The 111782-nt window shown below is 39.0% G+C and overlaps 5 protein-coding genes and 1 non-coding gene across 9 annotated transcripts; 2 read left to right on the top strand and 4 right to left on the bottom strand.

Moving 5' to 3' along the window:
• Positions 1-698: 698 nt before the first annotated feature.
• Positions 699-11818, bottom strand: LOC124863676 (3 beta-hydroxysteroid dehydrogenase type 7-like). The gene is made up of 6 exons (XM_047358108.1): positions 11577-11818; positions 9269-9424; positions 6466-6574; positions 4054-4153; positions 3410-3572; positions 699-2038 (listed from the first exon to the last, which is right to left on the bottom strand). The coding sequence occupies exons 1-6, from the start codon at positions 11737-11739 to the stop codon at positions 1626-1628; spliced, it is 1104 nt and encodes a 367-aa protein (XP_047214064.1). The 5' UTR covers positions 11740-11818; the 3' UTR covers positions 699-1625.
• Positions 11819-18392: 6574 nt separating this feature from the next.
• Positions 18393-49957, bottom strand: LOC124864576 (histone-lysine N-methyltransferase SETD1A-like). Of its 2 annotated transcripts, none has more exons than XM_047359412.1 (21): positions 49940-49957; positions 47910-48054; positions 47723-47821; positions 45493-45763; positions 45259-45389; positions 41810-42063; positions 40047-41688; positions 33772-34761; positions 32693-32860; positions 32358-32439; positions 32131-32273; positions 31887-31923; positions 31611-31803; positions 31010-31053; positions 29521-30794; positions 28354-28708; positions 27986-28167; positions 20554-20664; positions 19950-20069; positions 19102-19239; positions 18393-19000 (listed from the first exon to the last, which is right to left on the bottom strand). In XM_047359412.1, exons 2-21 carry the CDS (start codon positions 48045-48047, stop codon positions 18827-18829), a joined length of 6546 nt encoding a protein of 2181 aa, XP_047215368.1. In that variant the 5' UTR covers positions 48048-48054; positions 49940-49957; the 3' UTR covers positions 18393-18826. The 2 variants fall into 2 exon arrangements, with proteins under 2 accessions (XP_047215368.1, XP_047215369.1); XM_047359413.1 differs by lacking the exon at positions 49940-49957 and adding an exon at positions 49831-49922.
• A 2238-nt stretch (positions 49958-52195) lies between these two features.
• On the bottom strand, positions 52196-60721 carry LOC124863781 (PAT complex subunit CCDC47). Its single transcript, XM_047358267.1, has 13 exons — positions 60597-60721; positions 58639-58934; positions 58448-58549; positions 57480-57654; positions 56129-56250; positions 55983-56048; positions 55806-55907; positions 55563-55673; positions 55348-55433; positions 55218-55276; positions 55025-55134; positions 53010-53177; positions 52196-52794 (listed from the first exon to the last, which is right to left on the bottom strand). The coding sequence occupies exons 2-13, from the start codon at positions 58924-58926 to the stop codon at positions 52714-52716; spliced, it is 1470 nt and encodes a 489-aa protein (XP_047214223.1). The 5' UTR covers positions 58927-58934; positions 60597-60721; the 3' UTR covers positions 52196-52713.
• A 1297-nt stretch (positions 60722-62018) lies between these two features.
• Positions 62019-66731, top strand: LOC124863948 (DDB1- and CUL4-associated factor 7). The gene is made up of 7 exons (XM_047358526.1): positions 62019-62319; positions 62505-62663; positions 63599-63710; positions 63818-63936; positions 64851-65060; positions 65579-65696; positions 65804-66731. The coding sequence occupies exons 1-7, from the start codon at positions 62182-62184 to the stop codon at positions 65974-65976; spliced, it is 1029 nt and encodes a 342-aa protein (XP_047214482.1). The 5' UTR covers positions 62019-62181; the 3' UTR covers positions 65977-66731.
• Positions 66732-69403: 2672 nt separating this feature from the next.
• On the bottom strand, positions 69404-111218 carry LOC124863834 (potassium voltage-gated channel subfamily H member 6-like). Of its 3 annotated transcripts, none has more exons than XM_047358344.1 (16): positions 110639-111218; positions 106983-107213; positions 103813-103962; positions 103406-103509; positions 98662-98971; positions 97568-97770; positions 81208-81630; positions 79615-80044; positions 78350-78549; positions 76323-76575; positions 75709-75902; positions 74408-74507; positions 74051-74332; positions 73008-73191; positions 72600-72807; positions 69404-70224 (listed from the first exon to the last, which is right to left on the bottom strand). In XM_047358344.1, exons 1-16 carry the CDS (start codon positions 110712-110714, stop codon positions 69943-69945), a joined length of 3630 nt encoding a protein of 1209 aa, XP_047214300.1. In that variant the 5' UTR covers positions 110715-111218; the 3' UTR covers positions 69404-69942. The 3 variants fall into 3 exon arrangements, with proteins under 3 accessions (XP_047214300.1, XP_047214302.1, XP_047214301.1); XM_047358346.1 differs by having other exon boundaries at positions 73008-73188; XM_047358345.1 differs by having other exon boundaries at positions 79615-80041.
• On the top strand, positions 72890-72961 carry trnac-gca. Its single transcript has one exon. It is a non-coding gene; the product is annotated as a tRNA-Cys (tRNA).
• Positions 111219-111782: the final 564 nt, after the last annotated feature.

Below are 111782 nucleotides of genomic sequence, written 5' to 3'. Positions count from 1 at the left end.
TCTACTTCTAGAGACTCTAGGAACCACCAGTAAACCTGCAGTCTGAGAACAAAGTGCTCTGTTAGGAACATATGGACCAATCAGATCTCTGATGTATGATGGAGCTAAATCATTAAGGGCTTTATATGTGAGGAGGAGAATTTTAAAATCTATTCTGGACTTAACATCTCTAGATATCTCTTAATATCACGAAAAAGAAAGTATATCTGTGGTTGCTTGCGCAAGTTTTAAAGACAAAAGAATGGTCACATTCTGAGCCTGCTGGGCTACTCTCACTTGTCATTTTTTCCATCCAGTTTTCCCCCTTTCCAGATTTGTCTGTTTTGGTTACAATTGCTATGGAAATCCTCAGAAACAGGGGACACCCAACAACACTATATTTATGTTCCATTATTCTGCCCAGGAACTCCCTTTCAGTTTGGGTTTGTCAGGCAAGTAAATGTAATTCAGCAGGCGATTTCAAGTTTCCACAAGAACAAGGGAGTTGGCTCTTTACATAAGCGAAGATATAAACACAGGACCTAATTTCCACAGTAACCAAAGTGGAAAGGAAACACATGGATATAGAAACAAAGAAACACAACAGGTTTCCAAGTGACATAATAATAATAAAAAAAAGACCAGTAAATAGATCAATAAACCTTAAAACGCATCTCCACTCAGTTATGGAAATACTCAGAAGTTGAAAAAAGGGCACATGGAATTAATTACTCTTTATTTATAATTATAAAAAGATTAAAACAAAACATTTTTCTGATACGCTGTTAAATAAAAATATTTTAACAAAATTCAAACATTAATCTCTCAAGGCTTTTTTTTCCCTTGGGTCCCTGCAGTTAAACAATCTTTACAAACTCAGAATGGAAGTTACCAAAAGGAGAAAAAAAAAGTCATCTGAACACAGCAAGTTTTTGTAGCTTGCCATAAAGTGTATTGCATTTGCTTTTTAAAACCAATAGGTGACGAGTTTAGATCATTCTCCATGACTTGCAGATAGCACCAGCCTTCGTTCTAATGAGACCTTTACCGACACAATCAGTGTTGCATTTTCAAACGGTCATGCCATTATAAAAGCAACTGCTCATAATTACACTGGTACACTGCATGTGGCTTTTTCTTTTCAGAACGGATATTTCACACATCATGTTTTCTTTGAACAGAAAAGCTTAAAAACTACTACTGATGACACCGCCACAAAATGACACCGTCAGAAGTGGAACACGTTGTTTCCAAAAGATAACTGCAGAAATAAAGTGCTCAATATTTCAGTAAGTGGTACTATATTTCCTTTCAATGATTGCAAGCCGCCCTGCGATGGACTGGCGACCTGTCCAGGATGTACCCCGCCTCTTGCCCATAGATTGCTGGAGATAGGCACCAGCTCCCCCGCGACCCACTATGGAATAAGTGGTAGAAAATAACTGACCGTTTGCAAGCCACTAGACACACAAATCTTCGCATATAACATATTAATTATATACTGTACAACTGAAGAAGCCAAAAACTGTTGTTTTTTTGTGATCAAGATATAATTTTAAAAGCTATTTTCACACATTACATCAGCAACTGCAACTGCTTGTCTATATAGCAGCATCTGAAATGACTTTGTAGTGGTTGAGGTCACACTAGCAGCCCTTTGGTTTGTCTGACTGGAATGTTCTGATCCATGCCTGCGTGCGTGCTAGACACTGATTCCAGTCATAGAGCGGCTGGTATTGAAAATATCTCTGTGCTTTGTCCGTTTTCACCGTGAAGGTAGTGCTGGCCACGGCCAGCGTGTATTGGTTCAGCAGCGGTGTGTAGTTGTATATCGGACTCAGTATCCAGCGCAGAACGTCATTTAGGATGGCCAGGAACCAGAGGATGATGGGAGGCATTCTGAGCTTTCGAAAGTTGAACTCAGACAGCAACGTCATGTTGAAGGCCTCGTAGTTTTTATAGGGTGACTCATCGTAGCAGAAAAAAGCTTCACCGCCAACTTTTGTAGGATTCCCCCTCAGAGCTCGAGCTGCAAGCACATGCATCCAGGCGACGTTACCTAGCAGAACAAACAAAGGGGTGAATACACTTGAAAGCTATAAATAAGTTTTACAACTCACCCTTTTCTTTCAAATCACTGTTGTCATTACAACATAAATGTATTCAAATTATCAAATACCACAGGATCAAGATATTTGAAGCAAAAAAATCTTCAAAAAACTCAGATATAGAGATGTGTGGTAGGTCCTTCCTCACTAATCCTAAAATTGAGAGTATTAAAATAATGACTCAAACAGCTGATTGTTGCTCTCTTTGAAAAAGAGATATTCAATATTCTCTAAAGTGCCTGTTTAGACCAGGGATTAAAACATTTAAAGTTCTTAAAGTACAGTGGGGTGTACCTTTGTAATCAGCTCCGCCTGAGTCTGTACTTTGCAGAACCAATTTAACTGTAATTACAGCTGCAAGTCTTTTGGAGTATGTGTTTACCAGCTTTGCACAACTAGAGACTATAATATTTACCTATTTTCGTCTGCACGAAGGCTCAAACCCAGTCAGATTGGGTGGAGAGCTTGGGAACTAAATCAGGGGTCTTAAACTCCAGTCTTCAGAGGGGCGGTGACCTGCAACCTTTAGATATGGATGTTGTTTCTGTGTTGAAGCGGATACACAACTATTGGTTGCAGAACACTGACCCAGAGCACCGGAGTTTGAGACCTTTGTTGTCAACATAGCTCTGACTATATTTTGAGAGTTTTTGTCCTGCTGGAAAGTGAACCTTCCCCTTTAACATCTTGTTTTCCAGGAAATGCATCCCCAGAGCATGATGCTGCCACCCCCATGTCCCACTGGGTTGATTGTGATGTACAGTGTTATATTTTCTCCACATGCATGTAGGGCAAAAAGTTAAATTTGATCTGATCTGACTAGAGCAACTTGTTACACCTCACAACCCTTTACGTATACCGGTTTCTTTAATGATAAGGTTGGTGACCAGAGCAACCCAGATCTGGTAGATTCTAGATGACGCTGTATAAAACCCAAATTATGTGAAATATTTCTATTGTGGCTCTTCTACATATTTACTCTGCCTTAATAGTACTTATTTGAATCCACATCAGTTTCGAACAGCTGCTTAAGAGTCCTTATGTTGCTGTAAGCCAACATGAATTTGAGTATTATCAGGTGCAAACATCTAAAACCTTTCTGAGAAGCGTGGAGGAAGCGTGGGTGTCGTTGTGTGTATATATGCTTCTGCTTTTTGTTTTGTTGTGAAAATAAGTGGTTTTACTTTGAAATGTACTTAACCAGAGTATTCTGTTGAAAACTGTCCAGAAGCTTGATTTGTAGGTCACTTAAAAACAAACAAAAAAATAAAACTACTCAACCCTAAAAAGTAGTTTTAATTTTTGGAAATTGGTGTTTTTACCTGCATAGACACGCCCATGTTCAATGTGCTCTGGGACGCCCCCGATAACCAGGCCTCCCCTTTCAGCAGCCAGGTTGTAGAAGTCTTTAATCAGCTGGTGGCCTTCGCCATAGATCCCTGTCGGTCTCAGCGAGCAGGTGTATAAACACTTTCCACCTTTCACCTGCACAGGAAGCAAACAACAGCCCCTGTCAGGAAACTGTGATGGCTTCAACCAAATAATAAAATAAAAAAATAAAAACCTATATGGGTCAAATGAAAAATGTAATAGGTTTGGATTGCATTCAACAGAAATAACACCACAGTGAGGCAACAAGGGAGATGGTTTGACATTTTCTGGCAAAGAAATTGCACAAGAAACCCCATCTACAAGGATTTCTCCATGCTGAAACCCCAACAGGCATTTGACAGTGATTAAACAAGCTACAGCTATCAAGTGTTTTTAGTTTTTTTTAAAAACAGTATTCCTATGGGTTGCAGGGATATGGAGAAACTACCTATCCTAGGTAATTGTATTAAGGAATGAAAATGTTCTTACTATGATTGCATCATATCCTCAATAGTTCAAATGTAGTTTTCATAAAATTGTCCTGCAGGAAGGTGGTTAAAAGCACATTAAAAAGTTTAATCAAAACAAGTCTTACCGTTCTGCCGTTGGCTTCCAGGACTATTTTCTCTGCCTTTGCCTTACTCTTGGGATAGGCCATGGTGTGGTTTACTCCATACTCAGTGTCTTCATTGCCTCTGCAAAGAAAGAAAACCTTTTAAAACCTCGAGGATCGACTCATTTAAATTTGTCGCTGCATAGAAATAAACAGCATGAAACTCGTTCAGATGGGTGTTGCTGAGAATGGAGAGGAATGAAGACTCTTGCACTGCATTTATTTGTGGAAGCACTTAAGGCAAGCAGGTAAAATTTCCTTGACCTTCTGCTTGAATGAGAAAAATGTGTTTTAAAGAAATCTGTCAGCAGCAGCAACTCAAAACGAAAACGTTCTGTGCAGAATCTAGATGTTTTGATCTCTGCATTTTTTTATGCCAAAGTAGCGCACGTCTCTCTACCAAGTGCGGACAAAGGCTCATTCTTACACAATGACTTAATGTTGTAACTATCAGAGGGAGAAGTGCAATAGTTTTGATGTGATGCTGCAGTGATGTACGTGCCATCCCTCAAACTGACAACATCTGGAACAGCGTCAACGATTCTTGCAGCAGATGGCTGGCCGAGATTTCTCGCAACAGGTTTTGACTGAAGCATGACACCGCTTTGTAAAAATATTCCAAATCAGTTTCAACTTGAAACTGCAATCAGTCCACTTTTAATGTCATGATCTCACCTGCACCCAATATAATACACGCCACGCTTCATTCGAATCAACACCTCAGATACAGAAGTTAACTCCCTTATTTTCAGACCACAAGGCCTCAATTGTCTTAGTCAAGGTTGAATGTTCGTGATTCTATATTAGAAAAGCGACTCGGCAAAAAGAGCATCCATGGCAGATTCACAAGGTGAAAACCACTGCTTACCAAAAGAACAAAAACCCAGTCTTACATTGGCCAAAAAATAAAATGTCGATGATCCCCAAGACTTTCGTAAAACACTCTGTTGACTGAAGGGACAAAACATTTTGGAAGGTGTGCGTCCCTTTATATTTGGCGTGAAATTAAGACAGCATTTCAGAAAGAGAACATCATAATATAGTCGAACACAGTAGTGGCAGTGTGATGGTCTGGGCTGCTATGCTGCTTTGGGACCTAGAAAATTTGCCTTTTTGATAGAATGTCCTGCCATCAGTTGAACTTCATCATAAAAGCATTTGGGTTATGCAGCAGGACATCTGAAGGACACCAGCATGTCCACCTGAACGGCTCAGAAAAGTCTGGACTTACTAGATCTGACTGAAATGCTATGACTGAATGAACACAGTTTTCCAAACAACAGTGGGGCAAAATTCACCCACAGTAAAAGATTCATTTCCAGATTTCTCAGACACTTGATGGCATTTGTTGCCACCAGGTGTGATGAGACCAGTTATTAGGTTTGAGGGGAAAACACTGTTTTTTAGATTGGTTTGAAGATGCTTTTTGTCTTAATACATAAAATTATGTGAAAACTTCATTTTGTATTTGTTAGGGTTATTTTTGTTTGATATAAATATTTGGTTGAGCCAAATACTTTCTTTACAGCACTGTACTCACTGTTTTTGGAAGAATACATTTGAAGTGGCACTAAAATAAAATCACAACTCACATTTGCACCTTATGATTTGCTTGATATACAGGTCTAAATTTAGCAATGTTTAGTCAAACAACAAAACCAGCCAACTTCCTTCTGTTTAGACTCCAATGTATCTGTGACTGTGTGTATTTTCTTTCCTAAATAAAGAGGATGAGAATGTGAAACAATCACATGATTTGAGCTAGTATCAGCATGATGCAGGCCTATTGTCTCTATTTTTGAATGTGTATCTGTGGTTTTTTAATCATTGTGAAGGATATCACTCCCTAAAACAATGCAGAAGTGTTCAGACAGCATGCAATTACAAATTAGTCATTTTGAATGAAGGGGGTTGTTGGTGACACAGTTACCCCAGGGCTAAACGACATCCCACCTCCAAATGTTTAGTCAAAACAAAATCAAGGACTAAGCTGATAAATGTACCAAGTGTCACTCACTGGGAATGTTTGCAATCAAAGCCACAGACGTTGTGTCTGCAGCAACACTAAATGTGTCATACCAGATTGTCACGTGAAAAACATAACAGGAGGGTGACGGCTGTGTTGATGTATTACGGGGAAGAGAAAAAACTGCTGTGGTTTCCAGTTGTTGTTCTTTCAGATTTATTCCCCTAAATGAAATTCCGAGCGTGTCTTACGAACCGCCCGCATTCTTATATAATGTGAGTTATGAGCAATTGTTTTCCATAATGTCTCATCTTCCACAGAAAAGCCGGAAGGGATGAAACCAAAGTGACTGATAATGTGGAGTCTAAATAAATACCATGTGGGTTTTGTAAGTAAAACACATGGACACTCAGAGGAAAGACGTTTACCTCTTGAAGTGATCTCCGTTGAGGTTGGGTCCGATCACTTCCATGCTGCTGGTGTAGACGAGGTGTTCGACGCCACATTCCACGCAGGCTTTGATTATATTCTCCGTTCCTGAGATGGTACAAGTTTAATTCGTTTTAAAAAAAATTTTAAAGAGTTTTTCCTTTTAAGGCCACATGGGCGACTGACAAACTGGATGGCATTAAAAGGATCTTTCATTTACACACAACGTAAAATTAATCAAACACTAACCTACTTATTGAAATGGATGGTGGCTGTTCCTCTGTTCACCCAGTTATCTTACTTAAGTGTATGAGGGCTGTATAGACATGTAAAAAGCAGTTAAAAGTGGAGGGAAATCCATATGCTTTCTGTTTAGTTTACTCCCTTTTGTTCCAATAAAATCTGGACACCATTATCGAAATCAGGCATCCATTGGAAAGAAACATGAGTGGAAACAGGAAACCGCTTATTGAAGCATTCAACGGTAAATTCATTGTTTTATGACAGATTTTGACATTTGGATTCATGAGAATAAAACATTTAGAAGGGAAAATCTATTTATCTTAAAAGGAAAAACAAAGTAATATAAATTTAAAAAAATTATCTCAAAATACACAAGCTGGTCAAAACATATGCCATCTGCTTCAACACAACCGAAGTTATGCAAAAAGAAAAAAGAAAAAACACCTTTTGCCTCTCACCGAAATAAATGTTTGGATGGCTTCAAAAAGTTCTTAACTCCACCACATAGTTCACTTATAAAACTGAAAGAGAGAGACATTTAGCCTCTGAGCTTAAAGAAAATAGGGCAAAAGCAATCTGGAAAAAACCAGAAGCAGAACGTCTGTGGGAGCAGAATGGATTCCCTGAATATTTGTCATTCTTGAAACAAAACTGGATAACAGACCAGGACGACCCACTTTGCAATAAGGTAAAAAAACAGGCCAGAATCAGAGCTTCCTCCGGTGTTTTCATGAATGATGGAATAATCAGCTGGAAGAAAAAATCTAATTAATCAACCCAGGCTGCTGTGTTTATGGAAAGGAGCAATCAGAAAGGCATGCAGCTGAGTCAGCCAACAGATGACAAAAGTATCTTTTAACCTGTTTGTTAAATCGTTGCCGTCTAATCCCAGCCAAATTAACCTGAGTCAAACCCAGAAACAAGGAGCATAAATGTCAAAGAACAAAGGTTTGTCAGTTTCTTTTTCTTTGTAAATGTTTGAATTTAGATCCAGATTTTCTTTGTTTGTTCACAAAACAAACCCATTCTGTGTCAAGAGTGTTTAGGCCTATTTATTTGCACGTCAAGAAAGATTTTCCATGATTTTCGCATGTTTCTAAAGATAAGGCCGCTGCAAATAATATTATTGTGTAATGTGTTCATTGGACTACAGACACAACAGAGCTGATTTTAGCTCCTTCGTGGTATTTGCTGACAAAAAGAAAAAACACACAACGCATAAACTACGGGCTGAAACGTTGGAAAAGGCCAAAACAGCCTAATGGTGTGGAGAATACTTTAGGTTTCTGGTTACAATGGTCAAACGCCAGTTTGGTGAATTTTTGGATGCATTTGCTTCAGAGTTTTCCTACATCTGACATAATACCTGATAGGGGTGTCATCATTCAGTTAATCATCTACTGCATGCCATATTTTATGCTAACAACTATTTGGGAATCAACTAGATGGAGCTTAAATCTCATTGTTTTTAAATTTTAAATTGTTATCTTTGGCATTTTTTCACATCGATTTCAGCAAAAATGTGAAGACCCGCCCTTGTGACAGACTACTGATGAAGAGCATTAAACTGGCCTGTTGCTTGTGAATACAACACAGGCCCTTCAGATTTGAACTCCTTCAACTCCTTAACGTCTCAGACCTGAAATGCTTGGAGGTTATTTTCTTAACCCTTTATGCAGCTCTCTGGTGTGTAGTTTGCGTTAAGCTCTACTCTTAATTTAGTTTTGCTTGAAAAGGTGTCTTGTATTTGAGTTTGGGAAATAAAGACAGACCTCAAGTCACATACTTCTATGTGCTGAAACCCGAGTATATCTGCAGTTGACTGGGTTCGTTGGTGCCCCTTTAAACATGTGAATGAAAGCTCTGTGATTTTAATTGCTCTCCCCATTCAGGAAAGCAACAAAGTCTAGAAGGGGGCTTTTGGTTCTCACCCAAGCTTTCTAAAGCTACATTTATTTTAAGGAAGTTTCTAATGCCAACAAAAGTGATTTTTTGTGGTTTCCTTGGAGGTAAAATTTCCGATTAGAGATGAACGTCTTTTTTTAAAAGCACCATGAGACTCTTAGCACCGAAAACCACCCAGCAGTAATGCTTCAGTGGTAAAAATATTGAAGCCTTAGAGCACAGTTTCTAAGTCCTGATCATCAAGGCATATGATTAAATGGTTTATATGTTTTCTGTTTTACACAACTACTTTAATGATGTGCCAAAAGTAGACTTGTCCAGAACTTGATTACAAGTTGTCAAGATATTTGATTGCTCTGTAGCAGCTGCGTAGGAAAGCAACAGCATCTAATACATGCCAGACATTGCTCCCTGAGGACCAGCACTAGTCTTCTGATGGACCAAGAACTTATGATGCATTATAAAACCATTTTTTTAACTTGGTTACAATGAAAAAAAAAACAATCATCTAACTTCCTCATAGTTTACATTTTGATATTATTACAGATGAGCCAGGCTTGGAAACTACCCAAAGGGATGTATTTCCTCTGAATTTCTTTCCAGTCATTTCCTTTTTCCTGTTATAACTCAGATTCATCTCCCGCCAGGGCGCACCTGTAACGTTGACAGAGTAGATGAGGGTCTCTGGGATTTTGTGCCAAACATCCACCAGGCTGGCAGAGTGAATAACAACGTCGACTCCCTGGGTGGCCTCCAAGACGCTGCTGTAATCTGTTATGTCTCCTTGGATGATGGTCACTTTTGCCTCATCTGCATCAGAAACAGACAAACCACAAAAATAAATCCACCCATCACTACATGCAAGGAAACAAATGGTTTGCTGTAATCAGGTAAACAAACCTGTTTACTTAAGTCACAAAATTCATTTCTGGCTTATGATTACACAATTTTCCAGTTAATATATTCTTGTCAGGACAAGAAAAATTTTTAATTTTCCTATTATGTGGCCTCCTCTTTTCTTTTGAAATATGTAAATGAGACAATGTGACAATGCAAGTTAGTTATTGCAAAAAGTGATGCAAAGATGCTCTTGGTAGTCATTATGTGAACACGGTATACTAAAGAAAAACTCTGGAGTACTAAGGTTAACTGTTAAAAAGATACAAGTAGCAGCTATGTTCCTTGCACATAACTCGCTTGGTGTGAATCTAGATTAACTGGCCCCGGAGGCTAAAGCTAATGGCTAATCTGAGCGGGCTCAAGACTAATGCAGACTTCTCTCAAAAACGTCACAGCAGTTTATGTATTGCAGATTTTATGGAGCTTTGAACAATCAATTGTTGTCCCTTTTCCACAGGAGGGTTATTTACATAAAAGCCAATGATAATCCACATGTTTGAGGTTGGAGGCCCCAATAATGATCTTCCAATGTAAAACACATACAAATAACCAAGAATGTGAAGAATATCTAATCGGAGTAACTGCGCTATAAATGTTCAGACGTTAAAAAAGAAAAACGTAATAGTGATATATGTGAGCCCTTTCATATTGATTTTACACTGTGTTACTTCTTTGTTAGACTGTTACTCTGACCAGAAATGCTTCATATGTTCCGTTATCAGTACATGTTTCACATGAGAGGATCATTGATGGTGCACTGCCTCCAACCTTCATTTCCCTTGTAAAACTTTCTTGTGTAAAGAAAACAGTCAATGCAAATGCAACATCAATTTAAAAGCTCATAAAATGGAGTTTGGATTAACTTGAGTGTTTTTCAGATTGGAGGTACTTTAAGGCATATAAGTCTTCTTTGGTCTTAGGCCCTTTTGGACAAGCCATTAGTTTCAGCCTCAGGGCCCAGATAATCTGGATTTATACTAAATAAAGTAACCAACTGCATTATTTGCTGCAGGTTAGATATGAATTATCCCATTAGGTCACAAAAACAAAAAAACCCTGACTCCAGACTTGTTCTGGACTCTTTTAGTCAGGGAGTGAAGTAGAGTGTCCTTATCATTCTGAAGGTCTTGTACCTCTGGTTTATCTTTGCCGTCATGCTTTGTCCTTGAAATGCAGATATAATCCCAAGCAGGCAGAGAAAAAACAAAACAAAAGGAACTGGACCTTTGATCCTGGGCTCAGAAAATCTGCCGCAATGCTTTTAAATGTTTTAGCAACTACAGCTGATATGATTCACTGGTTCCACCCAGTTTTAAAATGTTCTAAAAACATTTCAGTCTGGCTTTTTCTTTCCTATCAGCCCCAGCAGGGCGTCACAGAGGCAGCGTCTTTTTAAGGGTGTTATCTGATCTGTCAATAAGTTGCACTGAAACAACATGTCATGCCTCGGTTGCTGTCATAATTATTGAAAAAAAGCTGAACAAGTAAAATTTCCACTGGGTGGTTGGTGCATTCATCCAGCTAAAGACCAAGGTTGTTATATGCCACCTTTATGAAGCATTTCACGAGAGCACACAGACAACCAAGCATAACTACAGATTAACTGGTGTATAATTCAGATAGGAAACTAGAGCTATAGACTTATGGCAGTCAGTTTGATGGAGAAATAAATAATTTCACAACTTTTAAACAGAAGCTTTGAGGGAAATATTCATCCTATATTTAAAAGGACCCATTGGTCAAATAAATAATCTCTAGCCTTCAATAAACTGACATTTTGAATAAAAGCATGTTTTTTAACTGTAAACCACCACATCAATAAATATGAAGCATGTTGATATTTGAACTAAAAAATGCACAAAAGGGATGTTTATTTTCAAGTCGTTTTAACACATTACAGTAATAATAATTATGGTTAGCTGTAGCAGCTAGAGGACTAAAAATAAAGCACCTCCTGTTGAAGTTCAGTGACAGTTGGAAGGATTTCCTGAATAAAAGATATGTCAACCCGCATGTCAGCGATGTAAACAGAATAAACCGATAACAGCGACAGACTCGTTACCTGTGCTCCTCTGCTCGTAAAACCTCGGATCTATGTGCTTGTCAAACAGCCGCACCTCCGCCAGATTTTCTTCTTTCTCCATCAAAACATCGAGCAGATGCTTTCCGAGGAAACCGCAACCTCCGGTGATTAAATAGACGAGGTTGCGTCCGTTTTCTGACATGGTGAAGAGAGACGCCGGTGTGCGGAGAGCTGCAGGCTGTTTGGGGCTCGTTTCTTCTTCTTCTGAGAGTTTAAGGAGGCGACAAGCCGGAGGCGTAAACGCCCACAATAATAAAAAATAATAATAAAACAAACGGAAACGGTTGATATGGAGGCTTTTAGTCATATAAAACATGTCTGATCTTTAAGTGCCTATAATCCATAAACGAAACACATTTATATTACAAAATTATGTTTGGATTTTATTCATATTTAGCGGTTTCTTGTCCCTATTTAGTAAATGCAGAGTGAACGGCGTTTAAAGTTAGTTGTATCACGGATCTACACATAAAACCCGATTTAGATTTTAAAATTCTCCTCCTCACATATAAAGCCCTTAATGATTTAGCTCCATCATACATCAGAGATCTGATTGGTCCATATGTTCCTAACAGAGCACTTTGTTCTCAGACTGCAGGTTTACTGGTGGTTCCTAGAGTCTCTAGAAGTAGAATGGGAGGCAGATCCTTTAGTTATCAGGCTCCTCTCCTGTGGAACCAGCTCCCAGTTTTAGTGAGGCAGACACCCTGTCTACTTTTAAGGCTAGGCTTAAAACTTTCCTTTTTGATAAAGGTTATAGTTAGAGTGGCTTAGGTTATCCTGAGCTATCTTCCTTATTTTTTTACCTCCGTCTTCTTCCCTCCCTGTTGGATGGAGTAAGGGGGAGTCAGGTTTAGCCTAAACCGACTCAGTTATGGTTGAGGTGCAAACACACCCTCCATTTCTGCTACCTGTATGACCCCTTCTCTTTTCCCATGGTTATGGTCAATCTGACAGAGGGAGGTATCCCAATCGTTGTAGTTTTTAGTATAACAATGACCATCAGTGGGCTCCAGATGGACAAACTTTGTCAGTTTATTATTTAATTTAGTGCCCCTACACGTGGCCCGTTCCGGGGTGGCCGGGCTCTGGCACTCGGTGGTTTGGTCTGGCCTCTCCGGCGGCCCCGCTCTGTTCCGGACCCTTTGTGGGGTGCCTTGAGACGACATTGTTGTAAATAAGCACTATATAAAGAAATAAACTGAAACTATCTCTGTAGTTATGCTGCTATATATAGGCTTAGACTGCTGGAGGACATAATGACCACTTTCACCCTCTTTGCTACATTCTCACACTACTCTCCAATTTTGCATTATTTGCTGTTATTTCAGCTTTTAAATTTGTTCTCTCTTTTCTCTTCCTAGAAGCTACACCTGGCCTGGCTCTGTGTCTACCTGTGACACCTTTCTGGAGAGGGGCATCGTCCAAGCTTCTGCTGGCAACAACTTAATGCTCACCCTCTACCGATGATCCACATAGTCCTGTCTTTCAGTGTTTAACCCTTTCTCTCTCCTAGACATGGTGATTGACTGAGCTTTTACTGTGACTAACTCTATGTGCTCTCTTTCAGACTCTAACCTTGAAAACTGGCTCAGAGTTTATCTGTTCTTTCTTTCTAGGTGAAACGACTAAAGGAGCTACATCCATTAACATTTACTTTTCCTTCCCATAGAAAGGACTCCTGGATCAGTGCTTCTTTGTTCTTTTTGTGTCTCTGCTCTGTTCTCTCAAACCCCCAGTCGGTCGTGGCAGATGGCCGCTCACACTGAGCCTGGTTCTGCTGGAGGTTTCTTCCTGTTAAAAGGGAGTTTTTCCTCTCCACTGTCGCTACATGCATGCTCAGTATGAGGGATTGCTGCAAAGTCAACGCCAGTGACTGTCCACTGTCTCTACATGCTCATCCGGGAGGAGTGAATGCTGCAAGTCACTGACTGGATGTAATCTGCTGGGTTTCCTTAGATAGAAAAACGTTTTATCCAATATTCAATGGTTAGGATTAATTGGAATGTATGAACCTGACTTTGTGAAGTGCCTTGAGACGACAAGTGTGGTGAATTGGCGCTATATAAATAAACTGAATTGAATTTAAAGAAGGAAATATGGAAAATAATATGTCAGCACAGAACAGATGTGTCCAAGTCCAATCCTCTCTAGAGATCCAATTTTGCAACATTTAGATGTAGCCCTCTTCCAAAACAGCTGAATCAAATGAATGGCTCGGTACAAAGGCCAATGCAGAGCTGAATGGCATGCTGATGAAGGAGAGACGTTGCTGGCTCTGGAGGACTGGAGTTGGGCCTCCCCGCCCTAGAACCCTCTTCAAGAAACACATTTATTTTCTGAATTATGTGGTCACACCGGAGCAAAAGCTTTTTCATAATGTGACAGGAGTTTAGATCAACACAAATGATACTGATCCATAAAGTGACCCATGCTTGCACACAATTTGTTATGTTTATAATTTATGGGAGTGGAGGAGTTGAGGGAGGACAACGTGTAGTAGAAAAATATATAGAAGGGATATTCCAAACCTAACCTTTCAAGGAGGATTAAATGTGCTTAGAAAGGAGACAAACCCAGTGAAGAACAGAACAATACCAATAAATACTAACAGGGAAAAGCAATTAATTCCACCAATAAAACGGCTCCCCAAATTCCTAAACATGTTTATTATTAACAATACCAAAATGGTGAGCCACACCAGTGGGTTAGTTTTTAAATCTTGTGACAAACCCAATCTCAGTAGATTTATGAAGAAATAACACCTATATAATAAAATGTATTTGTTCATGAAAGATATTTCGATTTGTGAAGATTATGTATTTAAAAGTACTCAAAGTTTGAATACTATACATTATAGCTTTATTTCTTTTGGTATTAAATGTGTACGAATTGTCATGGATTTAATGAAAAGGCTGCCAAAACGTTCTCGCAAATCCCATAACATCAATGATATTAATGACAGCATGTAAAGCTCATGTCATGCATGTCGCGTGGGTTGATTGCAGAATACTTTGTATTCATTCACACCTTTGCTAATACTCCTTGTGCAAACACGAGTCAATTGGAATGATGCTTGACTATTGTTAGTAAATAATACTTAAGGAAAAAAAAATAAACAAAAGAGAAATAATGTAACTATCTCCGTGAATCTCTCTTTATGGAGTTGTACAAAGTTCACTGGAATATAAGCTCCTAAGTACAGGTAATCACTTTGTTTTTTTAAAATGCTGTGTAGTTAGTAGGGGGGTAAGGGTACATGTATTCACACTGAAAATATCTGGTACAGCGCTGTTGGTTCTGTACGCACATTTTATACCTGAACATATCCAGTGTTTAAAATACGATTTATTCTCAAACATGGAAACGGTCTCATTTAAACAGCTCTACACAACACAGACCGTTTTCAAGTGGTCATATTGTTGCTTAATCTTGTTACCCCAGCTTAGGATATTCTTGCTTGTAATAATTTATTCATTGACAATCCAACCAAACACTTTTTTTAACGTTTGCAAGCATAACAAAATCTAATTAATTTCACAAATGGAAAAAAGATTGTTTACAGATGCCTAAAGTTATTTTTCTTGATTCTTGATTGAAACATAAAATCATACTGGACTGTGGTTTTTGTGAACCCTTACACCCCTAGCAGTTATTTGGGAGCAGCTATTTCAATCAGGCAACAGCTCTTTTTAGGATGAAGACGGCCACAGATTTAGGATCCTTTTCCCCCCGCAGCTGAAGTCATAACTACATATCTAACTCCCAACATTTCAGAAACCATCTATTAACCAGTTTCCATGGACTGACATTACAGCCGTGCTTTCTGAGAGTAATTTAATAACTTTTTATCTGGTAAAAAAGACAATCGGATTCAAACCACAAGTCATTGGTTTACAGAGTCCTTGAACATGAGCCAAGCTCTGACCTCAAGGCCATTCCGCGCTATCAGTGGGTTATTAAGAATCAGGAAGAAGAGTTTAAAGGCCTGTGGTTTTACGGTGTCAACTAAGAACAAAGATTGATTTAAAGTAATTGGATACTAATAAAAAGGGTATGTGATGCTTCCATAGTAGTTTATCAAATCAATCATGGTGTTAAAGCGCTGGCCTCAAAGATCTGCAGTACCCCCAGCAATGCATTAAAGTCAACACTTCAGAACCACAAAGCAGCAGGTGAAAACGTAAGAAATCCTTCACACATTCCTATTGGTTATAAAGAAACCTTGATTTTCTGCCAAAAGTGCTAGTGCATAATTACTGGCAGCCCTAAATCTGACGCCTATTCAGCCAAATTATGTTTATCCCAAAGCAAACACCCTTTCCAGGTCATGGCTGGGGTAATGTCTGGTAAAAAAAAAGGAAATAATGAAATGTAAAGTTCATTACGGCATGCAGCACCCACCCACATTTTGAGAGCCCGATGCTGTCATTTTCCAGCAGAGGTCAACATCTGCTGAGCCATCTTTCCTGTTCCTCTTTCCATTTACAAATAAATGTGCAGACTACTGCTTTGCAGGATGAAGTCAAGGAAAAACATCCGATTTTTTTGTTGTTTTATTTAAAAAATAGTTTTAATGCAACATTAATAAAGGGTTCAACGCATTAATACAAGAGAAATATTGCAAATAATATTAAAATCATCAAATGAAAAAAAAAAACAAAAAAAAAAAAACAATAAAAAATAAATGAATGAAAGGTATGTACACGTTTCCTCCTCATGGAGAGAGGAAAAGGAACAACATATTTACAGCTTGGAATCAGTTTGTCTCTACGAGAAACAAACACCTCTACAATATTTACATCAACTTCTTTCATTTTTTTTTTTTTTCATTTTTTCCTTTTTATCCGGTAGCAAATAGTCTTGTTTGGTATGGAAAGGCTTTCATTGCAACAAGCATTATAGTACAGAATTTGTGTGGTTGCGAGGAAACAGAAAAATAAAAAAGGAGTCTAGTTAAAAGTTCCAACGTTAAAGTTAAACTTCGGACGGCCAGAGTCGTGTGGAAATACAGGGTCAACACAGTGGAGCCCTGCTGTCTGCAGTGCAACGCTAATTCATCCAGCAAAAGCACAGCCATTCAGGCACCAATATAATCTGCAAACAGTTCAGGAGAGAAGATTGTAGTAAGGGATGTTGGGTATGTGACTGGCAGCTACACACTCAGGTAAAATAAATACTAGTGAATTCTGCAGAAGCAGGGGAAAATGTTTTTTTTTGTGGATTTTTTTAAAAGGTGTTGGACCTTATTTAGCAATAAACATCTGCTTTTCATCAATCTGTCTCCACTTCACTGAGATAAGAATGTGCAGAGAAGCTTTCGCCAACGACTGAAACAGGAAGCCGACATTTGATGTTGAAATAAAATACAACGAAACACAGGAGTGACATACAGACGCACATGCCATCAAACACCCACCGTTAACTCAGATTACCGCTATCCGTGCTTTTAAAGGCAAGAAGGCAGCTGGCGTAGAGCACAGGGTTCCTACACAGTTTTCACTTTGAGATTCCATACTTCTCCAAACTCAGGATTTCTATATTACTTTTCATATAATTCTGCACATTTGAGTACAAACTATTCATAATTTAGAACTATACATACTTCAATTCAAAATCTTTTAGATTTGCCAAATATGGATTGGGATATCCTACAACAAATGTAAACCATAAGAACGTATTTGTAAAAATGAGAGAAATTGTATTTTTAGTGTTTGGCATTTTAACTGGACTCCATTAAATGTCCAGTCCCTCCTGAATCAGAAGTTGTGTAAAGTCCAAAATGTAGTGAAATAACCTATTTTTTCTTTTTCTTTTTATTGTGTGTATTTAAGTCAGCAAGTCAAAAATCAAAATACTGATGGTAAAATGTTAAAATCAAGGAGGTAAATTAAGTACATCATTTAAATATAAATCGTTAGATTTTTGTCCTTCAGAAAACTACAAGAAAAAGTCTGGAAAAAATCTAACATTTTCTACACTAAATGGCCTTTTGTCCCATATTTATCCAAATATTTTCTGTGTAGGAACCCTGGAAGAAAATATTATTATTATTATTATTGTAGTTCAGCTAAGTAGGCGCAGGTTAAGTATTACTAATCTTGGAAGAAAACAAAATCTGGCTTGGAGAACCCCTGGAGAAGATCCAAACACTATATATGTTGAGAGTGAGGTGAACTGAGTCTCCAACTGTGCACAGAAAACAGCTGCTAACACTGCCCTAATGGCTGCTCTATGAACGATGTGAGAACCTGCATAACCTTCATAGAGAAGAAATGCTGAATGCACAAGAATGCCACAAATAATGAGGGATTTGAGCAGTTAAAAGCAAGCATCAGCATCCACATAATGCGCTCGGCAAAGACAGGAAGGAGAAAACTATTTTGTTGTGCTGACCCTGTAAATAACAGCCGCTATGAAAAATATTAACACTTTTAGGCAACACAAGATTGTTGCAAATCAGAAGATTAATGCACAGAACAGATAGGGTGGAAACAATAGTTCGACAGGGGTGGCTGAATCAAAAACCCACCTTGGGAAAGTCATTTCATTTAAGGTACTTTCAGCAAACGCAACAAAAAAAACCCCCCCAAAAAAACAATACTATTAATTACAGCAAGAATATTCAAATGAAGCTCCAAAACAACTATCACACTCAGAAATCTTGCATAACTGAAGACCGATCTGAAAGAAGCTTTTTCTTTCTAAAAGTGCCCCCATAACAAGCGATTTAAAAACCCTGAATTTATCTGGCGTTCCTGTGCGTTTGTGAGGGGATGCGTCTAGATGTGTGGGAAAAGAAGGGATCTAACACTAGAGGAAAAATCCCCGGATATTTAAAAAAATGCCATCTGACACAGACAAAGGTTACCTGTGTGTAATGGTCTCTCAAACAGACGCTGGCATGGAAATAGAAAAACCTTTCATGACCCGTTCCAGCAAGGACTACAATACTGCCACTGTTGAGGACATCCTCCGGTCCTCCCGAGCTGAGTCACGCAAACCCAAATCAAAGGGGCATTAACGTCAATGAAGAGTGTGCGTGAAAAGTGCAAGTGTGTGCGACACCGTTTCCTACTTATTGTGGGGACCACTGAGGCCATCCAGAAAGAGAGACGGGGACTTTTGAGGGGGTTGCTTTGTTTCAAGTTGAACTCTGGCGAAGGTAAAAATGAGCAGGATGAAATCCAGCTCGGTCTGTTGGCAAGACAGAAAGAGAAGTGCTTTCACTAGTTGAGCGTCCCCCGGCAGTTCTCTGTTCCACACAGACAAGGGATCTTGTTCTCCTCCAGAGGGAATTTGTAGTCGTAGGTGATCTCTTCGTTGACGGCGATAGGCTGCTTCGAGTAGATCACGATCTTCTTCTGGGACTCAATGGTGATAACCTTAGCGTAGCAGTTTGGCTAAGGAAGAAAGAAGAAAACGTTTATGATCAACAGCTCAAGACAATCGCATCAGGGGGGTAAAACATTTCAGGAGAACACCGCTGTTGATCGAGACTCACAGTGCAGCAGTGGTTGATGAATCGTGCCAGGTTGCCACACTTGGTGGCATCAATTATTGTGTCGTGGTCCACTCTGAACAAGTAGCTGCTCCCGATGCCCTGCTGAGCGTACCGCTTCTCTCGATTGTCAGCCACCATCTGGACGAACAAGTCAGAAAATATGATTTCTTACACCGCGTCAAAAAAACGCTACAGAAGCATAAAAGTCCTTCGCTGAAAGATTGGAACCATCCCGAATTTCTTTAAGCTCTGCAACTAACGAGCTGTACTTTGTTGTAAATCTTGCGAAATAATCTAGATCATTAATCCTTTAGACTGTCTACTCCTTGATGGGACAGCTTACTGTGTAATTTGTGCCTAAAAATAAGGAGAGTAGAGAAGCAGAGGCTAAAACAAGGAGTGTCTGGCCTTAAGAGCAGACGAACGGTAGGGGAAATATGTGCCTTTAAGAGAAGACAAGACGGGACCTGAGATATGCATCATCCATCACTGTTTGCCAGGGTGGAACTCACCTTGTTTGTCCAAAAACACTATTTTATGTGTATTATATGTTTATGTTATCTTTTAACAGATTGAATGAAATAAATGGAAACAAAATGTGTCTTTGGGACAGACTCCTGTCAGAGATCCTAAAGGTCAAATTTATTGTTTGTGAAGTTATTTGTTATGTGTAGACAGCTGTGTAACGTACAGATCAAGGTGAAGTGCCTTTAAAGAGAATAAATACATGAAAAGCAGCCAAATACCAATGAAAATATTTTTTAGGGACTGTATAGAAGCCCGGAGAGCTACTGATTAATAAATGATTCCAGATTCTAGCTGCTGTTCAACAGAAATAGAAGTTCTACCTGTCTAATGTTCTGCCCGACATACTCTATGACCATCTCATCGGCGGCAATGGGCTCCATGGCGAACAGGCCCCATTCGTGGATCCTGCTGCGCCCAAAGCGGAGCCTCTTCTTTCGGAACTGTGTCAACAGAAGAATAATCAGGTGAAAATAAAACCGAGTGCTTTGTTTGTCTAAAGTAATGGATCTGGTTTCCATTTGGACTTTGGCACCTTTTGCTGCATTAATCAATGATCTATTAAGTTATGCTCTGTTGTTTCATTAGAATTAAAAAATCCTCCAAATCACATTTAATATAATAAGCAACAAAATAGTCACTTTAAATACTTTTTCTGTTTTGCTGCTTTCAGAACGCTCTTCACCCAAAGAGCATCCCCTTGTTGAAGGGAGCTTTTCAGAAAAAACAAGAACACATTCTTTGCATAGTTTCATGTCTGAGTTTAGCTTTGCATGACTTCTGTTTAAACCACCAGAAACTGGCCGTGGTTTTGTCTGAAGGAGGAACAGGTCTCCGAACAGAACAGCAAGCTACATGCTAAATGATGTAGTGTGCGCCAACAGTCATACCATGGCCTCTGTAATGAAATACCAGGGCCGGCTTTACCTTAAGCTGGTTTAGTTTAAGTAGGTCAGAGTCCATGACAGCTGTGGTTCCGATGACAGTGAGGAGGCGGCGCTGCTCTGAACGCCTCTCTGATAGCACCCGGTTAGCTCCCTGTTGGGAAACAAGACACAGAGGGGGTTTAGAGAGCACGTCCCTGAAATCGATGACACATTATTACGTTGGCCTTGAGTTCTATAGCACTGGTCCGGAGGTGCACCTTGATAAGGTTGTGCAACATCCATTTGAGTGTGGGTGAATGTCGTTTCGAAACAAGTGATGACAAACTGAATAAAGACAGGAAATATGTGTAATGGAGTTTTCATTTTATTTCCACAACGTAAACCAAACTAAAGGCTGTAATGCTGACTCTAGTTATTATTCCATAATGATGCCGCCCACAACGGCAAGAAATATTTTTAGGTTTATAGGTTTTTTTTAATGCAAGATCAACAATTAAAAACAGTATTAAATCAGTTTACCGTATTTTCCGCACTATAAGGCGCACCGGATTATAAGGCGCATAGAATAGAAGCTACTGCAGTCAAACGTTTGACTGGGGTTGCGTTATGCATCCACTAGATGGAGCTGTGCTAAAGAGAATGTCAACAAAATAGTCAGATAAGTCAGTCAGTCAAACTTTATTAATACACTACAAACCAGCGTTCTGATAACTCCATTCACTCTCATGGTAAGGTCTCCTCTACATAGAATTATATTGAATAGAGCCAATAGTTAGGAATGCATTGGAGGCTATGAAGTTGAAGTTGAAATCAAACGTTAGTTAAAACGTGAAAGGGAACTTCTCCCTGATTCAGTAAACACGTAAAAGAAACAGTTTGATGCACTAAATCAAACGTTAGTACATGCACAATATAGTAGCGTTAACTGTTGAATTATCTCGCTGCTGCTCTATTCCCATGTTCGACTGCGTAGCTGACAGCCTTGAGTTTGAACTCAGCATCGTAAGCGTGTCTCTTGAAAGGTGCCATTTTGGGGTCGTTATACACACTCAAGTGGTGTTGGACTAGGAGTAAGCACAGTACAGGTGTTTACCGCTATTACTTCGACGACGCCCCTGACCACGGTAGCCGTAATGCTGCAAGCGGTGCGGCTTTGTAGTTTACCAGTCGTACAGAAACATTTTGACAGAGCGCCGTGTACAACCAGTATGGATCAACCAATTAACCAATTGATCCATATATAAGGCGCTCCGGATTACAAGGCGCACTGTCATTTTTTGAGAAAATGAATGGTTTTTAAGTGCGCCTTATAGTGCGGAAAATACGGTACTTTAATTTAAAAACTAAATAGGAACCCAACCAGTAATCAGCACAATAACTAACAAAAACAAACAAACCACAACATGAACACCATCCGGTACGCACAAAGAAAAACTTTATAGGCAGAGGCCTGGAAATGAACCATTCATTCAGGAGTGTTGGGACTGCAGTCGGGCGCCCCTGCTCTAGACAGAAAAGTGTTTAAAATAGTGTCTTGTAACAATTTTAACCAAGTACAGCAAGTTTAAACTATTGACAGGATGCATAGAAAAATTAATTCTGTCAAGAAATACAACGTTCTGTGCGAACATAACACCAGAACCATCAGCTGAGGAAGCGACTATACATGGCCAATCACAGAATAGGCAGAAAACGACACACTTCTGCAGGAAAAGGTCAAAACAAAGCCTCCGAAGAATGCAGCTAAAAGCATATCTGTGCTTCTGTTATCTGACCATTAACAATTCAAACTGAAACTAAATTAAGGAGGCACCGACAAGGAAATTTGGGCCTGACCACACCACTGACATTGCTTCTCTGCTTCAGTTGAACACCTCGCAGTCCTGCTTTGTATCACCATCACTGCAGCCCGCACAAATACCACATGGCCAAATTCCTCCCCCTTTATCATCCCAAAACACAAATGCTAATAAAGTGGAAATAAACATCGCTTATCGATGTCGGCCTAGTTTAACTTATGGGAAGTTAAAAAAATTACTAAAATCGGCCAATACTGATATTAATGCTGGTGTGTAATGCAGCTCTACTCTAAATAACCACAACAAAACCAAAAAAACAGCATCTCAAATAAATATGTTGTGCTGCATTTAAGTACTATTTATTTCTTTCAAATGCATGTTTGTGTTATGAAGTCATTGTGCACTAGTGGGAAATGACAGAAACCTAGATTTTAATGCTGTTAGAGTTGCAATATAATCTGTGTGCACAACGATTTTGAGGTGATGCGCTTCACTCAAAAACTCAAAAGGAACTTCGTAAACTTCGTAATCTAAAAGTGGTTTTGAAAATTCCTAACTAATCTGTCAAAAGCTTATGCATAAAATATCCCATAAGTGAACAGACTGACCTTGCAGCAACTTTTTTGTTAAGAAAATCAATATGAATAATCAGGCTGAAACAATTATTCGAATTAATTGTGATTCTTCGATTATTGAAATAATTGTCACCTAATTTAGTAACTGAATATATGTTAACTAGAGTTTACAGACTCTTAAACATGCCATTTACTGAAAGGTCAACCCACTCAGAGCAGTAATTATGCCAAAATTGTACCACAAATATATAGATTTTGCATTTAAGATGGAAAATTTGTAAATATGCTCCATCCAGAAGTGGCACAGGCTTAGCTTCACCTGGTTCAAGTGATACATACTCTCCTAATTAGCCTTCTGATATCCGATTATTAATCGATTAAATCGGAAATATAGTCGACATATTACTCGATTAGCTAAATAATTGTTAGTTGCAGCCCTATTGATTTATAACCCAAACATGCAAATGAGGTGAAAATCCCTGCAGATAATGAACATCACATATTTTTTCTTTAGGGTTAAACTTTTTCATTTCATTAGGATGTTTAAATTTACTGACACTTCCAGTTTCACAAAAGGCATTTCGGTAACCTGAGTGCATTTCGGTAACCTGACTGCACGGAAGGAGTGGGAAGTGGTATGCCAAATGGCTGCCGGTAACTGCATGTGCATTTATTACCAACATAAAGCAGGAATTTAAAAAAAAGAAACTCAACCTCAATCTCCAATTTGCAACTAGAATGCCGTGCAGACATTGCTGTGTACTTGTGGTCACAACAGACACCCCTTGAAACACCGAGAACCTCCCAGCAGCAACTTTAAGACATGCTCAAGAGACTAAAGTGTTCAATAACCTCATGGAACAGGTCTGTAAAACATTATTTTTACAAGTATTCTAGTTACCAATCAAGAATAATAGGTTTCCCTTGAACATCACTGGCATTACAAAACAACGTCCACAAAAAAACCTGGTAGACAACAGAACCAGTCCAAACAATACATGTTGAAACTTTTCCCGCATGGAACCAAAATATATTATCTGGAATGGAAAGTGTGCTTCATGTGAAGGTGGATCCTCTTGTTTCTTGTTACATAACAAATCAGGAAAAATGACATCACAAAGTGAACCGGATCGGGCTGAGAAGACTTTGTATTTATGAAAAAGACTTTTCTATGTTTGGAAAAAGCTGCAACTCTCTACAATTAAAGATGATTTCAACTTTTCTCACCAAAAACATGAGCCTCTTTAAAACTGTGCCTGTCAATAAAATCACCTAAAAACTTCAGCTATCTAGGATCCTGCGTGCTCTTTGCAAATGAAGGGTGTAATGTCATCATGTGAAGCTGTGAAGAACTCCAGACTTTTAACAGAAAAACATGTACAAAATTATTTATTGCAAGAACCCGCAGTAATAAGGCAACATGCATATACCCGAAGGACTGGAGCTCCATAGAGGTTAAAAACCATTTCATGACATTATCTGGTGGGACTGCTGCAACTTTTGCTTTCAAAATTCATAAATAACCAGAAAACAATTGCACAAAATTCCAACCACAGTAACCCGAGCAAAGGGAGATTCTGCGGAGGAACTCTAGATGAAGCATTGAGGTGCAGGTTTGCCAAATTCCTTCAGACATGATGCAAAATAAGTGCGTTTCTCCCTTTCTTACGTAGAGCAAGGTTTGCATGCTCATATCCTCTACGTCAAATCGGACGTGAGCACTGCACCCAAGAGACACAAAGAACTCATTTAAATAAATACAAAAATGTATTTAATTCATATTTAAGCCAGATTTAACCTTTACCATAATTAGTTTTGAGGTTTTTTTTTGCTCATTTATTAGGGAAGAAATTAAAACAAGTCATGTCTCTTATAAGTTATCAAGAGAAACAGACTTTTATGATGATGAAAGAGGAAAATGTGGGTTTTTAAGAAACAAAATGTTCTGGTGGTTGGGATTGGAGATGTGGCCAATATGCAGGAAAATTCACAATCACACAATGTTGCATGCTAGAATAACCAGAAATATTGTTACTGTCAAAGATTAAGGGAAATTTCCTTAAAACGGCTGAAATTTCTGCACAAGACGGGCAATGCTTCAGATATGTCTGTTTATTTCCCTACAACTTGATGTTCTTTGTAGCTGTTCATGTTGATAGGCTTATCTCTAGTTTCATAATAAATCACCTGTTGGCGTTGCAGGAAGCTCTTCTTCAACAGAAGGAATGCAACAACACACAATGGGTCAAAGATCACCAACCCACTTTAACAGAACTCCACAAGCAGAATGGTTCCAGTACATATTTACCCATTACTGACTTCTTATCTTAACATTAAGTAATGGTCCGCATCCAAAACTCAGAAGATGCGTCTTTTAATCTTTTCTTGTAATTCAAGCATTCTGCTTCTGAAACCTGGCTGTAGAAGGACACTGGCTCTACTTTAACCCGCAGATCGTGATTATTAAACAAGAACATATAAACTTGCTTAATGTTTACTTAATGTTCAGAGCTTGAATTATTTCCTGTAAAAAGCCATCATAATTGCATTTTCTCTAAATAAATCTCAGACTGGAAACTCCAACTGAAACAACATTAAAAAGGTTCTGCAGCAGAAATGTTGGATCCATGTAAAATGAATATTAATATTTCAGCCCTATTTAAATAGTGATCCATTGCTTGCCTTTAATCACCATGTTTTATTATTTACGGTAATCCAACTCCTTGGACAACAGCAAACCAAGCAAATTAGGTCTGAGTTAACTTTGAAGCATCTGTGTCAATAGTTTAGTCACAATTAGATCTACTACCCATTAAAACTAATTGTTTTATGTAATATAGCACATTTTATTATGGATTCAACTCAACTTTATTACAGAACCAGTCAAGCAGAAAAGTTACACGCAATAGTTTTGTTCATCGGCAGAGACAATCACATGTTTTCTCATCTGATAAATTACTTTTGTCCTGTGAAGTTGATGCCTTAAGTGTTACAGATGAATCTAAATTGTATATGTTTTCATATAGAGCAGATAGTTACTCAGAATATATGTATAACATCCGGTATGAAAGCATGTACTTGGATTAATCACCTGGGACACAATAGTATCAGGTTTAATCGGGGCCTGAATATACTGTCACCAACCACTTTAATCAAGCCAATCCCCTGCATTCAACGCAATACATGCAGGCATCTAGACGTGGTTGAAGTTGACTTGCTGTAGTTCAAATGGAGCATCAGAATGGGAAGAAGGAGATTTAAATGATTTTGAATGGTTGTTGATGCCAGACCGTATGGTCTGAGTATTTAAGGAACTGCTGATCTACTGGGATTATTACACACAACCATCTCTCAGGTGGGCAGAGGATGGTCCCAAATAATAATAAACATAATAGCTAATGACTGGCAGTAGTGTTGATGTCAGAGGAGAAAGGGCAGACTGGTTTTGAGATGATAGAAATGCCGTAGAAGGTCAAATAACCACAATCAAGGTAAATAGTAAATGACCTGCTCTTTATCAAGTCTGAGGTTTTATCAACTCCAAAGGGCATTAATCAGTCATAACCCAGTCATCCACACATTGACAGTGATAAGCTACATTGTAGCTACAGCTGCCCTGGGGCAGACTGACAGATGTGGGGCTAATGTACAATCAGCAGGCAATGGCGGGTGAAGTGTCTTGCTCGAGGACACAACAACTGTGGCGGGTTGGGACCAGCAATCCACAAGATGAACCCCTACCACCTGAGCCCCTGAAGAATACCATCTCTGAATGCACAACAAATCAAACCTTGAAGCAGATGGACTATAGCAGCAGAAGACCACATAATGTGTCATTCCTGTCAGCGAAGAGCAGGAAACTGGGGCTACAGCTCACACAGACCCACCAAAACTCTGAATTTCAGATGGTCGGGTCAGAGCTTGGCTACATCCTGTCTTATATTAACTTCTCAGGTTGGTGTTGCTGGTGGTGTACACTTTGGGCCCCTTAGTATCCACTGAGCTTCATTTAAATGCCACTGTCTACCTGACTATTTTTTGTGTATGATGTTCATCCCAATATGTTGGAACACCTCTTCAGGTTGTTTTTTCGGCAACTCACACAATGACCAAATCAGTTGCCCTGGGCTAATCTTAATTTCAGAGAGTGATTTGAATGAGTCAGAGTTTGGTCTTTACTTTTGCAGACTAAAGGGGCTAAACTTTGTGGTTGAGGTTTCTTTATCATGACTTGTTTTAGACGTTTTACATGTGTTAGTCACCTCTTTTACAGCCAGCCACATTCGCTTACGTCGTGCAAACTTTAAATTACATCAACCTAATTTAATTCAACAAGCAGACCAAAGGGAGCACATATTTCTAAATCAAGCAATTTACTTCACGTAAAATGAGATTAAGATAGGACACTAAGGGATTATTTTGTCAGTAATATGTGAGCAGCTGGGGATAAAAAGACTCATGTTGCATCTGTGATGTTAGAGAAAAACAAAAAGGTAAAATTTCAACAAGTTACATCACCATTTAGCATTAAAAAGCTTAACATCTGAGTTTTTGTGCAAATTTCTGATATAACTGAGCCGAAGCGCTATTAGCAAACCCCCCTTGTTTCTCATGCTAGTTGCTAAACTCCATGAAGAATGTTTTGTGAGCTGGTTTAAACCTCAGAAACATAAGTTATGACAATGCGGTGTTCACTAGAAACAATCCTTCCTCTCTCCACAGAGTCAATGTAGACTGCTGTAATCAACAAGTTTTCAACAGTTAAGTTTAAATCCACTGTGTTGGGTTTCCATTCATTGTGGTTTTATTGTAGTTTTAAACAGCTTTCTCGCATTTGCTGCGGCATTTTACACCAATGTCTCTCTGATAAAAACAGCCCAGAAGGCTTATAAACATAATCAAGAGCAATGATGATAATCAGCTACTGAGCACTCAAAACACTCCAAAAGATCCTTTAATAAAAACATTACTGTTTACTGCATCTAAGAACAGGATAGGTAAAAAAATACAACAACCAGTTAAGAGAGTAGCGCTGACGTTTGATGCTGCTCGGGCATAAACAGTAAATACTACCTCCATGTTTAAGGGTTCCACTTACCGAGCTGTCAACATTTTCAACTTCCCGGATGACCTGCTCAGGAAGGTCCAGGTCGAGGTAGACGTCCTTCTCCTTGCGGCTGATGGCGTAGTAGCCCTCACTCCTGGCACATCCTGTCACGTGCTCCCGGAGCTGGCTGTCGGCAGTCTTCTTTTTACGGCGGGGGTTCGGCAGATTGGTTAGTGCAGGTCATAGGTCAAGGACAATGGTAAATTTCCAGGAACAAATTATTTTTTTTATTTTTTTATGTGTCTACTTAAAACTGATTTCGTAATCTACACACTGGTTAAGACAGTGACAGACTCTCTGGAAATTTGCCCACTTAATAGACAGGTTTATGGAAAAAACAAGCTTATGTGAAAAGATATCAGTGTGATTGACCCAGTGGGTGTCATTGAGCCAGTCAGAACCATGGTCATCCTGTAACAACTTCTCATAAGTCTTCTTCAGGTAGCTCAGGTCTTCACCATCCAGACCAGAGTTCCAGATGTCATACAGAATGGTCATTTGCTCAAACTTGCTGCGGTTTTCAAACTTTATCGGTAGCAGCTCAGGTGCTGGCGTGGGTTTCGGCCAGTGCTGTGACGATGTAACCCCGGCCTCCTGCAGAAAGAGACGCTCGCTCTTCCTGACTTCTTCAACCACTTCATTCTCAGTGTCTGAGCTGGACAGCTCTCCAGACTCGAGCTCCTCCACGTCAACATCTTCCTCAAAGTCTGATTCCTGCAACGGGAAAAGGGCTCAGTCAAAAATATCTCTTTGGTAAACAATTTTCTTAAGCATTCCCTAAATCATTTCTAAGTGTACACATATTAGCAAGAAGAGCTACAACATACATTTTCAGCCAAAATGTTCTAAAACAGAATCAATGCTTCTGACCTACACAGCATAAACATTTTCTAAAGTATCGTATAGTTTAGATCATTGTCTGGTAATATAAATTAGAAGATGGGTGCCACAGTCTCACATGCTGCACATACATATTGTTGTTTCTGAAAAACAAAATGGCCATTCCAGCAAGCCAAACATCTCAAAACTAAACATCAGGACTGCCTACGAAAGGCCTGTTGAAAACCACCTGGATGTCTCATATTATAAATGACATTATCTAGTGTCTGAACTGCTCTTGATGAAGGCTGCTGAGGAAAAAGTAATTTCCCAAATGGTTAAAAGAAATATCTCCTTACCCGTCGTATTATACAGAGAACCTTTAAAGGCTCGCATTTGTCACTGCCTCGCTGTCAGCTCCTCTGTGAGAGGATACAAGTACTTCTTAAAGGGCCTAACTATATAAATTACAACTAGCCAGCTGTCTTTTTCATTAACTCGACTTCTTTCTAAAAGTATTAGACATGTACATGTATGTAACATGACGTGTTCTGGACGTGTTCTTTCACTGGAAAATCCTGTTGTATGGCACAACCACAAATGACTGGAAACCGTATAGCAATTTTGTAAGGTTGACAGTGGATTTTAAAACTAATTACTTCCCAGCTATCTCACAGGGAAATACCCACATAGTGGATACTACACACCTCTAGCTTCCGCTTCCTCTGCTTCTTGCCCAGCTGCTCCTTCTGCTTTTTTGTGCGATGAGGCTCAAGGTTTTCTTTGTCTTTTCGCTTCCTCTTCTCCTGTTCAAGTTCCAAACCTTTGCTAAAATAATTCTTCCTCTTTGGTGATGGAGATACAGCTGCCACCTGTCTATTATCATCAGAGTCACCAAGATCACCCACTGGAGAGAAGAACTCTCCTTTATCTGCCCTGGACGGCACAGCCTCTCCAATGACCTCCTCTGGTGCCTCCAGTACACCAGAAATGGAGTTGAGGTCTGCTGGGACTAAGACAGACGAATCTTGTCTGGAGGCGGTCTTTTTGGTACTGGATGGTATGGCGAGCACAGGAGGCTTGCAGTAGTTGTGCTCCAAAAGTACAATAACACCTCCTGGGCTCATAACCAAAGCCAGGGATTCTGGAGTGTAGAGGTCTCCTTCCATTTTCTGTTCCTCTGCTTCATCAGATGTCTCAGTCTCCTCTGAGTCCCCAGCTTCAGGATCCATTTTTAGGGCTATGTCTGCCAAAACGGACAGGTCAGTCGTTGAGGCAGAGGCCAGCTGCAGAAGGCTTGATGCTCCCACCTGCTCCCTGATTCTTAACCTCTGCTCGTGTTCCTCTTCATCCTCATCATCCTCTCTGACAGAGTGACAGGAGGATGCAGAGATGCTAGGTGTCCGAGTTCGGGCTCTGGACCGTTTGTTGACAGAAGGTGGTGGAGGGGCCTCCTCAAAGGCCATCCTACACATTGAAGCATGGTCCAATGGCAGGTTCTGCACAGTGCGACATACCATAACTGGAGGGGCGGGAGATTTAGGAGAGTCTCTGCCTGCAACCCGCTTGCCAGGGGATTTGACAAGCGTGGTCTGGGAGGAAACCAGGGGAGCCTTTCTGGACTCTTCAGAATCTTGGGTTCTACTAGGTGGAGGAACAATGAGGGCATTGCCTTCACCTGGTTTTGAAGCAAAGGGAAGAAGCTGAATTCCATGACTGGGACGACCTGAAGGGGGTGTTGTAAGAGTGACAGGAGAGTCTGTAGCCCTGTCAGGGGTAAGCAGAGCCTCATTTATTGCTTGTGTTGATGATGGAGATGGTAACGCAGTTAGCAGTTGAGTTTTGCCATCGTTCTCATCTGTGGAGAATGAGACCGTCTTCCTGCGTTTCTTGAGAGGAGGAACAAAAGCATCTGGAGACAAAGGGCGTGATGGTGACAAAGGTGCCGCTGGTATATCTGCTTTGCTTTCTTTTGTAACACCTACAGAAGTAAGACAGATTTGAGAGAATGTCCAAAAAACAACAACATAACTCAATTAATTAGGCTTTTTCTATTTATGACCCAAAGAATGTAGGAAATTAGAACAAGCTGAAACAAAAAATGATAAGCTTGCCTTGATGCAATTCATTTTACATGTTGCATTTGGTGCTAAGTGCTTGTAAATGTTGTACAGGAGAGAAGAACTGCTGACAAACCTTTTTTGATGTCCAGCTTTGGAACAGCAGCTGCAATATTTTCCCTAAGAAAAACAGAACAAGAATTTGACCAAAGAATAAAGGCTGAACGGTGATGATAAGGTCGGTTCTCCTATTCATCACGTCATGTTACCATTCGGACCCTGCCGATTTCTATTTCATACCCATAAACAAACCATTTTGTATCCATATACTTAACTGCATATAAGTATTTCCCTGAATTATGTAGATAAATAGTCTGATATAAAAGGTATAAAGTGTGAAAGCAAGATCAAATCTGGCCAAAAAACATCCATCTATTCTTGTTGTGATCCTCATTTGGGCCAGTTGAGTCCTAGTAAATATGAAAGATTATGATCCCCAATCAATCCAAAATCATGACCCTCCTGCTGGAATGTATCAATATACACTCACAGAACCATGTTTTATACAGTAGATTATGAATAGATGAAAATCGTCTCCATGACAGGTAGTACTGGACGCATGGACGGTGGGAAATGACCAGAACTTCAAAAGGGACAACATGACCAGCACCAAAACCACAGTTTAACGCGACAACTTTCCAGAGGAGAGGATCACAGATGATTTTCGGAAAGAATACCTGTCATCCTCTTTCTCAGTTGTGCTGTCCATTGTCGACTCATCCATTGAGTCGGTACCAGCACTTTCAGCTAGTTCTCCTTCCTCTATATCATCATCTTCAGAAGAGGATGAAGAGGATGATGCTGAAGAGGAAGAACCCCCAGAGGACGACGAGAGGCTCTCATCATCACTGTCACTACTGAGCCCATCGTCTACAAAAGAAAACATTTACATTGTAATTGTTTTACTAAACGTAGAAAGAGAAAGACTAATAGGTTTATTGGCCGTGCTTTACCATCTGATTCCTTTTCACTTTCCACTTCTTCGTCCTCCTACCAATAAAAAGCACCATTGAAAAGAATCATAGTGAAATGCTGCCACCTAGCTAAAAACAAGAATTACTTGTTACGGTGTCTAAAACCAAGTTCTCTGAATATTTACATAAAATATTTTCTCCTGCTCATAATACACCAGAATAATTTGAGGTATGAATTTCAGGTGTTTAAGAAGCTGTTAAAACAAAACTAGTATTCTCATACCTTCTCACTCGATGAGCCATCAGAGGTTTCTTCTCCCTCACTGTCCAGCTCCCAGGGTTTACGACTCCTCTGCTTCTTTTTCCTCCTCTTGTTGTCTCTGTCAGCTGCATGCCTGTCTGCTTCTGGCATTCTACCATCCGCAGCTGAGAAACAGACATCAATGTAAGACTTATTTGCTCCGGGTCTGTTAATTTAAACCCGTTTTTAAAGTTGCAACATCCACAAACCATCATCTTCATCTGGTGGCGTTGAAGGCCGAGGCCTCTTCAAGTCTCCCTCTTTAAACTCCTGAGGTTCTTTCCTCTTCACCTGCACCATTCGACATCAACATGTTCATCATAAAAACAAAGCCGACGAGTGTGCTCTAGTATTTCCAGCTACTATTTTTTTTAAACATCACGCAGTCTGGGAACACTAAACATCAGACGAGAGTAGACGTCTGAAAAACACATCTAATATGAATCCAGGACCAGCATGATCTTTTCCAAGAAACATTAAAACCGTAAAAGAGGCAAATCAAAACAACAGATGTAGATAATTTGAATTAAAAGATGATTTTTACCTTGAAGGAAGGTAATCGTAATGCTCCACGAAGAGAAAACCCCTCCAAGCCCCCACTTTTTGCCCAATCCACAAGAGACATCAGAGGCTCCCGAGGACGGTTGACCTTTTCCTCTTTCTTTTCTTCATCCCGTAAAGCTGTTACTCCCCTTACCATTGTCTGGAAAGGCTGGAAAACAAAACATTTACTATTTAAATATAAAGTCCCAAATAGTTTCTACTAGGTACACCAATAGTCAGTCGGGTTTCAACTTTCCCCACATTTCCACACCCTGGTCTCAACATTTTTCTAGCGCTTTTAACATTTTGGACATTGTTGTATATTTAACTAGGTTTCTATTACTGCATGTTTCACAATTTATGAAACAGAATGTCGAAGTTAGCTTCTGATTTTGCAGTGTGATAAAATGCCTTTTTAGTGCTTTTTGGCACTAGAATAAATTATATCCACTCTATTTTAAAATATAAAATACTTGCACTAGTCAAATCCCAACACACCTTTCTACATTATAGACAGATTCCTTAAAATCAGTTTGTGACACCTGATACCTTTATTTTGTTGCTCAAACAGTGGTAAATGTACCCACAGGTTCATTTTAAAACCACAAGGCCCCCCGAACAGGCTGGACAAAAACCTAAGGTTTGATATGGCAAATCAAAGGCAATAAAGGACACCAACCTACATGTAAATCAATGTAAAGAGCCCTTCATTTGTCTGAAATACTGAGCATCTTAAACATAAATGATGAAAACTCTAACACAACTTCATAATTTATTTTCTTATTAAGCATTCACATTTTGAAAAAGTTAAAAATTCTCAATTTTCCAAACGTTTGAAGACCTGAATGTCACATGTTCTCTTTGCCAGCAGCAGAAGATGTAAGGAAGTTAATATTTAAAGAAAGCAAAAGTGTGTAGAAAACCTGAGGATGTTTGGACTTGGAAGGTTCTGAAGGAAGGAACTTTTAAGGCATTTATTCATAACTCAGTGCAACCATCCTTTGTTTCTACATTAAACAGAATTAGTGTCAAAGAATGAAAACAAATCATAGCAGTAAAGTTAAAAAGAGAAGCCCTTACCTTGGCCTTGGTCTCCTTCCTATCCCACCACTCATCAAAAGTGGCAAAGGCTACATTCTCCACCATTTTGCGGTTCAGGTCTCTTTGCACAATGTTCTTCATTTCCTGGATCAAAGAGGCCAGGACCATCTGAACTGTTGCTTCATTTGGATTCTCAGCCAACATGGGCAATCCCTCCCCAGAAGTACTGTACTCATCTCCCTCCCCGGTCAGCATGTTACCATAGCCAGGTGGAGGCATGTATGATGGGTAGTGTGGAGGTAAGACATGTGGTGGCCAGCCAGTGTGGGGAGGGGGTATGTTATGGTGTGGAGGGGGTGGTATCTGAGTGCTGTGGGGTTCATGATAGGGATAGGACATATGGGGTGGCAAGTATCTGTGGTCTTGGTCATAATGAGCACCTGCCCCACTGCCCTCTTGGTCCATGTAAGGGTGGTGTGAGTGAGGTGGCGCCATAGAGTGAAGATGGTAGGATGCGTAGTCTCCAGTAGCAGCCTCACCCGGGCCTGGAGTTCCATTAGATGAAGACATGCGCATTTGATGCAAGCGACTTAACATGTGGGTTTGCATTTGGAAGGACATAGGAGTTCCACCACTGTATTGGTTCATCAGCTCCATAGAGGTGGCGTAATCATACATGTGGTGGGCCATAGGAGGAGGATACTCAGGGTGCAGCTCCATGTGAGGAAGAGGTGGAATCCCTGGTGGAGGTGGGGGCTGAAGGGAGTATCCAGGGGGAGGGGGAGGTGGTAAATGAGGAGGGTAGGAAGGTATTTGGGGATGCATGGAAGTCCCAAAGTGCTGTGAAGAATCAGAAATGGGTGGGGGAGAGGATGATGGATCTGCTGTCTGTGAAAGTCCAGCTTGTGAGGATGATGGTGTTGATCCTGAGGAGACTGGTGGCTGATGAGTTGTCACTGTTGTTATAGTAGTTGCTTCCTCATCGTCATCTGAGATCTCCATGTCTTCACCAGAAGAATGAGGAGATGCCTGACAAAGCAGAGAGATTATAGTGTGGGAAACCCCTGATATGTTTATGAACATTCCAAGGAGAGAACATCATTCCGAGGAGTCTCACTTCCGCTTCATAAAGAAAAACAAGAGAAAACAACAAGTATTGTCCTGGAATGAGAACAAAGCAGGGCTTGTTTTTGCAGATCCTTCTAACCTGAAATATGTGCCAGAATGGATGCATACAATTTCATTTTTCCACATTTCGTTTACATTACAGACCTATTCTAAAGCTGTTAAGTATATTTTCTTTCCCTCAATTATTTACACAAACAGTCAGGTTGGATAGACAGCTTCGGTAGGCGGCCATGTTAATGTCTTTCCAGTGATGTTTAATTACAGCTAATTCCTGGCTCTGGCCCGGACATTTATAGACGGGTCCTGAAACCACTCCTGTATTATCTTTGCCGTGTGCTTTGGGTCATTATTGTGTTGAAAAACGAATCATCGCCTTAGTCCAAGCTCCAGAGCACTGTGGCGAAAGTTTTCTCTTTATATTTAGCTGCTGTCATGTTACGCTTTATGTAGACCAGCTTTCCAGTTCCTGCTGGGAAAAAAAGCATCCCACAGCGTAATGCTGCCACCACCATGCTTAAGGGTGATGAGCAGTGGCTTTTTTTCTAGAGACACAACAGAGTTCAGGCCAAACGGGTCTATTTTGATTTCAGGAGCCCACAGAAATTTGTTTTTACTGGTCTGACAGTCTCTAAGATGCTTTCTGGCTAAATTTAAGAGGGCGTCTATGTGCCTTTTATGGCAGAATGGCTTCTTTTATCTCTAGTCAATTCGATTACATATACATTTTTTGCTGAATTATCAAAACAGTAACTAAATAAACTCAAACGGATATAATATGTCGCAACTGGTGGTTACAAAACCAAGTGGTTTGGGAATATGAATCTTATCGTAACATCTACAAGGAAAGTATTTGAAAATTCTTCTTTTTAAAGTTTTATATGCCTTGACTCCTTACAGTGTTTTTGATGCTTATCTAGAATCAACTCGAAATCAAGTAATGGCTTTTTCAGTCATTCTGGTCCAGTTCTCTGGAACTACCCGCCATAAGAACTCAGAGTAGTGTAACACTTTGCTGGCTAGATTTATTTACAATTACATAAAAAAATTATTTGTGAATTTGCTGTCAAGCGGGAGGTAAATTGAAGAGAATTTGTCCATTTGGAAATAATTAACATAAATCCAGTTATTTAGTTTGCAAATTAGCAAAGTTAGGAATAACTGGGCGTAAATCCGACAGCTAGATGACAGAACAGTTCTTCCAAAATGATCCGATAGATATGAAATATGCATCAGCTAAACTTAGTGGTACACATACACTACAATGGCTGCAATAAGATTGAAAGAGGTTTGAGACAAGCTGCCTGGACTTGCACAGAAAGCTCACAAATCCTCATCTTTTCAATATTTTGCTTCCAAGCAGCAAGATTTTCTTGTACTCTTCATAAGTGATTTCAGTAGTAGTTCATATGGGCTTCCTGAAGGTTTTCAAGGTACACAACGCTGCCAGAAGTATCCGCCCACCCATTGAAATAAGTGAAATCAGGTGTTCCAGTCACTTCAATGGTCACAGGTGTACAGGTCCTTCTCAAAATATTAGCATATTGTGATAAAGTTCATTATTTTCCATAATGTCATGATGAAAATTTAACATTCATATATTTTAGATTCATTGCACACTAACTGAAATATTTCAGGTCTTTTATTGTCTTAATACGGATGATTTTGGCATACAGCTCATGAAAACCCAAAATTCCTATCTCACAAAATTAGCATATTTCATCCGACCAATAAAAGAAAAGTGTTTTTAATACAAAAAACGTCAACCTTCAAATAATCATGTACAGTTATGCACTCAATACTTGGTCGGGAATCCTTTTGCAGAAATGACTGCTTCAATGCGGCGTGGCATGGAGGCAATCAGCCTGTGGCACTGCTGAGGTCTTATGGAGGCCCAGGATGCTTCGATAGCGGCCTTTAGCTCATCCAGAGTGTTGGGTCTTGAGTCTCTCAACGTTCTCTTCACAATATCCCACAGATTCTCTATGGGGTTCAGGTCAGGAGAGTTGGCAGGCCAATTGAGCACAGTGATACCATGGTCAGTAAACCATTTACCAGTGCTTTTGGCACTGTGAGCAGGTGCCAGGTCGTGCTGAAAAATGAAATCTTCATCTCCATAAAGCTTTTCAGCAGATGGAAGCATGAAGTGCTCCAAAATCTCCTGATAGCTAGCTGCATTGACCCTGCCCTTGATAAAACACAGTGGACCAACACCAGCAGCTGACACGGCACCCCAGACCATCACTGACTGTGGGTACTTGACACTGGACTTCTGGCATTTCCTTCTCCCCAGTCTTCCTCCAGACTCTGGCACCTTGATTTCTGAATGACATGCAGAATTTGCTTTCATCCAAAAAAAGTACTTTGGACCACTGAGCAACAGTCCAGTGCTGCTTCTCTGTAGCCCAGGACTGGGGAATGTGGCACCTGTAGCCCATTTCCTGCACACGCCTGTGCACGGTGGCTCTGGATGTTTCTACTCCAGACTCAGTCCACTGCTTCCGCAGGTCCCCCAAGGTCTGGAATCGGCCCTTCTCCACAATCTTCCTCAGGGTCCGGTCACCTCTTCTCGATGTGCAGCGTTTTCTGCCACACTTTTTCCTTCCCACAAACTTCCCACTGAGGTGCCTTAATACAGCACTCTGGGAACAGCCTATTCGTTCAGAAATTTCTTTCTGTGTCTTACCCTCTTGCTTGAGGGTGTCAATAGTGGCCTTCTGGACAGCAGTCAGGTCGGCAGTCTTACCCATGATTGGGGTTTTGAGTGATGAACCAGGCTGAGAGTTTTAAAGGTCTCAGGAATCTTTTGCAGGTGTTTAGAGTTAACTCGTTGATTCAGATTATTAGGTTCATAGCTCGTTTAGAGACCCTTTTAATGATATGCTAATTTTGTGAGATAGGAATTTTGGGTTTTCATGAGCTGTATGCCAAAATCATCCGTATTAAGACAATAAAAGACCTGAAATATTTCAGTTAGTGTGCAATGAATCTAAAATATATGAATGTTAAATTTTCATCATGACATTATGGAAAATAATGAACTTTATCACAATATGCTAATATTTTGAGAAGGACCAGTATAAAATCAAGCATCCAGGCATGCAGACTGTTTCCACAAACATTTGTGTAAGAATGGACCGCTCTCAGGAGCTCAGTAAATTCCAGAGCGGACGCCACCTCTGCAATAAGTCCAGTCGTGAAATTTCCTCGCTCCTAAATATTCCAACGACAACCATCAGTGGTGTTATAAGGGTGTGAAAGGGATTGGGAACAACAGCAACTCCGCCACTGACGGAGCGGGAGCAGCAGATGCTGACGCGCATGATGTGCCGAGTTCACCGATATTCTGTGGAGTGAATCGCTACAGACCTCCAAACGTCATGTGGCCTAGTGCGTAAAGAGCTTCATGGAATGGGTTTGCATGGCTGAGCAGCTGCATACATGCCATACATCACCAGGCGTGATGCAAAGCCCTGGATGGAGTGGTGTAAAGCACATCGCCACTGAACTCTAGAGCAGCGGAGACACATTCTCTGGAGTGATGAATTGCGCTTCTTCATCTGGCAATTGAGTCTGAGTGTGGCGGTTGCCAGGAGAACAGTACCTGCCTGACTGTATCGTGCAAAGTGTAAAGTTTGGTGGAGGAATTATGTTGTGGGGTTGTTTTTTAAGAGCTCAGCCTGGTCCCTTAGTTGAAAGGAACTCTGAATGCTTCACCATACTAAAAGATTTCAGACAAATCAATGTTCCCAACTTTGTGGGAACAGTTTGGGTATGTCCCCTTCCTCTTCCAACACGAGCAAGGTCCATAAAGACATGAATGAGAGAGTTTGGTGTGGATGAGCTTTAATGGCGTGCACAGAGTCCTGACCTAAACCCAGCAGAACACCTTAGAATGAATTAAAGCGGAGACTGAAAGCCAGGCCTTCTCATCCAACATCAGTCTATGACCTCACAAATATGCTTCTGGAAAAATGGTCAAAACTTCCCATGAACATGCTCCTTAACCTTGAGGACAACATTTCCAGAAGAAGCTGTTTTAGCTACAAAAGATGGACCAACATCCCACTGAATCCCGTGGATTAAGATGGGATGTCACCCAAGTTAATATGACAGTTAAGGCGGGTGAGCAGATACTTTTGGCAACATGTTGCATCTATGTTGACTTTTCTGCCCACCAATTTTCTGTCAGTAGCTGAACATATTTAAAGAGATATGTTATATTTTAAGCCACTGAACCTAACAATAAATAACACAAACATAAAAGGGTTCTAAACTTCCAGGGTGAACTGGTTTTATATTGGCACGTTACAGACGACGTAGCAAATAATGGACGTAATGCCAGATCTTTAGATACTTTGTTTCTATGAGCCCATCAAACATGTTCTCGTCTTTAGTTGAATCTATGAAAAATACCAAAGGAAAACATAAAATAATATTTTAATAATATTATAATTAGAATATTTTAGCACCAGCAAGGTGGGTGATGCGTGAACAATTATTATCTAGAAACCCGGCATACTGTAGATGGCCAGCTGGAGGATGCTGCATCTCAAGTATTTGTTGCAGTTTGTCACTTTTTCCCTAAAAGTATCACTGTCAGACACTTAATCTGCTCTAGAAATGTATTTTTATTTTAGGTCTGACAAGTTTTTTGACCTTCACATGTTCAGTTTGCTCCCTTTTAACGACACACAGGCTGATGTACAAGAACTGGACAAAAAACGAATGAAAAATTGTTAAAGATCCAAAAACCCTTGAAGAACTATTGATCAAAATCCCTTCAAAAAGACTGCAGAGTGATGCAACTTATAAAGTTTTAAATTTCTGCACAGTACCATACCTTATATTGATAGCGTAAAAAATGTTCTAATGATGAATAGAAATCAAAGTAACAGTTTTGTTCCATATCCTCTCTGTGAAGTTGTTATCTACATTTAGGTCTACTGGTAAATATTACGCTAATAAGAGGCAATGCTGTATGAATATAAGTATTGTCCCTTTACCAGTAATTTTGACATATTAGTATTTAAAGGATTTGAAGGCAGATCAGGCCGTACTCAGATAAAATACTTGAGGCCTACGAAATCTTCTAAACAAAATCTGAACTACTACAGACAAGATAAATTTAATTTCAAAACTTGTTAGTTATCTTAGTGCAAGTGATGATGTCCAGCGTATTGTCGTACCTGACTCTGCCCATTAAAAGGTGGTGTGTGGGCTCCTGTCCAGATCCCTGCATCAGCAGAAGCAGCCTGAGAAGACTCTTGCTGCAAAGCCTCAGTCCTTGTGATGTTAACCTGGGATGGGGGTTCCTCTGGAGGTAAGATGTGGGGAGAACAAGTGGACGAGGGTTGTGTGCCTGTTGTAGGTACAGTTGGACTCTTCCTTCCTTCTCCTCCTTTTCCCCGTTTTCTACCTCTGTGACCATCTCTGTCTCTTTCCCCCTTCTTCCTATGGTCCTTCTCCCCATTGTCCCCCACGTGCTCCTGATCCCTTGAAGCTTGACTTCCTCGCTCTCTACCTCTGCCCCTGTGCTTCTCCTCTTTCCTGTCTTCCTCATCTTCCTCATCAGAAGCAAGGAAAGAAAATTTAGCCTTTTGTTCTTTTAGGAGCATTTCAATACGCGAGTCCAGACTGCTGCTGTGGTAGACAAACGGTACACTTTCATTTGTAGAATCTGGCTCTGGAGAGGAATCCCGATGAGGAGGTGGTGGGGAGCTGGAGGACGAGGAAAGATGGTGAGGAAGGGAAGCAGAGGAAGGAGAGTTAGAGGAAGATGCAATTGTAGGTTGGGACGGAGAAGAAGGTGGGGGTGTCTTGGGCGGGGCAGGTGGTGTGGTGGGACGGCGTTTGGGTTTTGTCCATTGATCTTCGCGGGCAGGACTATCCTGGTTAAAATCCAGTGTTCCAAGTGTCTCAGCAACAGCTGCTGCAATAACAGAGGCTGGGGGGAGCGGTGGTGGTGGAGGAGGAGGTGGAGGCAAAGCACTGAGATGATCAGCATGGAAGTCTTTATCAGCACCAGCTGAGGGCAGAGATCCTCTCTCTGCAAGACTTGTACCCGCTGAACGGGAAGAAGCATCTAGTCCCTGAGGAGGAGTCGGGGCAGGCTCTTTGGAGGAGGAGTATGCAGAGTAAGATGACGGAGGAGGAGACATGCTGTTAGAGGACGAGCGGTAAGAGTTGGAATTGTGTCTGGGGTCAGAGCTATTGGAGTAGTCACTATCTCTGTCTCGATCTCTATCCCGGTCATGGCTGCTTCTTCTACGACTGCCATGGTGGTTGTGAGAATGGTGATGGTTGCGGTGTCTCTGGTGGCTGTGGTCACCTGACCGGGAGCCCAGACTGTCTCGCCGGTACCCCCTGTCGTCCCTGCGATCTGAATGGTGGTGGGAGTGATGGGAATGGTATTTTGAGGAAGAGTTCGAATCTTGCTGGTGATGGTAAGATGACCTTCTGGAACCAACACCCCCAGCCCCATACCTCCCCCCTGATTCTCGATCACGGTCCCTGTCTGACGGTGGAGGCTGATCATACTGGTTGCAAATAGGTGGGGGAGGCATCGAGGAGTGATGTGCCATGTGTGACCCGGGTCCTCCAAGACTCGGGTAAGGGGGATAGCCAGGTGGCTCACTGGGACGGTATGATGTGGTTGGGGGGTACGAAGGACGACCTCGGTGGTACAGTGATGGATCCTGCTCATCAGGGTAACGAGATACTTTGTAACCTCCAACAGAAGATGAGACTGCAGAAGATGAAGATGACGATGGTAACATGTCCTGGGGAGGGTAGCCGCTGCTCAAAGAGCCTGTGTTGTAGTTAGGATGCCTGCAACACAGAGATTAAATCAGATCAAATAGGATTCTGTTTTTATTGACACAAATAACCAAGAGACTATAGATCAGAAGAGATATTCATGATAAATTTCAAAACTAAATATAAACAACACCTGCTGCTGGAGTAGCCTGAGTCTTGAGAAAATGGAGTCCCAGATCTGGAGCTGTAAGGTGTTCCTCCGCCCCCCTGAGATGAAGCAGAGGAGCCTGGGGTGTATGGGCCAGGTAAAGAAGAAGGAGGTGTGTCAATACGCTGATCGCCAAAACCGGTATCAACAGAACATGGTGTCCCGCTTCCCGAGGTGAGAGCTTGGACTCCTGCTGCCAAAACGGCAAGCTCAGTGGAAAACTTACGGCGGATTTCCGACTGCAATGGAGAAAGACAACGGTATTAAAAAATTTAACACTAAGATAGTAAAAATGTTGCCACATAATTTCTAGTTTTTCTATACATACTTTCATACTCTACAGGTCCTTCTCAAAATATTAGCATATTGTGATAAAGTTCATTATTTTCCATAAAGTCATGATGAAAATTTAACATTCATATATTTTAGATTCATTGCACACTAACTGAAATATTTCAGGTCTTTTATTGTCTTAATACGGATGATTTTGGCATACAGCTCATGAAAACCCAAAATTCCTATCTCACAAAATTAGCATATTTCATCCGACCAATAAAATAAAAGTGTTTTTAATACAAAAAACGTCAACCTTCAAATAATCATGTGCAGTTATGCACTCAATACTTGGTCGGGAATCCTTTGGCAGAAATGACTGCTTCAATGCGGCGTGGCATGGAGGCAATCAGCCTGTGGCACTGCTGAGGTCTTATGGAGGCCCAGGATGCTTCGATAGCGGCCTTTAGCTCATCCAGAGTGTTGGGTCTTGAGTCTCTCAACGTTCTCTTCACAATATCCCACAGATTCTCTATGGGGTTCAGGTCAGGAGAGTTGGCAGGCCAATTGAGCACAGTGATACCATGGTCAGTAAACCATTTACCAGTGGTTTTGGCACTGTGAGCAGGTGCCAGGTCGTGCTGAAAAATGAAATCTTCATCTCCATAAAGCTTTTCAGCAGATGGAAGCATGAAGTGCTCCAAAATCTCCTGATAGCTAGCTGCATTGACCCTGCCCTTGATAAAACACAGTGGACCAACACCAGCAGCTGACACGGCACCCCAGACCATCACTGACTGTGGGTACTTGACACTGGACTTCTGGCATTTTGGCATTTCCTTCTCCCCAGTCTTCCTCCAGACTCTGGCACCTTGATTTCTGAATGACATGCAGAATTTGCTTTCATCCGAAAAAAGTACTTTGGACCACTGAGCAACAGTCCAGTGCTGCTTCTCTGTAGCCCAGGTCTGGGGAATGCGGCACCTGTAGCCCATTTCCTGCACACGCCTGTGCACGGTGGCTCTGGATGTTTCTACTCCAGACTCAGTCCACTGCTTCCGCAGGTCCCCCAAGGTCTGGAATCGGCCCTTCTCCACAATCTTCCTCAGGGTCCGGTCACCTCTTCTCGTTGTGCAGCGTTTTCTGCCACACTTTTTCCTTCCCACAGACTTCCCACTGAGGTGCCTTGATACAGCACTCTGGGAACAGCCTATTCGTACAGAAATGTCTTTCTGTGTCTTACCCTCTTGCTTGAGGGTGTCAATAGTGGCCTTCTGGACAGCAGTCAGGTCGGCAGTCTTACCCATGATTGGGGTTTTGAGTGATGAACCAGGCTGGGAGTTTTAAAGGTCTCAGGAATCTTTTGCAGGTGTTTAGAGTTAACTCGTTGATTCAGATGATTAGGTTCATAGCTCGTTTAGAGACCCTTTTAATGATATGCTAATTTTGTGAGATAGGAATTTTGGGTTTTCATGAGCTGTATGCCAAAATCATCCGTATTAAGACAATAAAAGACCTGAAATATTTCAGTTAGTGTGCAATGAATCTAAAATATATGAATGTTAAATTTTCATCATGACATTATGGAAAATAATGAACTTTATCACAATATGCTAATATTTTGAGAAGGACCAGTATATGCCCCTAAAGTCCAACTTGAAGCAGGTAGCAGTCCTAAGCTACTCTTTCTGCTAGTTCAGAGAAAGGCTATGACGTAGGGCTGCTCTTTTATGGGGAAAAAGGCCCATCCCAGTTGTTTAGGCCAATATCAGAATCCTGATAACTAAATTTCAGACAGAAACTCCATGTGTTTCACTTTGAGAACAAAATAGCTGAATACTTCCAAAGTCGGATGCGTCGAAATAATTTTATTAATAATCATCATTTGTCAATAACGCTGTTTTTGTGATCCGTCTTTTCCAGAACTGCACAATATGTCAAATGCCAACCTCCATCTTACTATAAATATATGCAATATCACAATCACAAAGGACTAATTGGATGTAACATTTGCCTTCTTAAAAATAAACAATATTTAAACTAGAAGATTTTAGGTGCCATGCAATAAAACTGTGATTTCAATCATTAATTGGGGCACTTGGAAGGACTTAACATGGTTCGTTATGCCCACACTTCATGTTCATCGTAGTGATAAAGATCATAAAGCTAAAGAGGTGGGGGCATTGTGAAGATGGAAATTAAAAAAATAGTGAGGAAAATGTGGGTTAAATCAATCTCAATTGACATTCCCATCACAATATTCAAAAATATCACAAACTGCATGTTTTCTTGATAGCGTGTGGTCCAAATCAGATCTCACAAACAGTGTAGCCCTCTGTGTCTAAAACCCCTGTCCATCCACTGTAGATGCACCCACAGCTTCTGATTAATTATAATCAATTTTGCTGAAACGTTTGAATAAAGCATGTCGTATTACAAAAATTAACGGTTTGGAGTTATTGTAGTTATAATGTTCCATTAAACAGATTTGAAGTTCAATAACTTACTGACACTGAATGACACCAAAAAAAAAGAAATCAACTAATAGGCATTCTTTGCATTTTGAATTATTATTCCAAATATAATATTTGAATGTATGCCGTTCATGACTCATTGTTGAGCTGGACAACTTTATTCTCAACCTTAGACTTCAAGTATCGCAGTTCAAAGAGACTGAATGTCTCCTCCCCACGTCAAACCTCAGTCTCATTTTCATGCCAGTTTACTAGTAAGAAAATGCCATTTCATATCACTTATTATTATGTTTGCTAAGACAATTAGAATTTATACATTTCACAGCCAATAGTCTTATAAACACAGCTGAACATGAACATTGTAAACCAGCTCCAACCCATGTTTTGAAAAACACAAAATGGAAACAAAACAGGGCTTGATACTACAATGACAAATTATTTTCAAAAAATATATTTTCTACATTTAGATTTGTCTTATTGGTCCCAGTATTTTGCACTGGCATCTACTGGCAAAAACAGCTGTTGGTTTAGGTTATTTCTGTTCTTGAAACAACCAGACCAGCATTATAACTGCTAATAATTTTTATCTGCGATAGTAATGGAACAGCTTTGATTCAACAGGAGTAACAGAACAATAATAAGCAGACAACATAAATACCGAATTCCCGACTAACTGAAAAGTCATACCGTGTCAGGCTGCGGATGTGCTGGATTCTGAGACTGAACACTGTCCGTTAAAGCCTTCCCTCCAAGCGGCACCGTCTGAGGAGTGTAGGACCCATTTACTATCAGGTCATAGTACTTCTGCCTCTGTTGACCTGCAAAAATGCAGAAACATAAATGCATTACTAAATATATCAATGTCTGACTACTTAGAGCAACTTTACAAAAGAGACCTCAAAGGAAGCGTTTTCAGCTTACCTTTTATATCCAGCTGAGCATGAATGATGTTACCCATGACAGAGGTGTTGTGCAAATGCTTGACTGTGTCCTTAGCGCCTCTTGTGCTGGTGAACAACACCCTGGCCAGACCCAAGTGCTTCCTGGTCTTGGGATGAAACAGGATTTCCATCTCCTCCACTTCACCAAACTTGGAACACATTTCTGCCAAGAAAGGCTCCTTGATGTTGTCATTGAGCCTGGCAAAGCTCACCTCTTTAAGGGGTATGGGGCCCACGTAGAACTCATCGAGCTGTGGGAAAAATGACAAGGTCAAAGAAAAAGCGGTGCTATTCCAAGAAAGCTGGGTGACTCCGTTTGATATGAGGAAATCACAAACACGGAACAGCTGAAGTGCAGAAAGACATCTGTTTTACAAAGGCAATGCAAATTAATGAGTGAAAAAGCTTTTAGCTAACTAAGCTTTAAGTATGACAGCTTTAACAACAACCATGGTTTGTAACTCTCCATTAACCTTCTGGATTATAAAGTCATACCACTAATTATCAAAAACACTGAATTCATGCATAATAAACAAACAATAACATGGCATTTATACAACACCATTGACATAAAAAATATATTCTTAAAATGCAGTTATGTACCACATCCTATTACCGTATTTTCCGCACTATAAGGCGCACCGGATTATAAGGCGCACCTTCAATGAATGGCCTATTTTAGAACTTTTTTCATATATAAGGCGCACCGGATTATAAGGCGCATAGAATAGAAGCTACTGCAGTCAAACGTTTGACTGGGGTTGCGTTATGCATCCACTAGATGGAGCTGTGCTAAAGAGAATGTCAACAAAACAGTCAGATAAGTCAGTCAGTCAAACTTTATTAATACACTACAAACCAGCGTTCTGATAACTCCATTCACTCTCATGGTAAGGTCTCCTCTACATAGAATTATATTGAATAGAGCCAATAGTTAGGAATGCATTGGAGTCTATGAAGTTAAAGTTGAAATCAAACGTTAGTTAAAACGTGAAAGGGAACGTTTCCCTGATTCAGTAAACACGTAAAAGAAACAGTTTGATGCACTAAATCAAACGTTAGTACTGTTAACCTTTCCTGTTTCTGTCCCCTGACTGTAGTCTGATGACACAGGGGAGACGCTTTCTCCAGGGCCGAAGTTACTAGTTTCCTCGGGGTTAACTCCCTCACTCATACGTTGCTGAGTTGAACATGAAGAAACAGCATCAAAACACTGAGTTGTTGACGAGAATCGGGGTTCTTTTTAATGACTTTGCAGCACGTAAAAACACAGGGCTTACAGACTCATACACCGCTGCTCCGGTCGCCGTCTCTACCCACCCCACACACACAATAATACCGACGTCACTCCTTCACTCTTGATTCTCAGCTACGGCAGCACACAGCGCCACCTCTGTCCGGAGGAGTAATGTCAACATCTTCCATACACACACACGAAACATACACCCCACACACTGAGCTTCTAATCACATATAGTTCAGGCAATTCCTGCAACAGTACATTCAAACCTTATACACACACAAGTGGTGTTGGACTAGGAGTAAGCACAGTACAGGTGTTTACCGCTATTACTTCGACGACGCCCCTGACTACGGTAGCCGTAATGCTGCAAGCGGTGCGGCTTTGTAGTTTACCAGTCGTACTGAAACATTTTGACAGAGCGCCGTGTACAACCAGTATGGATCAACCAATTAACCAATTGATCCATATATAAGGCGCTCCGGATTACAAGGCGCACTGTCATTTTTTGAGAACATTAATGGTTTTTAAGTGCGCCTTATAGTGCGGAAAATACAATATTTCCTAATGGCTGAAGAAGTAGGCAGAAAACAAACGTAGTTCTCTTGAATCTTGTAAACTTCTTTGGGGGTGCCACTGTGCATAACACAGACTTCTATATTCTTGCTTCTATTTTTTTAGCCTACATCATTTCACTGCTGTTGCTAAGAAGCAAACATTCAAATGTAAATTTAATTATTTATCTAAACATTTATTTTTCCAGCAACGGAATGTCTTAATTATTTTATGCATTTTCTCTCACCTTTGAAATGAACAGATTAGCGTGTATTGAAGTAAAACTCGATTTAAAGTAACATTATGACACATCTTCCTCTGAACTGTTACAGCTCCAAACTACTGTGATTATATTACAGTTTTAAAAAATTGATTCTGCCGGAGCTACAGAACAAAGGCAGGGCAGCGGAACCCACCTTGAACTTTGGCACTGGTAGGGACAGCTCAGTATATCTAGACCACAATCTCCGGGGTCTAGGGTCCCAGAGTTCTCCCACAGGGGGGAAACCAGAGTCCTAAACAAAAATAACGAACAAAAGCGAGACGTTAAAAAAAAAAAAACAGATGTGCATTATAAAGGGAATACACTCCAATTAGGCTTACTGGAACACTGAAATGCACTCCATCATATCTGTAAACCTTCTGGGTAACCCGCCGAATGGCTGGGTCCTGGACGAGTTTGTAGCTTTTCCACTGCAAACTGACTGCTTTTTGTGTTTCGGTCCCACTGTCTGGATCCATCCTATAACTGACGGAAAAAGGGAAAACATTATGAGAATCAGCTGTGGCAGAGATTATACTAATTTAATTAGGCAAACTTCCACAATTTTCCAAGTCATAGATTAAAGAATTTTTTCATTTCCTGGTCATTTTAATTAATAAATACATTTATACAAAATATACAGTCAGCCTTTTGTTATGTATGCTCCAAACACAATAATAAAAACCACATAAGATTGTGGGGATGAACACTGCTTAAAGAATTACCTTTGTTGCAGAATTTATAGCTTTAATGAAGAGAATTTTAATTTCAAAAGTTTATATTTTTGACCAAAAATCTCCTAATTTGTGTCAATTTTCAGCTATTTCTTATCAAGTAACATCTGTTTATGAAACCTCTATGTATGAGTGTGCATGAGTCTATTGCTTCCTTAGACTTGAGCAACTCAAAAAACAACATAACTATGACCGATACATTAAACTCAAAGGTTGAAACGGTAGATTAAGAAAAAGATCACATGATGGTAACTGTGTCCATTTTTTTTAAACAAAGTAAGAATAGAAAAAATCTATGTGGATTGAAATAACATATTTTTAGAAGTCCTAAAAGTTACTTACTAGTAAGTGGGACAGATAACGTTTTAAAAGACAATTACTTCTCCATATTATATTGTTTAATACTTCTCCAGACTTTGAGCAAATTAAAATCAAATTCCGTAGTTTGAGGCTTTGGAAACACCCTTTCTCACATGGTTCAAGTGTCTCAGTGCAACACAGGGCTAATTTTGTTATCTTACATTTCTATTAAGAGCAAAATAAATAAAAAAAACACTGTATGTTTTAACGCAAGGCAAAACTGCAACAGACAGGTTACACACCAAGTTAGATTGTTTATGCTTTTAGAAATTGGGAGTATGGATTGTAGTCCTCAAAAGTACGAAAATTTATTTGCTGTTTCACATTTTTCAAGTCGGTCTAAGAACCCCAAACGCACCAAAACAACCTGAACGAACCAGAGGCTAAATGAATAAAGGCTGATGTGAAAAGCTGCAGTAATTACAGATTAATAACTATTGCTTGCAAACGTACGATCATCTGCGTCACAACATTTAGCCAGAGATCAACGTTTGTGACTTTTGGGTCCTAAGCATAAATTTTGAAACATATAAAATGTTTAGGCGTCACTATCAACTTATTGTCGGCTTCGGTTAAGCTGCTGTCAAAACAATGATCACCGGTACGTCACTGATCAGATACTTTAGCTAGAAGCCTGCTGTTAGCAGAGGCTAAAATGTTTCCACAAAATGCAAATAATTGCGCCAGCAAAAGTCGGAGAAGAATAAATGTTCGGCACATGTGTCCGCGTTACAAAAACGCTCATTAAAACCAAAAATATACGTTGCCGTTCAGTCCAACAGCGTAAAACAAAGTGAAAATTGAGTGGTCTTCTAGCTTTAGCTTGTGCAAACTGACGCTACCGATGGCTAATGCTAACTAGCAACATCAAGTTAACAGTTTAAACTTTGAACTCGAAGACGTCCATACACACGTATCGGTTTTTACAATGTGGCAATCGTATAATCCGCATCTTATCCAAACTTCAATGAACTGGTTTGCCCTTGGTTTAGCCCCCCACCTCTTGGAGACCCGCTCATTCGGGAGTAGCAATCCGCCGCCGCTACAGTGTAGGCAGCTGCAGCAAGGCCCGCGAGACCAACAAGAAAAACACTGGGTCACAAACAGAGAGAAGAAACCTCCCAACCAGCGTTAAAGCACATCTAACGAACTAAAACAATACCGCTACCATTCCGGTAATCAGTCGAGACACCAACGACCATCTACGAGCGCCAACGCCATTGTTTTCTATTTTAAAATCCAGATATTGTTGAGAGAGCGGCCATCGCGTAACCAACCTGAACGCCTCGCCTGCTCCCCATCAATGTATGCTAATGCAGCCTTTGGTTACTCACCAGCTCTTTCCTCTATATAGAAACACAAAACTAACAACAAATACACAGATTGCTAAAACACAGATCAACATTTTAAATTAAATTAAATAATTAAACATGTGTTAGAAACAAACACCTCTCTCATCAGCTGTATATCTGTAGTGTTCAATTATGCACGAATCTGCTCGTATCATTTCAAGTCTTGAAAAGTGACTAAATCGCCCCCTACAGGCGTAACGGTGAAACAACCGCATAATCACACATTAAGAAGTGAAGCAAAAACTATGATCTGAAGGATTTTCTTTCTCTTTTTTTTAAAACTAATTTTAATGGATTAATATAAAAAGTAAGAGGCATTTTATTGCAGTATTAATTCAAAGCATTTCACGTAAACAGTACATTTTACAAGCTGAATTAGAGTTTTAAATTTGTATATAAATTTAATGCAACGTTATAACAATGCAAATATATAGGGGGAGTTAAATTGAAATTGAGATTTGATGCAACCTATCTGCATTCTTGGACGACTCTTTCCTGACTATTATTTGATCATTTACAGAATCTGATAGTTCTGTAGAATCACTGGATTTTAAATTTAACCTGACCATGCTGGATACTGCTGTAACTGACTTGTATTGTGGACTAGATGTAATGGATTTGATTTTGTTGTAAAGTGCATTGAGATTAGTTTTTCAGACATTCTATAACTACCTCAAACTTCACAGATGCAAGTGGTGATCACATGTTTTAAATAACAGGCACCCATGGTACAAGTGAGGTAGTCAAAAAAAACCATGACAAAAATCTCAGTGTGGATTTTCTATTTAAAAATCTGGCATCTTCATGAGGTTGTCCACTAATCCAAGGCCTGGATCTGTTAGATGGTTGTTCTTATACTCTCAGGATGCAGGTTTACAGTGAGGTGTCGTATCAATGTGATTTGCTGGTTTCCTTAGATAATGTTTTACTGATTGTTGCAGTTTAAGCTCATTTTATAGGCCTGTATTGAATGGAATTACACTGCTTAAATAGAGTGATTATGAAGGGGCCCTGTTTATCTTAAATGCTGTGGGCTGATTATTTTAGTGACACACATATAATAACTAGGTTAAAATTGGCTGTAGCCATTTGATATTCCCTGAAACAATTTTCTTAATATGAATACATTTTACTGGGGGAACAAAAATTAGTGACCATGAATCAACCACGAAGACATCAAATACGATTAATTGCACTGCTGGACAAGTTTTAAATATCCTAAGCGTTTAAAAGAGGATTTGTCATGTGAGCCTTTTGCGTTCTGTATTTAAGTATTTGGTGGCGTTAGTTTCTCTACTACAACTTTAAAGGCAATTCAGTTCACTACAACTAAGCTAGGATATTAAGGGTTTTAGTGAATGTGATTTTCTTGTATTAAATGGAGACATTTCTTGGTTCCCCTCTAAATATATGTAAAGGTTTAAATAATCATTTATTGCAGTAGCATAATCTCACATGGAAAAAAGTAGAAAAATGTTAAAAAATAGAACACCTAAAAATTCATGTAAAATAAATGCAACTGAGCTATTTTTTTTTACAATTTATCCTTTACTTTTTTAGGTTGATCAGAGTTTATAGGATCAAGAACAACCAAGATGACCCAAATTTATCTTGGCAACACCCACAGAGGTCACACAGTCAGAATTGTAAGAAAAGTACAAATAAATCTCCATACTCCTTGTTGTACTATAGGAAATAGTGGCATATTGGGGCTTCCAAGTCTCCAACAACTGTTCAGACCATCTGCGTGTCAATCTACCATCTGAGGGTCCAGACCTAAAACCTGTAGAAAAGATGTGGGTTGAGCTGAAGACAAGAACACAAGACAAAGGACTCTGAATGATGCAGAGATTGTGCAAATAGGAACGATCAAAGTCTGCATCTGTAGAAAGTAAAGGACGAACTGCATTAAGATGGTTACCAAAAATGTTTTTCCATTGTTTTTAAATGAGCAGTGAATTACAATTTGCACTGTAATGTACTGTATCCATTTCAGCATGATCAGAAACAACCACACTGATATTTAATCTACTTTAGAGATTCCTGCATACAAGTTAAATTTAGCAGGAGTCCTTCCTCTTTCTGGTGCCTGATATAAACTCTGGTTTGGATTATTATTCTATTCGCATTTTATTTTTACAGAAAACTAAGAAAATTGACAAAATAACAGAAGCAAAACAATTAATATTAAAGACTTCAGTGCATTTATTGTTTGCTCAGATAACCATTAGAAACAGCCTGACAGAAACCTATTCCACATATATATTAAACATTTCCTTGACATTGTCATTTAAAGATTACAATAATGCTAATATATTCCCAATGACATCACAGCAATGGTTTCAGTTCTTAAAAAACGTGGCACAATACCACCAAATAGTGTCCTCCTTACCAGCGACTTAAGTTTAAAAACAATCATTAAGCTTTATGTTTTTCAGGCAAACAGTTGATAAATGTAAAAAAAAAAAAAAAAAAAGGAAAACCTGACTTAATGGTGAATGATGATGAGTTTACCCAGTTTTTAGGTTTCAAACACATCAAATGGAGCAGCAGGTGATACAAACAGCTAAGCCTGACACAACCAGAGAGGCAGGAAGTCTGTTGGGAGATTTCTGGCAACCACCGAGCTGAAGCAGAAGAAAACTGAGTAGAGCACTGATTTCAACATGTGCTTGAATGTTTTTTCTCCTGGTGATATTTCACATGGCTTTCACTTTGATCTGCTTCATCTTCATCTGCTTCTTCTCAATCTTCTTCTGCTCACGCCGCTGTGCTGCTTCCTGAATAAAGAAATGGGAGGAAAGAAAAGAATAATCGTCAATCATTATTACTACGGTTATGTTTTGTATAACACGTGAAGCTAATTCAGCTCATCATAAAAACTGGAAAAGAGGGGGAAAAGCTTGAATTATTACATCCAAAAAAGAAACAAAACATCTGCATGAAATTTTTTAAAGTCCACATTTAAAACTGAAACTTGAGGAAGGTTTCAGACCTCCAGACGACGTTGTCTCTCAGGATCCTCTTCATTCATGATCCTCTCCTTCTCAGCCCTCTTCTTCTCCTCTCTGCGTGTCTGGGCTGCTTCCTGACGCTGAGCGTGGGTCTGCTTCAAGAAGTTCTCCTCCACACGAGCCCGGTTTCTGTCTGCTTTTTGCTTGCCCTAAAAGTACAAGGATGCTTTGAAAACAAATTTCTCCTAAAGATATCAAAGTAAAGACTTATTTGTTAAGTGGTTTTATCTAGACGTTTTCATAGGTCTTTAAGGTATACTTGCAGTGGTTTTTTCTTCACAACTTTATTAATCTCCGCTAAAATGATGGATATCAACTTCTGGCTCAAACTCTCAATGTTTGTGACCCGTTCTTTTCTTATTAGTGCTTGGTGTTGATCAGTCAGTTAGTTGGCTGTTATCTCAGCACCTGCTTTTTGAGAACTAACCACAGCTTTTTTTTTATAGCTTTAACATCGGTTTCCTCCCCACAGGTCCTAAATTTCAGTTTTCAAATTTCTGGACCACCTTTTCTTTATCATTTTACCCTTGTGACACAGTGGTCCATCAGGCTGGAAACCACGAATATCACTACCTGGTTGTTCTTTTATTGTTGGGAGAAGTTGTTCTTGGAGGATGTTTTCATCCGTGTTAATTGTGTTGACTAAAGAGGTGGTCATCATAAAAACTGTTTTTTTCCCTGAACTGATAATGAGATAAAAACCTAATAACTTCTATAGGATGTCAAACTCTGACCAAAACAACTGATATTTTTGCTAGCTAATAAAAATGAGACAAACATATTGGAGGGAGATCAAATACAAATGAATCAAATTTTCATTTGTATTTCAATGAAGATTCCAGTTTTTGAGATGATTTACTACTTAGTAAATCGTAGTATATGACCATCTTTATTTACTAAGTAGGATTTTTAAAAACTTTATCAATAAGGAAACCCAAAGACGTTTCAAATAATAAACGTTCATCCGTGTCAGTGTAATAAAAATATCATTTTTATTCACCTCCATATTAGAAGAATTTCTATTAAAAGATCAAATATACCTTAAATGGCATTACTTTATGATTTATAACTTAATTGACTTGATTTATCTTAAATTCCGTCAAATAAATTAAGATTTGATACATCCGACTAAACGGTGACTAAAACTAAATTACATTTTCGTCAAAAGACCGTCACTAACTAAATTAAAATGTGCTATGAAAACGACAGTGGTTTTCACTCAGGGCAGTGATAATGGACAGAATTAGCAGGAAGCCCGCTGCCTTGGGTCCGCAGCGACACCCCACATGAACTAGATCAGCATGTTTTACTGTTGGCGCCACACTGTTACCGTGGTAGCTCTCACATTTCCTTCTCTGGGCAAACGATGTTCCAGCCGTCCCAAACAATCAGACAGTGGATTCACCAGAGAAAATAATTTTGTACCAATCCTTTGCTACCCAATGCTTGTCCTTCCTCCAGGATTTTAGCCTGCCCTCGAGTCTTTGAGAGCATTCTTGTAACACAAATGTATTTTACCATGCAGTGCTGCAGATGAACTCAAACTCACCTGCTGCGAATACATGGACCGCTCTGTACTGGTAGAAACATGATTTTATTCAAGACATGACATCCTAATGCTTCTTTGCTGCGACTGAACCTCTCATCTTGATGTTTCTGACAGTGCAGACAATTTTTCTTTCAGCTGAAACATTTTTGGTGGCCTTTTTATTGCACTTGAGGCCATATCCTTGAATCTTTGGCTGCATTTTTTCCATTAACCCCTTCTAACATGAAAAGAGGATGATTTCAAGCAAACCTGATCCTCCCACACAGCGAGTCTGCTAATTAGATTAACAGCGATTTTGGTTGGACTCTTTGACAATAAAGCTCTTTGTAGTTAAATAAAATGCACCAGTTTGAATTGCACAAAAAACTAAATCTGTGTTACTGACAAAACTTGTTATCATGACTGCAGCGGTGAGGCTTTTTAATGTCTGCATTGCATTACACTCACCTCTCTGTTCAGCCGGAGCTTTTTGACTTTATCGATGCTGTAGATCACCATGTTCGTGAGAGGAAGCAGGGAGTCCATGTCTTTGGGAGATGTATTGCCATAGCCAGGCACTACAGAGCAGAACACTGATTAAAACTAAGGATACGATTTGGTATAATGTGTTTGAAAGACAACAGGATGGAAAAAAACTCACCATTAAATGTAAACAGTAGCGTTTTCTTGGTCTCAGGCAACTTTAACGGCTGACCCTCCCTGAAAAACACAAAAACATGAGTCTCACAATAACAAAATGTCACAGAAACAAAGAATGACTAAATACTCACTCTTGCATAATTTTTGGACCAGAAAACTGATCCGAGAAATGGATCGACTCGATCTTGTCAGCATGGTTGGTAATGTAGTGTACCATCTAAAAAAAAAAAATACAAGAAGCAAGCCCAAAAAGTAAAACTTTAATTATAGAGTTGTGTTCATACTGCTGCAGATTGACAGTGATTGTGTTTGTTTATAGGGTTGGAACATAAGCAGGATGCTGCACCTTGTTATCCATCACACCATCTGTGACTTCACCCATCTCACTCAGGATTGCCATAGAGTCTGGAAGCCCATATTTTGCTCCCGACTTTGGCTTGTCGTTGCAGAACTCACTCTGTTAAAAAAAAAAAGCAAAAATCCTGTCAATTTAAAAGTCAAAAAGCACCAAACGTTGAGTTGATAGTAGCTCATCTCTGTATGGAGGCAACAGAAATCTTTTTTGCAAAAACGTATGGAAGATAGTCACCAAGTCCTGCATCTCCTTCTGCAGCCGAGCCATGGCCTTCTTGGAACCCACAGCAAAGACGAAAGTGTCCATGTCCTCATCATTAAGAGTCACTTTGATTTGCTACAGGCAAAAACACGGGCACCATTACTAAACCGCTGCTCAGAGGAAGTAACGCGCTGCAGTATAAATGCATACCACTTGGTCACTGGCAGGCCTCATCATCCTGGTCACAGTGTTCAGAAGGTCCTGCCTCTTCAAGAACTGCAACAACCAGCAGTAGGTTTAGAAACCACTAACAATGAAAGATTTCAATGCAACAACATGCAACAGAGAGACGATACCTTGAGTTGAATCAGCATGCCTTCACAGCACACACGCCCAGAGCACCACAGGTTATAGATGTGTTCGTTCTCCTGGTTCAGCTTCCCAGTGCTCACAGGTTCTTTACTGGTGCCATCATCACCTAGCATACAGATTTTTGGCAATGAAACAACATCTACCTAATGCCTGCAGGGATTTGCAAAACTATCCAGGTCCATTGAAACTGCAGATTTTGTCAACCACAAACCTTGATGTCATTTATTGGGATTTTATGCAACAGACCAACACAAAGTAGCACATAATTGGGAAGTGGAAGGAAAATTATATTTAGTTTCTAAAATAAAGAAAGAAATGTAAGTGTTGTGTGTATTTGTATACAGCCCCACAGAGTTGATACTTTGCAGAACCATCTTTTACAGCGGTTACAGCTGCAAGTCTCTGGGGGTAAGTCTCTATCAGGTTTGCACAAAGACACTGAATTGTTTGCACTCAGTCAGTCTGGATAGAGACTGAATCCACCTCAGTCCCAAGTGTTTCTGGTTTGCCCTGTACATAGCTCCATCAATCATCTTAACAACAGTGACATGCTTCCCTGTCCCTCCTGGAGAAAAGCATCCCCACAGCATGATGCTGTTGCTACCATGTTTCAGACTGGGGAGGTGGTGTCAGGTTATTTTTTAGTTTTCCACAAAAACTAGAATTCTGGTCTTATCTGAACAGAGCACCTTATTCCACATGTGTGCTGTGTGTATTATATGAACTATAGCAAAACTGATTTCTTATGGCTTTCCTGTAACAATGGTTTTTCTTCAAGGCACACATCCATAAAGGCAACATTTATATAGTGAAGTTACTCTCAATCCTGGTCCTCAGGACCCACTGCTTACATGTTTTAGGTGTTCCCTGCAGTTACATACCTAGCTCAAATGATTGTACTACGTCCTCAAGGTGTCATGAAGTGCCGCAGAAGCCTGTTAATCATCCATTCCTTTAAGTCAGGAGAATGACAGCAAGAAAACACCTAAAACACGTAGGACAGTGGGACCTGAGGAGAATGTTAATGCAAACTGTTGTCTGCTAAGGAGTTTTGACTAATCAAGTGACATCATTTGATTGAACTGGATTTTATTTAGGAGTATCAGAATAACGCGCTAAATAAAAATGCACATCATCAGATTTTTATGTGTAATAAAGTTTGAAAACCCATGTATAATTTCCCTTCCCCATCACTACTAAGCACCCCTTTCTCTTACGTAAAACTAAAAACAAATATGACAAAAATAAGTACAAGTTCAAGGGGTATTAATAGTTTTGTAAGGAACTGTACACCAATAGGTGCTAATGATTCAACAAGGAAATGGAAAGACTCACCCACGAGTGCAAAGTTACTCTCTAGAAGTTCTCTATGGGAGTTAAACCAGGCCTGAGCAAGCCGGCTGTTCTTGTTCTTGCCTATGATGTAGTTCATGATGTAGGACAGTAACCCTGTCACCATCAGGATCTCCATGTAGTAACTTTCCCAGCTGTTCTGAAGATGTGCAGGGACCTGTAGACACATGTATCATACTGTAGCTCAGCATCTCCTAAAGGTCTCACCGTTGGACCATCAGAATAACAGATGACAGTTTTTATTCCTCTGCTCAACGTTCCATTGCTGTAGCTCAGCAAACTCAGATTATATTAGCCTATAAGTTAAATTTGAATGTGTATTATTTGTCCAAGGAATCGTTGCCATGATTTTTCTACTTACTCCTCAACAACAATCCTATTCTGTGCTGAATCAGGGCAGAGAAAACAGCAGCTAGAACGTGTCTCTAATTTTCAATGAGCTTCAATCACTAAATAGTTTGAAATAATTGAGGCCCTGACCACACGGAGACAAAAACGGTAACGTGTCAAAAATGATTAAAAAAAAATAAAAATGTGTCCACATGAGTGCATGCAGCCACTGAAAATGCTGTAGTATGCATGCCGGGCCCGTTGGTGGCACTGTGACACTGCAACATAAACAGTGGACATAAACACCGGGAAAAATCAGTGTTTTGCATTTACTCACGGAAACCTGAAACCGGTCATTTCAAGGCACTGACACACCTGAGCTTGTCTCTGTGTGAACAGGACCTGAAACTCATTTAGGAAACTAAATTTACCCCAACAGCAAAACAATCTAAAAGTCTTCAGCTTTCGTATTCATTCATTGTATGTAAGCTCCCACTGCTGCTGTAGAGAAAGAAACTAAACACACACATTGTTAAATATAACGTAAAGCACACAGCATGCCCTTGGCAGCATATGACACACCTCAATTATTTCCCCAGAACTTCTAAAACCTGTTTTACCGTGTGGATTATGAGGGGGTCCTTCATGGAGTGGCTCGTCTTCTCCATGTCTCCAATTCCCTCAAACTCCTCCTGGTCATATTTGCTGTACATATCTTGATCCTAGGAAGAAATTATAATAATATACTCAGATGGTATCAATCATAGAAATACCCTTTAAATGTTAAGCAATACAGAGTGAGGTAATGTACTTGAGTCTCGGAGTCCTCAAAACCATCTTGACCATCTTCTAGCTCCACAGTGGCTTCATCTTCGTCCTCTTCAGGCTGCGATGAAGGTGATGAGACACGTGGCGGCGGGGCTGTCTCTGTCTCAGCGGTTAAATCGTCATTCGTGTCCTCAAACTCAGCAAAGTCGTTGTCATCGAAGTCCGCCAGGTCCTCCCCGTCGTCAAAGTCGTCATTGTAACGTCCTCTTGAGGCAGGAAGGGCCAGGAGGAGCAGGAGTGTGGGTACCAGGAGGAGATACGCACTTCGCATGTTGCAATCTGAATCAAGTAAGAACACAATAAGGTTTGAAAAAACGGCCAATAGAATAGGAGAAATGTACACACCCAGCTGAAGGACCATTCATACAGCGACTTTTACCTATAAAAGCATAAAAAACATCTCGTCCTAAACCAGTCTTAGACAAATGAGACTTTGAAAAAATAAGGCGTGTAATTTATAAAACCAAAGTCGCCAGAAACAGTGTGAAAGGTCCTGTACCGCTTTAATTTTAATTAAAAGGAGACGTTACAGAAACTCTCAGCTGAAATGTACTGAAGTGGTCGTTACAACATCATGAAAAATGTTGGTAACAGCATCATGCTCTGGGTCAATTTACCTCATAAGCAACAGTTTCTTTTTCCCCCAAGGTGGATGACATTACGAACGGCTCTAAATAGCAGTCAGTTGAGGTCCAAAACCTTCAGCTGTTTCCAAGAAAGCTAAAAATGAAGATGGATTTCATTTCTTAGCCTCACAGTGACTCCAAACTTACACCCAAATCAAAAAGGGATAAGTTCATGAGAGGAAAATAAAAGTTTTGGGATGGCCCAGCCAGGGTCAGAACCAAATCTGACTGAAGAAAGCTGTAGAACAGGGATTTCCTCACAACCTGATAGATCTGGAGAACTTTTGTAAGGTGGAGTGGGTAAAAATGACCACGTCAAGATGTGAGAGGCTGGTACAAGTTCAGCCAAATAAGACTGAACGCTGAAACTGAATCAAAAGATGACGTTTTAGTTTAGTGTGCACAACTATGAAACCAGATTATTACAGCTTATTTTTCAGTTGAATTGTACAGGATGTAATTCACAAAAGGTAGGGAAAGTAATTTATTGTGGCCTCCATTTTTTTTTTTTTTTTTATCTCAAAACTCTGAAACCTTACCAGGTGTTTCGAGACAATCTGTTGTATTTTTTTTTTTATCAAGCAGCGATCATTTTTACTACCAAATAACTGAAGAAGAAACTATAGCGTACAACAGTGGTGCATGATCATATTATAAAGGCATATGTGAGCACGACAGAATAAATGACTGTAAAAGTCTGAAGTTATTAAATGTGTTTCCTGGAGCTACTGACTCACCATTCCGCTTAGCGGGACAGGGACTTCATTTATGAAGCCACCAGTAAAAATTACTTTTTCGCTCCATGTAACACATCCTCAAGTGGAAAACATCCCTAATGACTGAAGCTCATTTAACAACAATTACTAAGGAGGGAAATCTGTTCTCATGCTGGTTCGGAAATGTTTTGTGTGTCGCCAAGAAGACAACTTTCAAATCAATGCGAATTGAAAAAAGATCATATTCAAGAGTTAAGGACGGACTCCTTCGGACATACTTACAGTTAGTGTAACAGTTTGCGGCTAAATCTGTAACCGCAGCATTTAGCTTGTTTACACGTTAAAGTGGTTAACTGTTTAGCTTTTTAAAACTAGTGGCGTTCTAGTTTAAAATGTGTAACTGGCTAATGACAGTGAACCAGACCCATCCCCCTACTCTCACTAATTCTCACTCACTGTTAGCACATTTACCTTTAGCATGCTAACAGTGGTTAACTGTCAAACAACCGAAGATCTGAGCAGAAATCTGCCCATTTTCTCCTTAACACGGCAGGAAAAAACAGCCCTCTTAATGCTAAATGTGTGAACAAGCATCTTACCTGGTTACTAACTGTGTCAATAAACCTAAAGCTGGTTATGAATAAGAAATCGGAACTGTCCTTGACGTGATGTTAAATCTGAAGCTGGAAACTTCCTGCAGACGCAGGAAAAACCCTTTCAAAATAAAACCATTGCATTGAGGTACAAATTTTATAGGAGTTAGGCACCTTTTTACTATGTATAATTACTTAAAACAGCCATTTTCTTTCAATATAAACCATTTTTATCTAATGTAGTTTTGTATTTCTATGATAGGATGCTGTTACGTTTAACTTGACAAAAGCAACATGCAGGTCGGCCAGTAGAGGGAAATAATAAAATGTATTGCCAAGTATTTATCGTTCTTTTTAAAAAACGGACTAATGCCATGTTCAGTCCAGGCTGCCTTCATGTCCTAATATGTTAATCTCTACTTTCCTGTTCTTCATTTAATTTACTGTATTCTGACTCAGCAGTAGTCAAATATCATAACTTCGTTGACTCGCTGCAACTTACTGATGTATGCCTCCGTTTTTAAGATAAATAATTAAATCAGTGTAGAGAAATAAATATTAAGAACACATATATAATTTGTGAATTTAATAAAAGGTTTAAAAAAGTTAGAGTAAAACATAAAACACAATTTCATTTTTATAAATATAATAATGAATCCTGTCAAGAACATAGAGTATATTGTTTAATTCAACACTCATTTTGTTATATTTTTTATATTCTTGTGTGACGTTTCTCAGACTTTTTAGTATTCAGTGACCTTGCACATTTCTAATATATAGCTCACGGCCATTAATGAATGTACGTCTCACGGTTTTAGGTCAATAATTAAACATTAGGTCAATAAGTATAATTATTAATTTGTGATGCAAATAACAATATTTTACGAAGTTATAGAAAAAAAAATACTTATCAGTGAAACAAACAAACAAACAAAAAAATCATCCATACATCCTTTGTCCTCATCTTATCCTTACAAGGTCGGGCGAAATAAATATAACTCCTAAATAAGGGAATGCTGCCGAGAACAGTAAACAGTCGCCCTCTTGTGTTCTCAGTAAGGAACTACAACTGTTTATGAAGTTAGACCGACCATCATACCAATGCTTCCGGTACAAACCTTCAAAACAAACCAACATAACGACACATTCAAAGAGAATGTGCATTTAAGATCTTCAAAACAAATAAGTATTTACGTTACAAACAAGATTTATTCATGTAACTTGGGTAATATTAGTACTCCATATGGGTTTTTTTCTTCGTCAAAATAAATTAAACGAGAATGTAGAGCATTTGAACGCTTCTTCTTAAACAGTAATTTTATTTCAAAAATAATTACCGGAAGTTGATCGCATTCCGCCACACTTGACGATTTTATGGCCTCAACGAAAAATGCTACCCTTTGTTAGCAGGACTGGTGAAAAATCGTGCCTTGATTAAGGTTAACTTAATCGATCCGTCGTTTTCACTCGATGCCCTAGTAATTAATCTCTAAATTGAAACTAATTGGTTGTATTTCTTATCACAAGTGAACTTCTCTGACTGTTAGTTAGCGGGTTAGCTGCCTAGACTACAGCCGCAGCTCGGGAGAGGATGTCTCTTCACGGGAAAAGAAAAGAAATCTACAAATACGAGGCGCCATGGACGGTCTATGCCATGAACTGGAGCGTCCGCCCGGACAAACGCTTTCGGCTGGCTCTGGGGAGCTTTGTGGAGGAATACAACAACAAGGTACGCAGTGTGTTTTCATTAGCAGCTAGCACCAGATGAATGCTAACTTACCTGCGTACCTATCCTGAAAACATCACTGCTGATTGTGCTTTTATCTTGAATAACACATGTTTTCATAGGTGATCATTTGTTTAGGAGTGGTGTTCTGTAGTTTTAACGGTCTCTGTTTGTTTGCTCCTGATTAGGTTCAGCTGGTTGGTCTGGAAGAAGAGAGCTCAGAGTTTGTCTGCAGGAATACATTTGATCATCCTTACCCCACCACCAAGATCATGTGGATCCCAGACACCAAAGGAGTTTACCCAGACCTGCTGGCCACAAGCGGGGACTACCTGCGCATATGGAGGGTAAGGTGAACCATAGGTATATTTTAGGATTCCTACACATCCCAGGATAGTTTGGAATTTATATTTAAGGCGTTTTCCAGGTCCGAATGTTAATATATTTGTATTTGCAGACTTTATTCCTTGCATCCATAAATGCATCTTTGTTCATCCATCCATCACCTTATCCATTCGTCCATCTCTTTTTCCTTCTGTCCCTACGATTTGCTGAATTTGAGAATATTAAAGAACTTTTGAAATTTTTGCCTGGAAAAGCATTGAGACATTTAGGTACCCTGGCATTAACATTTTTGTTAGAATCGGCCATAACGGTGGTTGGAAGAACTTTGACCCTGAAGAGAACATTCTCGCTGCCCATATTTAAATTACGTGGAACGGATCTGAAAGTTATGTTCCTGTTTTCCATCACAAGATCTCAGCCTAGCTAATTACTACCTCTGGGGAAAAAAAAATCATTCGAGCATGTTCTTAAAATAAAAATATTTTGCATGTCATCTAAAACACATGAAAAATATCTTTTAGAAGGACAATAGTGAAGAACAGGTGCTATTGTTTCAGAAAGGATCCTTGTACAATTACTGCTCGGTGTCTAAAAGCTTCATTGAAGTAGTTTTGGACCTTTTAGTCCAACAACTTCTCAATAATCTTGCCCTGATCACCTTTGATGAGTAATTGGTACGATAAATGCTCAAAACCCTGTTTTTTCCTGTTCATTTAATGCATCAAAACTAAAAACTATCACCACTCTGTCGATAAACACATCCACCAGTTTATTGCACTTGGTAAACAAAAGGACTGCCAATTCTTTCTTATATAGGAAACATTTTATTCCCAACTGGTCACACAGGTACTCGGTTGTTTCTGCCTCAGTAGAACAAACCTCAGTGGCTCAAACACAGAGCTCACCTTCATTTAAATTTGACTTAATATTCTCACAGGTCAACGAAACAGAAACACGCCTCGAATGTCTGCTGAACAACAACAAGAACTCGGACTTCTGTGCTCCGCTCACCTCCTTTGACTGGAATGAAGTTGACCCCAATCTGCTGGGTAGGAAATCTAACCTGTAGAAAACATTAGTTTAGTTTTAATCTCATCCTTAATCTGTGAAGATTGGCCTAAATTATTGATTTTTTTTTTTTTTTGTTGTCTTGTAGGAACATCCAGCATTGACACCACCTGCACCATCTGGGGGTTGGAGACCGGTCAGGTGTTGGGACGAGTTAACCTGGTTTCTGGACATGTGAAGACCCAGCTGATTGCTCATGACAAAGAGGTCTGGATCTTAAAACTAACCCCCCTAATTTTTTCTTCATAAACTTTCTTTGATCTTTTAAAGGTTTTTTTTTTTATTATCAATAGTTCTCCAGGTGTTAGTTTGGCATTTGGCTGATATTCATCCCATTTTAAGTTCAGATTTGTTCACCTGACCATTTTAAATATATTTTTGTTAACCTCTAACTCAAATATAACAACTTTATGCACAAAAGTGCTTCTCTGGTGGTCCGTCTGCTATTTTCCAAGACACGGAGGATCTCATTTAAATACACTCTTTCCTATCAACAGTGTAGTTCATGTTTCAATAAAACAATGTAGGTAAATGAGGTCATCGTTGGATGAGAAAAAGCAAATGACACTAAAACTGGACCCGAAAATTGCAATCACATTTTGGGTTCAAATTATTGACGATGTCCATGGACGACAGTACATCAGAGATTCCCTACGCCAGAGATGATAGAAAGATGGACCATTCTTCAGGTGCTGGTGTCCTGCAACGTTTTAGATGTTCCCCTGTTGCAACACACCTGAATCAAATCAAAGGTTCCTTATCAGACCTCGGAAGAACCTGCTGACATCTTGAGGAGTTGAATTTTCCATTAATTCAGCTGTGTTGGAGAAGGGGCACATCCAAAACATGGACGACACCAGCTGTTGAGGACTGAAGTTGGACACCCCTGGTCCAGACCCATCTATAAGACGCGGTTCTTAAAGACTAAGACTTGAGGTCCAGGCTAGAACCTGGACCTCAACATTGTGGAAGAAATATGCGATGATCATGAGAAAGAAAAGACAATTTGCTGCTAACATTTAATGAATAGATGCTGCTTAAGAGTCATTCTAGAAGAACGATTTAAATTTAAAACATAAATTTACACGTACGTTTTAAAGAACATTTCGGTGTCTCTTCAGGTTTACGACATTGCGTTCAGCCGCGCAGGAGGAGGCAGAGACATGTTCGCCTCTGTGGGCGCTGATGGATCCGTCCGCATGTTCGACCTCCGACATCTAGAGCACAGCACCATCATCTACGAAGACCCCCAGCACCACCCGCTGCTCCGCCTCTGCTGGAACAAACAGGACCCCAACTACCTGGCCACGATGGCCATGGACGGCATGGAGGTCAGCTTGCGTAGATGTTTGAGTAGATGATCGGATTTCTGATGTGAAGCCTTTAGTTTACAACCATTGGAAGAGTATTTATACTGCTTGAACTTTTTCACATTTTGTCTCATAGAAACCACAACCTTCAATGTATTTTACTGAGATTTTATGTGAGGGGCCAACACAAATTAATGGTTAATTGTAAAGTGGAAGAAAGTTGTGGTACGGTTTTCAACTTTTTTTTCTTCAAAATATAACGATATGGAAAACACACGATCCCCACAATGAAACATGGTGGTGGCAACATCATGCTGTGGAAGTGCAATTCTTCAGTAGGGACAGTGAAGCTGCTCGTAGTTGATGGGAAGATGGATCGAGCTAAATACAGTACAGTCCTGGAAAATAAATCTAGACTGGGTTGGAGTCTTGGTTACGCTAGGCACCTCCTTTTAAAGTTTACCTGCTTGAGGAGATTGTGTGATATTTATGAGAAGCTGCAGTAACTAACAGGCTTCATGTGTATTTCTGTGTGACAGGTGGTGATCCTGGACGTTCGTGTGCCGTGCACTCCTGTGGCTCGGCTCAACAACCATCGCGCCTGCGTTAACGGCATCGCCTGGGCACCTCACTCCTCATGTCACATCTGCACTGCAGGTGAGTTAGAAAGCGAGATGTTGGGAAATTGATTTAAAAGTTAATGTGTGTACTGAAAATTATACTCACTGTCAGAAAGATCATAAGGCATTTCCTTCTTCCCTCAGCCGATGACCATCAGGCTCTGATCTGGGACATCCAGCAGATGCCTCGTGCCATCGAGGACCCAATCCTGGCCTACACCGCTGAAGGAGAGATCAACAATGTACAGTGGGCCTCCACGCAGCCAGACTGGATCGCCATCTGCTACAACAACTGCCTGGAGATCTTGCGCGTCTAAAGCAGGAGAAATCGAGCCCCACGTTTCACATTCGGACTTTTAGTCGCCCTCGTCCACCGGCTTCCGGGACGAGGCCACAAGTGAACTTTCTGAACGTGTATCATGAAATTGGTTTACATTTATCAGCTCTTCTAATAAACATGTGTAAGCTCTTATTTATTTTGCTCAGCAGCTGTAGGAAGTGTTTGTGTTTTCTCGAGATTTTTAATACTTCTCAGCCAGCTGTGAGATGATCTAGAGAAGTTTAGATCTCTTTCATCTCTTTAGTTTGAGGTTGATACAAACTGCTGTAGGTGGCAGAAAATAACTCGTAGGATTAACTCATAGCCTTCTTGTGGATGCATACCATATTATTGGTCAGTTAAGCATCTGGACAGTATATTATGGTCTTGTTTACCATATTTGGGCGTTTTAAGACGTTCAATGATCATCTTGGTTCATGTTGCCGATGCAGCTGACATTTAAAGTCTGCCAGAGCCACGTTGGTTCCCTAAAAATCTTATTTGTTAAAGTTCATTTTTTGAAAAGTTGCATTTTTCTTCAGAGTGAGGTTTGAAATGAGTGGAAATGGCTTTCTGTTTCTCTCTTATTGTCTTCAGTCCTGTCCTTGTAGCATGCCATTGCAAGGCAAAATGTATATAAATATATATCAAGCTTAAGATGTTGGTAAGTGTTCATGTCGTAGTGTTTTTTCATGAAGTTTAATATTGACTTTGATCTAATAAATTGTAACCTCCCCATGACTTAAAAACTAACTTTATTGTGTTGCTTTATTTATCTTTTAGTTAAGTGATTAGTCATGTCACCCATCTTGTAAAATATTAACTGATAGTCTTGTTTAGATTTTGTGTACAGGAATAGTTCAATTGCAGGCTTTGAAAAGTTGGTGTGGATTTAGATCCGGTTCTTGTTGGAAGACGTTACTCTTGGACGTTGTTTTAATTCTTGGCTGTGTTCTTACGCAAAACCCGAAGGAATTGGATTCCAGTCTGTCCTTGATGTTCTTGGGCAAAAGTGGCACGTTTGCTTTAATTCTTACCACAAAGTCGCTGTTTAACAAGTCTTCACCTCTCTGTCAATATGCACTAAAATCCACCCACCGCCAGTCTAGAGCAAGCTCTGCACTGGTGGAAACATGACTGCGATTCTGTAGCATGTTCCTCGTGATCTGCATGCTTCGGAGGAAACTTGCTAACACAAGAGGACAATGATTTCAAGCTTAGCCTGATCATTGGGTTTATAGTCATTTTAGCTGAACTATTTCACAATTACATTCTTGGCGATAAATTATTCTGCACCCAATCTGCTTACATAGTGGTCTCAACGTGAACTGAAGAGGCCTTAATGTTTGCAGTTGCAAGTGCAACAGCCAGTAACTTTTAACTGTGCAGGTAATGTTTTAGCTGCTCATAATCTCTTCATAGAACATTTTTTAAAGGAATCAGTTCAAGTCCCCTGATGTATTTCAGTACAATAGAAATCTCTACCACTGAGCTATACCTGTTTTATTAAGGCTCGTGAGGGTTCATGTTATGTATCGTATTTTTCATTTTAAAATATCAACAAGATGATCAGTAATCATAGATAGCAATATGCATGAGTTTTGGAGGTCCAACTCTGTGTTTGTATTCTGTAAAAAGACTCAAACCCAGAATCTTTGCTTCAGATAATTTGCAAAGTTGTAAATCCCTAAAAGCATTGATCCAGTAGGTCCAAACCCATTCCTAACAAGTGATACATCAGGCTGTGCTTGTATGTGACTGAAAAGCTGCCATTCTGTTTTTGTTAACTCAGGTGTGGTTTAAACTATGCTTTTCCTTCCTAACACAGCAGCTATCTTTCCAGGTTCCCACACAGACTGGAATCACATGGACAAGTATGGAATTTGATTTGCGAAATTTCCAAGTCGGTATAAGTATGGAAAAGAAAGTACAATGTGGAGAGAAGTACTTGTACACTGCCTGGCCGAAAAAAGGGTCACACTGTAATATTTTGTTGGACCACCTTTAGCTTTGATTACGGCACACATTCGCTGTGGCATTGTTTCGATAAGCTTCTGCAATGTCATAAGATTTATTTGCACCCAGTGTTGCATTAGTTTTTCTCCAAGCTCTTTCATTGATGATGGTAGAGTCTGACCGCTGAGCAAAACCTTCTCCAGCACATCCCAAAGATTCTCAATGGGGTTAAGGTCTGGACTCTGTGGTGGCCAATCCATGTGTGAGAATGATGTCTCATGCTCGCTGAACCACTCTTTCACAATTCCTGGCATTGTCATCTTGGAATATGCCCGTGCCATCAGGGAAGAAAAAGTCCATTGATGGAATATATTCAGGTAGTCAGCTGACCTCATTCTTTGAACACATACTGTTGCTGAACCCAGACCTGACCACCTGCAGCAACCCCAGATCATAGCACTGCCTCCACAAGCTGGTACAGTAGGCACTAGACATGATGGGAGCATCACTTCACCTGCCTCTCTTCTTACCCTGATGCGCCCATCACTCTGGACTCATCAGACCATATGACCTTCTTCCATTGCTCCAGAGTTCAAACTTTATGCTCCCTAACAAATTGAAGCCTTTTTTTCTTGTTGCCATCACTGATTAGTGGTTTTCTTAAGGCTATACAGCTGTTAAGTCCCAACCCCTTGAGTTTCCTTCGCATTGTATGTGTGGAAATGCTCTTACTTTCACTAATAAACATAGCCCCGAGTTCTACTGTTGTTTTTCTTCGATTTGATTTCATCAAACATTTAAGTATCTGTCGATTGCGATGATTCAGGATTTTTTTCCTCGAAGACAATGGGTCCCCACTATCCTTCCAGTTTTTAATAATGTGTTGGACAGTTCTTAACCCAATTTTGGTAGTTTCTGCAAACTCCTTAGATGTTTTCTCTGCTTGATAGATGCCAATGATTTGACCTTTCTGAAACAGACTGACATCTTTTCCACGACCACGGGATGTCTTTCGACATGGTTGTTTAAGAAATGAGAAGCAACTCATTGCACCAGTTGGGGTTAAATAACTTGTTGCCAGCTGAAACATAATCACCCATGCAGTAATTATCCAATGGGAGGCTCGTACCTATTTGCTTAGTTAAATCCAGGTGGCGACTTTGTCTTGGCCAAGCAGTGTATTTCCACACTTTATTCCCTGTTCCTGTCCATCCATCCACTTTAAATCCTGACCTCAGAAGAAATATCTGCTGTAGGAGCTCAATAAACTGAGTGAAGGTGTCACTTTGACAAATATGATGGTTCTGAGTTGTATAGCAGGCAAAAACAGCCAAAGGGACAACAGAAAAAAAAACTACATGTAAAGACACAGAATAGCATTTGACTGTATTCCTAGTAGTTTCTCATGAATGACTTTTCTGATTCATGTCATGGGAACAAATGTGGGATGAAAGTTAAAATCTTCATCATTTACAGTGTCAGGCAGTTATTTTATTTGTTAACATAGACAACAGTAACACTGACAGTAACAGTCTTTGTATTCACTACATCCACAGTTCTTTATGCAACCAGCATTTATAACAGTATAAAAATACAATTTTTCCTTGATTGAACCTAAATGGGCGATTCTTACACAAAATGAATGCAGATATATCTTGAACATGTTTTTGTTATTTCTCCCTCTATTATGGAAACCTGAGTCTGGGGTGCAGTTTTTGTATTTTCCAGATCCAGGAGGTGCTTCTTGTAGATCAATGTGAATACTGTCTGTTTGGGTTTGAGACCCTGTGAGACAGAAATAATCTCTTTATTGCACAGGACCTGGAGGAACTCTGTTCAGAGAGCCTTTATGACGCACGAGCCACTTTGAACTCTCTGTGATGCAGGAATTACGACATCCCTTGCTTTACAGCAGCATCTGACCAGGAGAGGAGGACGGGTTTCTTTATTGGCAGAGAGGGGGGGTCCATCTGGACAAAATATGGCTTTACATTTGGACCAGGTTATTCTAGGTGCCTGGCAGAACAGGGTCAGAGACATGTCTTTGGATCTCCTGCATCTCTGAGGAGGTCTCGAGGTGCTCTGGAAGGGAGGGGAAGCGCTGGCTTCCGCTGAGGAGTCCGGGAGCTTCATGGGCATCAGGGGACAGGAACTGAGGAGAGATGAAGTCCACAGATGGTAGATGCGGTGGGTCAGCCTCTGGTGACATGGTGTCATCTGATGCCACAGTGAGATGGACACCGCTGGAGAGGGAGTCTTTTGATTTGTGATTAGAGTCCGAATCAGGACTCTGCAAACAAAGGAGAAGGATCAGATGTTGATAAAAGATAAAAGAAACAAAAGTAATTTTTTTCAGTTGTTAAAAAAGACTTGTATCTAGCACTGCTTTATATTTAGCTATATTTTAAGAGGTCATTAATATGCATGCATATCCTCTACTATTAACATCTGTATGATATATTCCTGCCAAGACATGAGTGCCCATCTAAACTGAAAGACAGACAAGCAGCAGAGAATCTATGGTAACTCTGGAGGGGCTGCAAAGATCCACAGCTCAGGTTGGAGATTGGCAAGAAGAAAGCCGTAGTTGAAAGAAAGCCATAGGAAATCCCACTTGCTGTTTGCCAAGAGGCATGCAGGGAAACTCTGATCAGATGAGACAAAAACTCCAAATTGCAACGTAATACAGAAAACTACACTAGACATCAGCCTAAACCAGATTCTGCAACATACATAAAGGTTTGGTGGTGGCAGCATCATGCTATGGAAATTGAAACTGAAGGAAACCGAGGTTCATGGATGCTCTTTATCCAATGTAACTATGCTTGAGCTATTTTGCAAAAAAAAAAAAAAAAATCAATCTCTAGTTGTGCAAAGTTGGTAGAAACAAACAAAAGAGTTGCAGTTGTAAATACAGAGGAAGGTGGTTCTACAATGTATTGAGTCAAGGGGCCGAATAAAAACGTGTCGCACCTCTCAGATTTTTACTAGTGAAAGAGTTTTAAAAAGATTTAAAATTTTCCTCACCCTTTAAAATAATGTGCTAGTTTGTGTTGGTCCATAACATAAAAACCTACGGAGGTAAATTTGTCTCAATATTATTCAATAAAAAAAAAACTAATCTCAATCAAACAATATTAAGTTGTGATCAAAACTTTCAGAGTTGTAACGATTTTTTTGTTTTATGGAATATTTTATTTTGGGGAGAAAAAAAAATTGTTTGATAAAACATTTTTTTTTTATTAAAATGACTCATTTTTTCTCACGAAGAGAAAAAAGTTATTTGCAAAACATAAACTTTTATTTGCGCATGTCAACCATCTTTGGTTACGAGTCTCGCTCTTTTGGTTTTGACGCTCTCTGTTTTTGGTTGAACTCCCAGAATTTTGAGTTCTGGGAACATGAACATCCTGGGCGGGGCCTAAAGACGAACGACGTAAGACGTTTCCCTATTGGTTAGCGCTGACTAAAGCGGCCGCTCGAACTGCAGGGCTTGCAGCGTCGCTTCAGTGAGGAGACATCAACTCTACAGAAGAAAACTGCGGTTAAGTGAGCCGACAGTCAGAAATACGCGGTCACGCCAGCCGACACCGGCTCTCTCTTAAAGATTAGCGTCACGCATACAAGGTTCATTACGATAATGGAGCAGAAAGGACGCCGATCCTGGACACGGTTGAGAAAATAAGAGGAAAACAGAAAAGTAACCTAAAGAACATTTATATTAATTACATTTTTACAACGTTCACATTCATGTTTTATGTAAAAGAATAAATATTTAATATTTGACTGTACGGTAAATTCCTGAAAGTGGGACACATGCATATAATGGTTAAGCATTTTGAGGTACATTGAGTTGTGTATTTCTCTAAAACCGTACAGTCTGCCGCTTTAGTCAGCGCTAACCAACAGGGAAACGTCTTACGTCGTTCGTCTTCAGGCCCCGCCCAGGATGTTCATGTTCCCAGAACTCAAAATTCTGGGAGTTCAACCAAAAACAGAGAGCGTCAAAACCAAAAGAGCGAGAATCGTAACCAAAGATTTTTGACCTGCGCAAATAAAAGTTTATGTTTTGCAAATAACTTTTTTCTCTTCGTGAGAAAAAATGAGTCATTTAATCGAAAAAAGTTTTATCAAACAATTTTTTTTTCTCCCCAAAATAAAATATTCCATATAAAAAAAAAATCGTAACAACTCTGAAAGTTTTGATCACAACTTAATATTGTTTGATTGAGATTAGTTTTTTTTTGATTGAATAATATTGAGACAAATTTACCTTCATAACATAAAAACCCAGTAGAATACATTGAGGTTTGTGGCTGTAACATCACCCAATGTGAAAAAGTCTTGATCCAAAGACTCTTTATAAGTTAGAAAAAACAACAACATTTGAATATTCTGGTCCTCATTTTGTCATGCTGGTCTTTTTGTTTTATGTTTAATATTTTCTATTTCTGAGAAGAAAATCTTTATCGTTTTTTTATCTATTTTTTCTACAGCTGGACTGTAAAAAAAATCAGCAAGAAGAAGATTTCAGAGACCAGTTAGATGTAAATTAGGTCACATCATAATTTCTTATAAAATAAATTTGGGACTAAACTCAAGTGTGAGAATTTATCCAGCTTATGAACAAGACTTAATGTGGAGGAAAAAAAACACTCCTGATACCTGTAGCAGGGAGGCAGTGCTGTTTATCTGTACTGGCTGAATTGGGGGGACCGTGTGGATTGTGGGGGCTCCCGAGCTGTACAGGGTGGTGGGGTGAGGCAGGTGAGAGCCGGGTGACACAACGCTGTAGGCAGGAGGAACCGGGGTCATCTGGCTCTGGAGGAGCTGCAGTATCACATTGATATCTGCAGTCATACGGGTCTCCAGTCTGGCAGGATATAAATGAATCACATAGTAGATGTAAGCCAGAGAAAATGTGACTGCATACTGACACACCACACCACACAGCAGGGGGTATAGCTCAGTGGTAGAGCATTTGACTGCAGATCAAGAGGTCCCCGGTTCAAATCCGGATGCCCCCTAACTATTTTCATTCTCATTCTAAAGCCTGGATCAGATCCACAGTACCTGTTAAGTTGAGCCTGCAGGATCTCCAGTCTTGATTCAAGCTCCCGGGGGCGATCCTCAGCACAGAACAAAGGCTGAAAACCAACTTTCACTGCAGACTGCCTTCTTTGGTTTTCTGACAGCTGGCTGGATCTGCGGTCGGACCAGTAGCCATACAAGCCTGACATGCTGATAGGGGGCGCTGCTGCACAATTTCAGAAAACAAAAACAATGCTGTCTTCACTCTTTTGTTTCAAATTTACATTTAAAATGTACTTTTACTCTTCTGTACATTATATGTCAAATATGCCTTTGCACATATATGACATATTTGATTTGGTTTAATGTTACATTCTATTTCTGTGGTTGAAGTTGTGTGCATGCAAACATTTATATCCCCTTTTGTAGTTCTTGAATAAAACGTCTCAACTAATAAAATGTTCCAAATTATTTTACATTTAGACAAAAAAATTACAGAAAACTAAACACTTGCAAAATGATTCTTACCCCTTGAATTTTTTCAAATGTGTCACATTAAAACCACAAACTTCAGTAGATTTTAATGAGACCAACACAAAGAAGCACATAGTTGTAGTAATAACAACAAATTTAAGAGTGGTGTGAAACTAATACTGCACATTGCCATGTTCCTACCATTCCCAACAAAAAAAAAACATGGTGGTGGCAGCATCATGATGTGGGGAAAGGGCAATTCTGGAAGACGACGCTACACAATTCTTGAGACTTGGGCGAAGGTGCAAAACCGGTAGAGACAAACCCCAAAAGATTTGCAGCTAAAACTGCAGTGAAAGGGGATGCTGCAGAGTATTTGCTCAGAGTTGCTGAAGACAAATGCACCTGCATACTTTTCAGATTTGTAATTGTTAAAAACAATGCCTCACTTTTCCTCCACTTCAGAATTATACAGTACTTTGTGTCAGTCTATTAAATAAAATCCCACTGAAATACATTAAAGTTTATGGTTATAACCTGAGAAATGTGAAAAACTTCAAGGGCTGTGAATACTTTTGCAAGGCACCGTATGATGAAGGCATTGTTGGTACCTGAGTATGGAGAGCCTCCAAGATCCACAGCCTGTCCCATTAGAGCAGGTCCACAGTGGGGCCGGATGTTGACCACTGAAGGTTGGTAGTCTCTGGTGTCAGGCCCATGGACGTACAGCTCCCCTTTGTGTTGAGCAGGCTTTATTTCCTCATCACTAGACTGGGAACAAACACTGGCACTGCTGCAGAGATCTTCCCAATGAGTCCCTGCCACCATTCCCCGCCGGTGGTTTACTGTTAGACGCGACTGATCTGGGTAGGAGTCCTCATGATCCATCCCATCTGTGTGGATAAAAACCACACATTAGGAGATGATGGAGACAAACAATTAGATGAAATGTCTTTCCCATCGCTCACCTGGCCTGTTCCGACGCCGCAGGGAGCTTCTCCGATGCCTTGTCAGTCGGCAGCCACACTCAGAGTTCCTGCTCGGGGTTGGCTGGTTTATTCTGTCTGCCTGAGTCATATTAGTTTCAGTCATTTCAAAACCCAAATGGTACATTGCTTAACAATCACATCGTATTTCTTTGATATTTGGTGAATGTATCCTAAGTAGTTTTTCATTGATTTTGCTACAAATGTACACTTTGTTTAGGCCTGGAAGACATACAATGTATAACAGTTAATCTCCATACCTGTTGAAGACTTTTATGTCTAAATGTGGTGAGTGGACCTTTTTCTACGTTTACGTGTGTACATAGGCTTATATATGAGCAAATACAATTTATATAGTTGTATTTTCTATTCTTCTGTACAAACATAACAACCATGCTCGTGGTTAAGAATATTCACAAACATTTGCTAAGATTCTAAAGTGATAAAACAATTATACTTTCTTACTTAGATGATATGAAGAAGATCAAGAGCTTTCTAAAGAAGAGCTCAAAAGGTCACCTTGGGGTTAATAATGGTGAAGCATATGAGCCGAGAATGAAGTTTTACAGCGCACAAACCTTTTTGTAGGACACAGGGAAGAAGTCAGCAAAGACCTGATGCACAGGATCTGAGAGACGTATCATTCTTTAGTTAATAATTTACTATGTGCCACAATAGCTCTTGGGTATCAACTCTAAAACACAAATTTCTACCTCACCAATGTTAAGATCCTATTTCCGGTCTTTCAAACTATGTTCTTTTGATACTTCTCATTGGGTCAGCTGAAGAAATTACAACAAATCTTATCTTCATGACAGACTACTAGTAAAGGAGAGAATAAGACTCATGTAAAACTGGATTTTTGCTAAAGTGTCTGTTTTATGTCAACACAAAATTGGTTCATCCCTTGACTTTGGAAGAATTGTTTTGCCTGAATGATTTACTGGTTAGAGTTGAGTGCCTTAATATATAAAAATATAAATCCCCTGAAAATGGTCAGATACTGTACTGAAAATAAGCAAAAAAGTACACAAAGTCTGAAAAAGAAACGTTGAAAAATTGCCAGAAAAAAAATGTTGATCAGAAAAACTTTAAAAGATCACAAGAAAGAGTGGCTCACTGGAATCAAAATATAAAGAAATGATTCAGGAGTTCCCCTTAGATTCACCATTTATTCATATTATATACCTTTGTAGAATAATTCAGTAAGTTCAAGAGAAACCTTTATTAGTAATAAAATAATTTTTATGTTATGAGTGACATTTCCCTCTTGTGGTACTCACATCTCTTAGGTTGAAGGTAATCTCCAAATTGCTCCAAAAGGTGTCAACAAAGTCAGGATACATCTCCAGCACCTCCAGCAAGTCATCCCTCAGGATCTTGTGAAGGTCACAGTAGGTTAGAGCCCTAACGTCAGCGTTGGATTTCCCTGGCCTCCCATAAACATGGTTTGGTTCACCAAAGATGTCATTCTTTCCTGCAAATATAAAATAAAAAAATCACAGCAAAATGCTTTAGTTACTGGGTAAAGCAGCACTTTAGTAGTGAGTACAATGATTTATAAATGTAATTTTAAATACAAAACCACCCTGTAATCCACCCTGATCTGCAGCAGAACTAATTAACAGTCCTCACAAACGTGGCTATGAAAGAAGTGACCTAGGCAGCCTGGATCTGAGTGCTTGCCCTATTGATGATCAATGTGGTTGTGAAATGAAAATGGAGCTGTGCCCAAACACCTCTGGCTGCACAACACAGAAAATGCATGCTGTTATAATGTAAAGGCTCAGATGGCGCTATGGCTAGAGGTGTTAAATAAAAAAATAAAAAAACATGACAGAATGACATTAAAGTCCATTGCTTAGAAATATATGTGACTGAAATATCTGCAGCTCACCCAGTATGGCCACCACTACATTGTCCCTCAAAATCTCTATTGACCCCCTGGAAATGAAGTAGATTGCTGTGAGAATGTCCCCACTGTGAACAAGGGTGTCACCCGGTGGAGCGTGGGTCGTCCTGAATCGCATTGCAAGAGCACGCAGGCAGCCTTTGTTGGCACCCCGAAAAGCTTTGCAGTTCTGCAGCAAGCTGCGGTGCAGATGAAGGCAAATGTCAGCTTGCAGGCATTCAGGGAAACCCTTTAAGACCTGCAAGAAAACAAAAGGCCTTGAGATTAGGTGCTGTTTGTCACAGTGTAATTTAAAATCAAGTCTTCTATGTGTGCAAACTGGTAGAGGAAACAAAACCCAGGGATAAAGAACATGAGCAATTTGTCAGGGCATTAGATCCTACTGATTTTCAATTCTCACATTAATTTGGCTAGCCAGGTCACTCTCTGAAGCACATCATTACTAGAAAGTAGGTCGACAACTTCAGTAAAGAACTTTCACAATTAAGGGAGCATCCAGATTTGAACTGGGGACCTTTTAATGTGCAGTCAAATGCTCTACCACTGAACTATACCCCCTGGCTTACTGAAAGCACATTAGTAAAAACACAAGGATCATCCTTGATACAAACGTGAAGGACAAATGATGGAAAACTGGGTCAACACAGCAGAACAGAACATTGCAAACACACTGTGGTCAAGCAAAATTAGTTATGCAAGTTAATGCAATAAATGGACTGTAAAAATCCCTGCAAGGCCAGCAAGAGCTGCAATAGATGCCAGACAGTGTAATGCATCCTTGTTACAAAATACACAACATACTTTTTTACTATAAAAAATGCTTTACAAGCAATGTTCTGCGTGCAACATAAATGCTTATAATAAATGTATGTTTCTGCATTCAAATATCCAAAATAATCATTTGATTTCTGGACATATTTTGACACCAGGAAGACACATACACTGTTAAATTCTCTTTAATTTTAAAATATGTTCACCATGAAAACACTAAAAGCAAAATGTGTGCGTTCTAAACTTTTTGTAGGAACCCTAACAAATGGAGCTTGCACTTTCTACGTTTGCAGGACAAAATGGTCTCAGTACAAAATGACAAAAGAAGAAGAGTCACATTTAAACTTCTGGATCTGTAGTTACATGATCCAATAAGCTCTGAATATGGATTAAAAACCTAAAAAACATTGTTTAAAAGATTAAATTTAGTCTGAACACTATTGCCTAAATGTTTAAAAAATTCTTTACTTAAAGAACTATTTAATTTAACCTCAGAAAAGGCTTAAATTATACCAAATAAACAATTTGGAAAACAGCAAAGGAGAAAAGTCTAACGCTGTGCTCTATTTGTACTTGGAAGATGTTTATTTTAGGGTTCCCAGTTGAAATACAAGAATGCTCCCAAAATCGATTTCAATATGACTGTCACACATATAAAAAGCCTGCAATCATAACTACAATTTTGAAGTTGCAGTTATTTATTCGCACTTCTGATGGGTTGTATCTAAATTAATCAGTAGGAAACATAGTACTGTAGAACCTCTACCTATGAACACGATCCTTTAGTGCTTGGAAGCAGAAAATTGGGAGATTGTTTTTGCCTTTCATTGCTAATAGTAGTTAGCACCGCAACAATGAGCAAGTCCAACTTTTACTGAATTACAACTAGAACAAGCTTATCTCGAGTTGGACAAAATTACCAGATCTGTGCTCTAACTTCCAGGAAAACACACACAGCATAACATCCCATGCAGAATACATGCAAGACATGTAGGATACAGTGTACAAAAAAAAATAGGGATGTGCAACTAAATGGATCTAATTCCAGACACCACTAAATAACTTTGTCACATTAGAAAAAATGGTTAAGAACCAAAATGATAACTCATAAGTGAATAATTGTATTAAAAAGAACCCTGCAACAATATATATTTCACATGCATTATTAACAAAAAGTGACAGACTTCCACCTAAATGCTGAACTCTGCTCTCATATGAGCTTGTAATTGAAAATCGCTCACAGCATTCATGTCGATGCCATTGGTGTAGGACCAGGCATGCTGAAAGTACTCCTCCAGCCTTTGTCTCAGGCCTCCTGGAATCTGGTGGAAGCGAATGAACTCTTTGACCCGCAGCATCTGAGTGTGGTACCGGGCAGTGCCAGAATACAGTCTCTGAATAATGGCAGACACGTTCCCAAAGATGCTGGCATACATTAGAGCTGAAAGGGACACGGGACAGAAATACAAAACCCTTTGTTAGTATATGAATGTCATTTTATATCAGTCATAGACTACTGTTAAAATGCCAGGAGAACTACTGATCCAGATAATGTTTTAGGGTTTTATAAACATTTAACTCTATGAAAGCAAATCATAAATGAGCAAAAATAAACAAATTAGCAAATAAATGTGAACTGATTTAAAATTTTCTGATAGCACAACATAATACTGCCTGTACTTTTGTGGAACTAATAGATTATTTTTTCAGGAACTTAGAGGTTACTATTGGAACTTTCCTACAATTTACCTTCATGGAACTTTAAAGGAACTTACCAGGTTCTGTCCTAAAACTTACCAGGTACTTACGTGGACCTTTCATGGAAGTAAGCAAATTCTATGTATGTTCAATGAAAGTTCCATGAAAATGTCTGGAAGGTTAAATTACAATCAAAATACCAGGTAGTTCCATGAAACTACCTTCTAAGCTTCAGGAAAGCAGCTGATAAATTCCATTAAAGTCCACTGAAGAACCTTATCAGTATCCATGAAGGTTCCATGAAAGAGCCTAGTAGGTTCAATGAAAGCAACTAGTTAGTTCAGTGAAAGTACCGGATTATTTACATAAAAACTTGAAGAAAGTACCTGGTAGGTTTTTAGAAAGTACTTGGCAAGGTCCACAAAAGTTCCATTAATTCCTGCTAAATTCCATGAATGGACCTGGTAAAATTTTGGAAAGTACTTAGTAAGTTCCAGGACGTCCATAAAAGTTTTAGGAAAATACCAGATAAGTATCCAGTAAGTTCCAGGAAATAACCTTTAAGTTATTGAAATGTAACCTCTGAGTTCCAGGAAAGTACCTAGTAAGGTCCATGAAAGTTCTAGGAAAGTACCAGATTTAAAAAACGTACCTGGTAAGTTCCAGAAAAGTTCCAGAAAATAACCTCTACGTGGTTAAAATGTAACGTCCAAATTCCAGGAAAGTACGGATTGTATTATGTAGTGCTACCAACATTCACACTGCACAAGTGTTTTTTTTCCAAAAGAGTCTTTACCACTTTACTCACAGCCAATGAGCATGACACAGATGGAGAAGATCTTCTCTGGGTTGGTGTTGGGTGAGACATTGCCAAATCCCACACTGGTCAGGCTGCTGAAGGTGAAATATAAAGCTGTGACATACTTGTCTTTAATGGAGGGGCCTGAGTTTCTGTCACTGGTGTTGTAGTGTTTCCCTATCTGGTCAGCCAGGTTGTCAAGCCAACCGATCTTCATGCCGCCGATGCGTTCGGAGCCTGTGCGCTCCACGTTGCCGATGGCGTACCAGATGCAGGCCAGCCAGTGGGCAATGAGGGCGAATGTGCACATGAGGAGGAAAAGAACGGCAGCTCCATATTCAGAGTAACGATCTAACTTCCTTGCCACTCGCACCAGCCTCAAAAGTCTGGCTGTCTTCAGTAATCCAATCAGAGTAGTTTGAGTCTGTGGCTCCGTCTGCTGGTACAAGCAAGGTCATGTTAGAGTTAGAACAGAAAATTATTTGCTAATCATGCAGTTCTAACTTTTTGTCCAGCTGAACAGTTTTAGCATGCATGTGGTAAGCTCAAGTTGCTGAAAAATTGCTGAGAGACACCAAGTAACACAAGACCATACCCATGTTTTGGATCATTATTTTGCTAATAAAAATGCCCCAATGATGACCCATTTTCACTTTACTTGCAGAGGCATCCAGAGTTTATGATGCTATGGACTCTCTTTGTTTTAAGCCAGACTCACCTGGAGTGTTTGTTGCCAAAAGGCTCAAAGATTTGTTTAATCTGACAAAAGCGTATGGTTTCAGTTAAAGTCCCAGTAGAGTTTAACAAATTCCACACATTTGTGATGGTGGGACATAAAAAGCTTTTTCTTGGCATGCTTTTCGGTTAACCGGCTGGCATGTAGACAGGGTCTAGTTGTTAAAGAGACTTGGTGAGCACAAGATGCAGCTCTAACCTGCAGTTTTAGGGCAGCGAGTGAGCTTTCTAGGTTATTGTTAACCTACCTTATCATCATCCTCACTGTGTGTGGTGGCAAGATAAATTTGGTCCAACCTTGTTTGTCACAGGTCCAGACGTTTTAATTAATTTTGATATTGCTGTGCCAGTAGACATGGTTAAGGTGAGTAGATATTTTCCTGCAGACAATTTCTGATTTATGAAGATCAACACACATATGCACCACCAAAAAAGCATGTTCTCTTGCCTTCATCATTCTGAAGAGTGACTAAGAGAATTTGGACCACTGTACCGTGTCATATTTATACCCCAGTGAAAGAAGTCGGGATTTCTTATTAACATTTCCTGAATACTCTGACACTAACTTGGAAAAATTAAGGATGTACAAAATAATATTGTCAGTTGCATTTATTTTATAGGAGCGCCAATAATTGTATTCCCTGTGAAATTGCAGAAAAATGTGCAGGATTTTTGCCCAATGGAATAAATGCACTTGAAAAGTTTGGATTTTACTTTATTTTGTTACGCATCTCAATCTGGAGAGCCTGTAATTGTTGTGGGTGCTGATCATTAAAAACAGATTTTGTTTCTTAATGTTGTATCTTCTTCAAATATAGACCAGAACGTAAACAGACAAGGCAGCAAAGTAAAGTTGTTTATTCTCACCTCCTGTGACCCAGAGTGGGATATGAGCAGATCAAATGGGATGGCTGCAACTATATCGATAAGGAACCAGCCCTTGAAGTAGTGCTGTGCAATGCGACCCGGGTGGCTGACCACCTCGTCGTTGCTATTGACATAGGTGGTCCTGAAGTTGATGAGGATGTCCACGATGAACATGACGTCCACCACATGATCCACCACGTTAAGTGGGTTGCAGGTGTAGCCACAAGACCCTTCATCATCTTCTGCTTCATTAAGAAGGAAGGCGGCTGAGTAGGGAGTGAAGACGGCCGTGTAGATGACCAGCAGCAGGATGAGCCAGTCCCAAACCGCTTTGAAGGGGCTGTAGTGAAGGATGGTCCACTTGTGGATCCGTGGGGCCTGCAGCTTGTATTCAGGCAGCACATCAGCACCAAGGGACAACACCTAACGGTTACAAAATGGATATATTCTAATTCTCCAAACACCACATAATTTTACTGATCAAATAAATCAGTCATCATTACTCTGCAAAAATTGTGAAATTGTACTTGGTAACACAAAACAATAAAACAAGCAAACATTTGTGTAATATAGTGACATAATTGGCAGACAGGTTGCACTTAAACAAAACAAAATAACCATTTTCTCTCGAAGTTAATGCTGCTTTCAGTTTGATTGAGGTAGACACATTAAAGACTTTAAAACTGGTCAATACAATGTGATTAAAAAAAACAACAGTTCTCTTGATGTCAACTGCAAACAAAAATAAAAAAACATCTACAAGAAAATAGCACAGGTTGTATCACAGTCCCATGATATTTCTCAAAGACTAAACAAAATACTAGAGTTCCTCTCATTTGTGTGCAAGTTTGCTTAGATCTGTATAAAAGAAGGGCAGCAATGAATATTTAAAGACCTAGAGGTGAATGTGAGAACAAAATCCTTATTTGTCTGTCACTTTTGTACCTGAACTGTTTGTAAAAGAAAGATATATGTAGATTATACAATAAGTACAACTCTGATCCAAAAAGAGTGATAGCTGTTCACACCTACCGCATTAATCGGCATGTTTTAGGGCAGCGCTTAATTAGTCCCACTTGCTTGTGCAACAGATTAGAAACTAATACAACCCCCTCGCTTTAGAGAGGGAAAGTGAACACACAAATCTCATTAAAACTTCTCTTAGGCATCTGTCAAGTGCCATGCCAACAAAAAAAAGTTAAAAACAGTAAGTCAGCAATGAGTGAGATCCAACTGACCGGTACTACAATGAGAGACTCCGCGTCCCGGTTCTCATCCTGATGCTGATAACAGGAACAAACTCGCCTGTAGGCTTGTTCTGTGGAGACCATCTCTTTTCCTGCATCACCTTCTAGCAGTAAAATTTCCATTAAACGACTGTCCTGTTCTGGTTGCAAAGTCAGTCTCATCCAGTGGCTCTTGTAACTGTTCACTTTAAGGCACTTTCTCACCTGCCTGAGTGCGACATGTAACCCCCCCCTCTATTTTGTGTCGAACATGTGACAGCTCCAGCCAGCGTTCTGGTCAATCAGGGTCCTGGGTAAGTGCTGGCATCGACTGGGTTCCATATAGAGAAGTGAGATTAGTTAATTCATGAAAACAGCAAGGTCAGGCCAAATGATCAGTACAAATGAGAACAGGCTTTAAATGCACCATTTAGGCAAGGATAATTAGGAGTAAAAACAGCTGGATTTGCAAATGAGAATAGTTGCAGAGTCTCTTCAACCCTGTTTCACCAAAACTGTATTTGATGGAACCCAGTATTTCAGGATATCATCTAATTGCACTTGTACAGTGTATTGCAAAATAATTTATACCCCTTTAACTTTTTCACTGTTTGTCATATTAAAACCACAAACTTCAGTGTATTTCTTTGGGATTTTAAGTGACAGAATAATAAGAACTTATGATTGGGAAGTGGAAGGAAAATGATACAGGTGTATAAAAATCTTTACAAATATTTGAAAAGTATGGCTTACTTTTGGGTTCAGCCTCTCTAAGCCAATACTTTGTAGAGAAATCTGTTTTGCTGGAATTACAACAGCAAATCTTTGCACATCCAGAAACTGAACTTTGTCACCAGTCTTCTCTGCAAATTATCTCAAGCTCGGTCAGATTGGATGGAAAGCCCCAATGCATGAGGCAGTTACCAAAGGGTGATATTTATAGGTTTTATTATACTGCCACAAATAGTGTTTAGCAAGTATCATCTAACCGGAGCACCTTCTTCCAGATGATCACTGTGTCTCATATATGGCTTGTCACAGACTGCAAACAGGACTTCTTCTTCTTCTGTGTTGTTTTTTGGCAGTTGGCAAATAACTTGAAGATGTGCATTACCGCCACCGACTGGTATGGAGTGTGGTTCTTCATGGTTTTAAATCTTATTTACTATTACAACAATCAAATTCTATTTATTAATTTAGTGCTTTTGAAAAATCTAATTATAATTTGAATATGTTTGCTACCTAAACTTCTTTGCAAAGTATCTCTCAATATAAAATTTTCTTTAATACCTACAAATTCTCTCCTTAAAATTGTTCTTTCTTGTTCATATTTCTGACACTTCAATATTACATGTTCTATTGTTTCCTCCTCTCCACAATAATCACATTTTCCTGTATTATATTTATTTATCTTGAACAATGTAGAATTAAGTCCTGTATGTCCTAGTCTTAATCTTGTAATTAATCTTTCCTCTTTTCTACTCCTTCTTCCTGTTCTTACTTCTCCTACTATCTTGTTGATTCTGTAAAACCATCTTCCTTTCTTTTCTTCATCCCACCTTTTTTGCCACTCTTTCCTGATTCTCTGTTTAATTATATTTCTTGCCTCTGACCTACTAATATTTATTATAAAGCTAATGTTGTTTTGTGTTGCCTTCTTTGCCATCCTGTCCGCCTTCTCATTCCCTCCAACTCCTACGTGTGCTGGTACCCATAAAAACACTAATATTAATCCCATTCTTTGTATTCTAAATAAAGTAAGTTTTATTTCCAACAAAATGTCTGGTCTACCCTCTGAATGATTATGTTTTAAACTTAATAATGCTGAACTTGAGTCTGAACAAATGATTGTTTTTAATGGTTTTATATCCTCCACCCACTGCACTGCTAACAATATGGCTAATAATTCTCCTGAATATACTGATAATCCATCTGTAATTCTTTTTCCTACTTTTATTTTAAATTCTGGTATTACAAATGCTACTCCTATTTTTTCATCTGTTTTTGATGCATCTGTGTAAATCTGGACATAATGATAGTAATTGTTTACATATTCTTGTATTATACTTGAATCTAATCTACATTTTGGATCCTTTTTCTTTTTCATCAATGCCATATCCACCACTGCTTCTGGTAACAGCCACGGTGGCACTACTGGCAAAGGCAACATTAAACTTATTTCTTTTTCATATATTTGAAATTTTTCTGCTATATTATTGATAATCCAACCAAAACTCTTAACTTGTTTTTTTTCTTTTTCCCAGCATGGTTTTAAAATATCACGTGTGGGATGATCCGGATTATTGCCTTGTAAATTTATCCAGTAATTTAATGCTAACTGTTTCCTTCTTAAATCTAATGGCATCTCTCCCATCTCTACCTGAAGTGCTGCTATTGGACTGGTTCTGATTGCTCCTGTACAAATTCTTAAAGCTTGATGTTGTATATTGTCTAATTTTATAAGATGAATGTTTGCTGTTGATCCATAAATTATACTTCCATAATCAATATTTGATCTAATTAATCCTGTATAAATTCTTTTTAATGATGTTTGATCTGCTCCCCAATCAATACCAGCCATACATCTCATAATGTTTAATATTCTTTTGCATTTATCTATGATTTTTTCTATATGTACTTTCCATATAATTTTTTCATCAAACCATATACCTAAAAATTTTATATTTTTTACTTGTTCTAAAACTTGATTGTATAATTTTAGTTTTATATTTTCTCTTTTCCTTTTCTGTGTAAACACCATTACTTTTGTTTTTTCTACTGAGAATTTAAATCCCCATTGATTTGCCCATTGTTCTATTCTAATAATCTCATCCTGTATTTTCTTTTCAATAAATTTGATATTACGACCCCTTTTCCATATAGCTCCATCATCTGCAAATAGTGAGCAACCGACGTCCTTACCAATATTTTTAAATACATCATTTATCATTATAGAAAACAATAACGGACTTATAATACTTCCTTGAGGAGTACCATTATCTATTATATATTTATCTGACAATTCTTGACCAATTCTTACTTGTATTGTTCTATTTGATAAAAAATCTTTAATCCAGTTAAACATTTTTCCAGTAATACCCATTTTATTTAATTTAATTAATAATCCTTCAACCCACATCATGTCATATGCTTTTTCTATATCAAAAAATACAGCTACTACATTTTCTTTGTTTATTTGTGCTCTCCTAATTTCATATTCTAAACATAATGCAGAGTCATTTGTGCTTCTCCCTTTTCTAAACCCATTTTGATTTCTAGATATATATCCATTAATATTTAAATAATATGTTAATCTATTATTAATCATTTTTTCCATTATTTTACAAATATTTGATGTTAATGCGATTGGTCTATAATTTTCTGGTTTTGTGTTATCTTTTCCTGGTTTAGCTATTGGAATAATTATTGCTTCCTTCCAGCTCTGTGGCAGCTCTCCCTCCTCCCAGACTTTATTGTATAATTATAATATTTTGTCTTTTGCTTTGTCATTAAGATGTTCTATCATCGTATAGTAAATTTGATCTTTTCCAGGTGATGTATTTTTTGTTTTCCTGGTTACAAAGTTCAATTCTCCTTGTGTAAATGGTTCATTTATTAATTTATTTGTATCTACATTATTTTGCATTAATTCTTTATATTTCATCTTTGTGATTTCCCTACCTTTCTTTCCCTCTTCACTAATATTATTTGAACTATGAATTTTACTAAATGTTTTAGCTAATATTTCTGCTTTTTCTTTATCTTCCATTATAGTTATATTATCTATTTTTAATATAGGATATCCATATTCTTTTCTAATACCCTTCATTCTTTTAATCGTTTTCCAAATTTGATCAATTTTTGTTTCTCTCCCTACGGTATTACAAAAGTTTCTCCAATATTCTCTTTTTGTATGTTTAATGATCTTTCTTACCTTTGCCTGCTTTCTTTTGTACTCAATTAAATTCTGATAAATTGGGTTACTTTTTAACATTTTAAATGCTTTATTTCTTAATTTTATTACTTCACTACAATCTTTTGTCCACCATGGCACAATTTTTTTATCGTTCTTTCTTCCTCCTTTTTTTATTGATTCTTCTGCAGCCTGTAATATTTTTTTACAGATATTTATATTTAAACTATTTATATCAATTGACTCATCTATTTCTTCCAATTTCTTTTGACTTAAATATTTAAATTTTTCCCAATCAGCCTTATTAAAGTTCCATCTTTTATATAATCCTGTATTCCTGTTATTTATTAATATTCCTGTTATGATTTTAATGGGGTAATGATCACTACCTACTGTTGTATCTTTGTCAATGTCCCACTCACAGTTATTAGCTAAACAATTTGCTATAAATGTTAAATCAATCACAGATTCTGTACCTGTTTTTACATTAATTCTTGTTCCTTTTCCATCATTTATACATACCAAATGTTTTATTTCCATTATTTCTTCAATAACTTGTCCATTTTTATCATTACATTTTCCCCATAATGTGCTGTTAGCATTAAAATCTCCACACCAGATTACTTTTCCTTCTAAGTATCCCATTAATTCATCCATCAACTCAAATGATAATATTTTACATGGATTATAAAAATTTATTATTTTACACTTTTCCTTTTTATTGTAAATTTCAACTACTATATATTCTAACTCTTTGCCTTTTCCTAATATCTGATATTGTATCCCTTCTTTTATAAATATTCCACATCCTCCTCCACTTCCTTCTTGTCTATCCCTTCTGATACTATTATACCCTTTAAACACAAAATCTAGGTTTGGCTTTAACCATGTCTCCTGTATACATATAATTTCTGGTTTTTCTTCAATTCCATCTATATACCCTTTAAATTCCTGTCCATTAGCTATTAAACTTCTTGCATTCCACTGTAATATTATCATATATTTCTATCAGCTGGGGTTCCTCCTTGCCTCCCATCTGTTTCCAACTTTTTATTAATGTTTTCCCAAGATCCTTCTTTAAACCCTAAGAACTTTTCTGCTCCTCTGACTATTATTTTAATCTTTTCTGTTTTGTGTTTAGCCTGTTCAGTGCAGTTAATGACATAAGCTATGAATAATATCAGTTTTTCCACAGACATTGTAACATTTTCCTCTGATTCTACTTTTCTTTGTTGATAATCTTGAATCCTAATTTGACCTTCATCCCTTGATCTTTCTTTCTGTACATTTTTGACTGCTTCAGCATAGCTTATGTTTTTAGTCATTTTAATTTGTTGGATTTCTTTTGCTTTCTTCCTTACCTCACATCCCCCGAATGTAACTCTATGTTGCCCTCCACAATTGCAAAATTTTTCCTGCACTTCTTCCCCACAATCTTCAATTCTGTGATCTTCTCCACACTTTGGACATCTTTGTTTTCCTTTACAGACAGCTGCTATGTGACCATATCTCTGACATTTAAAACATCTTAGTGGTGGAGGAATGAAAGGCCTCACAGAAAAACTCAGATATCCTATTTTAACATTTTGTGGCAACACCTTTTCTTCAAAATCTATTAAAATTGACAGGCTTCCTACTCTTTCACCATTTACATTTTTTGTCAGTCTTTTGAGATTTTTTACCTTTGCACCAACAATGCTTTTTTTTAACTTGTCTATATCTTCCTCCATAGGAATGCCATAAATTACCCCCCGAATGATTTTATCTTCTCCTATAATCTTCCTCTCTGTCACTGTTTTCTTGCAAATGTTTTCCACTTGTAAAGCCTTTCTTCTTTGTTCTTCAGTTTTACACACCACCAGTATATTTCCATCTCTCAAGACCTTCACCATTTCAACATCTCCTATCTTTTTTTTAATTTCTCTAGATAGTGAAATAGGACTCAGGTTCTCTTTTTCTTCTTCATTTTTTATCTTTAATATTATTTTACATTCTTCCCTTCCGATTTTCCTCCTAACTACTCTCTCTTCTTCAGAACTGTTTTCTTCCAACTCTCTTTTATTCCTTTGGCTGTCTAACATTTTCCCTTCTTCTGCTTTACCTCTTCCGCGTCCTCTCCCTCTACTTACTGGCGTCCATTCATCAAAGTCCATATTATCCTCCTGTGTGTCCATTCTGAACCATTCACATACCAGTTTATGCCTTTTACTGCCACTTCCAAAAGTAAATAATTTCTACCACTGTGGGGTTCTAAGTAGACCAACGTTTTCAGATCGAAGTTTCGCGCCAAGATCCTGCCTCCAACCAATCCTTTTCCGGGTTCCGTTTCCTCCCCCAGTAAGGTTACCAACAAGATCAGTCAGGAAGGAACACTGGATAACTACTCACAAATGTTTTTCTGCAAACAGGACTTCTCATGGCTGAATGTTTTAAGGCTAGATTTATTGAGTGCATAAAGTATTCCACAGATACTCCCACCTGAGCAGTGGGTCTCTACATCTCGTCCAATGGCGCCACGGGCTTCTCGATTTTAAACTTCTCCACAACTTTTCTCTGACCTGTTTGTTGTGTTCTTTGGTCTTCAGGTGTCATAATCCCCACCTGTTTGTGTTTCTGTTGATTGCACGCACCTGTTTTCCATGTAAACCGTCACTTCTCATTTGTATTTAAGTTCCTGGTTTCTGTTTCCTGATTGCTGGATTCTTCTGTTGGTCCCTTGTACTGTTCCTCTGTTGCCTCCCTAAGTTTGTAAGGTCTTCATCCTTTCCATTAAAATATCTTCACTTATGTCACATCATTGCTCCAGTCTGCGCCTTGGTCCGTCTCCAACTCCACAAAACATGACAAAAGGATGCTGTTTGTTCATTAATGTTCTCTAACAAACTTCCGAGGACTTTGCAGTTGGATTTATACTGATAGTAAATTACACATAGAAGGACTATATTTACTGCCCAGCAAAGGCAATTTGTTGCACTGCATTTTATTTAGGGGTATCAAATTAAAAAGGGCTGAAGAAATGCACACTAAACTTTTACCCCATGTTTCGTTCCACTTCCCAGTTAACTGCTACATACTTGAAGTTTCTAGCTGTAATGCAACAAAATGTGAAAAACTTTAGATTTGCAAGGCACTGCAGTTCTTGGAAAAAAAAACTTTCTCTGCCAATTAAAATGAATACAGACACTAGAAATAGTAAAGTAAATAGCTTTTCAAGATCCAAGTACACGCAGGAAGGTCTTTAAATATGTACTTGCCATATTTAGCAGAAAATAAATCACTGAGGAGAAATAAAGTAAGGCCCTTGAAGGGAATAATCAGGAGTCTAAAAAAGGTCTATTATTTTAGGAGAGGGATGCTTTTTTTTGCTCCAGCTCCATAAATCTTTACACATATTTAGTGGGAAAATGCCGAATTTACAGAGTTCCTTAAATGCAACACGAAAGCTCCCACAGTGGGTGAACAGAAATGCCAGCACAGTGATGATAATATAAACACGTGAGCAAAGGTTCACTCATCCAAAAAATGTCAGGTTATTGATGTTGTGCACCACAATTTTTCATAATGATGACCAGGGAACAGGTTTGTATGCAATTGCTCTCTGTTCAGCAGAGGAAAAAATCAGTCTGTAATGATTACAGCATGTTATATCAACACCATTCAGCCTAAATATATATGATCTCAAATGCAAAGCATATGAATCTACTATCTGTACAATAACTGGAGTGTGGAGTACCCAATATAAAATATATTTTAGCATAGTATTCAGCAAATATACAGAAATAACTTAGCACAAAACCACAATTCTGAATGCACAATTTATAATTACAGTGCAAAAACCATCCACTTTCAAGCTTTGTAACTTAAAACTTTTAGTTTAGCCAATGTTTTTCCTATTTTCTGTGTACTGCAACCAATAAACATATATTTCTGCACCAACGTCCAGTGACAGTAAAGCAGAATCAAAATGCTATTTAAGTAAATAAGCTACAGATTCTGTCAACAGTGTTATTAAAATCCTTTTTAGCAGAATACTGTTTTAAAATGCAGGAAGTACAGGATATAGAGGAAACAGCAACAATCCAACAGGAATAGGGAGCTGGGGAAGAAGAAAGTAAGAGTCGGAAGAGAACAACAAGGAGCTTAAAACCCCCAAAAAGGATCAAGTACTCACAGGCTGAAGTTTCTGCTTAAAGCTCATGATGACACACTCCACAGAGTTGAAACCTGGAGAAAACTAACAATCAGATTACTTAAAAAGAGAGAGGAAAGAAGGTCTCTCTTCATGTGTTTGTATCTTACTCCCTTCTCTTCCCTCGCTTATCCTCCCTGTTCATAGCCCTGCCCTCGCCAAGGGATCCTCTTTCTAACACATAAAAAAGTATCCACTGACCCTCTGAATGACGGCATGCAGTGTGCATTCTCCGCTGGTATTTAAAAACCAATAAATTGACTAAAAATCAAACTGGGTCCTGTTTAAGGTAATAACAACAAGCGAAGTTTTGAGCTTTCTGTTCTCAGTCAACTTTAAGGTTTTTGATCTGCTTGGGAAATAATTATGTAAACATTTACATGAGGGCTTTTTTTAATGTGTTGCAATCAATACGGCATCAATAGCTGGCTGTTACAGTTAAATAACCCAGAAACAATGCTATGCTTAGCAGTGGCATGTCTTCTGGCATGTTTGAAATGCCATCTATAAACCTGGAGAAGATATAATACATTTTCGTGAAGAAAAGCTTCTTGTACAGACTGCTGCATCCTAGGTGCACAAAGCAGCATTATCACAGATCCTTCCTCCCAGCAGCTGTTACACTTTATAACATCAGGGCTGTACTGTCTCTGTACTGTCTCTAATTCTAATTCTAAGGCTTCCATTTGCCTTTCACTTTGCTGCTTGTACACCTGAATTTCCCCACTGTGGGTTAATAAAGAATATTTATATTCTATTCAGAATCACAAGATGAACAGTCTTGGAACATTTTAAAAAAGGGATAGCTTGTATTGTTTAAATCTTAAAACACATAATTTATGTCATGCAAATCACAACACCATCCAACAGTCAGCGTTTTCACTGTATAAATCTTCCTTATTAATCGTAGAGTATTTTAAGAGTTAAAAAAAGATGTAAAAAACTAAATAAACTCTAAAAGATGCATCAACAGGCATGAACATCACAGACACATCTTTTAATATAAAAATCCAAATCAATTTATGTTACTGATTTCTCTTAATTACACTGTTGCAAACCTATTTAGAGCCAGAGGGTGCCACAAAAACACATATTTTCCCTTCAAACATACTGGTGCGCTTGGGTTTCTCTAAACTTGTCTGTCTTTAACAAGCCAAAGCTGAATCCGTCACACTGTGTGATTCGCACAGACAAATCAATATGGACAAAGATCAATGATCACTTTCATTTCTCTTTTGTGAGGTATCAAATCAAAATCTAATTAGAAAAAAAATTATTATGAAACAGAACACAAGCAAGATCAAAAGTGTGCTTAAATACTGTGTTTAAAAGAAAAAACAACAACAAATGAGCTTTAAAAAACTGACTGAACAGTTTTTTGCAGCTACAATTGTTACTCTGAGCTTTATCTGCACTTGTTTGAAAATTCATGAAAATTGTAAAAAAAACAAACAAGCAAAGAAACAAATCACCACCATGAAGACTGCTTCTGAGGTGCAGCTTTACAGATCCAGATGGTGCAAACACCCGTTGACCTCCATTTCCATTAGTTACAGAGGCCAAGGTCAACAGCAGCATCAAGCCTCTGAATGCCGCTCGATAGCCTCACAGCAGCAGCCTTTTTTTTATCGCTTTCATAACTGCATCTCACCAGGACCCCTTTTTACTCCCACAGACAGCTTCACAGACAATCTGTGATCCCCGCACACCCTCCCACTCTCCACATGCAACCTCACATACTAAATACCAAGTCCTCCTCACTTTAAAGTGCTGTGCGGCCATGTATACAGACATAACACACACCTGAAACCAAAGCTTTTTGTCTGTAATCCGAAGGAAACTAGCAAACAATAGTTAAATAATTGTCAACTTTGGTGCATTTGTTTTCAGTTTTGTTAAAACCTGTAGGCAGCTGATAAAGCCTATGGGTAACCAAAGAAAATAACAGAAATTTAAAGTCTCTCTCAAGAAACACTGATCATCTGTTGTTTCCTTACTGAGATATATATCTTTAAAATTATTTAAAAAAATTATTAGTTTGAACAGGCATCTTTCCAAATTTAGTTATCCTAAATTGTACATATATGTCCCACAAAGTCATAGCCAGTTAAATACATACAGTAATCTATACAAACTAAACTCTTCACAGCACAGATGGGGAAAATTGTCCAGTAGTTTGTTATACAAATGATCAAGTCATCCAAAAGACTGAGAAAATAAATGGAAAACAGAGAAAACCGGCTCAGCATGCTCGTGTAATAAATAAAGCTGTTTTAAACCTGTACAGGACCGGCTGTAGACAAGCAGAACGTGTATGTGCAGAACTAAAAAGAGTTTTTCAACATATAATACAAAGCTGAGCCACAAGTCGTTGTCCTGAAGAGGATTAAAGTAATCATTTAATTTAACCAACATCGTCCTAACATTTCGGAGTTGCTTACCCAGCATCCAAACTTAAATATAAGAGAGAATCTGTGAAAGGAGCTAAAGATTAAGGTGATGATAAGGATGCCTTCCAACCTCACAGACCCAAAGATAAATTATGAAAATACCCGTGGAAACACCCAAAAATCTGGTCAGCTTTTTTGTGAAGGGTTTGATTAAAGTAATACCAGAAAAGGTTTTTCATTTGAATATTGATAAAGGTAATAACAGCATATAAAACAAAAACATGTAAAGAAACACAGATAAATTATTTTTTTGAAAACATGTTCTCTTTTAAATGGTTCATTTTGTGAGATCAGACACTGATGTTGGACGAGATGGCCTGGCTAGCAGTCATCACAAAGGCACCTATCAGGTTGAGGACACCTATGATACCTATGAATGGTCTGTGCAGACCATTCATATGTAATTGACACTAAACTGATTCATCCATGCTCTCCTTAATTTTAATGTAAATCATAATATTTAAATAATTCATGAAATTTTACAGCTGCAATTAAATTATTGTAAATAAATAGTGTTTCAAAAATCTTTATCTCTAACACGGCTTCATTCTATTTAAATATTTTCCCTCATTTTTATAAATGAGGAGAAAATAATGACCACGTCTTATGTAAATTAATTTTATAAAATTCTGTACTGAATTGGGGATTATTTTCTTCAAATATAAGCCAAGTACCTTGTTTTCTGAAAACAACAACCCTGCTGGATTATTTTTATTTCTAAGGAGGGTGAGCCTTCAGGAAGACAATGTGTGGTCTGTCAGCAAACAACATCATTCAGACAGTTGGATGTAATAAATGCCTTCAACAATTCAAGAAGTCAAAGAAACCAGACAAAAAGGCACTGTTGAGCTGAGATAGCTGCAGAGAAACACTCACTTTTTAATCAAGACTTGTTACTGACGTTAGTAGAGATAACAAGTTCAATACTCCGCCAGGCCTTTAAGGTGACCTTCTGTTTGTACTGTCACTTTTTCCACAGACACATTGAATCCTTGTTGTGCAGTGAGTCACAGCCGGCTGTCAATATCACACTTACTCTCTGGGTGAGGAAGTGAGATCTCACTGCCATCACAGCACCAGCGCTCACTCACAAATCAGTCGCATATGGTGATATCAAAGTGCAAATTGGATGCAAATGTAGGACCGGTTTATGATAAGCAGGTGGATTATTGGAGATCACAAAAAAAATATATGTAGCTTTAGAGCTGAAAAGCTTTGTGAAACTCAAATGCACAGTAGTTCTTGAAAAAACCGTGAAAATTAAAGATATTTCTCTAAAATATCAGTTACTGTGGATCTAAATATGTTACAATGCCATCGTTCATGCAATATTAAAAAAGGGGCCTAGATAAAAAATGTTTTAGCGCTTTTCACCTTTAATGTGGCTTATAAAGTCAGTCAGTCATTTTCTACCGCTTATTCCATAGTGGGTCGCAGGGGAGCTGGTGCATATCTCCAGCAGTCTATGGGCGAGAGGCGGGGTACACCCTGGACAGGTCGCCAGTCCATCACAGGGCAACACACACAAACAACCACGCATTCATACACCTAAGGGCAATTTAGAGTGACCAATTAACCTAACAGGCATGTCTTTGGACTGTGGGAGGAAGCCGGAGTACCCGGTGAGAACCCACGCATGCACAGGGAGAACATGCAAACTCCATGCAGAAAGACCCCTGGCCGGGAATCGAACCCAGGACCTTCTTGCTGCAAGGCAACAGTGCTACCAACTGCGCCACCGTGCAGCCCTGGCTTATAAAGTATACAATCCAAATCTGCAACAGCTACTCTGTGCCTAGAGCTTGCACAGCATCAGATGGATCTGGTTGTCAAAAGCTCTCTGTCAGGAGATTAGATACACCTTTGTGCTCACAAGTTTATATACCCTAGCAGAATTTTCAGGGCATATAAATGCAAAATAAATATGGAAACGTTTTTTCACTCATTGTTAGTGGTTGGGTGAAGCCATTTGTTATCAAACAATTGTATTTGTCTTTTTTAAATCACAATGAAAATAGAAAATAACCACATGATCCTGATCATCTATCATAACCTAAGACTTTTGGTATTATAACACAGACACAAGCTGATAAACACGGATTTAAATGACTACTGAGGGTAACCATCTGGACCTGTGGTCTGTCATTAGTGTGTGTGTGAAAAGTCAGTGAGTTTCTGGGCTCCCGAATGGCCCATTCATGTTTATTCAGTGCTGCAGTGATATTGCTTGACTCCAAGCCATACATCCAAACGAGTAATGTTAGGACCTGTGGGAGAAGGTAGTAGATCTTTATAAAATAGCAAAATTATATAAAAAGATATCCAGGGAATTAGGAAAGCCAACCAACTTCTGTTGACATACACAACTCTGAAAAGGTGTTGTAGCTGCTACAAGATGCACATGAGGGGTCAAGGTAACGAAAATTAACTTGAAATGAATTGAAGGTGAGAAATACTGAACTGTGGGGCTGGTGGGCTGACAGCTGCCGAAGCGAGCTGGCGTTGAGAAACACCGAACCTCTTTTTTTCAATTAAGTAGAATCTTAATAAACCGAGTAGATATTTGAGTTTAACAAACCTACACTCTTGCCTAAAAACATCTTAAAAGTTTTTTTGGGGTCACAAAAAGCATATTATTTACATTTTTATTCACAATTTTTGCCACCATCATCCACCATTGCTGCCCAAGCTCAACTAATCCAATTAGACCCTCAATGAATAATGGGAAATTGTGGGTCATGCACTACAAAACTCTGCTGTCGCGCCGGGGCTGTTGTCGTATTCCGATCTACCAGAAGTAACAAAAATCACGCTGTGAACGTGATGAATGATAAAACTGAAGTGGTAAAAATGGAGGCGCTAAAATCAAAGCAGTGAATGAAAGCAGGCAACGTTAGATTTGATAAACTTAATATTTATAACATTAATATTTACCATGTTATCATTTAAATGACCTCCAAATTCACAGATTCTAATTTTAACAAAGGTGAAATTAATCACATGTTGGCTTTTATAGCACTCAATTTTACCATGTTTAGTATTTCACACCTTCAATTCATTTCAAGTTTATTTTTGTTACTTTGACCCCTCATAAATGTGAAGGCACTTGAAGTGAAACAGGCTGCATGATCGAGTCACAAGAAGAAAGCCGTTACTACAAAATACACCAATCCCATTTCACAGCCGGTTACAATATGCCGAACAGAACAGAGACAAGACTCAAAACTTGATGAGATCAAAATTAAACTTTATGGTTTGACGTTTTATTTAGAGAGTAGTCAACAAGGCCTGCGATGAAAGTTACACCATGGAGGAGAATCGACAAAATTAATGGCCATATGAATGCAGCATGTTATTAGAAGATACTGGAGGAAAATTTGCACTCATCAGCCAGGCAGCTGCACATGGGATGTACTAAGATGTTCCAACATGACAATGATCCAAAACACAAAACCAAGTGAACCTGTCTTTGGCTATAGTGGAAAAAAACGAAGGTTATGGAGGGGCCATCTCAGTCTACTGACCGCGATATCATTGAGCCACTTTAAATGTGCAGTTCATGCGACACACCCCAAGAATTAAAAAGGAACCAGGTGCTTTTTTCCAACAAAAAAGGGCATCTGATAAAATAAGTGCTTCGTGCACACCTACCACAAAAGATTCAAGCTGTTGTTGATGTTAAAGTGGGCAATACAAGGCATTAAGAACTAGGTTATTTTGACTTGGCCCTATGTAAACAAAGTCATTTGGGTAGTTTATGTTGTTATCATGATTTAAAAGGAACAAACATGATTAAGTGATAATAAAGGGCTTCATCCAATAACCAACCCATTAATGACAGATATGTTTCTGGATTATCATTCATATTCTATTCTTTCTATTAATAAAAAGAAATCATCATTTAAAAACTGCATTTTTGTTAACTCTGGTTATTGTCGTTTCTATTAAAAAACATATGACAAAATCTGCAAGGGGCAAAAACCTTTTTACCACACTAGGCTCTTTCTTATTTGGCAGTCAACAAGATCATGACATTTATATTCATAGAATTACCAAACAAATTTAATGCTTTAAAATGTTAGTATTATTACTACTAATAGCTGTTCCATTTTAAATCAAATTTGCCAGTTTTCCTTAATTGTATAGCAGTCTATTCTCAATGTTGCACTTCCTGTGTTGTCAGGAAAGGTGGGTATCAGAACAGTGTGGTGTGATGACAGGCAGCTGAATTTGTTTTGCTGAGAGCACTAACTTAGTTACACCTTAGGTGAGATTCTTATTTCACACTTTCACCCTGTGACTGCTGATGTCTTTAGGTGAGCCAGGGGAATATGCAGTTTATAGGCACCTAAAAACTATTTATGTGCAGAAATAATTAATATTTATCAAACCAAAGTGAAACAGAAGAATAGGATTATCAATTGAAGTTCCTCTTTCATAAAGCTTCAAAAACAGAAAAAATTGGAATGAAACTCAGTTCCTGTACTCTTTGGACAAAATCAGATCTATGCATGGGACCAGGAACAAGGAACAAAAACATATCAGTTCTCCTTTTCTGCAGAGATTGTAAAAGAGATCTCACCTGTGTGACCTGAGAGACCTTTTCAGTGACATTCTGGGTCCGGTCTTTAACCTTGCTGGGTGCAATGATTTCAATCTCTGTAGGTGAGGGAGGTCTCAGCCGGTCCGAGCCAAACGTGAGGGTGACCTGCGGGATGCGGCCGATGGTTCTGGGTCTTATAAGATCTGAGTCTGAGGTGGAGTTCAAAGCGCTGGGCTTAAGATCTGTAGCGACAAAAGAATGTCCATAAAGAAGACAAAAAACAGAATTACAAATTATTATTAAAAGCCTTAAGTGACCTGGTTCTTATTTTGGTATTAAAACAAATGCATACATGCACACATTTGCAACAGACATCAGCTTCAAATGCAAATTTGAAGTAGCAGTGTTGCCTTGCAGCAAGAAGGTCCTAGGTTTGGCTCCTGGCCGGTCTTTCGGCATGGAGTTTGCATCCCCGTGCATGAGTGGGTTCTCGCTGGGTACTTTGGCTTCTTCCCACAGTCCAAAAACATAATTGTTGGGTTAATTGTTCTCTCTAAATTGCTCTTAGGTGTGAATGAGTGTGTGCATGGCTGTTTGTCCTGTATGTCTCTGTGTTGCCCTGCGATGGACTGGAGAACTGCCCAGGGTGTACACTGTCCCTCGCCCATAGATTGCTGGAGATAAGCAACAGCTCTCCCGTGACCCACTATGGAATAAGTTGTATATAAAATGAATGAATGTCAGTACAGAGCTAAAATGTGTAAAATAATAAAATCAGAAAAACATTTTCTAGAGAGAAAACGGAAGGATTTATTTTTGTGTCTCTATTGGACCAAGACTCAGACAGCTGCACATGCTCAGTGTGATTTTCTGAGTTAAATATGACGGCATGAAGGACTGAACTCTCAATGTTGTAGTGAATTGATTGATTTGTTTTTTTATATTTGTGTGTGAAAACCAAAAATATTGTTTCTTTTTTTTGTAAATAGGTAGTGACCATGTTGTTATAACAATATACCCAATAAAACCTAGGGTAGTTTGTATGTTTAAGGAGGGCAATTATCAGGGATGATTTAAAAAAATTATATTTCTGACTGGTTTAAAGATCAGAAAGCTCTCCTTCAGATACTCACTGCTTTGAGTTCGGGTATCTCCTGGTCGACTATTCCATTCTGCTCTCATGCCATCAATGTCATCCAGTGACGAGGCCCGCCTCAGGCTGCGGACACTCTCTTTGGAGCAGCTTCGAGGTAGTGCCCCCCTTGAAAAGGGGATGCTGGGATCCAGTCGATCTGTCAGCAAGGAGCACCGTTTGGTGAAGGACTGGGCAGCAGGGGAGGGGGGATCCAGATCCTGTTCGATCAAAGCCTCGGTCTCAGACTGCATGCAGCTCTCCTTGGAAGGGATCCGAAACTCCTTTAAAGGGACCTCCTCACTGCTTGTCTGTGCAGGACAGAGAATACAAGAAAATACCTTTAGTCTATTAGTAGAGGCAGAACATGTGCCTGAAGTTACTGTGTACTTTACGCACTGAAAGATAAGATAATAATATGTTACAATAAGGGTGAAGGAAAGACGTATTTCCCAGTCCATGGCTGGAAGGGGATCTATTGGCAAAATTAGTATTAATGTACACACTAAGAAATATTATTTCTTATTTTAGTTTTTCCTCCTACAAACAAAGGCAGCATGTGGTTAGCTATTAATGACCTGAATTAAAACAACATCCTAGGCAGAAAACTACTGAAAACACTTATCACAATAACCATTGGTCAAAGTGGTTGCCTAATGGTAAAGTAAAATAAAAAAGAATACAAATCTTCAATAATCAACCACACCTTTTAGATGAAATGTTTAAAAGAGTTTTCAACAATTAACTTCAGCCACAGCTCTGGGATCACCAAAGGGGTGCTGCATTTGCAAAGATGATTATGATGATGACAACTCACATTCTTCTTGATACTTTCATTCTTTTCCATCATCACAATGTTCCCACCACTCTCTCTAAGCTTTCAGGTCTTGGTCTCTAAGATCTTTAGTGCGAGGGTAAAGGACAGTAAAACTCATATTGGCCAAATATGTAATTTGACAGCAGAGTTTCAAACTATGGAACCTGAAATAGTAGCAGCTAACAGGTACAGGTCCTTCTCAAAAAATTAGCATATTGTGATAAAGTTCATTATTTTCCATAATGTCATGATGAAAATTTAACATTCATATATTTTAGATTAATTGCACACTAACTGAAATATTTCAGGTCTTTTATTGTCTTAATACGGATGATTGTGGCATACAGCTCATGAAAACCCAAAATTCCTATCTCACAAAATTAGCATATCATTAAAAGGGTCTCTAAACGAGCTATGAACCTAATCATCTGAATCAACGAGTTAACTCTAAACACCTGCAAAAGATTCCTGAGGCCTTTAAAACTCCCAGCCTGGTTCATCACTCAAAACCCCAATCATGGGTAAGACTGCCGACCTGACTGCTGTCCAGAAGGCCACTATTGACACCCTCAAGCAAGAGGGTAAGACACAGAAAGAAATTTCTGAACGAATAGGATGTTCCCAGAGTGCTGTATCAAGGCACCTCAGTGGGAAGTCTGTGGGAAGGAAAAAGTGTGGCAGAAAACGCTGCACAACGAGAAGAGGTGACCGGACCCTGAGGAAGATTGTGGAAAAGGGCCGATTCCAGACCTTGGGGGACCTGCGGAAGCAGTGGACTGAGTCTGGAGTAGAAACATCCAGAGCCACTGTGCACAGGCGTGTGCAGGAAATGGGCTACAAGTGCCGCATTCCCCAGACCTGGGTTACAGAGAAGCAGCACTGGACTGTTGCTCAGTGGTCCAAAGTACTTTTTTCGGATGAAAGCAAATTCTGCATGTCATTCGGAAATCAAGGTGCCAGAGTCTGGAGGAAGACTGGGGAGAAGGAAATGCCAAAATGCCAGAAGTCCAGTGTCAAGTACCCACAGTCAGTGATGGTCTGGGGTACCGTGTCGGCTGCTGGTGTTGGTCCACTGTGTTTTATCAAGGGCAGGGTCAATGCAGCTAGCTATCAGGAGATTTTGGAGCACTTCATGCTTCCATCTGCTGAAAAGCTTTATGGAGATGAAGATTTCATTTTTCAGCACGGCCTGGCGCCTGCTCACAGTGCCAAAACCACTGGTAAATGGTTTACTGACCATGGTATCACTGTGCTCAATTGGCCTGCCAACTCTCCTGACCTGAACCCCATAGAGAATCTGTGGGATATTGTGAAGAGAACGTTGAGAGACTCAAGACCCAACACTCTGGATGAGCTAAAGGCCGCTATCGAAGCATCCTGGGCCTCCATAAGACCTCAGCAGTGCCACAGGCTGATTGCCTCCATGCCACGCCGCATTGAAGCAGTCATTTCTGCAAAAGGATTCCCGACCAAGTATTGAGTGCATAACTGTACATGATTATTTGAAGGTTGATGTTTTTTGTAATGTATGTATGTATGTATGTATGTATGTATGTATGTATGTATGTATGTATGTATGTATGTATGTATGTATGTATGTATGTATGTATGTATGTATGTATGTATGTATGTATGTATGTATGTAGGTCATATTTACGAAGGTGTGCTACAGCACCCTCCACACCCCTACTTTCAACAGCCTTGATTCCAGCTGTAGCAATGTTTATCTGACACAAAGGGAGAAACAAAACCATCATGAATAATTACAATATCTCTGAACCAAATACTCTAGGAAGTTTTAAACTGCTATGTTTCTAACTTCCTGTAGCACCTAGCTGTGTTGCTGTAATGCTAGTTTGAGCTTAAACAGGAACAAGTGGGGACTTCATCAAAAGTAATGTTCATGTGCTAAAATGATTGACATGTGGTCAAATGCCTAAGGAAGTTTAAATAGACACTTATTTTAGCTTCTTGTGTTAGCTAGGTTTAGCTGCAAATCTAACAGCCAGCTTGCACTAAAACACAAACAACCAATTTCACAGTTTTTAATGTTCTTATTCTGTTATTTTTCTGTCCTCCTCTGAAACTGTGCAACATCGAACAAAATTGTTGTTAGTATCTCAGCTTGGAAAAAAACAAAATACTATGTTTTTGCTAGAGTTTGTGTTACTTTTGAACTAAGTAGTTTTGTCATCCGACTTTTTCGACAGTACAGTATGGTACTAAAGAAGGATAAAATTAAATAAAACAATACTTTATTTCCTAGGGAATTTATTTTTACTCTGCAGCTAACAGGTAGGTATGTAGGTAAGTAAGTAAGCAGGTAGGTATCTACACCCGTATATTAACATGCATTTTTAAATGATTCCAGTTGCATTTAGGGCCCCTGTACATTTAACCCAGAAATCAGTCTGAAAAAACTTTACCTATCAGTTTGACTACAGGTTTTCATTATAAGTACAGCAAGATGAGCTTTTCAGTCCACCTTTATAGCACACTAAACCAGATGGAGCATCTTGTGTGGGCAGTAACAGTGCTTCAACACGGCAACACATTTTCTAGAACTCAAAATATATATTGTTTAGATCTTTTTTGTTGCAAAAGTGGGTGAAAATATTCTGAAACTGAAATTACTTTGACGTTCTTGTCAGCTTGTAAATTCCAATAACCATAACAGATATGTTTGCCTGGACCGCTACAGTTCCAGTGTCATTAGTAGATAATTGTCAGGAAGTCTCTTCTTACCAGGTTTTCATCCTCAGAACACGAGGAAAAACTAAGCGGAATAAATAAAACATTTTGGGACATAGCAAAAATAAGCAGAAGATTGACAACGGTTGCTATGTTGCTAGGAAAAAGTATTTGCCCTTTACTAATTCATTTTGTTTTTGGTGTTTTCTTACACTTATATGATTATTTAAGAAGTTTAGAAACCCAAGTAAATAAAATTATGCTGATTTCAAATTATTATCAGTTCTTAATACATCTATCCAAACCAACCTGGGCTTATGTGAAAAACTAATTCTCCAGTAAACCTAATTACTGGTTCTGCAAACCTCAGGTGGCAACAACTATAATCCATTGTTTCTTCTACCTGGTAATGAGTCTTTCACATCAATGTGGGGGAACTGTGCCACTCTGCTTTGAGGAGTTGTTTTCAATTAGCCACATTAGATGTTTTTTAAGGATAATCATTAGTTAAGGTCATACTGCAGCACCTCAACTGGATTTAAATCTAGATTTTGACTAGACCACTCCAAAACCTTCATTTTGTTTAATTTCTTTTTGACCTTTTTGACCCATTTAGAGGTGGACTTGTTGGAGAACATATAGCTAGGAACTGGAGGTCAGACATTCTCCTTCAGGATTTTTTTCTGGAGAACAAAATGAATGATTTCATCCACCCTGGCAAATTGTCCAGGTCAGAAGCAGTAGAGGTGGTGCAAACCATCACTCCTTTACCGCCATGTTTGAATGTTGGTATGATGTCCTTTTTCTAAAATGGTTTTATAGTTTTGCACCAGTAGTAACAAGACCCACACCTTCCAAAAACTTCCATTTGTGTCTCGTCAATCCAGAGTCCAATTACTTTCTCACATAGGGTTGGTTTGGGTATCTGTTACTTAAATCATAATTTCAACACGCAAAACTGCTTTTTGGATTTACTCATGTAACCTCTGTCTAGCATAAAAATTAATCTATGGATCTAAAACATTTAATTTTGACCAAACAATAAAGAGAAAACTCAGGAGGGCAACTACTCTTCTCTCTGAGTTTGCAAGCTTGTCCTTTACTCAGTTATCAATGCTTTGGGAGGCACAGCAGCTGTATATACACATTTTTACTCAAAAACCTGACAATTACATATGTTTTTCTAAGATATAAGATACCTGTGGTTGTTCTGCATTGTGTGGTGCAAATATATCACCTGCAGGTAATCCACTACCACCCCTTCACACTGGTCTTTGGCCAGTGACGGTCTTCGCATGGAGCGAAATTCGGGCAGCCTCATCTTCCGCCGGCGGTTCTGACCTGCAGGCGAAATGCTGTTTTGAGAAAAAACTTGCAACTTCAGGTTTAGCTACAAATGTTTGACTATTAATATTACAATTTCTATATATAGTTATGTGCACATATTTATGCCTAAAAAGTCAAAAAGGTTCTCTAAAAATAAATGTTTTTTTCTTTATGTTGTCAAAGTTTAAAAACTACAACTGTCTGTCTATACAGTCATCATGTTATAAATCATAATCAAAGCGTAACATAAGCTAAATTCTTATTTATTACATCTGGCAGGATAAAAGCTACTGTTTTAAAATCTTAAAGTGTGTTTACAGTAAAGCCATCCTTGAGTGACTCTCTGCCTTAAGCCTGACTTCTTGAGTGAAGGATCAATGAGCTCCTGAAAGTCGAGGATGAACATTATGACATGGCCTTCCTCGTTTTTGACAGGTACAATATCGACTCGGCAAGGTCGACAAATTCCTGTAAACAGAGAACAGAAAAAAATAAAATTATCCTAAAAAGGGGGCACCTGGATTTGGAACAGGGATCTCTTGATCTGCTCTACCACTGAGCTATACCCCCACATACATCTTGCCTTTCAACTTTGTCAAAAAGCACTGAAAACAAGATAAGGACCAGGTCCCATGGTCGAACAACACTTTCATGAGGTCTGACTTCACTATGTAATCAGAGTGATCTAAAAATAGAAGTACAAAAACGTGCCGATCAGACACTGGACTGTGCATGCACACAGATTGCCTGCATTCAGCTCTGTTCAACAAGTCAGGGTTTAGTCTGGAGCTAAAAAGGAAAGTCAGCATTATTGGAGCTTCAATTCTGTATCATGTTGCATTCACTTGTTCACTCATTTCCCCTCTTTCAGCCTTCGAGTCCAGTAGGAAGCAGGAGACAAAACAAATAGATGCTTAGTGGATTTGAGCTGGCACAATTAACTAATTTCCTTGACAACAGCACACCAGACCGCATGCCTCATGACTAAATGCCCAAAGTAGAATACTGTGCAAAGGTTTTCAGTCATCCCTACGACTGTAGTGTGTCACAAAGAGACAATTTATTCCAGATTCTGCAGCTGACTTTATATAACCTATTGGACACATTTTAACAGATTCAGGACCTTAAAAAGACATTTTTTCTAAATTTTGTCTTGCTACACAAGCTTCAGTGTATTTTTTTAGGATGTGACACAATAGATCAACACGATCACCCCCCTGTACACCTTTTGCACGTAGGAGGAAAGTTGAACTTTTTGGAGTGCATGCAAAATGCTATGTCTGATGGAAAACTAATACTGCACACCATCCTGAAGACACCACCCCGACCCTGAAACTTTGTGGTGGCAGCATCATGCTGTGGGGATGGTTTTCTTCAGCAGTGACAGGGATGCTGGTCAGAGTTGATGGGATGATAGATGGAGCTAAATAAAGGACCATCCTGGAAGAAAATCTGTTAGCACCTGCTAAAGACTTGAGACTGGGACTTCATCTACCAGCAGGAGAACACCCCTAAACATCAACCAGAACTACAAGGGGATGGATTAGATTAAGGAATATTCACGTGTTAGAGTTGTCCAGTCAATGTGCAGAACTGAATCTAATTTAAAATCTTTAGCAAGTTTAATCAGACTAAGCTCGGGCCGTTTTGCAAAGATAAGTGGACCAACATTTCAGTCTCTAAATGTTCAAAGGTGGCAGAGACACACCCAAACAGCTGTAACTGCAGCGTAAGGTGGTTGTTGGTTTTCAAAGTGCTGAATACAAAGGCAAGCCACAGTTACTTTTGGAAATCATGTATCACTTTCCTTCATCTTTACATAATTCACAGCTATGTGGTGGTCTAGCACATGCAATCCATAAAAATAAGTATAGAATGTGTGTTTGTAACACAACAAAAACAGGAGGAAGTCAAGGGTAGGGTCACACACTATACTGCAGATGTATTATCATCCGAAAATCAGTGTGACACATTCATTTCAATTAAATTTTAGCACCAGTAAAGGCCAAAGGACCATTATCTGTAAAATGTGCACACAGTAGATGCTAAAGGATGATGCATCTCTTTAAATTTTTTTTACACCTTTCCTTTAAAGTCGTGATTTCAAGTGAACACGCAGTCAGTGTACTGTCTGTGAAGGGGCAGACAGACAAAAACACTACATACATACAATAGTTATAAATATAAAGTGCCAGATACAGTAAAAACCAGCATTGTGGTGTACGACACACACATTTATGGTTTTTAAAAATATATTCAGATTATGTTCTTCCACTGCTGATAGTTTTATAAGCCTTAATCCTTGTTTTGTCTTTCTGTTCATTTCTGTTTGTATAGAATGCTTAAGTTTACATGCTGCAACAGTTCAGGGATCTGTCTTTCATGAATTTCAGCCTTTTTGTTGCCAATAATGCGTTTGCAGGGAAAGTAGATTGTTATATTAAGGAGGTGAAAAAGGCAAATTTTTCCAACCCTTATTAGTAGAGACACACCACAAAATTGGTTGATGAACAAAAATCAGCCAATTTTACATTTGACCAGTCTTGATCACTCAGAAAAAAGGTTTTTTTTTTTTGTGATCAGTGAATGCATCACAGAAAAGCATTACCAGGATGTGCTGACAACACTCTTCAGTGTGAAGGTTGTTACTGAAAGAAGAAGTTAGACATTTTCAGTATTAGTGAGGAGGGAAAAATAAAGTCAGCTAACGGGAAGCTGAACATACCACTGTATAGTTGGCCTGTGTTATCCTTGGAAGAGTTATTCAACCATAGAGAGTCCTTTTGTGGTGATTAGACAACATGATCAGTGGATATTTCATATTTTATGGTTAGAAAGCAAAAAAGTTAATTAGTCAGTCATTTTCCATACCAGTCTCCAGCAGTCTATGGGCTGGAGGCAGGGTACAACCTGGACAGGTTGCCAGTCCATCACTGGGCAACACACAAACAACTAAGCACACACTCATTCATACACCTAAGGGCAATTTAGAGTTACCAATTAACCTAACAGGCATGTCTTTGGACTGTGGGAGGAAGACAGAGTACCCGGTGAGAACCCATGCATGCACAGGGAAAACATGCCAATCCCATGCAGAAAGAGCCCCGGCCGGGAGTCAAACCCAGGACCTTCTTGATGCCAGGCAACAGTGATACAAAATGCACCACCGTGCAGACCAGCAAGAAGGTTAACCTTCTATATCTAAGCAAAACAGAATGGTAAAATAATATTATAGGTTATAATTATTTGATACTTTCATAAAGAGAATGATTTTTAGACAAATAAATGTGCTGATTATACTTTAAAGTTCCAGAAGAACCCAGAATTGCTTCATCATTGTGATAACGTTGAGGACAACATACTCTATAATTAAACATCACTGTCAAATTGTCTTGCAGGCCAGCTTTGTGATGCTCAGACTTTCTAGACATGTGAGGCTGCAAAGAGGCTTTTCGGTCCAATTTTTCACTTTTTCTTCCATGCCTCACCTTCCTTGGAGTAGTAGAGGATCTCCACCTTGCGCTCCTCTGAGCCAAGCAAGGCTTGCGCTAATTGAGCCAGGGCACTCTTCATGGTGCCAGGACCGACCAAGAACTGGCAGGTGCAGGGCTGCTGCATGATCTCAGCCCGGGTGAAACCAAACATCTGGCAGAAACCTTCATTGCAGTAGATGATTCCACAGTTCTTCATCTGGGCATTGGCGATCAGAAACTTGCGATCTGGAAATGTGGGAGAGGGGTCAAATGAGATACGAAAAGGGAGGAGTTCTATGTAGCAGCACAGTTATTCTAAATATCTATACGTGTGTTGTGATTTATTCAGACTAAAATGCAGGGTGGAAATGTCTAGCATGGCTTTGGATCTAACAGGCTCTGCCGTTTCAATTAACTATTTCTCCTCCTCTTCACTTGACAATAAGCTGAAGTGATCCCACAGGGTAAGAGATAACTGATAAAGTCTGTTTTTCCATGGTACTAATTTTATTAGTGTCATATTTTCGCACAGGAAATTTAACACGGAGCAGCTGGCCACTTCAATTTAAACTCTGTGTTGCATCCCACTTGTTCTCAGGTAGCGTGGGAATTTCCAGCTTGCTCACACCTTTGAACCTGTTTGCCCACATCTCTAAATTACCCACTTGATCATAAAATTGTTTTTTTATTTGTCCATCTTATTACATTCTTGTTGTGTTAACAAGTTGAACAACTTTCATCTTTATTGTCTTAATTTACAGGACAATTCTATAATAATTGTGTTGCTTGTTTGCTATATGTTTTATTTTGTTTATTCATAACATCAGTTTTGGTTTATGCACCCAGGCAATTAAATGTTATATTCACTACTGTTTACTGAATTGTTTACTTTATCTGCCTATCTAAGCATAATGTAAAACATTTTCTTAGTCCATTCTAAAGCATGTTTTTAGTATTTAAGTTACATTTTCAAAGTTTTACAAAAGCACCAGATATTCCTTAATCCACACAGGGCTTCTGTCACAATACTGGCTGGACATGTGACTTTTAGCTTGCTTTATTCACCCTAAAAGCAATTTTGATGCTTTCTTGGGGTCATCGTCCCGTGTTTCAGCCATATAGCTATTTATCTGAGGAAAAGTTAAAGAAGTTAGTCCTTTTTCATTCCATTCACTTTTTGCAATGCACCAGTGGCAATGGCTGCAAGACCCTTAGCATAATGCCACCACCACCATGCTTGACAGTTATAATGTTCTCAAGTGTGAAAGACTCAGTTTGATTTCTATGAAAAACATTCTTGGAATTGTAAAAATTGATCTATCTTGGTCTCCTGTTAAAAAAAAAATTTTTAGACGGCATTTGGCTTGTCCATGTGTTGAAAATTTGAGTTGAACTTATAGGTTTCCATTTTAGAGTAAACATGGGCGCTTCTTTCTTGTTCAAATCACAGCTAAATCACAGCATTGGCTCCTTGTTTGTAAAAGAATATAATTTAAATTCTTGTTGATGGTCTGTAAGGCACTGAATGGACTTGGACCAGTGCTGCTGGTAAGATATGAAACACTTAGGCCCCTACGGTCATCCGAGACCTCTTGACTGAGTATTTACAGGACCAGGACTAAACAACGACAGGCAGTTTGTTTCTATGCTCCTCAACTCTGGAACAAAGTCCCTGAAAACCTGAGATGTGCAGAAACTAGTCTGATTTAAATCAGAACTGAAAACTTCCCAAATATTGCTTTATCATTTCATTTCCATCATGTCTTTTTCTTTGCTTTAAATTTGAATTTTATGTGATTCTTCATATTTTATTGTTGATGGTTGTTTCTTCTTTTTAATGGATTCATTCAGTAAATTAGAATATTGTTGAAACGTTAATTTATTTCAGTAACTCAGCTCACTAAATGAAACACATTATATAAATTACCAGCACACAAACCGATGTTTTCATGCCGTTATTTCTATTAATTATGAGGATTTTCTGCTTACAGCTAATGAAAACACAGCATTTAAGATTAGACTAAGATTAGATGTTACATCAGACCAATAAAAAAAAAAACTTTTTGGTACACAAATGTGGGCTTTTTGAAAGGTATGTTTTATACCTGCTTAAAGATAGTTTTTTTTTTTCAAGAAATACTCTGATAAACAATAAATAATAAAGATAGATAAATAATCTGACAAACAATCTTCATTGGAACACATATTCCAATTTATTGAATATGACTGTATATATATATATATATATATATATATATATATACATATATATATAAATATATATATATGTTCCTTTATTTTCATATAAAGCATTTTAAATAACCTTGTATATGAATGCAGCTATACAACTAAACTTGGCTTGCCCTGTCAGTTGTTAAAGCAGGCATGAAACGTCTCTCTGGCAGGGTCGAATTGATCCATGATTAGCATGAAATGTCCTGCAGCAGACTCCATTTTATACCGAGAACAGTCATGTACCAAATGACTAAAACTGCAAAAGTATGAAATGACAAAGGGTGAAATGACCACCGCCGGCTTTAAGCACATCACTTATGCGTCCTTCTTTGTCTACATTAATTGTTTACATTAATTCAGTATTAGTTATTGTAATGTATTTGGGTCACAAAATGCTGCACAAAGATAAATTGGGGCAGGGTTCTACAAGAGCAGCTAATAGATGAGTTAACTTAACTCATTAAAGAGTACATAAATAAACTCAGCATCTTCAAACTATCCTACAGCTTTGGTGGACCCAGCTGTTTGCTGCCAACACAGATGAGAGAAGAAGGGGTGGATCTTCTTTCGGCCCTCCTCTTAAAAGTAAATGTCTGAGCTACTCTGGTGGAAAGCACATCTTGTCCAATGTCATTATCTGGGGCTCACACTGATCGTCACAGCGTTGCTAAGCAGCACCACTGTGGCATGTGCACTCACCTGGCCGTGCACATGGCTGCACACGCACGCACACACTTTTAGGGACACAGTTCAGGGATTATATAATAGACTTTTTCCTCAAAAGGAGCCTCAAAGGCTCATGACTGATAGTCTGAGGCAGAGAGACCGAAAAAAAACAAAAAACGATTTCTCCATATTTACAAAGGCCGTACAGTTATATGTGTTTTAAAACTAGAATTTATATCCAAAAACAGTATTTAAAATATAAGAAAGAACAAAAATTAGGTTTATGTCTAGAGCAGATAAAGTAAACCAAGGTCAGAAATAAACTTCACATGCAACATCTGCCTTTTATCAAAGTCCTGGTTGCAGAGGAACATTTTTTCCCTTCCAGAATATATGAGGTTGCAGCAAGAGGCAACGTGTAAGCTGATGGAACAGGGGTGCACTACACAAGTGCTCACAAAAAAAAAAAAAAACACACACATGCATGCAGGTGCAATTAAACTGAAACATAAAAAGAGCAAACGATGCTGTTTTCCTTCTAACTTCAGCAGAATGAAAACAAACGAAGGATTAAAAACCAGCCAAACAAGTTCATAACTAAATCATGACAGATTTTCACAAGAGTAGATAAATAAACCGGCTTTTAAAGACATTCATTAGGAACAACAGCTGGCTTACAGAATATTATAGGTAAAACTGACACACCAAGACATTAGAAAGGAAAAAAAAAAATACTTTAGCCGTTTTTAATTTTGTTCATGCGCACTTACTTCGTTCGTCGAATTTCTTGATGATTGTGTCCAAGTAGGTGTTCTGGAGCGCAACATGACCGCGTCTTACAGGCATCTTGGCGCTGCGAGGCGCATGAACTTCACTGGTTGCAAATAAACACGCACATACAAAAATAAAACAAAATGTGTCAGCGTGGAGGAAAATAGTTGGTTCCGCTCGGAGGAGACAGGTGCTGGTTATCGCTGGGAGCCCAGCTGCCCCCGACTCTGAAGCGCTGGAGATGGATGGAGAGGAGGACTGGTTGCCCGGGCGATAGCAGATGCAGGATGTCGCAAGAGGAAAACAAAATGTGAGAAAAGTTCACTTTAATACTGTAAGAGCAAGGTTGTACAAAATCTGTAAATAAACATCAGAACTGTTCAGGTGAAAATAGGAAACCTGTTGTGGGGAAAAGTTGTGAACAGAAGCAGAAGTGCGCAAATAAAAACCCGTCAGTTTGAGTTGTAATCGCAGCATTTCCCCTCAGGTTTGAACTCTGCGCGACAAGTATGCAGAGGAACAAGAACAAGGTCCTGTTTTCCGGATTTACAGATCCACACCTCTTCCAAGCTCCCCAACCCTTCCTCGTCACCCTTATGGTGCACACAAGTGACTTTTAGCAAAAACGGAAATACAATTTCTGCTTTCAAAATAAAACTCCTTGTTTTCACTTGTCAATGTGATTTTGTCGCTTTCTTTAATCTTTAGAAATGTTTTCATTGTTAATAGTGAGGTACTAACTAAGCAGTGTGCTAAATATTTAAACCTCCCCGCATTTCTTTATAGTTTGCTCTCAAGGAGCCAGACATAATTTGCTATTTATTTATCTGGTATTAATTAGTCTCAATGCATTTCATTTTATGTGATAGACTTATACAGGTAGTGTATAAATTGTAAAGTGGAAGGAACAACAATTTGTAGAGTGTACGTATATTCATTCACCCCTGAGGCACTTTGCAGAGACATCTTGTACTGTAATTTGTTGACTTTTGTCTTAATTTCTTTAATTGTCTCTTGTCAGATTTGCACATCTAGAAAATGTAACTTTCCCCATGCTTTTATTAAAACCAGTTCAAGAATTTAGGTTTGGACTATGACTAGGCTATTCTAATGCATGAATATGGGGAAACCATTTCACGTCAT

This window comes from Girardinichthys multiradiatus, chromosome Y, assembly GCF_021462225.1.
Source record: "Girardinichthys multiradiatus isolate DD_20200921_A chromosome Y, DD_fGirMul_XY1, whole genome shotgun sequence".
NCBI lineage: Eukaryota > Metazoa > Chordata > Actinopteri > Cyprinodontiformes > Goodeidae > Girardinichthys > Girardinichthys multiradiatus.
The sequence above is the reverse complement of the archived record's forward strand: the minus strand, read 5'-3'. Positions and strand labels throughout refer to the sequence as shown.

Excerpts from the sequence above, each read along its gene's own strand:
- LOC124863676 (XM_047358108.1), bottom strand. The coding sequence starts at position 11,739 with ATGTCAGAAAACGGACGCAACCTCGTCTATTTAATCACCGGAGGTTGC. Across the intron at positions 9,425-11,576 it reads TTACGAGCAGAGGAGCACAG|ATGAGGCAAAAGTGACCATC; the intron begins GTAACGAGTCTG and ends TTTCTGATGCAG. Across the intron at positions 2,039-3,409 it reads ACATGGGCGTGTCTATGCAG|GTAACGTCGCCTGGATGCAT; the intron begins GTAAAAACACCA and ends TTGTTCTGCTAG.
- LOC124864576 (XM_047359412.1), bottom strand. The coding sequence starts at position 48,047 with ATGGATCCAGACAGTGGGACCGAAACACAAAAAGCAGTCAGTTTGCAG. Across the intron at positions 47,822-47,909 it reads GAGTGCATTTCAGTGTTCCA|GACTCTGGTTTCCCCCCTGT; the intron begins GTAAGCCTAATT and ends ATTTTTGTTTAG. Across the intron at positions 34,762-40,046 it reads CTTTTAATGGGCAGAGTCAG|GCATCTCCTCATTCTTCTGG; the intron begins GTACGACAATAC and ends CTGCTTTGTCAG.
- LOC124863781 (XM_047358267.1), bottom strand. The coding sequence starts at position 58,926 with ATGCGAAGTGCGTATCTCCTCCTGGTACCCACACTCCTGCTCCTCCTG. Across the intron at positions 56,251-57,479 it reads GAGTAACTTTGCACTCGTGG|GTGATGATGGCACCAGTAAA; the intron begins GTGAGTCTTTCC and ends TCTGTATGCTAG. Across the intron at positions 55,277-55,347 it reads GGTCCAAAAATTATGCAAGA|GGAGGGTCAGCCGTTAAAGT; the intron begins GTGAGTATTTAG and ends TGTGTTTTTCAG.
- LOC124863948 (XM_047358526.1), top strand. The coding sequence starts at position 62,182 with ATGTCTCTTCACGGGAAAAGAAAAGAAATCTACAAATACGAGGCGCCA. Across the intron at positions 62,664-63,598 it reads ACTACCTGCGCATATGGAGG|GTCAACGAAACAGAAACACG; the intron begins GTAAGGTGAACC and ends ATATTCTCACAG. Across the intron at positions 65,697-65,803 it reads ATGTCACATCTGCACTGCAG|CCGATGACCATCAGGCTCTG; the intron begins GTGAGTTAGAAA and ends TTCTTCCCTCAG.
- LOC124863834 (XM_047358344.1), bottom strand. The coding sequence starts at position 110,714 with ATGCCTGTAAGACGCGGTCATGTTGCGCTCCAGAACACCTACTTGGAC. Across the intron at positions 81,631-97,567 it reads AGGTCTCTCAGGTCACACAG|GTGTTGTCCCTTGGTGCTGA; the intron begins GTGAGATCTCTT and ends TGTAACCGTTAG. Across the intron at positions 74,508-75,708 it reads TTACCTTCAACCTAAGAGAT|GCAGACAGAATAAACCAGCC; the intron begins GTGAGTACCACA and ends AATATGACTCAG.